The sequence below is a fragment of the Aythya fuligula genome, chromosome 29 (assembly GCF_009819795.1).
Source record: "Aythya fuligula isolate bAytFul2 chromosome 29, bAytFul2.pri, whole genome shotgun sequence".
In the NCBI taxonomy this organism is placed as follows: domain Eukaryota; kingdom Metazoa; phylum Chordata; class Aves; order Anseriformes; family Anatidae; genus Aythya; species Aythya fuligula.
Genome location: NC_045587.1, coordinates 1,027,449 through 1,165,274, shown reverse-complemented (window position 1 = coordinate 1,165,274; position 137,826 = coordinate 1,027,449). Strand labels below are relative to the sequence as shown.

The 137,826-nt window shown below is 50.8% G+C and overlaps 8 protein-coding genes across 12 annotated transcripts in view; 4 read left to right on the top strand and 4 right to left on the bottom strand.

Annotated features, from left to right (window-relative positions):
• Positions 1-12,038, bottom strand: part of HDAC7 (histone deacetylase 7) — a 71,019-nt gene extending 58,981 nt beyond the window's left edge. The window contains exon 1 of the mRNA XM_032204911.1: positions 11,740-12,038. Coding sequence (XP_032060802.1) covers positions 11,740-11,758 — 19 coding nt within the window. The 5' untranslated portion in view covers positions 11,759-12,038. The remainder of the gene's footprint in view (positions 1-11,739) is intronic.
• Positions 12,039-30,830: 18,792 nt separating this feature from the next.
• On the bottom strand, positions 30,831-39,136 carry RACGAP1 (Rac GTPase activating protein 1). The gene is made up of 17 exons (XM_032204773.1): positions 39,083-39,136; positions 37,627-37,715; positions 36,977-37,179; positions 36,474-36,610; positions 36,200-36,269; positions 35,937-35,990; positions 35,214-35,291; positions 34,959-35,076; positions 34,637-34,767; positions 34,322-34,486; positions 33,856-33,951; positions 33,422-33,620; positions 33,011-33,116; positions 32,688-32,820; positions 32,420-32,555; positions 32,057-32,162; positions 30,831-31,775 (listed from the first exon to the last, which is right to left on the bottom strand). Exons 2-17 carry the CDS (start codon positions 37,709-37,711, stop codon positions 31,700-31,702), a joined length of 1,893 nt encoding a protein of 630 aa, XP_032060664.1. The 5' UTR covers positions 37,712-37,715; positions 39,083-39,136; the 3' UTR covers positions 30,831-31,699.
• A 13,268-nt stretch (positions 39,137-52,404) lies between these two features.
• On the top strand, positions 52,405-71,923 carry ASIC1 (acid sensing ion channel subunit 1). 2 transcript variants are annotated; one of them, XM_032204841.1, is made up of 13 exons: positions 52,405-52,525; positions 52,819-52,933; positions 53,311-53,705; positions 54,596-54,791; positions 67,482-67,632; positions 68,061-68,188; positions 68,280-68,430; positions 68,507-68,563; positions 68,641-68,794; positions 68,875-68,966; positions 69,193-69,272; positions 69,510-69,614; positions 69,793-71,923. In XM_032204841.1, the coding sequence occupies exons 3-13, from the start codon at positions 53,341-53,343 to the stop codon at positions 69,895-69,897; spliced, it is 1,584 nt and encodes a 527-aa protein (XP_032060732.1). In that variant the 5' UTR covers positions 52,405-52,525; positions 52,819-52,933; positions 53,311-53,340; the 3' UTR covers positions 69,898-71,923. The 2 variants fall into 2 exon arrangements, with proteins under 2 accessions (XP_032060732.1, XP_032060731.1); XM_032204840.1 differs by having other exon boundaries at positions 52,405-52,933.
• A 4,714-nt stretch (positions 71,924-76,637) lies between these two features.
• SMARCD1 (SWI/SNF related, matrix associated, actin dependent regulator of chromatin, subfamily d, member 1) lies at positions 76,638-83,809 on the top strand. Of its 2 annotated transcripts, none has more exons than XM_032204871.1 (13): positions 76,638-76,851; positions 76,966-77,153; positions 78,296-78,338; positions 78,437-78,559; positions 78,865-78,987; positions 79,468-79,584; positions 79,928-80,029; positions 80,129-80,290; positions 80,385-80,482; positions 80,905-81,040; positions 81,391-81,513; positions 81,771-81,872; positions 82,096-83,809. In XM_032204871.1, exons 1-13 carry the CDS (start codon positions 76,684-76,686, stop codon positions 82,147-82,149), a joined length of 1,539 nt encoding a protein of 512 aa, XP_032060762.1. In that variant the 5' UTR covers positions 76,638-76,683; the 3' UTR covers positions 82,150-83,809. The 2 variants fall into 2 exon arrangements, with proteins under 2 accessions (XP_032060762.1, XP_032060761.1); XM_032204870.1 differs by having other exon boundaries at positions 78,865-78,993.
• Positions 83,810-84,786: 977 nt separating this feature from the next.
• GPD1 (glycerol-3-phosphate dehydrogenase 1) lies at positions 84,787-88,483 on the top strand. 2 transcript variants are annotated; one of them, XM_032204852.1, is made up of 8 exons: positions 84,787-84,834; positions 84,997-85,174; positions 85,674-85,745; positions 86,088-86,226; positions 87,153-87,265; positions 87,581-87,814; positions 88,014-88,120; positions 88,387-88,483. In XM_032204852.1, the coding sequence occupies exons 1-8, from the start codon at positions 84,794-84,796 to the stop codon at positions 88,481-88,483; spliced, it is 981 nt and encodes a 326-aa protein (XP_032060743.1). In that variant the 5' UTR covers positions 84,787-84,793. The 2 variants fall into 2 exon arrangements, with proteins under 2 accessions (XP_032060743.1, XP_032060741.1); XM_032204850.1 differs by having other exon boundaries at positions 85,605-85,745.
• A 3,389-nt stretch (positions 88,484-91,872) lies between these two features.
• On the top strand, positions 91,873-92,261 carry LOC116499983 (cytochrome c oxidase assembly protein COX14 homolog). Its single transcript, XM_032204862.1, has 2 exons — positions 91,873-91,932; positions 92,012-92,261. Exon 2 carries the CDS (start codon positions 92,014-92,016, stop codon positions 92,176-92,178), a length of 165 nt encoding a protein of 54 aa, XP_032060753.1. The 5' UTR covers positions 91,873-91,932; positions 92,012-92,013; the 3' UTR covers positions 92,179-92,261.
• A 106-nt stretch (positions 92,262-92,367) lies between these two features.
• Positions 92,368-111,591, bottom strand: CERS5 (ceramide synthase 5). The gene is made up of 11 exons (XM_032204698.1): positions 111,538-111,591; positions 110,684-110,889; positions 105,154-105,259; positions 102,916-103,046; positions 101,897-101,954; positions 101,265-101,315; positions 100,517-100,609; positions 99,006-99,134; positions 98,626-98,732; positions 96,581-96,737; positions 92,368-93,664 (listed from the first exon to the last, which is right to left on the bottom strand). The coding sequence occupies exons 1-11, from the start codon at positions 111,589-111,591 to the stop codon at positions 93,512-93,514; spliced, it is 1,245 nt and encodes a 414-aa protein (XP_032060589.1). The 3' UTR covers positions 92,368-93,511.
• Positions 111,592-113,145: 1,554 nt separating this feature from the next.
• LIMA1 (LIM domain and actin binding 1) lies at positions 113,146-135,226 on the bottom strand. 2 transcript variants are annotated; one of them, XM_032204877.1, is made up of 10 exons: positions 135,095-135,226; positions 132,439-132,484; positions 129,948-130,406; positions 124,533-124,641; positions 123,803-123,963; positions 121,411-121,518; positions 119,386-119,443; positions 118,730-118,845; positions 115,690-115,823; positions 113,146-115,294 (listed from the first exon to the last, which is right to left on the bottom strand). In XM_032204877.1, exons 1-10 carry the CDS (start codon positions 135,211-135,213, stop codon positions 114,295-114,297), a joined length of 2,310 nt encoding a protein of 769 aa, XP_032060768.1. In that variant the 5' UTR covers positions 135,214-135,226; the 3' UTR covers positions 113,146-114,294. The 2 variants fall into 2 exon arrangements, with proteins under 2 accessions (XP_032060768.1, XP_032060769.1); XM_032204878.1 differs by lacking the exon at positions 121,411-121,518.
• Between the last annotated feature and the right edge of the window lie 2,600 nt (positions 135,227-137,826).

The window sequence follows — 137,826 nt, the reverse complement described above, 5'->3', positions numbered from 1 at the left end:
ACTAATGTGTGCTTTTCGTTTAAGCAACTGCTATTTTAGGAGACAGGCAAATGGCAAATGAGGAGAGAGCCCGAGTGAAGTTTCCATGAGGCAGAAGACTTCTGCCTGCCTCCGCTGCCTTGACACGAATTCAGCCCCATGAAGTGACAGCAGTCACCTGGGACGGGCCATGGGACTGGAAACGATCCCTGGGGATCCATCTACCGCATCTCCGTGGAGTTAAAAAGTCCCAAATCGTCCTCAGCAACCCCCACACGGCGTGTTCCCTGCTGCTGCACGTCAGGAGCAGAAGCAATCGAGGGCACGCACGGCATCCACCGTGCCTGCTGCAGGGGAAATGCCAGAGGGGACCGTGCTGCACCCCACAAGGAAATCCCCAAGGGCTGTGTCCAGCCTGACCGAGGGGAATTCCCTCCAGCCACCGTGGGTAGCATCCAATTTACCTGTTCTGGGTGCCAGAGAGCTCCCAGACCCCGCAGAGAGGTTTAATGCCCTGCCACGTCTCCGTAATGCTTGAAGGAAAGGCATGAATAACTCAGGAATTGAGCTAAACATTAAGGGGGGAAAGGGTTATTTTCCTGCTGCAGAAAAAGCAGGAAACGGCCCCAGTTTACGCTCCCTTTAGGGCAGCAAACCCAGTGAATCGGCTGCAGTGAAAGCCTCCAGCTTCCCCCAGCCACCAGGAGCCCCGACCCTGTGGGATTCCCCCTGATCCTGTAGGATGGGATCAAAAAAGCTGCAAAGTGTCCAAGCTGCAGTCCTGGTCCCCCCCAAGCTCCAGCCCTGCTGTCCGCCCTGCTGCACCGCCACACAACGCAGCCTCCGGGATTTTGGGTGGGGGGAATAAAATTAACCAGGAAAAGGCACGAGCCCGTAGGATAAAGCTCAGGAAGAGCCAAATCCAGTCTCCCAGAACTAGGGGATTCACTCTTTGACATCGCAATAGTGAAAGCCACAAGTCCAAGAGCCAGCTGCCCTGGGAGGACGAGCTCCGGACCCCCGTCTGCCACCGGCACCGCCAGCACGCGGCTGGCACAGACACGTCCACACGCACATAGGATGAGCTGAGCTGTACAATTTTCCTCCTCTCTCCTCGCCAAAATACCAGGCACGTGAGAGGCGGATGAAAGATGTCCCTGAGCAGAGAAGAGAAAAAAAAAAAAAAAAAAAAAAAAAAAAAAAAGCTTGTAAGAAGTATAAGGTCAAATTTTCTTCTTATGCAACTCCCCTGCAACTTGTAAAATCTAAAGCTGTAGGACATAAATCAACCACTAACTGCCTGGGGTTACAGAGAAACTTCCTCTAATAGCAACCGGTTGCGTAAGTGCCTTTTAACGGAGCTTGTCTCTTCTGAAATCTCTGTTAGGGAGAGGCTGACCGGACTGCCCGGCTGCTGGGCTGAGCCCTCGGGCTCCTCTCGGTGCTCGCAGCGAGGTTGGTGCCACCAGCGCCGTGTCCCCGTTTGGGGACCCCCTCCCTCAGCATCTTCCTGACCTGGAGATGGACTGGAAATGGTGGGGCACTGGTTTTCTCGGGGGGTGTAAGTGGGAGAGCACAGCAGGACCCAGCTTGGGAACACGGAGCAGCATCCCTGCATCCGAAAATGGGGGGTCCTGTGCGCTCCCCCAGCTCATCGGCGCACTGAGCTGCTTCCCACCAGCCCCTGCTGGCCAAACCGTGCCGTATTTATATCCCTCCATCCACAAACAAAGAGAAATCACCGCAGCCACTCAGGAGCACCACGTTACGCCAGAAAAACTGAGAGGGGAGGACAGGAAAGGTTTCGGTGCCCCCCCCCAGTGCCATGGGATACGTGAGAGCCCTGCTCCAGGGCCGGTGCTAGCACGCTGGTTGTTTGGTGACTGTTCTGCTACGGTTATTTTTAGCCGGTGACGCCTGGGGTATTTCGCTTCAGGATGTCCGGTCTGAGCCTCTTTCTGGGAATCCCATGTTCTCTAATTGTAAACAGCCCCATTCAGTTGCTGCAAGCGCGAGAGGCCCCGACTTATTCAGCAGGGCTGTCAGGTGTGAGTCAAACAGGAAGCCGCCGCCGCTTCCACGAGCGAGGCATCGGCTGTGAAAAAATGCCCTCGATTAACTCAGCCCCCAGCCCAGCCCGGGCACGGCCCAGATCCTGCACCCTGGGGGGCTGCTGGCACGGGGTCCGGCTCCATCCCTCCTCCAAAATGCTTTCATCCTGGGAAAAGGGTTCCCGAGTCCCGGCAGCATCCTCATGTGCAGATGTATTACCGGGGGTGTGCAGGGATGGGATGCTGGGGGGGATGTGGGGACAGGCTGGAAATGGGGGATGGTTTCAGCCCCATCCTCCCTCCCTGTGGGGCTGAGCCGAGGCATCTGCCAAGGCAAATGCCTGTCCTAATTTTCAGTGGGGCCAAAGAGGAGCCTCGCTGGGCAGCCCTCCCCACCACACCATGCCCTCAACCCTCTGTTTCCCTTCCAGCAAGCAGCAGCGATGGCACCGTGCTGCTCCCAGGGACGGAGCTCTCCTCGCTGCAGCTGCTGGAAGGGTCTCGAGCGTCAGCAATGCAACATCACGGACAGTGAAATCCTCCCCTGGGCTTCTCTAAGATCCTGGCACTACAGGGCTCGGCTTGCACGACCTCCACAGCAGAAGCAATTTTATTGCACGCGCTGAAAAGGTTGGAGCAACGCCTGCAGATGTGTCCCAGGAGGTCGGTCTTCACCCAGCCTCACCAGCGCCAGAAACTTCAGCAGAGGCTGGCACCTGGCAGCCATCTGTGGGTCCCTTTGGGACACCCGTGCCATCCCAAATACTCGTCCCTGCCCTGCCACCCCTCTGCGTGAGCTCAAAACCCAGCTAGGAATCGCGCCAGGTTAGCAAATCACTCTGCCGCAGCCGAGGCTTGGCAGATTGATGGCAGAGCTCGAGGTTTTCCAAAGGGTCCAAGGGCAGGATGCTGCAAAGCCCCCCGATCTGCTGGGAGCCCGAGCCAAACCACACGTCCCCAGGGACCTCGGCACAGAGCTCCCCAGGACCCGGCGGGTGCACGGCTGTGCCCATCTCTTATCTGACTCATTTCAGCGTCTCAGGGGAAACCCTGGCATTGATAAACAGCGCTCTGCTCCCTGCCTCCGCATTTACTAACCGAAATCTGGAGGCTATTTTTAACCCTCCGACACCCACTGCAAGGAGGGAGCCTGCAGCTCCCCCGGGGCTCGGGAAGGTGTCGGCGCCAGCCGCGGCTCTGGGTCTGAGCTGGCTCGTGCTCTTGTTTACCGGGGTGATTTGACTGTGGCATTGGCAAGTTATCGAGCAAAGTGCGACCAAAACAAGAGCGCTGATGTGTCACGCCGGCACTTTCCATGCCCGTGCCCCCGGATGGGGTATGCAAAACCAAAAGGCTCCAATTTTTTTTTTTTTTAATTTTCCAGCACATCCCCAGATGAGTGTGCTGCTGAACCTGCTCGCCACCGCCACTTGCTGCGGGGCTGGGCAGCATGCACGGGGCCAAACAAATGGGAAAAAAAAACTCTTGGGGTGGAGATGGGCTTGCACTACAGCAGGGACACCACATGAAGCAGGCAGGAAAGCTGGAGCTGGCAAAGCTGCTGGCAGCTTCAGGTCTCCAGAGGAGCATTGCACGCTCAGCGCCATGGAGGGAGCGCATCCGGGCTGTCCCTGTGGCCGGGGCAGGACACGGTGTGCTTTCTCCAGCCTGGTTTTGGAGGATCCCAGGGTAAAGCTCGCAGCTTTCCCTCGGGGAAACACCTCCTCTCCTGCACGGTGTGGGAGAGAAGAGTCTGGTTGTAATTCCTGCCTGAACAAAGGCTGCCTTTACCAGCAGCATCCCATCCCCACCGCAGGACAACACCTGATGTTTCCTTTCCAAAGCCCCCACAAAGTCTGCGAGGCCTTTGGTAATTGTTGATTCCAGGATGGTTTTTAATGGCTTTAGGAAAACTGCTGGCTGGCTTCTGGGGCCAGCACGCCTGAAGCTCTTTTGCTCTTCTCGCTGCACGTCCCAGCCCCTCCAAAGGCAACAGAAGCTCAGCTGGGAGGCATTTGATCACCCTCGACTCCACAGGAACCCCTTGGAGCCACTTTTTCCTTGGGTTTAGTGGTGGAAAACATCCGCCTCTACTCTGCTTGGAGCCTCGGGCAGGCTTTCTGCCTTCACCCTGGGCACCGGCTTAAAAACTCCAGGTTGCTTCCCCCTCCAGGGCTTTTTTTTTCCAGCTTTTCTGGCTGGGTTAGCGCCCCGATAGATGCCACCAGGACAAAAACACAGGGTAAAATACCACCCTGTGCACTGAGCTGCCAAGGAACCCCTGCTCCACCTGTCTCTGGTAGAGCAGAAAAGCCTAATAACCTCTTTTCTCCCTCAAAAACACTTCTCTAGGTGTGAAGCACCAGATCTAACCCCAGCCCCGACGCTCTGTGGGACTGAGCTGGGCACGCAGCTGTAGCCGAGGAGGGAATGAGCAACGTTGAGCAACAAGCTGCTGGTGCTCACAAAGCTGCTGAGGTGCACACATCACAGTGGAGACACCAAGAGCAGCTCTCTCCCACTGATTTAACTGGCACTTGGTAATAAAATTCACCTGCTTCATCTTCTGAGCACTGCCCTGCGTAAAAATCCCTTTAGCCCAGCAAGCAAAGGAGCCTGCAAACCCCCCTGGGTTTGATCCAGCTCTCTGCTTTAACTCTTCACATGACAGCCAGTGGTTTTGTTACAAAAACACCCTCCTCCATAGCAAATAGCATCCTGAAAAACCCATGCCACACGGACAAAACAGCACTCGGAGGGGAGTCGGGTGCTCGGACACCGAGCGGGGCCAAAAGGCAGGGGGAGGTCGGCTCGTGCTGTCCATAGGAGCACAAAGCTGTCATCAAATACCCTCAAAACCAAGCAGGGCGAGCAGCAGGAGGCTCGGCAGGGGCGTGAAGGCAGTGCTGTGACACCGTCTTTCCTGCATTTTGGACCTTGCAGCAGCCAAAATGGGAACACCTCGGGCAAACGGCACCACCCGGCGCGCGCAGCCCCGGGCGCGTTGGCTCAGGGCTGGCCCCTCACATCCTTCCTACGGAGACCCAACAGCACCGGCCCCGCTCGTGGACGGGGGCGAGGGGGAAGAGAAAACAAAACAACAACACGAGAGCCCTTCCAAAAACGCTGCACGAAAAGTGAACACTCAGCAGAGCGAGGTTTCCTGCGCAGTGAGAGTTGGCCGGCGAATTAACAGGAAATCACTGCTTCCTGCCTGCAGAGGAAGTGCCTATCTAATGCCTGTGATCAAAAACAAACAGCGCTTCAATTAAACAAACAAAGGGCCTAAAAAACTTCAGCAGCTCGCAGCCTGGGTCAGCTCCAGGGGTGGGGGGGGGGGAAAGCGTCCAAAAATAAGAAGCTTGTAACCTTGAAAAAGGCCCTCATCCTCTGCCCCGCGCGGTGACGCTCCTGGCACTGCATGTGCAGGAGGCAGCGGGGATTTGGTGACCTCCTGGCCATGGCCCCGGGTGGCTGCGGCCATCCCAGGAGCAGGGAAGGGACAGAGGTGACCTCCGGTGACGTCCCCGGTGCCGGGGTTTGGTGAAGCTGTGCCTGGTCCCAGCCCCGCGCATCCGCAGCGTCCGGTGCTGCGGCTGAGGCAGGATCCCAACTTCTCTAAAAAATAATAATAATAATAAAAATAAACCTGCTTTGCCTTCATTTCTCTGAAGACAAGCTGGAGAAGTGCTTGCACAAGGACAGCAGCAGTAGCTCTGTGCCTTCTCTGGGCACTGGGGGCTGCTGGAACCACAAAACCAGGAGAGGGGTGGAAATTTGGGCACCTTCACCCTGCCCAGGAGCCAGCTCCTGAGACTTTGGGTGGCTTTCAGCCAGCTCCCTGTGTTTGGTCTCTACATCTGGTGTCTGCTTGTCTCGATTTTGTTTTGAGATTTAGTTTCTTATACAGGAATATTTCCCTCCCCAATTGCTGCAGAGATTTTTTTTGTTCTAATGCAAAATTGCTTGTCTTAAATATAATTAATTCAGGATATGGGAATAGAGATCCTTTCTTATAACATCTGAACAGAGAAGGATTTGTAATCCCTGGTCTATAAATCATTCCTGGGAGTTGCAGAGCAATATGATCTTGAGCCTCTCATCATTTCAGGATTTCACCTCCAGCAAAGGGGCCGGAGGATGCCGAGTGCTGTGAAGTGCCCAGGGATCTTGCAGTGTTTTTCCAGCTTGATGAAAACCTTTTGTCTGGACAAATCACCGCCAGGAGACTGATCTGAGAAGTCAGCAGGATTCAGCAGCCAGGTCCTGCCTGTCCCTGCGCGCATCGCCAGCGCTCAGGCAGCGGCTGGGCCGGGGGAGCAGAGTCTGCCGTGGTATTTAGCGACTGAGTTATGGGTTTGGGGTCTCGCCGAATGAATGACCAAGGCTGAACACGTGCCGTTTCCCAGATTTCAAGCACGGGCACGGAGAGGTGGAGGAAATAGTTTCGCTTCAAACCCAAAGCCTCAGGATGTTTCCGAGTCAAAATCCATCTCTGGAAAGCCTCTGCTCCCTTCTGAGCGGTGCTCTGGCTTGTGCTCCTTCCCCCAGAAGAGCCCTTTCCTCCCCTGTGAGGCCAAATACTTGCTGACACGGCCTCCAGCCCTGCATCCATCTGTCCAGCCTGGTGTCCGTCCGTCCAGCCCCGGCTGAGCCCTGAGGCTCCAGCATTTCTCATTCTGCACATGTCCGATGCTCCAAAGCCGGCCTGGCTGGAAAAAGAAAACCGCTCGCCCAGCATGAAACCGAGCGCACAAGAAAAGAAACAAAGAGGCCGGGGCTGCCGCAGGACGTCGTGTCTAAAAGGCAGAGCTTTTCCACGGCGCTTCGGTGATGTGGGGAGAAATATGGTTCGGGAACAAAGGAGGGCGAGCAGTGACCGGGGGGAGCCACGGCGTCATCTGAGCGTGCTGGGGACCAGAGGGGGACACAGGGACAGGGGTCCAGGCTCACAGCAACACCACGAGGACCTGGTGGATTTCCAGTCTCCATCTCCTTCACGCTGCTGCCCTCCACCACCTCCTCCCGACGCACTCGCTCCGCTGCAAAGCTCGGGATGGGTTTTGCAGCCCCTCGTCTCTGCCAGACACGGCACAGAGCAGGACGCAGAGGGTTTTTCCTCGGTGCATTTTGCACTCCGAAGATGCCAAGGCAGCAGCAAACTGGATCCGACTACAGGCTGATGGAATAACAATTCCAGAGCCACCGCCGGCCCCGCAAAGGGCAGCAAATTTCAAGGAGGGGGGGGGGAAATGCGTGCAGCCACAGGGGTCTTCCTGTGTGGCCACCACACAAACCTATTGTTTAGCAGTTTGTCTGGTGATATTAAAACCACCAGGTGCAGCCATCACAAATTTGCTAGACGCTTGCATCTCAGGCAAGACTTTTTGCTTCATCCACCTGGTTTGTTAGAAAAATATATATATATATATATAAAATTTACCTGTTTCCTGCTCGCTAATTCTATTTGTGCTGGGGAGAAGACTTCCTAACAAAGCAGCCGCGCCCAGTTAATTTGTATTTAATGTGCATCCTCCTGACGACACCAACACAATGCAAGGCTGGGTCTGTCCAGGAGAGACACAAAGGGCGAGAGGCTGCTGGAGACGAGGCTGTGGCTGGGTGCTGGTTGAGGAGAGCAGCGACAGGCACAAAGTTACACCAAAGGAAATTTTGATAAGAGTGCACCATGGAGGTGGCCAAAAACCACATGGCCATACAACAGTGCCATAAATGCAGGAAGGGGGGGAACTTGCCACAATTCCCCATAGCACACCAAGATGCTTTATCAAGCAGGACTCCTGGGTGCAGCCCCAGCACCCCACCAGTTCCCCCATCCCGTGCCCAGTTGCCTGCTGGTGTAACGCTGGTGGCAGTCCCAGTGCCAAGGTGTAAGAGCCAAGAGGCAGGACGTGGCCTGAATACAGAGCTCCTGTGCTGCAGGAACGGCCTCGCTGGGTGCTTGCACCAAAAGCTCTCGTCGGAGCCTTTTAAACAATGTCTGGTCCTTCCTAATGCAGAACTGCAGCCCCGGCCTGGCGGACAAAAGGGTTGCTGATGCTGTTCCATCCCTGGCTGGAAAATACATGCAACATCCCTGGAAAGTTGATTGCTAGTATGGAAATGCTGGCCAATTTCCTCATTGTGCAAGTGCCAAGAACACAGAGGAGCTCCTGGAGGCTGCTATGGAGGGGACTGTGGGCACAGAGCTGGGGAAGACTTTCGGTGGCAGAAGTGGCAGTAAAGTTCTTATCTCCTCCTGAAAAATCAAGGGAACGTAATCGTGCCTCTGACAAGCTCCATTAAATCTGAAGGTTTTGTCTACATCTGTGTTAACACATGTCAGCTCCTGCTGGAAAAATGCCTGTCCCAGGCAGTTGAACGACAGCTCTGGAGGTTTCCTCCAGCTGCAGACCTGAGATCTGCTCACGTTCAAGTCTGGGGATGCTCCTTTCATCCCCTTTTTTTCTGCTTTAAAGCCCAATTTTTCCCAACTCTTTATCAATGGGATTTAAGGTGAGCGTGACAGTTCCCCTTTTATCGATTGGCCCTAATCCTCCCTGGAATGAAGCAATCCTGCCTGTGACCATCTGACCTAGCATCTCTTCCTGAGCCCTTTCTACCTACAGCTCCTAGCCCATTTTTCAGAGACACCAGAGAGCTGCCCAAAGTTGCTGGATTTAGCAAAAATCTAAGAGCAAACACCACAAACACAGCTGCTCTGGGATGCAGGGAAAACATCTGGTGTTGCACTGGACCAGAAATGTGAATTTTAAGGAGAGCAAAGCTCAAGAGGTACCTAGCCTACTCTGACTTGCTGCACAACACACTAGACAGGCTCCCTAGATAATTTTTGCACAAGCCACAATTTCTGCAGGTCTCCTAGAATACTTCCAGACAGGTTTTGAACAGTTTATATGCATACGGGACAACCTCCAGCTTGCTTGCAGCATCAGAACATGCCATACTTCAACAGCTACCTGAGATGGATACTGAGTCCCCAAATGTACTGTTTTAATGAGAAATAAAGGTGTTCTTTCATACCTTGTTCGATGATCATTAGACCCAAAATCATGCCTGGTTTTCTCAACTACCACGAATGGTACCAGGAGGTTTCTATTGCCTGTTCCAGGCACTGCTTCCTAAAACACAACCCCCCATTGCAAATATGCCCTGCATCAACACCAAGTGGCAATAGCATTCCTGTTTTCCAAATAACTCAACTCCCATGAGCCTAAAACCCACCGAGAGGTCAGAGCTGTTATCTGCCTAGGAACCAGGTTGGGTCCCATGGGAGGAGTGGGGCACGTCCTCCTGCCTGCCCAGGACGGTGGCCAAATCCTGGCCAGAGCTGGTTTCCTAGAATAGATACAGCAGTCAGCATCTGACCTACTTTCCCTGGTCTCAGCTGCAGCCTTCCAGTGTTTTCTAACTTAAAATCACGCTGTTTGCACATGCCCAGGTTTACCCTGTTAATCTCCCTTTCCCTCCATCAGCTGTCTCTCCCCTGCTCTCCCTCTCTTCCATGTGTAAGTCATCAGCAGCTTCTAAAGCCCCTACCAGGAGGATTCAACTTCTCCAGATTAGGAGCACGCATCAAATATCCCCTTCCAGCCGGGCTGAGCGGTCGCCAGAGGAGCCTCCTCCTCTCCTGCTCCTGCGGAGGCGGCCAAGGCTGAGCCGCCCAGCTGGGCTGCTCCACCTTCGCTTGGATGGATTCCTCCTGACGAGCCCGTACAGGGGATGAAGGAGGCCAAGAAAGCCACTGGAAACCGTCCTAATCGCAGTTATCCCAGACATTCATTCCTTGTTCCAGGGCAGCAGGCAGCAATTTGGAAAACTCACCTGCAAGAGGCTCCTCGGAGCTTTATTATCTGAGGCTCAGGCCTTCTGGCATGGGGCCCGCCGTGGATTTTCAGGGACTGATCTTTTCCATGCCCGGTCCCAAGCACCTCGGGTGCCCAGTGGCATTTCCCAGATTAAGATCCTATTTCCTATGAATCATATTTCAGCGCAGACAGCAGATACTGGAGACAGATGGAGACGAAGGGGAAAAAACCTCCGTGCGGGGGTGCTCAGACACAGATAGCAGCATCTGGGCTGGATTTAGTTGCAAGCTCTCTTCTCCTCAAGCTGGTGGTCGTTCCCCTTTTTATGGGGTCTTTGATAGCAAGGCCCTAAGGACTTCCCACCAAGGCCACTGGTGCTGCAGCTCCCGGCCCCTCTCAGCAGCAGCGCCGCTCTCACTGCAGCATCGCTTTGTTACCCAGATCACGGAGCTGCCACCGGGTGACTAAAGTTAGAAACAAGCCCTTAGGGCCCCATTTAACCCCGCTGCCATCACACAGATTCCACAACAGGAGTGGAGGGCTTCAGGGAAAAGCAGCAGAACTGCTGGCAGCACCTTCCCTCCCCAAAACTGCTGCTGCTGCATCGCTCCCATTTTCCCTCTCTGCATTTTCGAGCTCCAAGGGTTACCTCTGTAAGAAATTTGCCATAACACAGCAACACTTCTCTGAAGCGTGCACAATTTCCCATGTGCTGCAGCACACACAGCACTGCTGTCCTTAGCCCATATTGCACTGCGAGATCCCACGCTGCTCTGCAGCCCACATGCATCACCTGTGTTTATTCTGCACATTGCATTTCCCCCCAATTCCCTGAGTGCATAAAGGTAAGGAATGCATGGCGAGTTATTCAGCAAACAGAGGAGCCGATACAAATGAGACAGGGGCCGCTTTGACCTCAGACATCCTTTGGAGTTACAGACCCTGCTCCTTTGTTCCCATTGTCACCTAGGCACTGAAAGCAAAACAGCAGATGAAAAGTTTGCATAATGGCAGAAGCAAGGAGGGGGCTGCTCGAGCAGCAAGCACAGAGCACATCGGTGCACATTAGAGCCCAGAGAGCAAGCACCTTGAAGGGCAAGCCTCATGAGATGAACATATTTTAGCTATTTGCCAGAGGGAGGAGGAGGAGATGGCAGGATTTCCATGTGTTTTTGTTTGCTTTTTTTTTTTTTTTTTTTTTTTTTTGCACTGTGCTATCCCTTGGATGCTCTTAAAGATTTATCTGGAATAGGCCTCGGTGTCTGTCATCATCTCCCCCGTGCATCAGCTACAGTTTCCTGGGAGGGTGAGACCGGGACCCGTATTACAAACTAGACAGCAGCCCCATCCCTTGCCCTGAACTCCCTTAACAAACGTAAACCACGTCGCTTCTGAGACGTCCTCTGCTTTTTGTGCAGGGAACAACCTAAAGAGATCGCTCGGGCAAAACCAGGCTGCAGCCAGCCCTGCTGCAGCTCCAACCCGCGGCCGCGCGTCACCGGTCCCCCGCACGGAGCAGCTCCCCGGTGCTCCAGCCCATCTCCTGCTTCACCATTTAAAAGAGGAAAAATCCCAGCAGCTTGCAAACAGCAGAGAGCAGAAGCGACGCAGGCAGCTGCAGGAAGGTCCGCAGCATCCACGCCGCGCAGCCCGAGCGTCCAAAACCAAGCGTCCCAGCCCGGGGATGTGACTCCCCCTGGCACCTTCCCATCGGCTGGTTTTCAGCCCCGACACCAGACCCGCTCCCGGCCACTCTTGGTGGCATCAGATTTGTTTTTTCTTTGCCTTCAAGGTCAGGAGAGACCCCGGCACAGCGGGGACGGACGCGAGCGCCCACCGGAGCCCCGCGGGACCGGCAGAGCCACCGGCAGGCTACTCACCCTGGCTTTGTCCTTGCATCCAGAGGAGTTAAAGCCCTTGGAGATGAGGTCTCATTGTTCAAGATGTGCTTAGGGGAGGCAGCTGCTTTCTTTATATCTCAAGATTCACTAAAGTTCAGGAAGAGAGAGAGAGAAAGAGAGGGGAAGGCGAAAGGGGAGGGACTGAGCGAAGGGCCCAGAGGCCGTATAGAATGACAATGGAAGGAAATGCTTTATCAAACCTAGAAAGCCAACCCTGTCCTGGGAACACAGAGGGAGAAAAAAAAACTTGCAGAAGAAAAGAGTTCAGCTGCCCCGGGTTCCTCCCTTGGCAGCACGAGCCCTCCTCCCCCAGCCCCTCGCCGAAAACACAATGCGAGCCGGCGAAAGCCGTCAGGCTCAAACACTTTTTTTTTTTTTCCATTAAACAGAGAGAAGTTTCAGTTCTTTAAAAAAAAAAAAAAAAAAAAAAATCCAACCACCAAACCCTGCCCGGGAATGGGAATGTGACGCTCTTCCCCCTCCCCCGGCTCCAGCCTTCCAAGTTTCTATGAGTCAAACGTTTGCAATGTGTTACCGAAATGTTACCAAGCTGGAATGCAGCATCTGAGAGGGTTTAGCTAATAAAACTTTTGTTTGTTGGCTGGGAGAAAGTGTCACCAGCAGAGATTTCGGCTCTTCTTCCTTTTGTTTCCTCCCCTCCAGGTGCTGTCCGGCCAGGCTCCACTCGCTGCGCCGGGCTGGTCCCGGTGTGCGTGGCATCGCCCCAGGGCTCCCCATCCCAAATGGAAAGGAAAACGGCTCCATTGAGTGAGAAACCAAGGGAAACGGTGAATCTGATACAGCAGGTGGGAAACGGAGGGCCAGAGAGAAATTAAGCTGTGCAGACATCCTGCAGCATGGCTCAGGACGGGCCCAGACCTAAGCTCGCTTCTTAGACCCATGCTGCCAGCTTTTGGGGTCAAAAAGCACCATTTCCTCACCTAACAACCCTCAGGTTTGTCCCAAGAGCTGAACTTCCAGCCCCAAACTGTGCCAGTTTTTTCCTCGGTAGCTCAGCAGCCAACAAGGAACGCTATTTTACAATGTTAAAGTAACTTCCAAAAGCAACACCGCTTTTCTTGTTTGCTCGTGCTTGGCTTTCACTCCTAGAAATCAATTATTGCAATGCATTTTATCCCTTTCAAACCCAGAATTTTCCAGGGCCACTAACCATAGAGCAGATCATCGGCTTGGGAGGCCGCTGGGTTTTGCTGTGAGCAGACTCAGCTCCTTCAACACCTGCTGCAAGCCAGCGAATGGACCCCAGCCCTGTCCGAAGCCATCCCTGCTTTCAGGGACCTGCCTACCAAAAGCCACACGAGTTTCAAACCTGAAGTCGGCTGCTGTTAGGGAAAAAAATGTGCAACCTGCGGATTAAATAGAGAATTAGTTGGGGAAAATCGAGTCAGACACACTCTAAGGTGCTAAGTGCCCGTGTGATGCTGTGGAAAAGCCAAGGGACAGTCCCTCCTGGGTGCTTGCAAGCCTGGGTCCTTCCAGGAGGTGGCTCCTTCCACCTGGGATTCCCAGCTGCATCCCAAGGGCTTGCAGCCTTCACCCCTCTTGAAGGACCCCGTGGCACAAGGAGGAAGAGGGCAGCGCTCTGCCTGCCACCCCATGTCCCCCGCAGTGACATTTGGCCCAAAGGAGGACACCCGGCTTCGAGCTTTGCCTTCGAGGGAAGGAAAATCCCAGCAGCCAGGAGAGCCACGTTTCATTCTTTGATGCCAACTGGAACGATGTCGGTGGCAAAGAGGGAGCAGGGTGGACCTCTGCCCACCCCTACAGCCACGTCCTGGTCTAGCAGGTAGGTGTGAGACTGGAAACAGGCAACGTCGCAACAGCAGAGGCTCAGTTTGGCTGTCCCAAGGATTTTTGGATTGACCCCAAGGATTGGCCCAAGGAAAATTGCTTATTTATCCTCAAAGTGGCAACAGTGGAATTCATATTGGACAGTTTTTATATTCATATTCCATCGGCTTTCATATTCAACATTTTTTTCAATGTATTCAATGGTTAAAAGAACCTGATATCCTGAAGGAAAAAAAAAAAATAATAATAATGGGGAAAGACACAAGGGAAAAGGAGGCGGCCAGGGTAACAACATGTTGTGGAGAGAGTTTGGCCATCAGCCACGCAGGATCGAGTGTCCCCAGACAGGGTCACTCCTGCCCAGCTCAGAGCCACGTTTCGGTAACGAGCTACAAACTTTTACCTACTTGGATATTTGCACCACGCGGAGTTAGGTGTGCAGACTCCTTTCACCCAGCAGATTGCCAGCAGCAGAGCTGCGCAAAGGCCGGGCAGAGATAAGGGATCCTGCCTTATTTAACAAAGAGACATTTCCATATCTAAGGAAGTGAGGCAATTCTGTCTAATTAGGAAGGCTGGTGGAAGTCTCCTAGGAGGAAGGCAGACAGTGAAAGATTAAAATCCTCATGTTTCAGAGGAGACCAGCCCAGAGAGCTCCTGTTCTACCAACTGGAGAACCCCAAAGATGTGCTGTGGCATCCTGAGTGCTGGAAGTGGTCACGGTGGGGGATCCACGGAGGTTCCTGAAGGTGCCTGAAAGGCTCAGGATGGCCACACAAAATAAGATGTGTCCCTAAGAAGTTCTGCGTCCACCTTAAAGGACAGGCAGAGAGTCTGCTGGACAAGAGAGAAGGATTTTTGTGCTCATTCACACCCCAGCAGGAGGAGGATCTCCCACTGCTGCTGGTGTCCCCCTTGGCTGGGGACCTGATGGCTTCTTCAGCACAGAGCAGCTGGAATCTCCTGGCAGGGGCAGAATTGCCCTGAAATTGCCTTTGGGTAGCCAAGGGGAGCAGGAAGGTGGCCAGGCAGAGCTTTTGGGGTAGGCTAGGTGTGATACGTGTGTACTCACGGGGCTCTGAGCACACACAGACCCCGCACTGTGAGCGTGGTGATGGGTTTGTGCTGTGCCAGGAGCTGGGAAGTGGCATCCAGCAGACCTGGGAGGACCCAGGGATGGAGCAAGCAACAAGCAGGGCTTTCAGAAACCGTGCTGTGACCCATCTTTTGAGGGAAAGCATACGCCTTGCTGCTTTGAAATCCTCTGCAGTTGTGCAAACGCTAAGCCCCAGCGCTCTAATCTGTGCTGGCATTTTCCAAGAGCACTTCTTCAAGGCTTTATCATGAAAAGAGCGAGCCTCTACACATTCCAGAGGGGTCGTGAAATCCCTAGCTATGTACACAATGCTCTCAAAGGGAAATCTTCACATGGTCTGCAAATGCTTACCCCTCACACAGCTGCCCCATGGGTGCCCCGCTGTATTTAAGGATGCACATGGAGAAGAATTCCAAAGTTTCTGGAAATTTCCTGGCAAACTGTAGGATAGCAAAGAGGAATGTATAGCCATACACAGGGAACACTGGCTCTGTGTGGGACTGATGTACCAGGACACTCCCAGAAGATGCTGTGCATACGCACATGCAGCCTACAAGCTTTCTGCAAGCTTGCAACCTGCACAGCAGATTGTTTTAGGTCCAGGAATGAAACAGCTCTGGGTGGGCTGCTTTGGCCTTGTTCTGTGCTATCCCTCTTTTATTTTGAGGGTGATGGATGTGTATTGGTCCCAGCAAATCCCAGGATGCCTCCTCTGGGGGCATTGCTTGGATATTTCTTCCCTTGGACACTAAGCAGGAGATCGGTGGCCTCAAAGCTGGAGGAGCAGCAGTGCAGGCACAGGGGCAGGAGAGCTGCCTGCAGCCACGTCTTGCCATAGAAGGCAGGAGAGGAACAGGTTTGTTTCTTCAGGGGAAGAAGAATTGATTCTATAATTCACAGCAGCTGAAAAAATACTCCTGGTTCAGAGAACCAGGATCTATGGGGTGCTCATCACACACAATGGGCAGAATTGGGGTGCCTGAGACCCCAAAACCTAGTTGTTTCCTCACACTTAGGCTCTCATTCTAGACTCCAGAGCAAACACAGCACCCTGGCACATCCTGTTTGTGAATAATTAGCACACAAAGCAGACCCAGCTACACTCTGCAGGTTTATCACAGCAGCTGTGTGACCACAAGGAACAGAGATATGAGCCCAGCAGACAGGTCACGGCAGGACCAACACCTCTGCACAGCAAAATTTCCAACCGAGTGCCTCCTGGGCTGCTACCACCAGTGACTTCTCAGGCACTGAAAGGCCTGGTGAAGAACAAGAGATGGGATGAACTCATCCATTCTCCTGGCTCTAAGCTCCTCAGGGCGGAGAAGGTGTGGGCCAGCACACACGGTGCCCCTCCGCATCACACCAGCACCTCCCCGGAGACCTCATCCAGCAGCAGACCTGCCTGAATCATTTCACATCTTCTCAAGTTTCAACTAGAGGAGAAAAAAAAAAGAAAAAAAAAAAAAAAAAAAGGCATTTCAAATAATTTTTCCCATTTTGAAAAGGCTGGTCCCTTGTGGACAACTCCACAGCCAGGGCGTGAGGAGGAACTTGCCTGGCCTTGGTCCCAGTAAATCACAGTTCAGAGACAGCTGAACTCCATTTTGTGATTATTAACCCCAGCCCTGCTCCATTTGTTTGGCCTGTCTGAGGCTATATATAGTGATGGGAGCAGGCATGGCCAGGGGAGAATTGTGTGCAGCTGTTTAGTGCAGCCCCCTCCTCCCCACCTTTCCAAAAAAATAAAATAATAATAAAAAAGTTCCAGCAAAACAGGAAGACTATGGCTGGGAAATGAGAAGCAGCTGTGAAGAGGAGGGATGGGATATCATACAGGGGGGCCTGACTTCAAAACTTGCAGGAAATGTATGAGAAATTTCCCAGCCTCTTTCCTAATCCATCATCCCACCCCGTGTCCCATGGTGGCCCCAACCTCGGTGTGCCAGAGGTAGGAGCATCTCCGGGGTGGACTCGGCAAGAAGACCCACACAAATGGCTGCTTGCTCTGCTATCACCATCACTGATCTCTTGGAGAGCCTTTGTGACAGATCCCAATCACTTCAGATAGATGAAACACCAGGAACGAGCAGGTGCTGAGCAAAGAGATCCCTTTGCATGGTCTCTGTGCATACCTGCTCATGAAAAGCTTGGACCATAGTGGTGGAAAATGGATGAATGAACACCAAAACGTGCAATCTGGGTGCAAAGGGAGGGAAGGAGAGGACTGGTGTGAAAACATAGAGCTGGGGAAAGGTGGAGGTGCCCTGCTGAGAGCACTGTCCAGCAGTGGCATCTCCTGGTCCTCGGCATGGCTCACTTTGGAGCTAACAGGCAAGATGATGCCACATTAGCAGTCTGCTCATGAAAGCTTCCTTTTTGCCCATGCATCAGCCTGAAAGCCACGTCATGATTAAAGAGAAATGGTTTTGGTAGCATCCAGGGCTGTGACCTCTTGGTACCAGGCAGAGGAAAGTTGCTCCTGAGCGTGCACAAGCAGCAGGAGCTGTAGCTGCAGTTAATCTGGGTGGCTCCTGCTCTTAAATCAGTGCTGGCATTTTTACACAGGTATAACCTACCTGGCCTTTGCTGGGCGCGTGTTTCCTGAGGCATGTGGGCTATTTAACATCAATTTATTTAAACTGATTGTTTTCCCCTCTAGCCCTTCCCTGAGCAGATAGCTCCACAGCTGAGCTCTCTCACTGCAAAACTGCTTTTGTCTTGGATCTCCCTGGGCACATGCTTGCTCCTGTCCCCTTCCCATGGGTGTAGAGTTAGCAGTCTGCTGTGACAGCAAATCGTGCCGAGGGTGTTAGGATGGAGAGCCACCTGGGCTTAATCCACGTTCCTGGAGGAGATCTGAGGTGGAAGGAGCAGCACAGGGGAGGACAGACCCTCAATCCCCAAAGGGGAATACCCTCCACGGAGGCCTGGTACCAGCCACAGCGGTATTGGCACAGGGGGAAACTCGCTGCTGACCACTAACCTCCTGGCTCTGCATCATTTTTTTCCCCCTGGCTGCAACGACAGCAACAGCCACCCGCACCTGAGCTGCTGCTCGGGCAGATGGTGCATCAGTTTAACGTTTCTGCTGCACACAAAGCTCAGAGAGGGGAACGCAAGAGCTCAGCTCGTCCCCCTTTTTGGATACAGATGTCAATGTATCAGCTGGCCAGGTAAAAGCCAGATGTGTGTTTACCTGGAAAGCATTCCTTTCGCTTCCCTGCAGGTGGTGGCTGGGGTACGTCCCCGGTGCCACCCAGGAGCCCTAAACTTGCTCTTCCACCCCTGCTCGTAGCTTCCTGTCTGCCAGGAGAGCTTCGAGTGAGAACAGCCCGGCTGGGGCTTGTTTTCATGCAGCACAGCCTCCTCTCGAGCGAGGGAGAGGCAAGGCTGGCGGCGCTCGGGCTGTGGTTTCGGCAGCTGGTGGCACCAGGCACCCCGCAGCCAGGTGTGCTGCTCTCGAGAGACCGCACGGGGCTGAAGCGGTGAGAAGGAGAAGAAGGGGGGAGCCGAGATCAAGGTGCTCGCCTGCGAAGGAAGGAGCTCCCAACCGAAGGGCTGCCTGCGCGGGAGGCTTGTGGCTAGCGAGCTCACCCCTCCCTGCCGAGCCTCGGAGAGCTTCAAACTCGACCTCAGGCTCTTGTTCTGCACCTGCTGCCGCTGAGCTGCTCACCCGGTGGAGGGGGTCCCTTTTCTCTTTTATTTATTTTGTTTGTTTTCAGTGAAACCCAGGCAAAGGTCTGGGATGCGAAGGGGAGGAGGCTGGGGTTTCTCTTTGGATGGGTCTCAGGTTTGGCACGGTTTTCATCTGCACCTCCTCCCACACCAAGCCCAGGGTCCTGCCCTGAGTCCCCAAGTCCAGATCATCATCCCAAAGGGGATGGGGTGAGCAGAGCACTCAGAAAAGTCACCCAGCACAGGCAAGGATGTTTCACTCTTCGTCCTGTTCACTCCACCCCCACTTAACATGCTGCTCCAGCACGGCACGGAGAGGTTCATTTGAAAACAACCCGCAGAGCAGTTATTCCAGGCATGAAAGCTGCCAGGAATTCCTAAAAATTACCCCTTCCCTACTCACTTTTGCCCCTGGCTTTATTGTGCCAGTTTTAGGACAAGCACAGCATCCCATCAGAGCTGCTCAGTCCAACAAACCTGCGAACGAAGCTCCCCCAGCTTTCTTTCACCAGCAACCCTGCTCTCTCCAAACCATCGTGCCAATCCCACCTTAAAATCCTGCCCCAAAAATGACTAATTCCTCTTGTGAAACCAGAACTGGGGCTCCTCTGAGCACCTTCTTCACCCACAGGTGAAGCCTGATGCCTGCAGGGTCTCCAGATACCTTGGTAATGGGACGATTATTTTGGAAACATCAAGTCCTGCACCATGCACCCCTCTGCCTTAATGCACCGGGCATTAAAATGTCTCTACACCTTCTGCCTGCTCCAATAATGGACTTTTTCCAGCTTTCTCTGAGTCCCGAGAGCTGCCACATGGGCACAGGCATCTAGTGGGATGCAGCAAATGCAGGACAAAGCCTGAGTAGTAGCAGAAATGGGGACACGAGGGAAGAAGGGAGAGGGCAGCCTCTCAGCAGAGGTCTCCACGAGGTCCTGGTGGCCCCAATGGTCCCAGAAAGGCCCTGATTTTGATCATTCACAGATTAAAATCTGACCATCGATAGCTCGTACTTTCCCCATCGTTGTTTTGTCGCTTCCATCTCAATCCTGTGGGCAAGCAGGAGAGGGGGAACACGGCGCGAGCTTCTGATTGATTGTGCAAAGCCCTAGCCAGGAGAAGTTTGATTTACTGGGGCCAGGGGTATGAAAGAGCTTGGCCAGGAATTTGCACTAAACCTTTGACACACAAGACATTTCCCTTTCTCGCCAAGACAAACAAAGGAAGGAAGTGTCTGGGACATTTAAAGCGACCTAGTGGAGACAGGTAAGGGCAGATAAGGGCTGGAGGAAGAGTGGGCTGGGCAAGGGAAGTATCTAGTTTTAAGGATTTGTTTGATTCCTTACTATGCTGCAGAGCAGGCTTGGAGGAGGCGAAGCTGCCTGGGAACTGCTTGCAATGGGATGAAACAGCCTAAACATCGATGAAATGCTGGGGTCTTGTTGCCTGACACTTTTTCTCTGTTTCCACACATTTTGCAGGGTTCTCTGTATCCGATGCTTGTCCTGAAGCTCGTAGGATTTTGGTGCTCATTAGCCATCCACTTTCAGGCTCTGGAAATCTCCTGTTAAGTGATGCTGGGCTCAGGTGCTTGGCTCTTGGTTGCCTTTACCAACCAGTGGGGCCCTAGGAGTTCCCAGCTCCCTGGGCTGGTGTAAAAGGGCACTTGCCCCTTTCCAGCACCTGCTCTGATCCTCTGATAAAGCAGAGGAAATGCTCCTGGGGTCTATTAACGACCCACCAATTTTCTGCTGCACCTTGCAATAGTATTTGCCTTCTGGTAGAAAGGAGCTTTGTTGCTTTCTGGGACAAAAAGGCTGTTTTAGGGTGCGTCACAGGCTGCTGGCTCCTGCTGGAGGTGACCACGCAGGACGGTCAGGCCCTTCCCTGCAGGGCTGCTCCCCATCCGATCTCTCAGGTTTTTGCATTTGGCCTTGCTGGCCATTTCTCCTTTGCTGCCCTTATTATTCCTCGAGGCTACACAGCAAGTCGTCCTGCCTGCCCGCGTTGCACCGAGCGCTGGATGTTTCCCCATCCTCCCTCCTGCGAGCAGGTGCGGTTCCAGCAGGACGGGGCTGCCAAAAACCACGAGGTGGATGGCGAGCCCTCCTGCCACGAGGCGAGGGTTAACCTCGTTTGCACAGGGTTAATTTTCGGGCTTCCAGCTTCTCCTTGAAGCTACCTGTGTGGTGAGAGCTGAGCCCCCGCTCCTCGCATGCATCCCTCCATTAACACCTCGCTCTTTGACCTGAACTCTTCCTGTTCCCAATAAAAATGCTCCAGCTCCTTTTTAACCCTTTTTCTCCCCCAGGAGGAGACTGGGCAATGCCGCAGAGCTCGCGGGGAGGCTGCTGGCGTTCCTCTCCGTCGTGCTGCAGAGCAAAGCACAGATGGAGGATGCATTAAAGCAAGACCCGGGGGCCAGCCTCCGGCCGGGATTGCCAGCGTTTGGACAGGCTCTGTGCTGAGGCTCCTCCGCACGTCCAGTCGGAGATTATGAAAACAAGGCTGCTGCGTTCTGGGTTATTTATAAAGCAAGCTGGACAAATAAACTTTTCCTACCCAGAATGGTCAAGGTTAAGAACCCATAGTTCTCCTTTCCTATGGGGACCTTGTTTGTGACTCATTCCCGGCAGGCGCTCGGGGGCTTCCAGCGCAGGAGCTGGAAGCGCTGGGCCTTGCAAAGGGGCTTGGCAGAGGCAGCTGAAGGCTCCCTGCAAGCAGTGAGCCCCTTCCACCCTCGTTTGTTACTAATAAGTAAAGACACACACAGAAAAGCCATCTGTAACGCATGCAAATTCTTTAAAAATAAATAAATACAGCAAATTGGCTGGAGCACCATCTTGAGGCAGTCTCTGGAAGCAGTGGGCAGAGCATCTTGTAGCATCCTGCCGTGGACTCAGGGGGATGGAGATGGGGGTGTCCCTCTGTGAGCATCGCTTGGGTGACGTGTACGTCGTGGGGGAGCAGCCGGACCCAGGCTGAAGGGCTCCCATTGCCCCAGCCACTGTGAATTGCCTTTTGCTCCCTTACTGTCTCTTATCTGTAGATTCATACCATCTGCAACCATGGGATAACTTCTTGTATATTTTTCCCTGCTCTTCATTATTCATTATTCCAATTGTCATTGGAGCACAGGTGGGGCTACCCAAAATTAGCAAATGCTGCTCCCTTTCTTCTCCAGAAATATTTAGCTTCTTATTACTGGGCTTAATTTTTATTTTTTTTCTAAGACTTCCATTCAAGAACTAGTCTGCCTAAGATTCTGCCTAAACCTTCATCTGCTTTTGACCACATCTATATTATCCCACTCTGTCTTTTTGATAGCACTTGGGCTGTGCAGTGTGCTGCTTCTGCTTGCTCTCGGCAAGCAGCGACCATTATATTTACAATTTCTGCTGACGGTGAAAAGAACCGAAGCGATGCCTCCCATGCTCTGCAGGGCTCAGCGATGAGCCTGGCATCATTTTGTTGCTTGGTGGATTTTGTGCTTGGGTTTTTGATTTTGTTCTTGTTGATGTAGGGTTGACATTTTATTTTATTATTATTTTTTACTTTCTTCTTTAATCTGACCATTCAGGTAGCATATCATAATGTGGTTTTTCAGCACACCCATGTCCACAATCAGCTTTCTCCACGGCTGGTCCTGCTTTCCCCCACGATGTGTCACCTCCTCGTTGCCCATTCCCAAGGAATCCTTACCAAATACTGCCCAGGCTCTGAACCCTTCAGCTTCACCCCATGCTCTGAGGCCACCTCGGGCACTCTCACCCCGACAGCAGCGGGTTAACAGCCCGGGGCATGCGGCGTTCAGGGTGATGCGTCTCGAAGCATTGTTTTTTGCTATATGTCCCTGTGTTCTCAATATTAAATACTTCCTTCCCCTTTGGCGCTGGAGGCTGCTCTGAAGGCTGGAAGCACGGTGTCTGTTTGAGCAGGGCCTCTCTATCGCCAGCATCTGCTTATCTGCAGCTCAAAGGAAATTCTGCTTGGCTGATGTGTTCCAGCTCCGGATGAAACGCCTCCCGCCTGCACACGCGGAGAGTTTCATAAGCAAGGGGCTCAGATGCCGCGAGCTGTTGTGAGACTGCTTCTCAGTAACAAGCCTGCGAAAATAATCAGGGGTTCTCATTTCATGGTCTCGGCGGCCACGAGGCCAAAGTTGCTGCTGGGATCATCTGAGCACCACGAGGCTCCTCCAGATCCTAGGGCAGCTCCGCGCTTCAGAGGGGCTGCAGGGACTCGGGGGCAGACTGGGAATGCTCACATGGGCAACAACGCCTCGAAAGGGAAACATCAAATAAAATCCCACCGAGTGAAATACAACACAAACACGCAGTTTAGCCACTAGAAAGGCCGGGCAGGTTTAAGAGCTCGCCTGCGTTGAAAAGGGGAGCTTTATGTTTTCAAGTGTCTTCGCATCACCTAAGGCGCACAGCCCGCTCTTGATGCTGTGCTAAAAATAAAGTGCCCTGGAAGGTGCCGACAGCCCGCTCAGCACTTCAGCTACTTTGAACTGAAAGAAAACAGCACGAGATGAGAAAATCTTTGTGGGCCACCTGGGTGCTGCGTGCCAAAAGACTTTGGCCAAGCGCTAGGCACAGAAGCCAGCATCCGCTGTGGTTGCACCAAGCTCTCTGCCCAGACATGGGCTACAAAGCTGCTGCAGACAACGCGGGCACCTCACCTTTCTGCTTCATCTAAATTTGACGTATATTTGAAGTCTCTGAAGCAGCAGCTGAAGGAGAAGCGAGGCAGCCAGGAGATGTTGCTTTGAGCAGGTGAAAGCCCAAGGAAAACCCACTGTTGGGGTAAGACATCACATGCAGGGATGCAGAATTAGGCCACCAGGCTTGGCCAGGGCAGAAACAACCTCCTTCAACTTCAGGGAAGCAAGCTGGGAGCCGTCGTCTCACTGAGTAGAAATCATAGTTTATATAAAACAATTTCACCTCCATCATGTGGTTTCCTGAAACCTGTTGGGGGAAGAATCAGAATTGGGGAGCAATAGTTTTTCTTTTTCTACAAGGCACTGTATATTTTTATTCTTCCCTTCTTCTTGTTCGGTTAGATGAAAGTTAGGACAACAAGAGTTGTTGAATTCCAAGTTAAAGCCCACGAAAACAAACCTGAGAGGTTCAGGGGGTCATCCAACCCAGTTTTATTTGCCCAAGACTCTGTGTCATGCAGCCTCATTTGTGACTTGGGCCAAGGGTAAAATCCTTCTCAGCAAGGCAGTAAACAGTCCAAAAACACCCACAGTATTTGGAGAAACTGGGATTTTTCAGGAACCATGTGGTGGAGATCTATTTGCAGAAATATCCAGGTCCCACCCCTGTTCAGGAGAGGAGAGTTCTTCACAAATTAATGCACTTAGAAGCAACATTTTTCTTTCTTTTTTCTTTCTTTTTCACTACATATTTGTTATCTTTAATTAGTTAAAGTTGCTGTCAGCTTCTTGTTTCAAGTTGTATTTTAGTTTCCTGCTTGAAAAAAAAAACCACAGCCACCACCTCAAGTCACTTTTGAGTTTCATGGCAATGAAAATGACAGTCTTTAAAATTTTTCTTTAAAATTTTGGTCTTTTCCAAACTATCTGCAGAAGCCTCCAGCAGTAGAGGCGAGAGAGAAACATCTCTAAACGAAACGAAAAAGGATCAGCTGCATCATTCCCAACCCATTTCTTTAGCCTGCTCTTAAAACTCACGTTGCTTTTAGCCTTCCTGTTTGCAGGGAGAAAACACAGAAAGATCTCCTCCAAACAGGGCTCGTCGCCACTCTGGAGTGATTTTATCTGAAATGTGTTTCTTTAGCTTGCTCGTGTACCATGTGGAACAGTGTCAAAAGCCATAAAATTGTATTTACTGCCTCTTCTTGGAGTGCAGCACTCATAACATCATTGTAGAAGTAAATTATCTGAGCTTGGGATGGTTAGCTCTTGCCAAATTAGTGTTGCCTGTTACTCATTTGCTTTGGTCTTCTTTTTTAGGTGCTGACAAACAATGTGTTTAACTGCTTGTTCTGCTGTTTTCCCAGAGCCCAACACCACATAATTCTCTCCTGATCTTCAGTCTCCATCTTAAGACAAACCTTCTGCATTTCTCCTGTGCATTTTCCATCCTCTCCAGGTTAGCAAAGACTTTTCTCAGCTTCTAACTTTTGTCTATATTTAATCTTGTCCAGACAACCCAGAAATATATAATGTGTGCTTTCTAGCTCGTTCTTTCCTTACAGTATTGTGATTTCTTCCCTCTTTATCATCCACAGCAACCTTGTTGCTTAACTGACCGATTGTCCTTTGAAGTCGGGCTGAAATATTTTCACCTTCTTAATATTATCCACTATTGGCAGTGGATAATTAATATTATCCACTATTGACTTAAGCCTTAGGTCTGCTTTTCCCTGGGTGCCCCTCTCAACGTACAGAAATTTCTCAGTTGTTTCACTGCAGCGAGCAATCTCCTACCCAGGGCAGAATGCACAGAACTGCAGAATCAGCTGGGGCTCACCTCAAAGACACCCAGAATTGGCTCTCCTGAAGAGATACAGCATGACCTGGATGGGTTGCAGGCATCCAGAGGCCCTTTTCCATGGGATTCCTACAAGCTCAGCCACGTTTGAGAACATTTCCAAGCACTGAAAAGCACCTGAGTGTTTCCCTGGGCAGGGATCACCTTGCCTACTTTTACCCGCAGCTGCTGCTGACTAGTCCCAGTGCATCATGTTCTGGCTGCTTCTAAATTCTGCAGGAAAGAGATTCTTCCTTCAATATCTATATTATTTTAATTAACACATTGTTTAAATCATCCACTCGCCATTATTCTTTCTTTCTTCACATTACGTTCAGTTGTCATCGCTACAGCTTCTCTTCTTTTCCCATTGCTCTCTGAGAATTGGGCTCAAACCTCCAGGAATTACTGCTGCAATCTTATCAAAATCTCAGCGCCACAATTCCTCATTTCTTTTAGGCCATGACAGGAGGACCACACACCTCAGGACCAGCAGCCAGCTGCTGGATTTGGAGGAGCTGATTTTCTCTCACATCCTGGCTTCCTTAACAACCCACGGATCCTCTTGCATGTTTTTCCCCTGGTCTGGAGCAGGGATTCAGCCCCAGCCCTGTGCCAAAAGAAGCCACAGAAGCTCTCAGAGCAGTGGCTGCCGGTCCTGCTCACCCAGGCAGCTCTGCTGGCCCCCCGTGAACCCAAAACATGGCCTGAACCCCCAAAATAAGGGGAGAGCACCTCACAGCCACAGGAGCAAAGGGAGCCACAGTCCAATGAGCGAGCTGCAGACTTGGAAAAATAGTTGGTTTGGAAGAAAAAAAGGCTGGAACATTGAGTCCCCTGCCCCAGGCGGTCGCTGCTGTGGGAAGCTAGGACCAGATAGACATTGAGATTTCTGCAATGCCTTCGCTGCTGGGAAGGGTAGGACTTGGCCGTGTTTCTGAGCTATTGCAGCCAGCCAGCTGCCTTCCCCACACATCCTTCTCTCTCCTCATCCAACATCTGTAAAGAAGGACCAGGGCACCCTCTCCTCGCCCCTGTTGCACTCCCAGCTGAAGTATCCTCAGTCCCATTGAATGATCCGAGTGGCTCCTGACCTTTCCCAACCCCAGAAAACTTCTGCTCCCCAAAGCTCACCTCCTAACCGGCATTAAATCCCTCTGCAGCAAGCAACCCTGCTCACAGAAAAAGGGGCTGAGCTGTAAAATCCCCTTTTAGCTTTCACTCACAGGCAGCTCTGTGTTACCTGGGCACGAGAGGTGGCCTGAAGGCTACAGCCCAGCAGCCAAAAACATTGTTAACAGCTCTCTGGACCCCAGCTATCCCGCATGCTTTAGCAGGACAGGGTTTTTGCTGCTCTCTGTTGCCAAGCTGTGCGCCCTAGATCAGCCCCTGGTGCTCCAGCGTTTCCCAGCCTCGCTGCATAGCGAACGCTCGGGGCTTATCACAGCATCAGAGCAGTTGGGAGACAGTTGAGTGTCTCTCTCGGTGCTGATAGAAGGGAAGGCTTTGCTCTTGGAGATAAGAAGCCCTCCCTGAGGAGCCAGGGGAGTTCGTTGGTATCGGAGCGTCTTCCAGCGCTTCACAGATGTACCCTTGGAGCGCACGAGATGGCGAGGCGGTCACGTAGCCAGCAGCCAGGGAGGGCTGCGTTTTTGAGGTCAGTTAACCGAATCCCTCGCTATCGTTTATTTTCCCTTCCCTCAAATTATTTTTCCTCTTGTTGATGCAGCTTTTGCGGTGACCTCGTTGGCTCACCGAGACGTAAACAGACGCTGGCGTCCTCGTATTTTTGGAGATAGATTAACTGGGGGAAGATGGTAGGAAGGTATTTCAGCCCAAGATTTTGAAGCACTTAACGGCTCCGCTCTGCTGCTCTCTGTGCTTGAGAAACAAACCTGCAGCAAGGGCTGGTAGCAAATATCTCTTGTCCAAGTTGGTTGGAACAGGTGTGTCTGGAGAGAAACTCACTGCCATCTCCAGGCAGAGCTCCCCGCATCACCCCGGGGCAGCAAATCCAGCCTCTGCTGGTTACACGTCATCTGCTGCTCGTGTACCAGTAAAGCAGAAGGTCTAGGAAGTCCTCTCTGGAGGAATTCAACTGATCTAGATTTCCCCACATCAGGTAGTTTGGGTGAGCAGAGGAATCAGGGCATGCACAGAGGTAAAGAGGGATGAATGCCTTCCACAAGCAGCTCCAGCTCCGTCAAATGCTGCAAGCCCTACTTTTCTCTTTAAACAACCCATAGAAACCTTCCCATTTCCAAATATGTGTCCTTTCCTCCAAATAAATGGGGGGAAAAAAATGGAATATTGTTAAAAACTAATCCTGCTGTGAGGTAGAGACCTAAAATCCAGTGCAGACACCCCTGCCCTGCAGCGCCTGCCTGAGCTTGAGCTCTCCGATGGAAACCCTGTGCCCTCTGCTGGTGCAAATCACTGCAGCAACGCCTGCGTTAGGCACAATTATTTCCTGGCAGGTAGTTGGAGAAAATAAACATTGCTGAAGTATTTAAGCTCTTATCTAGTGGAAAGCTTGCCTGGGTGGGTCTAATAAAATATATTGTCTCTCTCCATAAGCCTTGCCTCGCTTATTTCCTTGTGCTCTCACGGTTATGCCCATACTGCCAGAAATTGGGGCTCAGAGCAGGGACTCAAGAGCAATCAAAGGCTGTGCAGAATGCTCTGTGCCTCCTCTAGCTTCTGAACAGGCTTTTGCCAGCATAGCTCTTGTCCAGAGGGGTCGTGCAACAACCAGGAGAAGTGTATGAACCCAATACCTCTGCTTTTGCCAGCTCCTTTCCCTGGAGAAGCGTGACCATCCGCCTGCAGAGCCACAACGTGGTACAGCCAGGAGCAGCAGAGGCAATAGGATCTGAAAAAGCACAGCAGAAACCAACGCTGCCCTTTTGTTCTGTGCCTTCTTACTCATAGAAACTTCACCTGTGCTTCGGTGCCAACAGGGAGATTAAATGCAATTAATAAGAGAAAGGTTTTAAATATCCGGCCAGGGCTCAAGCTTTGTCAGGGAAATCCTGCTGCCGCACCTCGATGTATTTTTAGTTTTGGCCTTAGCTACTCAGCTTCAGCTCCTTGAAACTTCCTAACCCCTGAGGCACCGTGTTCAGGGGAGCACTTCCAGGCTCTGCGTTTCCTCATCATGGTGCTGAGCAGTTTGGGGGTTCAGAGCCCCTTTGTTGTTTCTAAAAATCAGGCAACAAACCTGGACTTTTCTTCTTTTTTACTCAATAAAGGACCAGGAGCCTGTTGGCCTGTCTTTTTTTAGCCAGTTCATTTGGTCTTATAAAGATTATTTCCTCCTACAAACAGCTCCTGCCCTGGCTCTACTCATAGATTACTGCAGTTACAATAACTATCAAAAAGGAAGATGAAAACCAGGGTTCAGAAGCACAGGCTTGCCACGGGTAGCAACAAAACTGCTGTGTGCAAAGGGAGAAAGAGGCAGAAGAAACAAATCCACTCCCGAGGCACAGAGGGGGGTACGGTCAGGGCCTGTCCACAGCCAACTGCTTCAACCCCTCCCTTCCCCGAGCAGGCAGCGGGGGGACTTTAGGACTTTTAGGACTTGAAGGGTGTGTTTGCAAACTCGGGAAACGTCTGGGCCAATAAACCAGGATTTCCTTTCAATCAGCTCGGAGCATTTGATCAGCATTATTCGATGGAACAGAACTGCTTCAGGGCCAAGGGCTGTGTTCAGGCGATCTCCAAAGCTGCTTGGGTTTTTCATCTCTGCATCTCATTGCAGCTCTTTTGCTTTTCCTTCCCACTGTTTATCTCTCGCAGCACCAAGCCTTGCCTGTACTTCCTGTTTGGCTGTGCAGCTAGTAGTTTTCTCATTTGCTGTTATTTTTGACTCCCATCCAAGCTTTGTATGATATTAATAGCCATTTCACAGAACCATAATCATCCTCAAAACAGTCCTAATATTAGCAGGAGAAAGAGCCAAGAACTGTTGCCCAGGACAGAGGAACTCGTGCTCTGAATTTCTGCTCCCTGCTGCCAGCACTGCCCACAGCCCCTGGAACCCAAAAACCTGTCCATCATCCAACTTGCCCAGTCCCAAGAGGGCAGAGGCAGAATCTGGGCTATGGGAACACTGGTGGCCACACTAGTGATGGCACGCAAGAGGTAAAGGATGAGCTGCAGCTTCAGCTTGTTCCATCTGCAGAAATAACCGGTGTAATGACGTGGTCCTGGCCACAACAGGTGATGGAGAAGGGGCTTGGTGCAAGCCAGAGTACATAAAAAAAAAGCATTTTTGTGAGGATTCAAGGATTAGAACTTACCAATAGTCTAACTGCTGGCTCAGCCTCACCAGGATTGCTTACCACCAGGCCAGTTACAGCAGTGAAAACTATTAATAGCCAAATTGCTCCGTTTCTATTAAGGGCTGCCAGTAACTGGAGAAAAAAAAGAAAGAGTTGCCCCTTTCCTTTGATGAGAAATTCTCCCATCTTCCTTTGCATTGCCAATGACTCACCAGCATCCTGAGCTCTTCTCAGAGGCAAGTATGATGTTGATGGGTTTTTGTCTCCTCTTTGTTGGGAAGAATATGATTGTTTCTTCCTCCTCATTTTAGGGTCTACTTGAGGCTATTTTTATATTTTCTTACACTCTTTACACTTAATTCTTTCCACACACAGCTACAATTCCCCGTTACATCCACACTTATGATATCACTTTTTTTTTTTCCTGTTACCATTAGGTTTGCCACCTACCAAAGGTGTGTTAATGATCTGTTACTGATGAGTTGCTAATAACCCTGGGGCCATCCTGTCCTCAGTGCCCACAGACCACACCTGCGAGTCCTACCTGCTCCTTAAAGAAAAAATCAGATTTACCACAGGCACAGCCATCATACCCCACAGTTACATAAAACTACACAGATTCAATTGCTAAAACCCATTAGGTAACAGCCAGGCAGTCGTTTAGCTTGTTTACCTGGAACAGCAAACTACAGCAAAGTTTTGGGCAGGTCAGGGCAGCTTTAGACAAAACCAGCCTGGCGAGCCCCAGTGCCAAGGTCTTCACACTCCGTGGCCTTTTCCTGATGACACCACCATAAATACTGGGTTGCAGGACTGCAGAACACACCCCTCTTCCATCACCTCAGTCTTGTTGCTTCCTCAAAGCTGTAATATTAACAGTGATCTTCTCAGGCAGGAAGACTCTAGGGTGAGTTCAGATCCTGCTGCTGTGACCACTTGCTCTCCTCGCCCCTTTGTTTACTCAGGCCCCAGTCCCATTTTGTGAAGGGAAGGCAGTAGCTTCACGGCAGGTAGAGCAGGATGCTTTCTTTTCTGATTTAAGCTGCTTTCTTTCAGTTTTGTTTCCCCTATCCTGCCCAGAAGGGAAGTACTTTCTCCACTGAGGGATCAGTCAGTAAACCTCAGATTCTGCACTGCCCACCAAAAGAGGCAGAGCCTGAGGCACTGCTCCCTGCCAGTGACAGTCCCAGAACCATTTCGGTTGGAAAAGACCTCAAAGATGAAGCCCAACCATTAACCTAGCACTGCCAAGCCTACCACTAAACCACCTCCCTAAGCACCACATCTGCATGTCTTTTAAATACAAACACCTCCAGGAACAGTGACTCAACCAAATGGCAGCCTGCTCTGATGCTTCACAACCCTTTCAAGGGAAGTTTTCCTTACTATCCAACCTAAAATTCCCCTGGCACAGCTTGAGGCCATTTCCTTTTGTCCTATTGCTCCTCCACTTGATTTTACGCCCACAGCAAAGTGTGTTAAGCGCACAGCAGCCATCCTTGCAGTGGATCCTGCTGGGATCAGGAACAGTAGTGGCGGCTCCCAGCTGCCCCACCTCCTGCAGGGTGCAAACAAGGCTGGAGAAACCTTCACCCTGCAGACCCCACACCAAAGGGAGACAACACAGGCCCCTGTGTTCAACCAAAGCTATTTTGCTTCCTGTAACAACACCGGGGAAACAAAGAAACATAGAAATTCAAGATTTACTTCACTGCACAGGTTAGGACAGTTTTCCAGAGCTCAGTAAAAAACAGCCAGTTGATAAACTTTTGTATTCTCCCAAAGTTTTTCCATGCAGCAGTACACAAGGTCACATCTGATTTCAGAAAGCAGAGACTCCCAAAAACAAGGGTGCTATTAAACGACCCTCATTCCCCTCACCAGTATGAACACTGCTATTAATTAGTTTTGAGTACCCAAGAATCCTTCAGGATCGGTATCCTTTTATCTAAATACAGTCCTCTACAAGATTTCCTCTACAAAGTTTTCCCCTTGTAAACACAGTATCAGGGAATGTTTCTTTGGGAAAAGTCACAGTCCCTGTGGCAGTTAATTAAAGTGTCTTCTGCCTGATGAGACAAATGCAACAACGCCACCGTCAGGATTACAGGCTGCACCGCCACAGCGCAGCCAAGAATTACAGACTCTGTGCTGTTTGAAAGACTGGATTCTGACACAGCTCAGTCAATGGGAGGAGGAGTGTGGGTCGCTCCTGTGTGAAGAGCAGCCTACATGCTAGGGAAAAAAAACTACAGCTTACAATTCTGTTTCACTTATCACAGGTAGAGGATGCTATTGGAAAGCGTCAGCGAGTTCAGCCATTTCTTTGTTAATTAATACTTTGAATAGATCCTGTAGTTACTTTCTTCACCAATACTAAAAGCATTAGATAATAAAATACATTGCACAATAAAAAACCCATTAAAATTCTTAGTTAAGCTGAAAGATAAAAGGAAAAATATCTTATTTCACAAGCTGCCAAGGAGGGGAGTTGTGTTCGTTGTACTCATAAGTGTTGGTGTGCAAATCCTAGGACGACATTCACTCCCAGGTCCACTTCACTTCAGCATAGGAGAGGCAAAGAAGTTGGCTTGACGCCCCAGCTGGCTTGTTGACTTGCTTTTGCTCCCAAATCTAGTTCAAGAGAAGTAGAAAAGTGAGGTTTGGCTATAGAGGTCTACTTACTCAAATTCTACCCGCCTCTTAAAGCGTTCCAACTCCCTACTGTAAGGTCACACTCATTAACCATTATGCAGCTTGCACTGTTACTGTAGCATGAAGGGAGAGAGTAGATCAAGTAGTAAATCCAAGCTGCTCCCAGAACTCTGTCCAAAAGTCTATTTTTACTTCTCCTTGAACACCCACACCACCTGTAGCATACCAACATTTCCATAAAAGCACCCAGCAGCACTTACTTGGGGGTTATGCTGAAGGTAGACCGGACCTTCTGGGACAGGGAGCTAGATGACGGCGTCTTGGACAGCTGCTGTTCCGGAGTGGTGAGTGGTCCAAGCATGCTCACTGTCAAAACACAAGCAATCAAGTGAGCAACATGAGGACAGCTGAGTTTTCACTGCTAGGCAAGCAACATTAGACATTGCCTAGCATCTGTCAAAGATACTAGACAAATCTGGTATTTTCTGGCATGCTTTCCTTCCCTCTTCCTGCACAAAGCATGCAGGGATGGCTAGTTCCAAGTCTCACAAGCAGCCTTGATTGAGGATCATTATTTCTCATACAGCAGCTGCACAGCCAATAGAGCACCATTCAGCTGTTACCTTTAACATCTGGTGTCTGTGGAGTGGAGAAGGCATTGGTGTTCTCAATTATGTGTGCTGGGTCAATGTTTTCTTGCTCCACCAGCATCAGCTGGCTCCAGTATTCCACAGGCAGCAGCAGCAGCCGCTCCACTACCTACAGAAACACCCACGAGTAGCTAACGTTAGGAAGTGGTACACGGCATTAATGCACAGACAGACATCACCTCATCTCCCCTCCTGACAGAATTCTTCACGTGGGACACATTACTCACATCTGCTGACCTACCTTGGGCTGCCGCTTAGTGTCCTGCAGTAACGTCATGGCATCAGGATCAGGCACTGCGTGAGCAACTATCGTGGGGCCAAAGATTTTGGCCAAGTTGGTAACGTCCATTTTAGTGTCTGGGCTCTGAGCGACTCTATATTTAAAGAAAAAAAATAAAAGTAGCTTCCCTCCCTTTACCTTCCACACAGCTCCCCAACCAATATGCACTTCAGCCTCCAAAAGAACAAAGACTTCTTGCTCACAAGCAGTCATAAGAGACAAGTAGAGAAGGACCAGTGGCAATATCCCCCCCCTTCCAGGACTCTCAGTCCATCTGAACATACCGCTGCAGGTGAAGCATGAGAAACGCTAGGGTTTCCCTGTTGGCCTGCGGAAGTTCACTAACTGCCTGGTACATAGCAGCAATGCTGTTGTCCTCATCTGAGATTTCTGGGGGAGGAGAAAAAAGGTTTAGACCTGAGAAAGCAGTCTTAGATGCACAGCTGTAACATTCCCCTCACAGTAAGAGCCGCCTGAGGAACAAGAAAACTAGGAAATAACCATTCTAATAATTCCATATCCTGCCCAAGCACTAGAATTTTCATTTTTCCAAAACACTACAGCAGAACAGACCTCCCCAGCTGACTGCATATCTGCAGCAGAAGCACTGAAGTCTGCCAGCTCACATGTCAGATAAACCTGTGACCACCAAACCTTTTATAAAGTACTGAGGGTGTCATTTAGCATCTCCTTACCTGCAGCTTCCATGAAAGTCTTGTTTAACCGGAACGTGAGAAGGGGTTCTTTCAAGCTGCGTAGGAAGTCTTTCAGAAGGCCGCAGATAGCATGGATATCATCTACTTTACTGAGCAAAGGAATGTTTTTTGATCTCAGGTACTTCTCTTTCAGCTCTCTCACTGTCTTGTCACAGCCAGATATCCGGTAAAGGCCCATCTGTTGACAGAAAGCCTTGCTTACAGGCAGAATATAGACTGTGCATGTAAAACCTACATACTTCTGCTCCCACATTTCCCTCCACACCTGAGCGTAGACACTGCTGCTCACTCAGTCACCCCACTGAGCAGTGCTACACACCCAGTAAACAAGAGACGTTTGGGTTAATGATTTGCTTCTCTTAACACCACAACCTGTTTCATTAGCACTGTTTCACACCTCATTTTGTTTTTACCTCATGTAGCCCTCGCTGCTCGATCTCATTAACACAGTGCACTATGATGGAAGGGATCATTGGAGGAGCAGAAGGAACATAGTCCATTAAGGTCCCCTAAGAGGCAGAAGAGCAGAAAAAAAATAAGGTACTCGAGTCTCCAAGACGAATCTAGACTCAAAAACATGCATTACTTCTCCTTCATCATCCCTGGGACGCACAATACCACACCCCTCAGCACAATGCTGCAGGATTGCGTGTGCAGAGCTGCCATATACACAACTTGAGACTCTCCTAACAAATCACCCCCATCATCCATTGTCGTGGAACAATACTTTAGCAAGTTCATTTGTATTTCATTAAGCAGCTCTGAGCAACAGACCCTCTTCTGTAGAAGACAAATTTGGAGCCTACGCACGTTCCACCTCTAACCTAGGATTATTTGTGTCAGCAGCTATAGTCCCCCAAGCTCCCTATACACACTTACTTCCCCAATTTGGACAGGAGTGCCAGTCAAGGTGGGGATACAGGGAAGGGGACAGCGGTCCCGACACTCTGGATGAGCGACCACACGGCAGCTTCTGCACTTCAGAGATATTTTTCCAAACTTTATTCTCTTTCCACAAGGAACACACGATTCCGGCTTGATAACCTAATGATTCAGAACATGTTATATAGGTATGGTTAATATTGACTTGAGACATAACAGCTGATAGCCTCTTATCAATAGCTTGATATCACAATCACACGCATACATGTATTTAATGAAGCGAGATGAACTTGCAAGTTCTTCCTGACCTACCGTTTTTGAAACAAATTCATGCAGCCTCACTCCCCCATTGTTTTGGGGGGTGCAAGAGCCATTACTCTCCGATTTGGATTCCAGCTGCTTGTTGCCCAAGTTTGAATCACTGTTCCAAGGCTGCAAAGGACCTGGAAGACAGAAGAGGAGTGTTGGCTAGGTGGGAATTGGTCCTTTGTGTGATCTTTGCTCAAAAAAAAATGCATTATAAATCAGAGGCAGCTGCTTAGGTCCTGGAGGAAGGTAACTGGCATTACAGGACAGCCTCCAGCCCACTGCATAATTGTTTCATGACTAGAACAAATGGAGCCATGACACCTACCACTCTTCCTCTGACTTCTCAGGCTATAAGGCACAGTCTGGATGGTAGAGATGGCTTCAATTGGGCCACCATCACTGGGGACCATAACAGTTGTCTTTGCTACTATGGATTCATTTCCCTGTAACAAGGAGAACATTGTTAGTGACAGCAATAGTGAGTGACAGGACAAGGGATTTTAGTTTGTTGGCCCCAGAAACGGGTACACACTAAGACCAACTATTTTAATGCACATGAACCCAGCTGGGACCACCATACCTGGTCTGCAGTGGAGCCAATTGATCGTATTTTCTTCTGAGGACCTGGTGGGCCTTCAATGTACTGCCTAGAAGATCGCTGAAGAGATACAGTATTTTTGTCTACAAGGCACGTACACCGTCAACAGGAGTTCAGTAGAATTAGAGGAGCAGAACAATCGTCTGCACACAGCACAACAGCATTAAGTTCTCTACAGTACCACTTTTCGTTACAAACCAGAAGATAATCAGGAGGCCTCAACATGCAGCTCTTTCCAATAATTGTCCTAGCCAGCTTTGTAATCCATCAATATCAATTTAGAGGAAAAAAAATAAGCGGTAACTGATCAAATCCCAGACTCTTAACTCTACTAGTGATGATTTTAGGCTGTCCTTTCCCACCCGTGCCTACTGCATGCTAACAGGAGACCAAAACAATCACAAGCTCCTTTACATACAGGAAAGGATTCAGCTTCCTACAGACTTTTTTCCCTAACACAATAGCTGTTAATGATTTTAAAATGCTTTCTAGCAAACCCTAGGCCATCACAAGGTACACGTTTAATTAACTTTCACACAGAATCCACACAGCAGGGCAGAGGTATAGCAGTAGCACACCCGTCTGAAGTTTGACTGTGACTAGCAGCTCAACATCATTATAGGCAGCTGCGAGATGACAGATGGTGACATTGTGTTACCTAGGGCTAACAGCAGCATCTATTTGAAGCAGAAGAATTGAACATACCCGCTTTTCTCTCCTTTTCAGTCTGACAGCTTTCACCATAGAGGAATCCCAGTCCTGTGGGAAATAAACAGTACTGGTTAGTTCAGTGTAAATACCACACAGCCTCTGGTCTGGGCTTTCATTAAGTTTTACCCAATGACACACCAGAGAAATGCAGATCAGCTCTACTAGTCTAATACTACAGTAATCTAAACACAAGGGGTCTCTGGAGACTATCCCTGAGGTTTTATAGGGGAAGACTTCAGGACTTCGAGTTACATTACCAGTGAATCATCAGTCTTGTCAAAGCTGATGTCTGACAGAATTGAGCCAGATTCATCAATTGTAGACAGCCTAAAAAAACAAATTAGAAGAAAAAAAATCATTAGTTTGGCCTTCCATCAGCCACGACCCCCAAAATGATCCCTCCAGAGCTTTATTTCAAACCGGACTATAAAGTAAAACTCCGTTGATACCGACGCAGCACATCACAGACGCACGTGCAGCTAGATCAATATTTGCTACTGATGTGATCAGACAAAACACTACTTTGTCTACCTTTTGTTGCCTGAACCTCCCATAGAAACCTGTGGCCTGTTAAGAAAGGCAAGGGCAGACTTCTGTTCTTCACTTAGCTGAATACTCCCCGATGCATCACACATGAGCAGCTCTCGAATCAGTTGTATTTGCCTCTCCTGGAAAGAGAGATAATATCAGAAGCTGCCATGGGATAAACTGTGTTTAATTACTGTAGGAACCAATCTCAGGTATTTGAGATACCACACGGATAGACTCTCAGGACTCGTGACACTACACTGCTAAGAGCTGCAAAGCATGTGTTTTGCCAGGTAACTCTGAATAGCAGCCACTTTTTTCCAAACCAAAGCAGAAGGCTGCTACAAGGAGCCAAGCCAATTTGTTGTTGGTGGGGTTTGTTTTGTTTTCCTCTCCAGGAAACAAGATATCACGAGTGCCAGTCCTTATTTTCCATAGATCAATGCAGTTTAACCACCTCCTCTTCACGTTAACTGGAGCTAACTGGTAATAAAGGAAATACTCACCAGCTTCTCACAGTCCATTTCAGCTTTTTGCCTGCGTTTGATCTCCACATCCACTTGATTGCGAGCGTGTTTCAACTTCACACCCAAAGCACTACATTCAGCTTCGGTTTTCATCAGAAGATCCTTGTACCTGCCAAGCTCATGCTCTGTTTTTTGCAGTCTTCTCCGATATTCATCAAAGTTCTTTGCTAGCTGAATAAATTCTGGAGAGAAGGCAAATACATCTTTAACTACTCAGGCAAACAGAGGAGACGCAGCAACCCTCCTTTCACCGAGGGTAGGTTTCTATTAATATAGCTTGCTCTTAACTGAAGAGTGTTGCAAAGCTGGCCTTTCAGCACACCCAGCTACACTCTAGATGCTCACAGCATCTCACAGCTTTTCTGCTTGATACTGACACATAGGATTTGGTCTGAAAAGACCCTAAATGAGACCTTGCACAGATCAAGTCAGCTTACTGTCAGTCCGTGACTTCGCATTTCTCAAGAACGGAGGAAAAAAACTCAAAATCTGAGTGCCTGTAGCAGTCTTATTACTCACCACCTCGTCAACAGATTCTTCAGTAACAGCTAATAATGTTTGCTGTAAGTTTATAAACATACAAACAAGCACAACATCCCACTTAGGCTGCCCACTGAAACAAAACTTACGGTATTCATTTCCTTCACTTAAAACTTCAGCCTGGCGCACGAGTTGATCAAACATACGCAGTAAATTCAGCGTGGCGGCCTCCATCTTCCTGCCAAGAAACCAGAACTAAATAAACAGCCCAGCCCTTTCTTCCCACCTCCGAATGGAAAATGAGTTACCAGTCCAAAGGAAAGAGAATTTGCTTCAGGATTTTTTTTTAAGGCAAGTTTTGGAAGCTGCACAAACAAAAACACATTAAGAAATGTTTCGTGGCGATATACACATCTAAACACTTTCCTAGGGAATACAGATCCTCGTTCCTCCACAATTTAAGGATAGCACAGCCATATGTAGAGGCAGTATCCTCACCTGACTGCCTCAAATAACCCCCAGGACACTACAAAGGTTCAGAACGTGAGGCAAAGTGAGGGATCCCAAACTATTTTCCTTCTGAAAGGCTGCAGAGCACAGCTTGTGCCCAGGCTGTGAGTAGCTTGGTACTATATAGGCCACTAAAAACCTGAAAGTCTTCAGAGCTCCTACGATAAAAATAGGAGCAACATTCTGGGGAATTTTAATACCATTTTAAATTTAGCTGCATTTTAAGTTACAGCTCCTGCCGCAAATAGCTTTTAAAAATGCAGACAGTCAGCACATTTTCCTCGAGCAGCAGCAACAATGGCATAAACAGAAGCAATGAAGGGGAAAGTCTCCAGCTCAGCACCGCAGAAATCACTTCTCCGATGCAAGAGGGTGCTGGAGTCCATAGGGCAACCCAATTAAAAAATCAGCAGCAGGTGCAGGCACTGCTGAGAGGTGCAGGATGGGGGCAACACACACCAGAAGGCTCTGGAGACCACCAGGGAAGGCTCCAAAGGACTTTATTTATTCAGTTATGGACTCTACAACACACACATATATATATAGGGGGGCTTTTATGGACCCTACAGACACATATATTTATATGGGGGCACGTGAGGACCCTACAGGCACATATACTTATATAGGGGCACATATGGACCCTACAGACACACATATAGATATAGATATATATAAGGAGGCTTTTATGGACCTTACAGGCACATATACTGATATAGGGGCATGTGTGGACCCTACAGACACATAATTATTGGGGCTTTCAATCTTACGCAGACCACAAGGTATAGAGTGGCTTTTTGCTTAAAAAGCCTTCCTTGTAGGCTGCTTTTTTCGTCGCAGAGGGCACTTCGAGAGCTTTTTGCCTTCGCTTACAGCACCAGAACCCCCGATGGGGGGCGAGGGAAGATAAAATAAAATTAAATCAAATTTAAAAAAAAAAATCTTTCGGGTAAACGGACACCAGGCCTCGACGGCGGCTCCCCTGGGTGATGGAGGGCTGAGGCGCCGGCTCGTCCCAAAGGGGGGGACAAAGATCGGTGCCCAGCCCGGTGACCGAAGCCCCCCCGGTTCTCCTCAGCCGCCCCCCGCCCCACTCACCTCAGCCGCCGGCCCGGCGCGGCGCGAGCTCCAGCTCCAACCGCTCAGCCTAACCGCCCCGCGATTCGGTTTGAATCCCTGCCGCCAGCCAATCCCGGACCGCGCTCCGCCTTCCCGGCCTCTCATTGGCTCTGCTCGCCGCGCGTCTGAAGACAAGCCGGCGCCATGTTTGCTAAGGGCGAGGTTTCTCTCCTCCGCGCAGCGGAGCGAACGTGGGAAAGGCCCGGACTGTCCCCGTGATGAAGGCGAAGTGGCGCCATCTTTACTGCTGGCAGCTGTTTTCAGCCCGCGTTGCTTAGCAACAGAGCAGGCAGGCGATGCCTGCAGGGCCTAAGCTCCCCAAACCGAGGGCTGCTTCTGCTGCAGCCATTGGCACCAAAGGGCTGTTTTGGGCAGAAAAAGCTGCTGTTTTGGGGTGTTTGGGGAAAAAAAAAGCCTCAGTTTGAAGCCCAGTTGTGACTTTAAGCTATGCCAATGGCAAAGGTTGGGAGAATCTGAGAGCCCCCCATGCACTGGTTTTGCAGAGTGACATAAAACACTCAGCGTGACCCAGAGAGCTGATATATTTCACTAGAAAGCCGTTTATTCAATGCTGTCCCTTGAGAAAAATGATGCCTTGGCTGATTTTTCTCTTTGAAATGTTGATCTGAGTAACAGCCAGCCACCTGTCCCATGTGCAAAAAAAAAAAAGCAAAGCCCCATTTCATGCCACGTACGACTCCTCCAGTCGCAGGCATTTAATATGCAAACAGATAAAACACAAGCCAAAACCCAACAATTACAAGAAGCGAAATCGCATAATCATAAAATATCAATGCACTTTAATCTTTTAAATCTGAAACAAAACAGCGGGTAATTGAAGAATGGATATTAGCAATTAGAAAGCGGAACTAAATGCTTAAAATTGCTAAGTGGAAAAGTGAGTTCGTAAAGCAGATTGCTCTCAAACATCCAGCTGCTTTTTCAGGACTGTTTTATTTAGGTTATATAGTCTGCTTTAACTTAATTAATAATAATTAATTCATAATAGTTTTCAAAAAGCCTCAAGGTTCCCTGAAGAGTAAAGAGTAATGAGGCTTCCTCACAGAAGATGGTCAAAATTATCTACATTTTACAGGGGAAATGTGACCTGGAAAATAAATTCTTCATCCTCTGAGCCAATGGCAAAGCAAAAGAAAGACAGTGACCTTGATATTTGACCTCTTGGTATGCAAAATCACCCAAAATCCCAATTTGACCCAGTCTGGAAAGCAAGTCAAAGGTTGGTAGTTAGACCTGGCCCTGCTGAAAGCCTCTGGTACACACACAGACCATCCGGGCTCTCCTTGTAACTCCATTTCTGAGCAGGTTCAGTTCTTTTATCAACAGCCCTGAGTCTCCTGCATCTTCTGCCTGTAATTAAATCTTTGCAGCTAAGATGTCTCTATTGGCAGATCATATTTATAGGTAGGCGAGTTGTTTTAGTGTCATTCTTAAGAGTTAAGGAGCCTTTTGCTCATAAGCAAATTTTCCCCCTTTTAAATTGTCATCTGCATTCTTGTGCCAATAAAAAGGCACATTATTTTAGATTATGGCCCCCATGGTGCTTGTAGCGAGTTACTGCATTAGGCACTGTTTTTCAACGTTAAGCAAATTAGATTTCTTCCATATGATTTCAGGCATCGTTTTTCCAAAAAACCTCCTCTGAAATCTTGTGCGTGGAACCTCGAAGGCTGTCAGGAGCTGAGTACCACAAAAAGGCTCCTGCAAGAAACCTCCTCATCTGCTGCCATGGCTGGGCCACAGCCAACAGGACAGAGAAACAGGAGCCCTGAAGCTTGGTAGGATTTCTGTTTCTTCCTCCTTGGCTGACACATGGTGAGAGCACAGAGGCCAGAAGCACCTTCCGCATATCACTTTACTTCAAGGCAGAAGACAAGGCACGAGATTGAGGGCCTTTATTGCAAAGTAATTATACTCTCTTTTGTTTGTGTCGAGTGGGGTGGGGGAGAAGCCTTGAAATGTCTCATCTGGGAAACCGTTAATAGAATTTATGCTAATTTGATGATTCCGGCGATTACTGGCGGAAGCACTTCACATTTTCAGGCAGCAGAAATTCTTCTCGAGCTTCTTCTGCAGGCTCACTCGGTTGGTTGTTTGCCCATTCGCCTCCTCCATTTGCTGGCAACTCCCTCGCTGGGTAGCACTCGCAGGACCTTTGCTTGTGACAATGCTGTTGGGCTCAGGGGTGACCCCATGCCTCCATCTTTTGGGGGCAGAAAGCAGGGGGAACTGCCCCAGTACCTCACTGTGCTAGCGAGCAGCCCTGCAGCAACAAACCTTTCCTACCAGCTTCATCTTCTGGTGGAGCTTCACAAGCACAAATCGCTCTGCCTGGCTCCTGCCTAATTAACTCCAGAATTGCAAACCCATTTGTGCAGTTCTGTGCTTAGGGGAAGCCTTTATTAAGTTCCTCTTAATCCAAAACCAGTTAGAGCATGATGGTCTTCATGAACAGTCATCCAAAAAAAAAAAAAAAGGACAAAGAAGGGGAGCTAGAAACTTTAAGATGGCAACCTTTCTCTAGGGGAGAAAAAGCAGAAAGAAATATATATATATCTTTGGTGCACTTCTCTTAATGCAGCACTGATTTCAGAAAAAAAGAATGATTCAATAGCATTTGGAAAACGCCCAGCAGGCGGAGCAGGGAGGGCAGCCTGGGTTTAGCCGGAGGAAGCTGGACATTTTGGGGAATGAATTCCTAATTTTTTGTGGTTGGCCCGAGCTGCAGGCCGGCAGATGGCATCACGCTCATGCCGTTGGGTGGTATTGGGCGCTGCGAGGCCTCCGCCACGACTCAGCTGTGCAAAATATTGCTCGGCTCCTTGCCCGTGTGGTCTGCAACGAGGGTGCCAAAGGAGCAGAGCTTGCACCATCAAGCCAAAGCAGCCAGGTTTATCTGTGATTGTCCGCCTGCATGATTCCTCCAGCAGTGACCAGCATCAGGGTAAAGAGCGCTTGGATGTAATCAGCCAAATCTGTCTGCGGCACCACGCAGCCCGTCCTTTCTGCTCCATGCACCTAAATGGTGCATTGATGTCGGCGGAGGAGCCACAGCCTAATCCTGAACTCGTTAAAAAACAATGGGAGTCTTTTTATTGCCTTCATCTGGCCTTTAATGAATGACCTCTTGTCGCCAGGAGCTACATGCAGTGACAAAGGGTCTTTGTGGACTGATATTTATGATTTCATTTAAGCCAGGGAGTAAGCTAAAGGAGAGGGTTGCAAAATAAGAGCTGAGCTGATGTTTCCTGCTTTAAACTCAAGGGATCTTTATCTAGAGTTTTTTTTTTTATTATTATTATTAATATAGTTGTCATCTCTTAAATATTTGAGCAACTTGCAGTCATGAGCACTCCCATGCTGGTGGCACACAAAGGTCATGGCTCAGTGGCAGGGCAGAGAACGATTCTCCCAAGCCCCACACATTTCTTTGGTCCCTCGAACTGGGGGTTTGGGGGAAGGATTTGGATTTTCCTAGTGCCCCCATCACAATTGCATCCACTTCAAGCACACCAGGCCCTGCTGTGAGAGCGCACAACCTGCTGGTGTGCAGCCCCAGGCTCGGCACGGCCACTGGGTCCCAACAACCCTCTTCGCACCAGCAACTTGCCAACGCTGATAAATTTTTGCCTCTTCCTTCAGCGGGGTTCAGCAGCGGATTAAGCAGCTGGGAGCCTGGAGTGAGAGTGCGTCCCCTCTCCTTTGCCATGCAAACACAGAAAATTAATCTTCCAGCTTCCTCTGATATTTGGGCTGAATTACAAGCTGGGAGCGGAGATAAAGCACGGGCGAAAGGAAGGCACAGGTACAGCGGAGAGCTGGGCTGCCTGGCACAGGCCCTTGTCCGTGCAGATAACAGCTCTCCTCCCTCTGTCATGCATAATTCACCAGCACTGCCTCCCTCTGTCCGGTCATCCCTTTCTCTGCTTTCACTGATCTCCTACAAAAACTGGAAGCCTGCCTGTCCAAGGGAGCCTGAAGGACACCAGGCGACACATGTGGGTGCAGAAGCACACTTGGACAGGGGGAACAAGCACGCGTGTGCACCCAGAAACACGGCAGCACCATGCTCAGAAGTGTCTGCACTCATCCAGGAGACACCTGCCACCAACCCAACCAAACCAAACCACTTCTGCAAGGGCCTAAAGGGCGATTTCACATGCCCATCACATTTCAGCTTCAGTAACCAAGCTATCTCCCTAAATCCCTCTGATGTTATCATCGAATAGAGGTTACTTCCTTTGGGATACCAACCCTAGCATTAAGAGACACCAACTGTATTTTATTTGGTCGTTCATCCGGCAGCTTCTCTGTACCTTTTTTTGACAGAACTGTGCCACACAGAGCAGAAAGGCCACAGAGGTTTTCCATAGCTTCTGAGAGCTGCTTTCCCAGAACAAAGCAGAAATAACCCCGGTCACTCCCAGCCAAACAGCAAGCATAGACACCTGCTTAATTATTTTCGCTTTGTAAATTAAAGCAGTGACATGAGTTTAATAACCACTGCCTGGGAGTAATTGGGGCGATTATTGTATGGCCCAGGGGGAAAATTGCAGCCTTTTATCTCCAGGGAGTAGCATTAGGATCCAGCAGATAATCAGAGGGTTATTTGTTGCACTTCAGATGACATTTCTTATGGATTTAGAAGTGATAGTGATCAAACCACATTGTCAGAGCCACCTCCAAACTGGGGAATCCAGCCACCTGTAAGCTGCACAGCATCTGAAGCCACCCAGGACAGCTGCCCTTCCAGCAGGACAGCATGACTAACAGACACGTGTCAGAGAAGCCACATTTGAGTTCAAATGCTTCCAGATCCGTCACTCGTTGTGGTTTTGTTTTTTCTTTTGCAATTTGATCTTAAAAGAGAGACAACGCTCAGGACAGCAGCACGCTATGCTGCCTGAGAGGATGCAAAAGGGGAAGATCAACGCTAACAGATGCCGCCAACCAGATCTCTACACAACCACAAGGTTGCTGGAGACTTTCCATCCTCAGTTTCTCCCTCCCCACCCCAATCAATAGCCTCTGCCTGTCCTCTCATCTACAGCAGCCCTGAAATTTGAGGCTGAACACCACAGTCGTTCACCACAGCACAATCAAGCATCTCTCATCAGCGTTGTGCTCTCCGTAAGATATTTGTGCACTACCAGGTAGCAGTTTTTGGCTCCAAAGTCACCAGGATGGTTACAGGATTGGGAGTGAATTCCAGCAACCCAGATGTGGTGGGTGGGCAAGAGGCAGCTCAGCTCCCAGTGATGCCTCCCAGCCTCAGCCCCGCTCTTGGCATCCAAACTGCATTCATCCAGCCTGGCCAGAGGGGTGCAAAGAGGATTTTTAGCAAGGCTTAGCCCTGCCAGAGCCTTTGGTGCTTCCCTTTATAGGTTTGCTGCACAGGAGCATCCCCAAACCCTGCATGACACTGGTGAGCAGGATCCTGCTGGGCCTGGGAGAGAGCTGAGCCAAAGCAGGCTCCGTTATCGATCCCCCGATCAATGACAATTCAAGGCCTGGAAATGACAGCGCCTTTTCTTAGTCCTCAGTTCCCACCCAAGGCTGGGCGCGGGGAGGAGGGAGCTCACTCAGAGGTTTAGCAATAAGCCGAGGCAGGAGCAGAGATGGGAAGAGCCTCTCTTGCAGCAGGTGGGTTGTTTAACAAATTGGACACAGAACAAGACAAAAGGCACCGAGGAAGGAGATCTGGCGGGACTGGACCTTTATCTCCAGCACGTTGGCAGCCAAATCTTTGTGCAATATTTATCAAGGGTGAGCGGGCAGGAGAATTGGCAGTCGATGCATAAGTGAGGAATTAAAGCCACTGCCATCCTTATCTCCCGGGCAGACACGCAAAGGGAGGGGTGGATGGGAGCTGCGAGGCAGCCCAGGGCAATCGAGTTTGAAACCATTTGTGGGCTTAACGAGTCCAAACTTCATTAGCTCAGCTGATGGGGAGCAGAGAGGAAGCACCAAGGGCAAATCAGCATGTCTGCATTCTCCGGTGGCCAGAGCCAGGCACCCTGCCTCCAGGCTGATATTTCGGCTGGGATGCCCCTCACGTCACCGGGCAGGCATCGAGCACCCAAGGGGGACACGATGAAGCTGCCCCAAAAGCACTGGCATGAACGTGAGCAGTTCTTCAAGCCCAGTTACTTTTAGACCGGGGAGTTTGGGAGCTGCTCCTCTTTCTCTCCCAATTACATTCAGCAGTAAGGCAAAGGCAAAAGATGCCGTGCCCTCGGGTGTATTCATGTTTTCAAAGTCAGAGCCACGACTGCCTTGTGAGTTGCAGACACTGCTCGGCACTTTGCAGCTACCCCATGAACATGCCTCATCAGACACAGGCAGGAAAACCGCAGGGGAAGGGACAGATACAACCCCGGTGATCTCTGCAGAGCTCCGATCCCTCCTGCTGAGGGTTTTTGCCAACAGGCTGCCCCCAGTCAGGTCACCCGGCTCCTCCAGCAGCTCCCAGGGCTGCGGATGGCAAGCAGGGGGTTGCTTCGTCCCCGCCATCTCCTGGGAATCCCCAGCTCTCACATAACACGCCGGTAATTAACTCGCTTATTGGCTTTGCTTTTGCTGAGACTGCACATTCAAGATGGGCTCCATCTGCTCCTTGCATGGGCTTGGCTGTCTGGGGGAGGGTAGGAACACCACCACCACCAGCAGTCAATTCTGGGGCTGGGGGACAAGGACAGGGCCATGCCAGGGACCAGCAGCAGCGCTCTGACGACAGATTCAGGTCCCAGCTGCCCAATTCCACCAGTCCCTGCACCACGCACTGAACTGGTGCCACCAGCCCCCTTGCCATGCACCAAACCTGGCTCCACCGGGGCCGCCGCAGCCACCAGCTTCACTTCATCGTTTCAGGGAATTTGCATCTCCCAGCTTAATTTCTCTTTAAGGCAAATATGAGCACAAGAAGCCAAATGGGACCTCATTTTCGGAGATGCTGGACTGCTGTGCGTGTCGGGTGGCTGCTGGGAAGCCGACAGGCTGATCCAGCCGCCTGGGGTATTTAGGACTTTATTCCCTCCCTGCACAGCCCAATTCCTCTTGGAGGAACGGTCTTGGAGGCAAAACATGGAGAAGCAGCATCACCAGAGCAACTGTCAGCCACAGCCCTTCGCAGCCAGGTTCCCGTTTCGGCCTTGATGTGGTTCCCATAAATCCTCCCCAGGTTATTCCAGCCGCTGTCACTGAGCTGTGGCAGCAAATCTCAGCTTAGCTCCGAGCAAAGCAGCGCAGAGCACGTGGCGCTCGCCGGGTCCCCCAGCACCCATCTGCACTGCCTTTGTCTCCTCAGCCTTTGAGCGCTGCTTCTCCTCCTCTCTGCTGCAAAGAAACGCGTTCGTTGCAACATTGCTTTAATTTGTTTGCCAGCTTTCAGGGAGCGGAGAGGCTCGCTGCTCCCATCGGTGCTGTTTGGAGGATGCTTGATGCTGGCAGCGTTAACTCTTCAGCTCCTGCACAGTCGCCCGGGCTGCCAAAATGTGTTTGCACGTTCAGGACACACGAGCTGCCTTCTCCAGCACAGCTCTGGGGTGCTATGGCAGCGACAAAGGCACGGGGACAAACAGCCCCTAGCAAAGCCAGAGGATTGCAGATGGACAAATGGCATGGGACAAGTGGGTGGCACAAGGGGACAGGCTGGATCTGCACCCAGGGAGAAACTGGGGTCCCTTTGTCCTGTGCTGCACCTTGCACATGCTGCATTTCACCTCCGTGGGCACGCTCCTGATGCTGGAACGCACTCGTGGTCTGGGACTGCAGCGAGGGCTGGGGCAGCAGGAACGTGTTTGCTCTTGCTGGGCCCATTTGCAAGCACCGGCGTGGCCACTGACGACGTGGCGAGTTTCTTCTCATGTTGCTCCAAAACAGCTTCAGTGTCTGATGTGTGTATCAGAGCAAAGAAAGCAAGGAGCCAGAAGGGATGGCCTCGGGCAGCGCTGCAGGACCGCAAGCACCACGCGGATCCCCTGCTCAACCCAGCATCCCACAACAGGGGTTTGCAGGGCCTCTGCACTTCCAGATGTGGGTCCCATCCTTCCTGGGCTGCTTCAGGTCCCCTGGTCTGGGGGAACAGCCCTGGGCTGCATCTGTCCCAGCTGAGGAAGCCTTTTCTGGACTCAGGGTAAAACAAGCCAGGATGATAGGAGCCAGACGAGGTGGAGATGGCGCACAGGGAAAGTGCTTCAGGATGCTCCTCGCACTAATTGCTCGAGCTAATGAAGGTGCACACGCAGCTCAGCAACTTCCCAGTGTTTCCATCCACCTTCGGTTTGCGATGTGCTGGTCACAACTTGGGAAAGCTGCGGCTGAACCATCACGAGATTTCCAGGACAGCAGAAAAGCAGAGACAGGGGCTGTAAGAAAACCGCAGCAAACCCAGAGCATGCAAGGGACACCCACATCCAAGGGTGATGAGCAGCAGCAGCCAGAGGGAATCCCAAATATCCAGCCCTGGGTGTGCAACACTGGTGCAACACAGATACAGCAGCACGGCTCTTCCTGAGGCTGCCAGCAAGGAGCTTTCCTGATGGAGACGGCCCTGGGGCTTTCATCCCTGACCCTTGGGGACAATTCCTGCAGCCACAGACCCCCAGGAGAGCCCGAGCCACCTTCCCCACCGCCCGCTGCGTCTCCAGGTCCCCCGCACCCGCGCTGCAAGGTGCCTGGTTGTTAAGCGATTCAGCCTCCTTGTTATCCCGAGCGCGGTTCTGAAGGTTTAAATAGAAAGATATCAAAATAAAAGATAATTGTTGAGAAAGATGAATAGGGGGGAGGAAAAAAAAGCCCATCAGCATGGAGGAACTCTTGTCTAATTTCTCACCCACGCAGAGCACAGCGATATTAGTGCCTTCAACTCTGGTTCGTAAAAGCTTTCATGGCTTTATTACCAGCTCCCCGAACAGCTTGTCCTTTTAATAAGCCGAGGCCTCCAGATAGCATATCTGCCCACGGGAGATCCCATCAGGACCTGGTTAATCCGGGCAGCAAACAGCACACGGCATCATTGCACTCACCTGGCCGAGGAAGCCCTCTGCTGGGGCAGGAAAGGGTTAAAAACCACCCCAAAATCCAAGCAGAGAGGGGAGAGTGGGCAGAGGAGCCACTGCTCCACCGGGGCCTCGCCTCCAGGGTGGTGGCACCCGGTTAATCGGTGCTGCCGGGTGTCCTCGCCTTCCCCGGCAGCCCTGCTCTCTGCAGCCGCCAGCTCTGGCCACGGAGGCCTTTAATTATCCAAACTGCTGCCCCTCACGAAATTAAAAGCCGCTGTGGATGACTCAGTGTTTAATGGACTGGCTGCTCCCAGCGCAGGGAGAGCCAAGCGGGTGCGAGCAGAGCACGGCACAACACGGCATAAATCAGGCGGCGATGCTCGGCACGGGGGCGAGCAACCCAGCGGCTCGGAGCGGGGAGGCAGCGAAGTGCTGAGCACGAGGATCGCGTCCTCCTCGGGGTAACCCCGGCGAGGAAGCCTCCAAGTGCCACGGTTTGACCCAGGCTGGCTCTGACCCTTCACATCCGACCCCGCTGGGGAGGTGGGGGAGATTAATTTTGCAACCCTGCCGCACCACCGCGCGAGCGGCGTGTGCTCGGTTCTCAGGATTTCAAGGCAGAGGTTTGATTTGGGGACGTCTCAAATGGTCAGGTGGGATTGAAACAGCGAGGGAGATTAGGTGCCAAAAGAAGCAAGGTGAGGTTTTATCTTGGCCACTGTTTGCCCAACCCACGATGGCAACACGCTCCCAGCCAGCAAGGGCTGGAGGTGGCTCTGCTAACAGCCTCGTTAGGCTCACCGAGATGTGAGGCTTTGGCTTCCAACAGATAATTAGCGATGGGCTCAGGAACTAGGAAGCCCTGGACCTCTACCAGGAGGCATGTGGAGGCACCAAAGCCACTCCAGGTTCAGAACTGGAGCAAAGCCATGTGGGGGGAGCACCCCAAAGCGACAGGGATGGGGAAAAGTGGTGCCCAGCCCCACATGGACACAACAGCCCTAATCCCAGAGCTGCCCACCAGCGGGGAAGGCGCATGTAGGAAGTCCTGGTGGGGCCCCACAGTGCCTCATTTGAGCACAGTTTGCTGTTGCTAATGATGCTGATGGTTATTTCCCCAAGCTAGGAAGCGTTTGGCCCCAAAATGGGCTCCTGGAAGCAATTTTAGATGAGCAATCTGTAATACCAGAGCTGATGGAAGCAATTTGCAAGCCATTAACAGGAATCGGCTGCAAAGATGTTTTACATGTCACTCAGCCCAGGTTCAAGGGGGGCTTGGATCTTCCCATCGCCCCCAGGATCAGACAGGGAAGGGCCGGACACTGCACCAGCAAGGCTCAGAGCAACACCAGGCACACAGCACGGGGCAAACACCAGCAGCATCCTCCCAGCAAGCAGCTGGATGCCAAAACGCCGCCTCCGAGGCCCTGGCAGCAAGCAGGGAGGGCTTTGTGATGTGCCACACTGCTTGCCTTTTAATTCAAACTCTCCCCTTAAATCCACAGCCAGCCCCAGAGATCGCAGGGGCTGTGACCCCAAGGGCGGTTACACCCCGGGAAAGCAAGCAGCAGCGCCCAGCACCTCCAGCTCACGCAGTATTTAATAGCTCGCTAGGAATTAAATTGCCTCCTGTGCCGTGGCTGGGTGGCAGGTGCAGATAAAGAAGCAATTTGCAAGGCAGGGCTGCCTCGTCCAAGGGAGCGATATCAGGACGCATCCCGGGCCGTGGGGAGGACGAGCTGCATTTACCCATCCCTGCCCTGGCGATGCTCCTGCCCTGGGGACGCTCTTCCAAGCAGCAGGATGGAAGTTGGCTTCTGTAAGCAAGATGCACGCGGTGGAATGGAGACGAGCTTTGCTTGGGAGTGGAAGGAATCCCTCCAGGGTTTGAGTTATCCCCGGGCCTGAGCTCAGGAGGTGTTCTCAAGACACCCTGCTGCCTGCCTGCCGGAGCCTGCGCTGGGAGCCTCAGCGGTGCCGCACCTTCCCTTGATTACATTTTTGCTGCTAATTAGATCTGCGAGCACGCCTGAGGCACGGCCAGATGAGGCGAGCTCTGGCTACTGGGTCCGTACTGGGACCGAGCATCCAGAGGAAGGAAACGAAACATCCCCAGCAGCTCACCTCCTCCTCTTCACCCTCCACTGCGCTCAGGTCCCCAGCCCACCCTCGGCTACCGCCCTTTAAGCCTTCGTGCCTGCTGCCTTGCTGTTACCAATTAACACCTGGCGCTAATCGTTAGCTCCTAGCCAGCCCCACGGCCCTCAGCTGGCCCCGCTGCCTCTCCCTGCAGGAATCAGCACAACCATCACGTGGCTCCCCCGAAAAATAACGCGGAAACGCTTGTGCTCCCCACGCTCCACTCGACTCCAAGGATGCAGCTGCATCCTTCCTGGCCAGGGGCCAGCGGCGAGGAAGTTTCCTCCGGCTGCTCACCTCCTCCCCAGCTCCCCCAGGAAAAGAGAACCCGGCACATTTGGGGTCTCCATCGGCCCCTCAAAACCCCCAGGAAGTGCATTTCCCAACAGGGATGGCTCAAACCTTGCTGGGGTTTCTTGCATGGGGGAAATCAAGGGCTCGCAAGTGCGTCCACGTGCACATCCAGCCTGAAACCCCATCCCTCCCCGCGTGCAGCCTTGCCACTGCCGGTGGATTTACTGTCAATAAAACCACTGCAGAGAATGACTTGTCATCTGGAAAGGGAAAAAATAAAAAAAAAAAAAGGTTGGGGGGGGGGGACAGAGGAAAAAAAAACAACCCCCTTTTTTTTTAATGTCCTTATCCCTTATCCGAGCGGCGCATCCTTCTCCGGGTTTCCATCCGGAGCCCTGATGGAGAGGCAGCTATCAGCAGGCGCTTGGCGGCCAGGCAAGGAGCAATGAGCCTCGCTGCAGAGCGCGGTGGGAAAGGGAAAAGCAGAGCTGGTGCCAACAGGAAAATCTAACGCCGCTCTCCCGGCCTCGTGGCTTCATCCCCGAGCGCTGGCAGGGCCTCTCCTGTGCCCAGTGGTGAGCGAGGGGGGTGCAGGCTCCTTGGGGTGGCCCCAAATCCCATCTCTGTCCCCACAGGGCCAGGGTGGATGTCCCCCAGTGGGTCCCACCCCGAAGCCCTCAGGTTTCTGCTCCAGCAAGGAATGGGCAAGGACCTGGGTTGGAAGAGGATGCCCCAGAATGGGGTCAAACCTGGTGTGGCCAAGACCTTGGGTTTAGGGACAGGGTACGCATGCCTGACCTCGCTGTACCCCAAACTGCCCGCGTTCCCATTATTCGTGGGTCAGGCAGCGAAGGCGCACTGGGGGGGGACACCTTTGGGCTGGGACACAGCTTTTGGGGTGAGCCCAGGCTCGTCCTGTCTCTTTCCAACATCCCATAAAGGACATGGGAGCCATCGCTTCCATTCCACTGCAGCAACCCCTGCTCCCTGCACTGCTGCAGCTGGGTTGGGGTCTGCAGCGGGGTGCACGTCCTCAGCTCGGGCTGTGGGGACCCCCAGATCCCCAAGGAGCTCACAGGGGGGACACGGAGGTGGAGAGGGCTTGGAGATGCTGCAGCGCTGGCTGGGCAGCACCCCAAAACCCTCTTCCTTTACCGTGGGGAGGAGGAGAGCACCCAGCACCCTGTGCAACCTGCCCTGGGCAGCGGGGAAGCACCCTGGGGACCTTCCTGATGATTTTGGAAGCAGCTGAAGGTGAACGGCTGGGAAAAAGGCAGCACACCCTGCACGGGGCAGGAGCCCAGTGCCTCCAGCAGGGTTTTGTCCCCTCTGCAGCGAGCATTGGCCGGGGTCGTGCTGGCAGCAAGGAGCAGGGCGGCACCCAGAGAGCTCGGGGAAGGTGCTCAAGGCACCCCAGAGCCCCGCTGCCACCCCGAGCAGGTGCTGGAAGGCGGCTGCCTCCGGTCCTCCAGAAAAGGATGGAGCCACGCGCGTGTTCAGCACCCACCCTGCTGTTTGGGGTGGCTGGGGCCACCCGTGGGCGAAGCCCGCGAGGGCTTTGGAGACCGTGGATGGGGGCAGCGGGGTCGGGGCTGCGTAGGGGGTCTGGAGGGGGCTCGGGCGGCGCGGGGAGCTGGAGGCTGGCTGGAAGGCGCTGGGGGATGGGAGCGGCACACGCAGGCACACGCACACACACATTACCCACATGCACACGGCAGCAGCACCAACAGCCCCTGCCAGCAGCCTGCAATCGCTGGAGCGCCCCGCTCCTCCGCCTCTCCTCCTCCTCCTCCTCCTCCTCCTCCTCTTCCTTCTCCTCCTCCTCCTCCTCCTCCTCCTCCTCCTCGCTGCCCACCGGCCTGCGGCACCCCTCCACGGCCTCCGGCCCCACCAGCGCACAGACAATGACTTCATGCGGATTATGCATCTGAAGAAATCACCAGCTCCCAGATAGCCACAGGGGGAGGTATCCATGTGTTTGGCAGGGAAGCAGCCTCCCGCTCGCCTCCCTTCTCCCCCTCTTTTCTCCTCGCACCCATCAGCTGCCTCCTCTCCGCCGATGGTCGCCTCCGGTCCCCCCGCGCGGCGCTGAGCGAGGCCCCGGCGCATCCCCGCTCCCACGCTTGCACCAAGGTACCGCCGAGGCTATTTTTATTTCTCCCCCCCCCCTCTTCTTTTCCGGTTCGCCCGCCGCTGCCGGGCTCGGTGCTGCTGCTCGCACCCTCCGTGCCTGCGCCTCTCCCGCTGCCATCTCCCCAGCCAGCAGCGAGCGGTGGAGGAGGCTCGTCCCAGCCCCGGCACCTGCGTCGCAGCGGCGGCAGCCACGGAGCAGAACCAGCCCAGCTCCGGCCCCGGCCGCCAGCCCTGACTCCAGGTTTGCATCTCCCACTCCTTCTTCTCTTTGTCGACGCGCCGGTGCCATTCGGGGGATGCGTGGAAGGCCCCCGGAGGGTGCTGGAAGGAGGGTGGTTGTGGTGGGGTGCCGGTGGGGCTCGGCACCCGGGTCTTGCCGTGGGATGGGGAGTGCGGAGAGGAGGTGGGAGGGGAGGAAATGCGAGGGGCTGCACCCAAATAAATAGACACGGATGAAATAGGGAGGCTCGGGGGGGAGAGCAGGGCACGGCAAAGCGTCTGCCCCACGCGAGGGCCGCCGGGCGCATCCCCAGCAGCCCTGCCCGGGGATGCCACGGGCCAGGCAGCACCCTGGAGGCTGCGGTGGCGGCAGGCACCCACGGGCTCCCTTCTCGGCAGAGTGGCAACCCCTGGGTGCCGGCGCGGACCATGATGGACCTGAAGGTGGACGAGGAAGAGGTGGACAGCGGGCAGCCGGTGAGCATCCAGGCCTTCGCCAGCAGCTCCACCCTCCACGGGCTCTCGCACATCTTCTCGTACGAGCGGCTGTCGCTGAAGCGCGTGGTCTGGGCGCTCTGCTTCCTGGGCTCGCTGGCGCTGCTCGCCCTGGTCTGCACCAACCGCATCCAGTACTACTTCCTCTACCCGCACGTCACCAAGCTGGACGAGGTGGCCGCCACCAGGCTCACCTTCCCCGCCGTCACCTTCTGCAACCTCAACGAGTTTCGCTTCAGCCGGGTGACCAAGAACGACCTGTACCACGCCGGCGAGCTCCTCGCCCTGCTCAATAACAGGTGGGTGCTGGGTGCCCCGGGGTGGCCCCGCGGGACACCTCCAGCCACGGCTCAGCGTGCCACCGGGTGCCCCACGTGCCCACAAGGTGGCTGGTGCAGGTGGCATCTCCTTAACCTCCATGAGGAAGCAGATCCTGAGCTAGTTCAGCTCTGCAGAGGGATGCGGCCACTGCATGGCCCTACCATGAGCGGGGTGATCCCAGGTCCTGCTCCTGCTCCTGGGGACGTGGCTCCCACATTGGAGCTTCCCTGGATGGATCCAGCCTGGCTCCGGTCCCCACGTGCAGCAATGCCAGGAGGTGAAGCTGCTGAGTGTCACCTGCACGCTGGGGCCATGCCTTGGGCTGCAGGACCCCACGGTGCAGCACCCAGGGCGAGATCCCAGCCCATCCCCATGCCCACAGCAGCTCCGTGGTGCTGCCAAGACATCCTCAGGAGCTCAGGGCTGGCATCAAGGCACGCTCTTTGCCTGTGCTCGTTTAGTGGGGCACAGCCACCGCATCCAGCCTGCCACCAACAGCATGGAGCACGCAGCTGGGCTGCCCTGAAACGGGGCTGGTGCTGCAGGACTGATTTTGGGGGGCAAGCAGGCTCTGTTTGGTACATGGTCACTGCCAATGCCAAGCTTCTCTGGTGCCGCAGGTGTCATGGTGGCCCTTGGAGAAGGATGCTGATGGTTGGATGCGTTGAGCTCCTCCTTGCCCATCCTCCCGCCCCATCTCACACCTCTGGGCCAGTTCGTGCTGTTGAAAGCTCTAAAAAACGCCATGGGCAGAGCGCTTTTGCCAGGGGTTGGGGCAGAAGTAGCTCGTGTGAAGCCCAAATGACTTTTGGCAGCGGGAGCAGCCACTGCAGCCAGGCCTGAGCCTCTGCCTGCTCCTTCCCCTAAGATACGAGATCCCGGACACCCAGACGGCCGACGAGAAGCAGATGGAAATCCTGCAGGACAAGGCAAACTTCCGAAACTTCAAGCCCAAACCTTTCAACATGCTGGAGTTTTATGACCGGGCTGGCCATGACATCCGGGAGATGTTGCTGTCCTGCTTCTTCCGCGGGGAGCAGTGCACCCCTGAAGACTTCAAAGTGGTGAGTGCCCCTGCGGCCCCCTCCCAGCACCACAAATCCACCTTGTGAGGAGGATGTTTGTCTGCCTGCAACCATTCCTGCCTCCTTTTGGCTCAGAAAGAATGGGCAGCAGCAGCATTAAGGGGATGCCAGGGGATGGTGCTGGGCTTTAGAGGTCCGGGTGCCCCCGAGGCGCTGGTGCAGGGTGCTTCTGCATGCGCAAAGCTCCCCGGGATCACTCAGGCTCTGCCAAGCAGGGTTGTGCGTGCCGGGCTGGACACCTTGTGCTGGAAACCACCGCACAGTGAGGATGGAAAAGCAGGGAGAGGCACAGAGATGGCCAGCGGGGACCTAAGGGAGCCCCCCCAGGCCCTCGGGGGAAGCAGGTCCCAGTGGCACAGCGCGGCGTGGAGGCTGCGGCTCGCACTGGTGCTCAGCTCCAGCGCACAATAAAGCCTTTATCCCCCCGCGGCTGCCTCTCCCCCGTCCAGCTGGGAATTACACAGTGCTGGCCATTCGGACGCTGCCTAATAAATTCGGCAACCGGGGTGGCTCTTTGTGAGCCGGCTCTGGTGTGGCATGCGCCGCTCTGCGCCTTTTGGGGTCCCCGTCCCTGTCCCCAGCATGGCCTGGGGATGTCCCGCTTGCATCCCGTGCTGAGCGAGGACAAAGCCACCGAGCGTGCCGAGGCGCTGGCTGGGTGTCCCCAGGGCTCCTGCCCAGGTCCCGGCACCGTAAGAGTGGTTTTAATCATCTGCAGTAAATTCCCTCGGCGGGCTCTTTGGACAGAGCAGCCTTCTGTTGTTACCGGTTGGGCGGTTCGGTTGGTAAATGGAGGCAAGTTGCAGCCCCGAGGGGGCTGGATCCCCCCGTGGGGGTCAGGTCCCACGTGCAGTCACCAGGTGGTTGTGGTGCCTGGCCCTCCCTGGTGGTGTTTTCTGCACCAAAGCATCCTCGGGAACTCATCCTTCATCCTTCCATCCATCTGTTAGGGTCCAAATACCCCGCTTCCCCTCATCCGCTCCGACCGGGAGAAGCAAAATAGACTTGCAGCTGGTTTATTATTACTGCCTGGATTATTCCTTGCAAGCAGGTTTGGATGATTTAATGGATTTGATTAGAAAAAGCTGGCTCAGTGCTATATTTATGTTGCTCTTTGGATTCCCCTTGCAGCCTTGTGCAGGCAGAGCTGTGCGTGCCGGGGCTGGGGCCGGCGCCGCCTGCGCACGCGGGGTCCTGCGGCCGCCCCGTCCCTCCGAGCCCCTTCAGGAACCTTTGCCCTGTCCCCAGACGGGGCTTGAGGCCATTTTCAGAGGCGTTTGTCTTAAAGGTTAATAATTCCTGCTGCCACACTCTTCCCTGCTGTGTCTGTCCATGCTTGGCACTGCTCTGGGCCCCGTGGCACCGAGGGAGGCCGGTGGGTGCCGGGGCACCCTTGGGACCATCCCTGCACCATGCCCTGCTGGCTCTGCATGGTGTCCCATTGTCCCCCCACCCGTGTCACCCCCACTGCAGATCCCACTGCCTCTCTTTCGGAGCCCCTTGCACCACCCAGGCTAGCGGGATGCCCAAGGAGGTGCTCTCACAGCCCCCCCTTATTGATACAGAGGAGATGCTGCACCCGAGGGGACCCCCGCCGGGGGCGATTTGGGGGCTGCCCAGACCCCACAAGCTGGGGGGGAGCTGCCTGCGTGCAGGCAGGGATGGAGCTCGCTCTTTCCATACCCATCCCCTTCCCAACCGTTCAACTTCAGCGCTGCGGCCTGGAGGGAGAGCCAGGGGGGCAACGGGGAGAGCCAGGGGGGGGAAACTGGGAGAACCGGGGAGCGATGGGGAGAGCCGGGGGGTGATGGGGAGAGCCGGGGAGCGCGCGGCCGCCCAGGCGATGCCGGCTGCATGCTGATGTTGGCCGGCGCGGGAGGCGACGGGAAGAGCCGCGGCTCCACCGCCAGCACCGCGGCCGCCGCGTTATCTGTCCCCGGCAGGAGGGAGGGCTCGGGGGGAAACACGGAGAATGCAGATCCCGGGTTGGGGCCGTAACCGAAATATCCGGGGTGAAAATAAAGGGGGCTGGAGCTGCCCGCCGTCCTGACCCCCCCCCTTGTACTGGTGGACAGTGGGAGGGCATCGCTGGGGGGTGGCCACGGCAGCCCTAGGGTCCCCCCCCATGTGGGGAGGGCTGCCTGCGTGGCCCCATAATGCTGGGAGCATCCCGGGGGGGGCACATTGCAGCCCCCCTGCATGGAGGGGTCTTGGAACGTGCCCAGGATCCCCCAGCACGCGGGGCTGGTGTAGGATGCCAGGGGAAGCCCGTCCTGGGGTTATGGGGGCTTTTCCCACCTCCCCTTTTGTCCTGTGTCATCCCCGGGCCACATCGGGGGGGCCCAACCTTGCTCCTTCCCCTCCATCGCCACCCAGCTGCGTGCTGTGGGGGGGTGCTGCGAGGGGCAGCAGCCACACGTAGATAGATGTAGGGATGCTCCGGGGGTGGGTTTTGGGTAGGTTTTGGGGGACTGAGCCCTTGAAGGAGACCTGGGAGGATGCACAGGGAGCTGCAGCCGCCTCCTCTCCCCAGCCCCCAAATCCTGGCACGGCCTTAAAACCCTGTGGGGCACGCACAAGGTGTGGGGCATGCCCTGAACCCCCCCCAGAGCCTCCATCCCTGAAGGATATGGGGTGAGGACATCCCCAGCACCGGGGCCATGCCCAGAGCCCCACAGAGCTGCTCACAGGGCATCCTTCCAGGGCTCCTTTTTGGGGATGGGGGAATCGGCCTCCCTTTCACCTCCGTTTTGGGGCCGTGCTCCCCATCGTGCTCATTAGCAGCAGAGATCAATGTTTCTCACCTGCTTCTTCATTATTTATAAGTTCGAGCCCTCATTCCTCTGCGGGAATGCACGGCCCCACTGGCTCCCCGCTTGCATTTCCCCTCCCTCCCCATGTGGAGGCCCCGGGAGTGCTGCTCGCTCCCCCGTGGATCTGCTCCCTGCACAGCAGCCCCGTCTCTGGGCTCTAAATCCCATTAATTTTCTTTCCACCAAGGGGAGAACGAGGATACCCTTCCTCTTCACCCCACGGAGTGTGGTCTGGGGCATGGCAGGGGTCACGGGATGGGAATTGGGGCTGTCCCACATGAAACCATCATTAAACCTCGGGACGGTGCCGCACGCTCTGCTCAGCCCCTTTTTGGGGTCGGGGTGACGTGGGCAGCCATGCCCAGAGCTATGTGATTTTGCAGCTTTCCCATCTTCCACCCCTCCAGCCTGTCCTGGGGGAGAGTCACGTCCCTGAATCCCCATCCCCCTGCTGCTTCGGGGCGCGGGAGCCGTGCCCGGCCTCGGATCCTTAGGGCAGCGCACGTGGGACACCCCAGATAAAACTGCAGAGGATTAAGACCTCTGGACCATTTCCATGAGGCTCCGGGGCTGAGCTGGCACTCGGGAGAATTGAGTCTGACATGGAGATCATGTCGCTGCCTTTTGCATCGGCTTTCTGCATCCTCTGCCCTGGAAACAACGAGTGCCCGGAGGATGAGCGAGGCAGGGAGCAGGAGAGGTCTGGAGCAGCCCCAGCAACCCCCTGCCACGCTCCTCCTCTCCTTCCTCCCACCCGCGGAGCAACGTGGGTGCTGTTGTAACGGAGAACGGACCCAGCACCATCTCGCTGCACCCCGCTGAGCCTCCCCACGGCCCCTCCAAACCCCAAGGCACCTTTCTGACCCCCCCCCCAGATCCCAAAGCCACGGTTCTGCCTCAACGCTCAGCCCTGGGGGACCCCAGCACCCACCGGAGGACCCAGGCATCGGGGCCGTGGCAGTCACGAGCCCGGAGCCCCGCGGTGAGCGCAGCATCCCTGCGGCGAAGCGCTGGTGGGTAATCATGGAGCCGGAGTGAAAAACATCTCCAACACAGCTGGAGAGACCAGGCGCGGGAATTACCGATACCCAGATATTTCCTGGAGCTGTAGAGAGTTAATAAATAAACCTCACGGGCTCATCCAGCTCTGGAAAAAACAACCTGGGGACCGCGTGGGCAGCAGGACCGGCCACTGACCCCAAAAAGCATCATCCCCCGGCCTGGGACCAGTCCCCAGCAGCACAATGAGCCCGGCGGCGCTCCCCACGGTGCCCAACGAAGCCGATGCATTTACAAACGCTGTAAAACATTCAACTGATTTATGTAAATCACTTCTTAACGCGGCACAAGGGCTCCTAAATAACTTATAAGCATTTGAAACTCTTCGCCTCTATCTGTTGTTTCCGAGCGGCGCTTCACCTCCGGCATCCCAGCCGTGGTCCCCGGGGCCCGGCGGTGTCATCCCCGCCTGTGTCAGTGCAAGCTCCTGTCCCAGCCATCAGCACCGACGAGCAGAGGCTTCGTTTGACCCCGGAGCTCGCATCGCTTGCCACGCGAGCGAAGCAAACCGCGTGGGACACGGGCTGCGTGCTGCGGAATAATTGGAGCTGACGGAGCAGAGGAGCAGCCCCAGCCGGGGCCGCAGCTATTTGCTGGGTCAGGAGCACCCCGACTCGGCCAGCTAGGAGGCTTTCAAGGATCTCGGTATTTCGCTCAAAGGAAATCATCCAGAAAGCAGCCCAGAGCCATTTAGCCCTCGGGTGCAGAGCGGAGGCACCGATGAGCGCTGTTCCTTGGCCGCTTCATTTCCTCGGTGCTTGCTGAGGTCTTCTGGACACCGGTGCCTGCGGGGTGCAGGTGGGAGAATTTGGGATCCCTCGGCCACCCACGGCTCCACTCGCCCCACAAAAACACACAGCGAGCGACTCTTGCTTGAATCCAGTTGCATTTTACTCATTTTGCAGCAGGACAGCACGAGACAGTCCCCGTTGCTGCATGGGAGCGGCGTCCCCAAACCCCCTGGGATTTTGGCAGAGCCAAAAGCAGCAGAAGAGGGTCAGGAACAAGTGGCAGAGGACATCATTGCTTGGCATGGCACAGCAGGGGCTGACGCGTGCCTGTGCCTCGCAGCCGGTTCGTTAGCAGCTCTGCCACGGAGCAGGTAAATCATTTAGCGCCTCGAACCTGTAAGCACCGAGCAACATCACTCCCATTCACCCCAGCAGGAGATTAGGAGAGGAGAGAGGAGGACACGCAGGAGCAGGAGCAGGCCCAGCCGGGGGTCATTTAGGTCCTGGGCTGGCATCGCAGCCGTCCCATCCCCATCAGCGTGCACAGCCCTGCCCAGAGCTGGGTACATGCGAGCGTGCACCACGCACGCACGGGAACGCTGCGCAGCCGGAGGCATCACGCACCCCCAAAGCACTTTGCACAGCCAGAGTTACCCTGCACACCCAAGTTGCTTTGCACACCCAAATCACTTTGCACCCCCAGAGCTGTCTTGCACACCCGAAGCCCTTCGCGCACCCCAGCGCACCCAGAGGTGTCGTGCCAAGAGCTCCGAGCGCCTCAGATGCACCTTTGGGGCCCCGCCAGGCTATTCCTGCTCCTCTTGAGATGCCTTTGCACACAAAATCATTAGGAAATTAATTATTAATTATTATTAATAAGGTTTAATGGTATCTTCAGCTGCTGGAAGAGATGAGGAGGCTTTCGAGCACCATCTGGCTGGCCGCGATGGAAGCAGGGATGCCACGACCGCGGAGTTCCAGGCACACGCACCCCGGACACCAGCCCTCGTGGGAGCCACAGGCTGGAAATACAACCCCTAAACACCACCAGAAAATGGAATTTGTTTTTTTCCAAACGATTTCCCCTTTATCTCCCTTCAGTCTTTATCTGAGAGCCAAGCTGAGCAGCAGCAGCTGAGCACACGGCGCGTTCGGTGACCGAGGGTATTTCAAAGAATCCGCCCAGGAAAGCTCTCCAGGTGGCTTCTCCTTTTCACCAGTGCTAAACGGGGACAACCTGGGGCAGGGGGAGCAGCTCCCCTGAGCACCTGGAGCCATGCAGGAGGCAGAGATCTCCCCAGGGAGATCCAGGAAATTAACTGTCTCGTGGCCTTTTGCCTCAGTTTTAATTTATCTGGCTTTTTATAGATGCCTTTGTTTTATCACCTGCAGAGTTTGGTCAGAGCCGGGGCTCTCGAAGCAGCAGGCATCACTGCAATTCCCGAAACAACCATGACTCAAGATGCACCTCACCATCTCAGGCTCTTATTTATTTATACAGGCCTTGACACTTGGATATTACAACTTTTTTTTTTTCCTCTTGAATATTTTTCCCCCCCTGCATGGAGGATCCGCTGCATTTGCGCCCAGGATCCCAGCACCAAGACAGAGCCAGGGACACTGGGGCAGGGGCTCCCCCCACCCTCAGTTTATGGGGGATTTTAAGCCCCTTCTCGCTGCCCCAGTAGCCCCACAAGGCAGCGCTGAGCCCCACGCAGAGCAGCCACACGCCGGGGCTGTGTAACCACCTTGCTTGGATTAGATTTGATTTGAAAACCATGCAGTGCACAGAGCTGGAGCAGGCGAACGCAGCGAGAAAACCCGCTCAGAATACAATTTCCACCCCCCCCACCACCACCAATAAAAACATCGGCTTGAATGTTTGCATGAACTGTCTAAGCAATTGTGAAGGATGTCGGAAAAAATTGCAACCTGCTTATGGGTAATTCACAGGCAGCAGGAAACACGGGAAGGCTTTCGGATAAGTGTCCGCCTGGAGAATAATCCCGGTGGCTCCAGAATTAGCGGCACCTCGGCAGCCTCCTCCTCTGCTCCCGGTGGGGCAGGAGCCAGCACGGTGCTGCTGCCCCCCTCCAAGGCACGGGAGCTGCTGCAGATGGGTAAATCACCCAGCGAGCCCTCGGCGTTACAAACTGTTTCAATTATAGGAGCGTAAACGGGTCCTCAGCAAGAAGGATAAGGCGGCTGCTGGAGCCATCGTGGTGGATACACAGAGGAGCCCGGCCGTGGATACCCACGGAGCCCCCCCGGATCCCCCCCCAGCAGCAGGACCACAGGGGACCACGATGCCGACAGCCCCGGCATCAGGCAGGGCTGGCTGGGAAGCGCTGAGCAGCGCCGGGCCAGGGAGGTTCTGAAAGATTAATGGAGTTTAAATGGAAACGTTTGGAGAGGAGATAAGGCTCGTCTGATATGAAATGATATGGAACAACGGGAGCCAGGGAGGCCCCAGGTCCATAATGAAGTCCACTTAGCGCATTACTCACCATAATGTGCTTTTTATTAAAGTCCTGAGCTGCAGATGCTGGGGCTGCAGACGACAGCCCCGGGCAGGATGGCACGGGGCCGGCAGGGACTGGGAGCGTCCTGGTTGCAGGCACCCCGAGCTCTGTCACCAAAACCAGCCAGGATGGAGCACAGCAGCCCTGCGTGGCCCCAAAACAGGACCTTTGTTTTCCCATCCCCTGCACGAGCCAGGAACGGATTCCCACATCACCCGGTGTGCGTAGCTGGGGCTGGACTGCCTGGGCCCATGGGGACAGGGTGGAGAAGAGGCGGAGGTGGGGAATAATACAGAGAAAAAGTCCTTTTTAATCATCAATTTTTCTGCATTAGAATGTGACATGCTAATCCACTGTGAAGCGTCTAATCTGGGGGGATAAAGGGTCGGATAACACAAGCTGCGCCTGGCTTGGCCGACGGTGCAAGCAGAGGCAAGGTGGCAGCATCTGATAAGTGCGGCAGGATTAGTCCCAGCAGAGATCCTGGCCGCCCGGGCAATCCCACCTTGCTCACCCGCCTCCTCTGCCCAGGAGCAGCGTGAAGGCTGCCCTGACTCTGCCTCTTATTCGGGAGCTGCAGCTGCCCCAAAATGTTGCAGGCCTGAATTTTTCCCCCCCCCCTCTCTGGTGCATCACAGGCGCACGGCAGCCCGCTTGCCCCACCAAACATCCGCCCCCAAATCCTGCTCCTGGGTGCTGTAGGATTGCATCCAACCTCATTGACCCCCCCAGGGAAGGTGCAGGCAGCCCAGCCCCAGCTTGGCCAGGCCTTGCCAGGGACGGAGCCGAGCGGATCTGGCTCCCAGGGCACCTCCTGCAACAGCCTCCCCGGGGCCGGGCTGCTGCTTGCAGGCCTGGGATAACAGAGCTTGCAATGTTGTTTTCTCCTCGCCTCCTCGGGGATTGGTTTATCTCTATGAATAACTCCATCCCGGCTTTGATCTCCTCTGCCATTAAAGCGTGACAGGCTGTGAAATGCGCTGTTGCTGCCGTCAAATCCCCCTCCTGCCTTCTCCCCCCCCCCCCCCCCCCCCACGCCGCCTCCGTGCTCCCCCGCTCTGGGGAACCTCCTTTCCCCAGCCCATGATGAGCTGCAAGGCACAGAGCGGGGCCAAACCGCCCCAAACAGCGGCCAAACGCCGAGCTGGAGCCAGGAACAACCAGGCTCCTGCCACCGTCCCGCTGCCCCCACCGCAGCAGGGGACAAGGGCACGGAGCATCCCCGGTCCCCAGCCGCAGGTCGGGGCACGGCGGCATCGTCCCAGCACGCGCCGCCACGGGGGCTGATGTCACAGCTAATTATAGCATCCCCCGTCCCTCTCCCCCGCAAAAGCTTTACCTGAAAGAGGGTAAAAATAACTCCTGCTGCGGGAGGAGCTGGAGTGAGCCCAAGGACTGGCTCCAGCATCTCCAAAACTCGCGCAAACTGGGACAGCGACCCCCTGCCCGCGGCACGGGGACACGGCCACGGTTTGTCCCTAATTGTAGGGGCAGGACGGGGTCCCCCAAGCACCGGTGCCACCGTGCTCCTGGCTGGGACCATCAACTGGTCACCCAGTTTGAGTGGTGGCTCTGGTAACTGGAGCCCAGGCAGCGCTTGGCTCCGGGAAGCGGCCTTGGTGCTCTCCGCAGGCTGGTTAAGCCGAGCGCGACAGGTTAATGGCTCCAGCCGATGATGGAGCGTTTTCATTACAGCACCTCCCTCTCCCTGCTGCAATTGCTCCTGAGAAGACACATTAAAAGTCCCCCCTCCATGCCATTAGATCAGATTAGCACCTTGCTCACACCATCAGGGACCAGCAGGGCGAAGCAAACCCTTTCTCTTCCATTTTCCTTCTTCGCCTCTCCCTCCTCCACTCATTGTCACTGAAACTCCCTGTCCCATAGCCAAGGGACGTGACAAATCCCACCGTGACCTCAGCCAGCCTCATTCCCTGCCAAAAGCAGCCTCTGGTGCCTGTTCCCTGCTCACACCACAGGGCTGAGCCAGCCCCATGCCCCCAAACCCCCTCCCAGGTGATGCTTTTATCCAGCCCTGCCCATGGTGCAGCTGCAGCTCATCTCCACCAAAAAGGCAAAGGGACAGGATGTGACCCCAGTCCTGTTCCCGGGATGAGTTTCCAGCTCAGATTCTCCAGGTTGCTCCTGAAAGGCTCGACCTTGCTCCCAGCCTTATGAAATTTCATCCTGTGGCTCTGGCACTCATCCCCAAGGTCACCCCCTCTTCTCCCAGGCACTGACAGCATCCCCAGCTTTGTGCTCAGCGCCTCTGCCAGCGTTCTCCTTACACTTTTGGGGCCCTTTTGGGGGATATCAAGCTTGGAGGGCCCCGGGGCAGACCCTTGGGGGACCACGTGCTATCACACCTTAACCTCTCGTCATCCCTGCCCTGGCAGTGGTCCTCGGGGTGCATCCTGCACGTTTCACCAGCACCTCTTTCTCAGGAAGAGCCGATAACTTTGTACCGGGCTCCCATCCGTTCCGTAGAAGTTTCCTGGTTGTATTTGTTCAGCAGATTTGGGGGTGCCCGTGTCCATGATGTGCTCATGGACGAGGGGCCCCGACGTGCCCCGTGGTGCGTGCGGGGAAGGAGGCACAGCAGCCGAAGCAGCGGGCTGGGGTGTGCTCATCACACCCGAGCATCAGAAACCTCCCATCCAGCTCTGGCGCAGCGAAGGCCTCCTGGATTCAGACACTCCCCTTCCCCTCGGGTCCACGACGGCGGCTGCGGTGCTGGGATGGGGCTGGAGATTGCTCTGTGGTCGCATCGGATGCTTTTACGAAGTGCTGAGTGCAGGAAAAAAAGCGAAACCGCAAGAAGGGGCTGTGCTGCCGCAGGGCTGCAGTGGGGGATGCCTTTGCTCCCGGCATTCACCCGGCCCTGGCTCCGTGCCCCCGTCCCACCTCGGGGCTGCCTCTCCGGGTCCCCTGGTCCCATCCTGCTCACCGGCACAAAGCCTGGACGCCATCCCCGGGGGGAAACAGTGGCTCCCCGTGCCCCGCAGGGACGTGGAGGACGAGATGATGCACCGCACAGCAGCTGGGCTCTGCAGGAGTCATCGCCCAAACCACGGCAGTGCCAAATCCTGCAAATCCGAGTCGGCTCGGAGGACGACGGACCTTGGAGCACAAGGGGACGGGTGCCACCGGGGCAGGGCGAGCACCACGAGAGCTCGGGGACACCGCAGCATCCATCCATCCGCTCTCGATGACACCACGCAGACGGGCACCGCAGCGGGACGGTGCCGCAGGCGTTTTGGGCAAGGCTCCGGCCGCCGTGGTGAAGAGCAGGGAGAGCACGGAGAGCCAAGCATATGGTGGCTGCGGAAACAGCCTGGCCTCGGCGGGGTGTGCCTGGCTGGAGCAGCCGGTCAGGCTGCCAGGACCACGAGACCCACCGGGAGGACGGAGGATGCAGCACGCAGCACACCGGGTGCCTGCGCACACCCCTGCACGCACCCATCCTCACGGGACCTGGCAGCCCCTCGGCTTCCCCGGGCAGCGCCAGGAGCTCCCAGCACGGCAGCGCTTCTGGAGCCGGAGACGTCTCTGCTCTGTCCTGCCAGCCGCAGCCGGGCTGCTCCCCCGGGACCAGGGAGCCCGCAGAACCGCCCCTCGCTCCTCCTCTCCTCATCCCCGCTCCTCATATACCCTCCTCTCTCCGTCCCCTCCGAGCAGCCCTCTGCTCCTCTCCTCTCCCCTCGCTCTCGCTTTCTCCCCGCGCATCAGCGTGCACTCTCGCTCCTTTTCCCTTTCCCGTTTCTCCTTCCTGAACTTTCCCCTTCCTCCCTCCCTGCTCTCCCCCAGCCCCTCTCGCCCACCTTACACAACATCGAGCCACTGCCGGAGACCCCCCAGAAGATCAGGGGCCAGGACCACCCCAGAACCAGGACCCCCACGCTGGACAATGCCCCTCCAGATCTTCTGCACCATTTCCTTCTCCCGCGAGGAAGGACCAAGAGATGCCCCTGCTGCCAGGAGGGGAGAGGACGGAGCGGACGAGTTCCTGTACGGGCAGGAGGAGGATGAAGAGGAGGAGGAGGAGGACGTGGGAGCAGCCACGGACTTTGTGGCCTTTGCCAGCAGCTGCACGCTGCACGGGCTGAGCCACATCTTCGTGGAGGGCAGCCTGGGAGCCCGGCAAGCACTCTGGGCACTCGCCTTCCTCCTCTCCCTGTCCGTCTTCCTCTACCAGGTGGCCGACCGCATCGTCTACTACCTGGAGTACCACCACGTCACGCTGCTCAGCGAGGAGGACAGCCCCGAGATGACCTTCCCCGCCGTCACCTTCTGCAACATCAACCGTGTGCGGGTCTCGCAGCTCAGCCACGAGGACCTGCTCTACCTGGCGCCCCTGGTCGACTACGAGCCCGGGATGGAGCTGGGCTTTGCCCCAGCCCAACCCAGCTCCTGGGAGGAGGACGAGCCCCTAAATTTGTACGTGTTTTTTAATCGCACTTGCCACCAGCTGGAGGACATGCTGCTGAGCTGCAGCTACCGGGGCGAGCGGTGCGGCCCCAGCGACTTCGTGGCGGTGAGTAGCCCCAGCACAGCCCCGGGTGGCAGCACGCTCCTTTTGCCCGGCACCGTCGTCTCCACCAAATATCCTGCCTGCTCTCTGGCTTGCTCGGCTCCCGTTACCCCTCACCTGCCCCACGATTGCTCCTTCTCCTCGCCCCAGCTCACCCTTCCCACCACCCGGGGCTGCTCAGTGTGGTGAGCTCCGTGTTCGCAGCTCGGGGTGGGGAGAAGCAAAGGACTCTTGCTGCCTGTCCTCTGGCCCCAAAAGGAGAGGGAAGGGAGCATGGAGCAGCTCCAGCCAGCACTGTATGAGATCAGGCAAGCGATTCTGTCCTTGCCTGGCTGCTATGGGGGCAGGCTGATATTTCACCCCATCCTCCAGCACCCAGTCACCTCGCTGGTGGCGGGGATGGTGCCGGCTGCGTGGCCCCACTGGAGAGCAGCTCCGGGGCTGTGCTTGCAGAGAAGGTGCCTGGCACCTCCATCCTTGTGTCACCACCACTCTTAGGCTTGGCACCGTGCAGCCTGTTGGCCCTAAATGCCCCTTGCCCAGGCTGGCAGCAGCTGAGCAGCGTGGAGCCGTGCCGGTAGCCGGAGGTGAGAGCTGAGAAGTGGGGAGCTGAGGATCCTGTCCAGCCCCGTCCCCTATGGTGCTGGAGAAGGAACGGGGCAGGTGCTGGTGTGGGCACGGGGCTGAGCGACACCGTCTCGGGGATCTGGGGCTGCCGTGAGGTCTGTGGGGTTGTGGTGCTGTGAATCTGTGAAGCGTCTCCGCTGAGCCCGTGCCATTCCCGTGCCCGTTGCCTTGGTGCGGGTGTCTCCTCCTCTCTCGGGGCAAAAGCAGGCAGCTCCAACGGGGAGAGACCCCCCGTGGGGCAGGATCCCAGGTCGGATCATACCCCTAGGTTGGGGCCAGCAGCATTTTGGGGCTGGTGGTGCCCTCCCAGCTCTGCGCAACGGTGCCGGTGGCAGTTTGGGGTCAGCAGAGGGGCCCCAGCCTCAGCCCCATGTTCTCTCCCGCAGGTCTTCACGCGCTACGGGAAGTGTTACACCTTCAACGCGGGGCAGGACGGGAAGCCCCGGCTCATCACCATGAAGGGGGGCACCGGCAACGGCCTGGAGATCATGCTGGACATTCAGCAGGATGAGTACCTGCCGGTGTGGGGGGAAACAGGTAACCCACCGCCCCAGAGGGTGCCAGCAGCTCCTGTCCTGCTCCCCAGCCACCTCCCAGCTCCTCACGCTGCAGGGCCACGTCCCTCGGGCTCCCTCCTCTTCCCTCCTTCCATTTCTCACCACTTCAGGTCCTTCGCTTTCCTTTTCCCTCCTTGTCTGTGCTATTTGCCATGGCAACCCCCCATCAGTTTAGACAAGCAGCCGTCACTTGTTTATAAATAGAGCCGAGCGCTTTCCCTGCTGCTCTCCCCAAGCTCTGGGCTGCAGGGGTCAGAGGTGGAGGGGACGAGGACGAGGCACAGCAGAGGGATGGACGGATGGCTGGACATGCAAAGGAAGGGATTTGCTGACGGGAAGGGTGGCAGGCAGAAGTTTCGTTCCCTCTGGCAGCCGGGTTCAGCCCCTCTCTGCTTCTCTCTGCCGCAGACGAGACCTCGTTCGAAGCCGGGATCAAGGTGCAGATCCACAGCCAGGACGAGCCCCCGCTGATCGACCAGCTGGGCTTCGGGGTGGCACCCGGCTTCCAGACCTTCGTGTCCTGCCAGGAGCAGCGGGTAGGGGCTGGGGGTGCCGGGATGCTTCCTCCCACCCTCTGGGCTAGACCCTGTGCTCCTCTCCTCACTCCTGGCTTCTTCCCTCTCCCAGCTCATCTACCTGCCGCCTCCCTGGGGCGACTGCAAGGCGGTGGCGGGCGACTCGGAGTTTTACGACACCTACAGCATCACCGCCTGCCGCATCGACTGCGAGACCCGCTACCTGGTGGAGAACTGCAACTGCCGCATGGTGCACATGCCGGGTGAGCCGCGCGCCGCCGGGTCCGGCCCCTCTGCCCTCGGACACGGTCCCATGGGAATCCTTTCTCTCTCCTCCAGGCGATGCCCCTTACTGCACCCCGGAGCAGTACAAGGAGTGCGCAGACCCAGCTTTAGGTGAGGCCACCCGGCCCCCGGAGCGGGGCTGAGTGTTGGGTTTTTCCCTCTCTTCATCCCTCTCTCTCCCTGCCCAGATTTTCTGGTGGAGAAGGACAACGAGTACTGCGTCTGCGAGATGCCCTGCAACGTGACCCGCTACGGCAAGGAGCTCTCCATGGTGAAAATCCCCAGCAAGGCCTCTGCCAAGTACCTGGCCAAGAAGTACAACAAGTCGGAGCAGTACATCGGGTAACCCCCCAGGAGGACAGGGCAGCATCGCGTCCCCCCTTGCTCAAACCTCGACCTGACGCCGCTTCTTTTCCATGCAGGGAGAACATCCTGGTGCTGGACATCTTCTTTGAAGCTTTGAACTACGAGACGATCGAGCAGAAGAAGGCGTACGAGGTGGCCGGCTTGCTGGGTGAGTGGCTGTGCCCTGTGTCAGGGCATCCTCCAACGTGGTCCTGCGTGCTGTGAGCCCAGCCCCGAGGCACCGGGGTGTGCCGACAGCTTGGGCACAGAGCAGGACACACCACCAGGTCACAGCGGTGATGGGTTCTGCCCTTTCTTTGCTCCATCTGCCCCCAGACCCTGGGTTCATGCCCCGCTGATGAATTCCCTCTCCTCTCCTTTCCTCCCCTCTCCAGGTGACATTGGAGGGCAGATGGGGCTCTTCATCGGGGCCAGCATCCTCACTGTGCTGGAGCTGTTTGACTACGCCTATGAGGTGAGCACCTCTGCCATCCCTGGCTGCGAGGGGGCCCAGGAGATGCTGGAACACCAAAGTGCTCCCCCCCAGTCCCCTCTGTTCCTCCAGGGCTGGCACAACCCCATCCTCCCCTTGGCATCACATTCCCCTGAGGCTGGCAGAGCCTGCTGTGGGGTGCTGGGCCATTCCCTGCACCTTAGACACGGGGCAGAGCCGTTTGTGAGCCTGCGTGGAGCTGAAACGTGGCTCTTGCAGGTGATAAAGCACCGGCTGTGCCGGCGGGGCAAGTGCCGCAAGAACCACAAGAGGAACAACACGGACAAGGGCGTCGCGCTGAGCATGGACGACGTGAAACGCCACGTAAGTGCCGAGCGTGCCGCGGTGTTTCACGGCGGTGGTGGGCTCACTGCTTGGGGAACTAGCTGGGAAAAGCAGAGGCAGCAGGCAGAGATGTTGTAGGGAGCCAGGGATCCCACTCGTCAGGGTTGTGGGTGAAGCCGGCGAGCCCAGCACCCCATCCAGCCTCTCTGCCCCGCAGAATCCCTGTGAAAGCATACGGGGCCACCCGGCAGGCATGACGTACGCAGCAAATATCCTACCTCATCACCCGGCCCGGGGCACCTTTGAGGACTTCACCTGCTAACTGACGTCTGGATGTACAACCTGAGCTACCAAAGCCCTCCGGAGAGCTGCCCTTCTCCCTGCGAGCGCCAGCGGAGAGACACACCAAGGGGACCTCGCTCCTCGCCACAGTGGGACATGGACAAGAGCGACGGCCTCGGATTTCGGGCCAGGCGGTCGGCTCGGGCCACGCTCGAACCTGGCGTGCAGCCTCCGCGGCAGCTGCTCCGTGCCTGCCCCGCTAGCTCAGAGACTCGAGGACGCTCCAGCCCAGCCATCCTCGCGGCGCGGGGAGCGACACGCACAGCGGGCTGGGGCACGGGCCTTCCCCGTCTCCTCCCCTTCGGCTCCCCTCAGCCTTTTTAACTAGAAACCCAGAAGCCAAGAAGAAGCAGCCATTCGGCCGCACGGTCTCCATCCACAGCCCTGTCCGTCTGTCCATCCGTCGTCTCCATGCCCATTTTGCTCCCACGCCTCGGCCGGCGCTCGCTGGTGGCCCTGCGCCCGGCGGGAGGGATCGCCGCGGAGCCCTGCAGCGTGGCCAGCGGGCACGGCCGCGGGTTCATCGGCCCCAGCAGAGCCTCGCTGCCCCCTGGGACCACGGTGGCCCGCAGCCCACCCTCACCACGACCCTGTCTGGGCACCCCCGGCTGCTCCACATGCACAAAGACGGGGCAGCTCCACCTCTCCGAAACGTCTTCCTCGGCCACCTGCCCTGGGGACGGCGGTGCCCGGCCGCTGAGCTCGCCGGTGGCTGCAAGCGCCGTGGAGGACCCAGCCTGGGGGTGCCACTTTGGTATCGAAGACCCCGCTGCCCAGTCGCTCTGCCTCGGCTGTGTCACGGGGTGGTCTCCCTGCCTGTCTCTCCTGGGCTTTGCCCCGCAGTCCCTAGTGTCCCCAGGGAACCTGGAGCTACCCCGTGCGGCCCCAAAAAGAGCCATCCTTGGGGAGAAAGGCATAAGGAAAGCTCCTGGCCTCAATTCCTGGCCTGGCTCAGCTAGGGGCACAAGGCAGAGCCCCTCAGCACCGCTTCAGCCAGGCGGGCACAGGAGCCCCAACACCAAAAGGGTTTGGAGGCTTAAGGGACACCCCACGGCACAGGGTGCTCCGGTCTGCGGGACCGCAGGCTCCCACCCCGCCCCAACAGCAGCCACCCCCGGGGGCCACGAGCCCCGGGCACCTTTGGGGTGCCCGCCAGCTCGCCGCCTGGGACCCCCGCTGCTCCTCCTGTCGCTGCCCCTTCCCAGCAGCGGGGGCCGGCTGGCCGGCTCTGGCCGAGTCTCTGCTCCCCGGGCCCGCGAGCGCACGGCCACTTGGCTCCAGGGTCAGTGGCAATCGGCCTCCCCCAGCCCCTGCCAGCCCCCATGCCCCCTGGCATCAAGCAAAAGCCCTCCCGGGGCTGAAGTGCTACTTATCTTTAAGAGCTTTTGCAATAAGTCTTTTTGGTAATTATTATTTCTACGGTGTGCTTTCGTTCTTCTTATTGTCATTATTATTATTTGCTTCCTGACCAAAATTAGGAACTGGGGGGCAGTCCTTTGTTATCCAGCGATCACCCAAAGATGACAGGTCGGCCGCATCCATAAATTTTCTTATGGATTTTTCCTAATGTTTCATTTCACGTCATTTATTTATTTTCTTTCGTTCTCTCCCACTAAAGCTTTTAAAGATGGGGCTGGGATTTGACCTTGATGCTCGCCTGTTGAAGCATACACTTTTTCGTTTGTTTCTATTATGCCATCTGCATTTTATATTTCTTATATATAATATATATGACTATATATATATGTGTACATATATATATATATATCTATATATGCATCATATCAGTGTAGATACCCATCCCGTAGCATTTAGGCCTTGTTCTTGTGCCATTTTTTTTTTCTGTTACTGATCTCTGAATGCCTTCAAGTGTATAAAGTGTTGAATTCTCTCTGGTATCTGTACTATGTACACACATTTTCATAGGAAGCACAATAAGATGACAGATGCATTGTACATCAATACCTGCTACTCTTAACGATGATATAAAGAATGATATAACTCACGAGCACTGAGCCTCTCTCTCTCACGGAGCTGCAGGAAATGCTCCCCAAGGAGGCGGGGGGGGGGACGGCAGCATCCCAGGATGTTCTTGAAGGCATCCCTGAAATGCTGGAGCCAAAAGGGGAAAGGGAAGGATAAAGCTTTGGTCCAGACTTCCAGTACAGCCTCCAAATGCTCACATGAATACCTGCAACAACAGAGATGATGTTGAACAGAGTCCCACTAAAGAGCCCCTTTATATATCTCCGACACGGCATCCCTGCTATCCCTGCCTGGTCCTGTGCTGCCAACGTGCCCCGAGGGATGCTTCAGGGCTGGAGGATGGGAGCTGACTTTTGCTCTCAAGCAGGGGGAGGAGAATTGACATACGTGCAGCTGCTGATCTTTGACAAATCTAACACTTCTGTGCTTTGGGACAGCTACCTGAGATTCAGCAGAAATGAGTCACCGGCTCGAATATTACCTGGTTTTAATTTAACTAAGTTAGGAGCAGTTGTAGTACAAGCCCTGTGCAAACACAGCTTCTGTCCTTCAGATTTCCAGCTGCAAAGAGCAAAAGCAACATTCCGGGTCCTGGGCATTCAAAAGGGCCCTCAGGACCCTGTGGAGGCTGCATAATAGCGAATGGGCAGTGGGCAGGGAATACGAAAATGCCAAACTCCCCCCGGTCGCTTGGCTCCGGCCACGTCCTTCTTGCTCCTGGAAATGGCAGACGGGTGTTTTGCATTTAAACTAGAAGAGACTCGCTGCTATTCTGGTCCTTCTCTGCCAGAGCTGGTGCTGCAAAGGCCACGGGGTGGGCTTTGAATAGGAACAAGATGATACAGCAAAGCCCAGAAGGGAGTTAATGAACCTAAATTAATTGCAGCCAGACATTGTGAGTAGCCAGAGCAGCTGACCGTGCCCGCTTCCTCCTCGGTGCCATTCACATGGCTCCTGTTGCAGGGACCAGGCAGTGACCCCAGCTCTTCCAGGGCTCCCCATTAACGTGCTGGGCTGTGCTAGGAGGTGGCCACCCATCCGTCACAGCCTGGCGCTGCATGAGCACCTCCCCAGCCTCGGCACGACTGCCTGAGGGTTTTGCTGCTGCTGGAAGCGATGCCGGTGAGCCACAGCCTGGAACAGCCTCACAGAGGGGTTGCCAGGACCCCAAAAGCAGCACAGCTGATGCACTTCCCACCCCTGGAGCCGAGGCAAGGTGAGGGATGGGTGCCCAGCCAGGAGCCGGCCACCAGCGGGAGCAGCACGGTCACGAAGTGGACACGCTGCACATTTTCTGACTCGAGGCTCCAAGGAAACACACGATCCACGCACCGCCGGAGCATACGGGATGGGGAGCCTGAGCTGGGGATTACCACGCAGGGGCTGCGAGGGGCTGGCAGCCTGCACGGTGTGCGAGGCACGCAGCGGCGCGAGCCTCCCGCTGTGCGCAAGACAAGGAGTTAATTACACCTCGCAGGAAGCAGCTCTGCCGATCCACGTGAGGACGAGGTGCGACGCACCCAGGTCTGAGATTGCTGGGAAGCACCTGCTCGCACACTGCTGTGTTTACCTTGCGGATCGTGTGGCTGCTGAAACCCTCCCGAGCTCGGATTAATCATGCAACGTGCACATAACCACGGGCAGAGATAGCATCACCTCTTCTCCTCCCTGGCAATAATTCCCGGTTACCACTTGCTCTTTGCGAACGCTGCCAGCAGAAACAGGCGCTGAGATATAATTACACAGCCCTGGATGCTGCTCGGCTGCCTGGAGCTACCGCCATACGGGTTGGGGAGGAAGGTTTCAGAGGAGCTGCCTTGTGCCAGCAGGTGCAGGAAAATGAAGGTGCGCGGGGTGGCATTTCACCAGCCGTTTCCACTGGGAGGAACAAACCAAACCCTCAGGGCAGAGGGAAGGAGAAAGGACAAGTGTAAGGAGACACTGAGCTGGGGAAGCCGGGGATATTTTGTCCCTGCGTTTCTTATGAGACAGCTAAAAACAGGGGACACCGAGGACTGGCAAAGGAGCATCCCTGGGGACGGGGATCTGCGGTCGCATCCCCAGCTGAGGCGACTGGGGGGGGTCTCTCCAGACCCTGCAGCTCCCCTGATCCCTGTGCCAAACTGAGCAGCAATCCATGTCCCACCTCCCTCTCTGAATTTCTCAGGTTAGCCCTCGCTTCCCCTCACTCCGTGTGTCCCCTCCCAGGAGAGCCAGGCAGCTTTCCAGCCTGCCCCAAAGGCTCCTGCCAGGCTTTAAGTCTCAGTCAAAGTTGCAGCCGAACAACATGGAGCAGATAAGTTCCACTGCTTTTCCTCTCCATGAATATTTCATAAGGCAGCTGGGCGCCAAGCCTGTCGGAGGTGGCATTAAATTAACTGCACGGACACATGAATGCTGAGACAACAGTTAATGGCTGTGCTCAGAGCTTCGTGTTTTTCGTTGAGGATAGGAAATGCTGTATCTGGTAGAAAAGGTGCAAATATATCCCTGCTTCTTTCCTCGCTCAACTACGCCATGCCCTGTACAAGGCAGCCTCCTAAATGACCCATGGTCATCATTAATTGCTTAATTAATACTTGTGGTGTGACTGCTCCCTCGGCGTTTTTCACAGATTAATGCTAGCTGGATTTGCGTCCCTCTTCTCTCTGAACAACCGCAAGGATAAGTGCTCTGGGGAGCAGGGGAACGTAACGCTAATACTTGCAGAAAGTGGCCTTTAATTCCAGTATCACGCTTTCTGTAGCACCCCAGGTCACTGTCAATGGAGACAGGAATCCTGCTCCCAGCTGCTCAGCCTAAACTGGAGCAAACCAACCCCAAACACAGACAGCACAAAGGGGACAGAGCCCATGAAGCCCGGCAGTCTGCACCCACAAATTCCCCTCCTTGTCCCTTGAGCCACACAGCATCAAGGCTCGAGCCCTGTACGCTGAGACAAGGTTTCTGCCTTCAGCTTTGGAAAATCGCTTTCAGAAAGCCCCTTTCTGAACGCACACCAAGTCTCTCCGTAACTCACACCCACCCACATGCAAAGAACAATTCTGCACGACTCCACGAGCAGCTCCCAAGGCTAACTTTGTACACCTGCAGGGCACCCATCACCGCCTGGATAAAGCCTTTTAGCCATACCACACCGATGTGTATAAATGATATGAAAACGTGCCCATTTATGCTCCACGTGCTTCCTTCCCAAGACGTCCTGCTGAGAGGTGTTGCTGACCCTTCTGCAGGTTGGATTCCTCCAGCCTTGGGGCAGGCAAAGCCGCCTTCCTCCAAGCACATCCCAAAACGGGAAGGTTTTGGGACCAGCATCTCCTGCAAGAGGCACAGATTTATAACTGGGAGCATTACAGGTAGGGGCTGGCAAGCATGGGACCAACACCCCAACCCTCCTCAGCTCCAGAGCAGCACTGGCAGCGACAACCCCTGTGTAGTAGCTGACGGCTGTGGGGGAAAGCAGCCAGGCTAAACTAGGACAGGAGGGATCAGAGCGAGGTGCGGCGGCGGCTGAGGGAGGTGGATGAGTCCCCCAGCACGCCTGAGCCTCGCTTGACGGCTGCCAGATGAGGAATTCGGAGCTGTGAACCCATCTCGCAGGTGGCTTTGCCCAGAGATGAGAGCTCCCGGGGCTCCCACTGCGGCTCCCCCCTGCCCAGACACCCCCTCTGTGATTCCCCACAGCCCCTGATTCTGGCAGCAGCCCCCCCACGGCCCCCGCATCGCCCAAAGGCTCCCCAGGAACATCGCCCCCAGCACAACCAGGATCCCGCTCCCCCCAGTACTCCCACCAGGGCTCCTGCACCCCTCGGGACCCTGCCCCTTCCCATACCCCCTACACCCCCCAAGACCCCCCTCAAGACCCCAGCACCCCCTCAGAACCCCCCACCCCCCGAAGACCCCTACACCCCTCAGAACTCCCCACAACCGCCCTATCCTCCCTGTCCCCCTCCCTGCTCCCCCTCTTCTCCCCATGTCCCCTGTGTCCCCCCAGTCCCCTCAGAGTGTCCACCTGGCCTCCCCATGTCCCCTTGTGTCCCCCTCCCCCACTGTGTGCCCCCCCCCAGCCTCCCTGTGTCCCGTGTCCCCCTTGCCCCTGTGCCCCCCTTGCTCCACCCCGTGCCCCCCTTTGTCCCCCTCTGTGATCTCCCCAGGTCCCCTCTGTGTCACCCCCAGCCTCCCCGTGTCCCCGTGTCCCCCTGTTTGTCCCCTGTGTCCCCCTTTGTCCCCCCATGTGCCTCCCTTTGTTCCCCCTCTTAATCCCCCCAGCGTCCCCCCAGGTCCCCTCGTGTCCCCCTGTGTCCCCCCCGTGCCCCTCCTTGGTCCCCCCTGCGCCCCCCCACGTCCTCCCACATCCCCCCGTGTCCCCCCCGGCCTCCCCATGTCCCCCTGTGTCCCCTTTTGTCCCCCCCGTGTCCCCCTTTGTCCTCCCCTTTATCCCCCTGGTGCCCCCCCAGGTCCCCTCATGTCCCCCCTGTGTCCCCCCTTTGTCCCCCTTGGTCCCCCCCACATCCCCCCCCATCACCTCACGTCCCCATTTCCCCCCCCCCCAAGGTCCCCCCATCCGCCAGGTGTCGCCCTCCTCCCTCCTCCTCCTCCTCCTCCTCCTCCTCCTCCTCCTTCTCCTCCTTCTCCTCCTCCTCCTCCTCCTCCTCCCTCCTCCTCCCTCCCTCTTTCTCCGCAGGGAGCCGGGGGCTGGGGCTGGGGCCGGGCTCTCCTCCGGGGCCCCGCCGGTTCCGGCTCCTCCGTTCCGGCTCCGCTCCCTTTGTGCTGGCAGAAGATGGCGGCGCGGGCGGGTTTCCAGTCGGTGACTCCCAGCGGTGGCGGCGGGGGGGCCGCTGCCGGGGCCGGAGCCTTGGGGCCGGGAGCTCCGGGAGGGCCGGTCCGGATGGGCCCGGCCCCGGGCCAGGGCCTGTACCGCTCGCCGCTGCCGGGGGCCGCCTACCCGGTGAGGCGGGGAAGGGGCCGGCGGGGCGGGAGGGAGAGGGGTTGGGGCCGGGCTCGGGCTCGGGGTCGTCCCCCCGGCCCGGCGGGCTCTGGAGCGTTTTTCTTCTCTCCGCAGCGCCCCGGGATGTTGCCGGGCAGCCGCTTGGCCCCTCAAGGGCCTTCCATGGGGCCTCCCGGTTACGGTGGGAGCCCGGCGGTGAGGCCCGGGATGGCGCAGGCCGGCCTGGATCAGGCCCGCAAGAGGCCGGCGCCGCAGCAGCTTCAGCAGGTGCAGCCGCAGGCGGTGCCCAACCGAAACCACAAGTAAGGGGCGGAGGTAGCGGGGCATCCCTGAACATCCCCGGGCATCCCCAAACATCCCTGAACATCCTTGGGCATCCACGGGCATCCCTGGTCATCCCCGAGCATCCTCAGACATCCCTGGGCAGCCCCAAGCATCTCCCAATCATCCCTGGACATCCCCTGATCATCCCCAAGCATCCGTGGGCATCCCTGAGCATCCTCGGACATCCCCAGGCATCTCTGGGCATCCCCAAGCATCCCCCACTATCCCTGGACATCCCTTGATCATCCTTGGGCATCCCCAAGCAGCCCCGAGCATCTCCTGATCATCCCCAAGCATCCCCAGACATCCTCAAACATCCTCGGACATCTTCTGACATCCCTGAGCATCCTCAAGCATCCTTACACAGCCCCCAACATCCCCAAGCATCCCCAAACATCCCCAGACATCCCCAATGATCCCCCAAGCATCTCCAATCATCTCCAAGTATCCCCAGACATCCCCGAGCATCCCTTGACATCCCCGATCACCCCCAAGCATCCTTCAAAATCTCCAAGCACCCCTGATCCCCCCCCCCAGGCATCCCCGATCCCCTCAAACATCCACGGGCAGGCTCACATTCATTGCTCCTTTCCCCAGAAGCATCATGGGGAAAGATTGGGTTTTGGGGTGCGGGTAGGGCACTGCCGAAATCACAGAGCGAGCCCTAAGGCCTTGCCAAAGCCGAGGCTGATTTTGTGTCATCTGCTGGCTGCTCACAGCAGCACAAAGCTTTTCTGTGTGACCGTGTCCACAGCGCTTTGCCTTAACGCCACGCCCGGGCCTCTCGTTGCATCTTTTTGTTGGGTGGCTGAAAGAGAGTTCAGCTTTTCATGTGCAGCCCCTTTTTTTAGGAGAGGGGAGCTTCCAGCAGATACAAGAATAACACGCAGCTACTAGACAAGGGCACGTTTGTGTTAGGTTTCTGGCAGAACCATGCGATGCCTCGGTAACGTTGGCAGTGCATCCCTTGGTTTAAAAGGAGTCTCCTAGAAAAGTCGGTCTTGGAAATCACAAGTCACTGTGGAGAGGCTAAACCAAGGAACAAGCCACCACGCTGCTGCTTTCGTGACTGCCTGTTGGTAATTTGCACAGTTTTAACACTCATTTCCTTCCTTTGCAGCGCTAAAAAGAAAAAGATGGCAGACAAAATTCTACCTCAGAGGGTGAGTGGCACGCGTGGTTGCAGCCCCTGATGATATGAAAGGAGCGTGAGGGCGCCGGGGGTGATTCGGGTTCTTGACTGGCTCCTGCTTTGCTGTAGATTCGTGAGCTTGTCCCCGAGTCTCAGGCCTATATGGACTTGCTGGCCTTTGAAAGGAAATTGGACCAGACGATCATGAGGAAGCGCCTGGATATCCAGGAGGCCTTGAAGCGACCCATTAAGGTAGGTGGGGGCTGCGTTCGTGGTTGTTGTAAGCAAGGATTGGAGAATCTTACCTTGGTGGAGGGCGGAGGAGGGCACTGAAGTTTGTGTCTCGTCCCTATAAGCGTGGCCTATAAGGAATCTTAATTAATATTCCAGGAATAACCAAGGAGCAGAACCAGGAATGCTTCTTTCCCTGCTGCTCCTCTTAGGAGAGGGGAAATAGGAGGCAAACAAGAATATTAAGCTCAGTTTTGGCAAAGCATAAGCAGGATAGCCATCTGTTTACTTCAAAATTAACACTGAACTGATGCTTTTTCTTCTAGCAAAAGCGAAAGCTACGCATTTTTATCTCCAACACCTTCAATCCAGCCAAGTCAGATGCAGAAGACGGAGAAGGAACAGTTGCCTCCTGGGAGCTTCGGGTGGAAGGACGGCTGCTGGAAGATGTAAGTGTGAGTTACACTTACACCACAGAGGTGACTTTATGGATCTGGAACTGACAGTGAAACCAGTTTCTTAGTGTCCGAGAGCGTAGCTAAGGGCTTGATATCCTCCTTCATCTCTGTTTTCCAAGGAGTCTGATGGGGACGAGACCGAGAGCCCAACTCAGAGACCGCTGGGTATCCCCATGGCAGAACATGAGTTATACAAAGTTCTTATAGCTATAAGAATTAATGGTGAGAGACGGTCAGTGGCTCTTAGAACCAGGGCACTTGCATTTTATCTGATTGCTGAGTGAGCTAATTTCCTCCAAGCTCATCTCTGTCTCCAGTCTTTCACCATTTTTTTTGACTTGGAACTTGATTTTCCATGTGTTGATGAATGTAAGTGTTCAGAACGTAGAGGAACGCTGGTGGGCGCCGTGCCTGTGCTTGCGTTCCTGGGACTTGCTCTCCTGACTCTCTTCCTTCCTGTGTTGCTTGCAGTCTGCTTTGTCCAAATACGATGCCACCAAGCAGAAAAGGAAGTTTTCATCCTTCTTTAAGTCTCTGGTCATTGAACTTGATAAAGACCTCTATGGCCCTGACAATCACCTGGTAGAGGTGAGCTTCTTTTTGCTGTATTGTCTCTAAAAATGAGTTGTTGTTTCAGGAGACTGTATATATTTGTATATATGTTGTATAACTTGAGAGGTGAGGGTATTTAAGATTTGCTCAAGTGGCTGGGAGCCAGGCTTGAAGTCTCTTTTCTTAGCTTCTTCCGTGGAGTTGCTAGGGGTCTGAATAAATGTATTAACTCTCGTTACAAACTATAAATGGGAATAAGATGAATTTTCTGTAGTGGGTGTGGTTTACTGACGAGCATGCTGGGTGCCAAGCAGCAGGAGCAAAGGGATTTGAGCACGTGAGTGCATCTGAATGCCCTCTCCTGTTCCACATATTCCAGTGGCACAGGACTGCAACAACCCAGGAGACGGATGGCTTCCAGGTGAAGAGGCCAGGAGACGTCAATGTGCGCTGTACTGTCCTTCTGATGCTCGATTATCAGGTAAGATGTCAGGAGCAACAATTGCTGGGCTTGCAGTGTTTGCTCAGCCGTGTCTGTGGCCACATTCCCATCTCATTGTTCTGCGCTGTTTTGTTTAAGCCTCCCCAGTTCAAACTGGACCCCCGCTTGGCTCGTCTGCTGGGGATTCACACTCAGACCCGTCCGGTGATCATCCAGGCTTTGTGGCAATACATCAAGACCCACAAGCTCCAGGACCCCCACGAGCGGGAGTATGTCATCTGTGACAAATACCTCCAGCAGGTAATGGTGGCTGGGGCTGCCTCAGCGTTTCTTTGTGAGCAGCCAGGGATCCCTGGCACTGAGCTCTCCGCTGAGCCCTGTGTTTCTGGCACAGATATTTGAATCTCAGCGGATGAAGTTCTCTGAAATCCCACAAAGGCTTCATGCGCTGCTCATGCCCCCAGAACCGATCATCATCAATCACGTCATCAGGTGAGACTGCTCCACTTGGCGTTGTATTTACAGAAAGAAGAGTGGAAGGGATGGATGGGGCATGAGAAGACAATGTAATGTTCTCCTTTTTCAGTAGCAGTTCCCCTGTGTTGCCAGTCATCATTTCTTTGTCCAGGAATGGCCACCTCTTGTCTACCACAGCCCCCTTTTCCACCAGGCACTCCCATGTTCATGCCATCCTTTGCATGACAGTTGCTCCAAGCAGATTGCTATCTACACGGTTACTTAGCCCGTGTGCTGCAAAGCCACATGGAGCTGTGCTGTTTGGTGTTAGAGCTGAAGCTAACAGGAGCTTGGCTTGTCCCTGCCTGCAGTCCTTATGCAGCATCACCCTAGAGTAGCCACAATTTGGTGCTTTCTTGAACTACTCACCTGTTTTGAATTCTTTTGGATGCCCCTAGTGTTGACCCAAATGACCAGAAGAAAACAGCCTGCTATGACATCGATGTGGAGGTGGATGATACCTTGAAGACTCAGATGAATTCATTCCTGCTCTCAACGGCTAGTCAACAAGAAATTGCTGCTCTGGATAACAAGGTGAGAGGAGTTCCTTCAGGTCTGCTGTCCTCAGTGCTGGGTAGGTGTGTGTGTGTGGAGCAAAGTGACCCCTGAATGTGACAGTTTGGCTTTGTGCTGTTGTGCATTTGGAAGCTGGAGACAATTCTGCCGTGGTTTCAAATAGGTGGCGTTATCTGGAAGCACAGTTTTAAAGGAAATGGTCAGTGGGGAAATTGGTAATGTTTAGAGCAGGAAAGTAGGAGCTGAGAATCCTATCTGATAAGTGAGCCAGGGAGTATAAGAATTCACCTTCGTGTGTTGGATCTCTTGATGTTTCTCTGACATTTTCCCCTATTCAGCAGTCTCGTTGCTGTGCTTATCTCCTTCAGATCCATGAAACAATAGAGACAATTAACCAGCTGAAGACCCAGCGTGAGTTCATGCTGAGTTTTGCCCGAGATCCTCAGGGCTTCATCAACGACTGGCTGCAGTCCCAGTGCCGGGACTTGAAGGTAAAAGCTTTGTCTTGTGGGGAAGGTGGATCCAGTCACACTCTTTCCTCATTATTACTAGCTCCCACTGAGAGAGAGAGAGAGGGAGAGAGGCAATTTCCTTTTCAGAAAGCAAGACGTGTATTGAAGTCAAGGATAAGAACCTGACCTGACTGTACTGACGTTTCTTTGTGGAAGGGGGGGTGTCTGTGCAGGCTTGCTCAGCACAGCCAGAGCTTTCACACTCCCTGAACTGTTTTGTCCTTTGTGCTTTCCAGACGATGACTGATGTTGTTGGGAATCCTGAAGAGGAGCGTAGAGCTGAGTTCTACTTCCAGCCGTGGGCTCAGGAAGCTGTGTGCAGATACTTCTACTCCAAGGTGAGCGTCCCCAAGCAGGTGTCCCCCTCTGTACCTGGTGGCTCAGCGTACCTGGCACTCCTTTTTCACGGCTGGTGAGAAGTGGCATTGCTGAGCCTCACTTGGAGGCACTGCTGATGCATCTTGGTCCCAGTTTGGACCCCCCCTTTTCCACCTGGGCCCTGTGGTACTTTGTTTGCTGCGCTGCTGTGTGTTAATACTGCAACTCTGGCTCCTCTTGCAGGTACAGCAAAGACGGCAGGAACTAGAGCAGGCCCTGGGGATCCGCAACACATAGGCAGCTCCGCTCCTCCCCAGCCAGAAGGCATCACAGCTACTTGTGGAGACAGAGCTGCAGAGTACGCTGTTATGGCTCATGTAATCCCACTCCGGCACTGAGGCCTGCACCATTATCCATCCTGGCATTGTCCCTCTTGGGGCAACTCTAGGACACCTGGGGTCTTCTGGGGAGTGGCAAGCAGACGGGCTCCAACGAGCACACACTTCTACCTGGTTTTCTTCCTGACTGTTGCCTTGTCAGTCCCAGGGCTTCTGAGAGCCTTTCCGTGACTCCGTACTGCCTGTAGTGTCCCCAGTAGCCAGTATGAATGCTGACTTGGAGCTTTTCTCAAGTTCAGAAACCACAGCCCGTTCCTCCTCAACTAGCATCTAGTTGTGGCACACGCGAGACCTGGGTCTGGGAAGCCTGGACCTGCTCTAAGGGTGGAGCTCTGTGGCTAATCTTGTCCCTGCCTCTTTTTGTAGCAAGGTACCAGGAGATGGAGCGGGCAGGACACCAGGAGTTGACATACCTCCAGCCCTCCCCTCCTTCACGCGGAGGGTGCTGCTGCACTGGGCTGCCCCACAGGTCCCTCTCCTCCTTGAGGAAGTTACTGGACTGTGTAGAGAATCGCTTCTTCCCTTCTCCCTTTTTTCCTGTCCTGCTCCCTTCATGTTCATGAGAGACTGTTTTAGGCTGGGAATCACAGGGGAGATGAAGCATTGGCTTACTGCAGGGGTGTGGAAGCTCTGGAGTGCTGAGACTTCACTGCACTTCAGAGCACTTGGGGTTCCAGCAAGCCACCTGGCTGCTTCTTTTCCCTGTAGCAGGGAGAGAGGATGCAACAGCTGCCCGTGTAATTGTGCAGGGGTGGAGTGTTGTACGCTCATTCCTTCGGGACAGTTGTCATACATCACTTGCTGTGGGGACCAGAGGCTCCTTTCTGTGGACCTGAGTGTAACAGGACAGTTCTTGGGAATGGATGTAGCTCCAAGCATACGTGAGTTAGGAGATGTTTCCATGCTGAAGCTCCTGTGGTTTTTAGTCAAGTTTTAGGTTCCAGGGCTGCCATAAGGCCCAGCATGGATCAGGAATGTACAAGTAGACTTTCTTTACCGTGGGGAGTAGCAGCCCCCATGCCTCGTCATGGAACGATTTACTAGTGAACTAGTGGTCAGGTGTAAGAGAACGGCTTCTCTAACCCAGATCTCAGTATTTCTGCTCGGGACTAATGCAAATGGACTCAAAAGTTGGTCATATTCTCTCGAAACAGCTGCAAAACCACATTACTGACAAGCCCCCCTCCTCCCCACACCCAGCTTCGGTGTGGTTGGGAAGGTTACTATGAATTTGGGAGCCTGGGTGGCCCTACTCCTTGTGTCTGTGTTACTACATGTCTGTGAGTAATAGGCTCTCGACTTCCCTTCTCCTTTACCCTCTTTGAAATGGCTCCTCTGTGGTACTGGGGTGAAGGTCTTGGTGCTGATGAAGCAGCCCACTGACTCCTCAGGGTAGTCACACATGAAGGATGCTGAGTACTGCGTAGGCAAACATAGCTGTTGCAGAATAACTGCTTTTCTTAACTGAATATTATGGGTTTTTCCATGGACCAAAATTTTTTTTGTACTGTATCCTTGTAGATGTCACCCAGTTTTAATAAAAGCCTCCTGTGAAGGAAGCTGTCCTCCCTCCTTCTGTGCTGACAGCACGCTTTCTCTCAGCAGCTGCCTCAGTGGATGATACCTCGTGTATTTGCCTGGGAAGGGACGGGATTATTTTCACTTTATTTTTTTTTAACTGGTTTAAGAAACTGCAGAGAAAATGTTCGTCACGTTTTGGCCTGTTACACAGTGCCTTTTCAGGTAAGGATCTGTGGCTTGCAGCGCCCGCTAAGCCTGTGCAGAGTGCTTTTGTGGGAAATAAGCAAAGTAACTTGAGCAAATCTGGAAATCCAGTGGCCAAGGTGCTGATAAAATCTAGACAGCCCAGTATTCACCCTGCTGCCTTGCAGAACGGTGACAGCCTGTTGCAAGCCCCACGGGATTCAGGCATGATTGTGAGGGAACTGTATTAAAGGTTCCAGAGATGGGTTTAAAGGCATGCAAGTGGGGCTTTACTCTTTGCACCCTGCCTTGTTTATCGGAGTAGAAACGTAATGCTTTACAGAACACTTGTAAAGCCTTGCTGCAGGAGAAAGAGATCCTCTGTGTCTAGAAGAAAGGGCGCTTTGCGTAAGGTCAAGCAGTTGGTGCTGCTGCTGCTTAACGCCGAGATTAAGGCTGGCGTTGCCTCCTGGCTCTGCAATCAGATGGTTCACGTTTCCTACTCGGGGGACGAGCCTTCTTTGGGGGAAAAGAAAACGATTTTATGCAGAAAACGCGGGGAGGGAAGCAGCTGGGCAGTCACCATTCCCTGCTGTGCTGAGCTCGGTGCTCTTCACCTTTGCTTCGGGGCAGCGATCTGCGGCTGCAGCACTGCTCGGCGTTGGGTTGCGAGCACCGGCTGCAGCCGGGACAGGGACCTGGGCGGCCCCCGGGGGCCACGGGTGCCCGGTTTGCCCCGGGGCGGAGCGGGAGGCGGGCTGGGGCCGCCCCTGCTCGGGGGCAGCCTTCAAATAGCGGCGTTGGGCTCAGCACAGCGCAGCGCTCCGGCTCTTTGCACCATGGGCGGCAAGAAAGTGTGCATCGTGGGCTCGGGAAACTGGTGAGCACCCGGTGTTGGGCCACTCCACGTCCCCTCCCGGAGCGTGGCACGGTTCCCACTCTCCCCGGGACACGGGGACCCCCGTGCGAGTGCCGTGGGGTGCCCCGGGCTCCCCCCGGTGCTGGCAGCCTCGGTGCCTACGGCTCCGTTTTGCCCGTGCAGGGGCTCGGCCATCGCCAAGATCGCGGGCAGCAACGCGGCGCGGCTGAGCACCTTCGAGAACCTGGTGAGCATGTGGGTGCTGGAGGAGGAGGTGGGCGGCCGGCGGCTCACCGAAATCATCAACACGGAGCACGAGAACGTCAAGTACCTGCCAGGACACAAGCTGCCCCCCAACGTGGTGAGTGTGGCTGAGCACGAGATCCGCTGCCGGCAGCCGGGCTCCCTGGTGACAGGCAATAAAAAGCCGTGCCGGGAGCTGCCGCGGCCCCGCGGGCTGCAAAGGGGATGCACGGGGCTCGCTTAAACGTTCCCAGTGACCTTGCAGCTCGCTTGGATGAGCCGCAGCCCTGGCCACCCTCGCTGCCCACCTTTGCCCCTGCTCTGGCATCCCACAGGCTGGGCTCGAGGCCATGCGGCTGCCTCCGAGCTGGCATCGGCGGCGCGCAGCGAGCCCATACGCTCAGCCTTTTGTGCTGCCAGGCTCCAGCCCCTCTGCCCAGGGAAACCCCACGCAGTTGCCCTCCAGCCCCTCTTCCCCTCGTTGGGGATCGGGGCGGGCTCCTGGCCACGAAAAATGGGGTGTGAGTGCTGACGGTCCCACCCTGCAGGTGGCAGAGCCAGACCTGCTGAAAGCCTGCGCCGGGGCCGACGTCCTCCTGTTCGTGGTGCCCCACCAGTTCATCGGCAAGGTGTGCGAGCAGCTCAAGGGCCACGTGAAGAAAGATGCTATCGGGATGTCGCTCATCAAGGTGTGAGCAGGAGGAGCGCTGCCCTGGTGGCTGGGGGGTCATAAATTCTGCGGGGCTGCAAAGGGGAGCCAGGAGGGTTGGAGTAAAAAGCGGGCTACAGGGTTTTAGTGGTGTACAAGAGGGTTTGGGAAGCCTTTGTGGGGGTTTGGAGGTGTGTTTGTGGAGTAGAAAAGGGTGTGAGGGCGTGCAGGGGGTGTGAAGTGCTGTGAGTGGGGTGCAGCTGAGCTTTGGGGGGGCTGTTGGGGTGACAGCATCGCAGGGTGGGGAGTGACGGGGTTGGGACAGCAGGGGCCAGGTCCTGGAGGGGACGGGTGCTCATCTCCACACCTGGTTGTCTCCCAGGGGGTGGACGAAGGACCAGATGGGCTGAGGCTGATCTCAGACATTATCCACGAGAAGCTGGGAATCGAGATGAGCGTCCTCATGGGGGCCAACATCGCTAACGAAGTGGCAGAAGAGAAGTTCTGCGAAACAACCATCGGTAAGGAGCCGACGTCCCTCCTCGTTAGCAGCCCTCGTTTCTGACGAGCAGGAGGACGTAACGGGGGGGAGCGTGGTGCTGCCTAGAGAGAGCCGTCCCTTTTTGCCTGTGAAGGCAGCGAGGCTCCGTAGGAGCTGGATGAACTCATCCACAGGGTTTGCAGTGTGAGCGCTCACTTCATTAAAAGCGGAGTCGTGTGTCTGAAAGCTGCCAGCACCGACTGGGAGCATCTGGCAGGCAGCCTGGTCCAAGTGGAAGGGATGGACACTGAGAGACCCTTTAGGAAATAGAGTTCACCTACCTTTATCTCACGGGGCTTCAAGGGACAGTCACCTGGATCTCATGTCCTTGCTAACCAGGGCTACTTGGGAGTTCATCTGGCGGCAGCTCCTGACATCCTCCGTGCTGTTTGTGAATCATACACAGCAGCCAAAACCAACAGAACAGTTCTCTGGGTTAGAAGTTACAAGATTCAAAGTGTCCGTGCTTTAAACAAAAGCAAACAAGGCGTGCAGAAGGCTGCAGAGACCGGAGACGTGGAAGCAGAGCTTGCTGTCGCTGCAAGCACAGCAACGCTCCCATGCAGGGCCCTGCAGGAACAGAGAGAGCAGCAGCCTCCAAACACAAACCTGCAGTCTCTGAAGACGCCTTTAATCTACTGGGCATGCCACTTCTGTCTTGCTCAATGCGATGGCAGGCATGGGAATCCCAAGGTTGAACCTTGGTTATCCGCCAGGCACTGTACGGTGGCACTTTGTGGTCCCACAAACGTTTAGCAACGTCCAGCAGTTGAGCAAGAGATTCCTCTATCTGCACTGGCCGCAAGGGCTACGCTGCAGGAAATTACCAGGAGAAGAGAGCAGCCCTCCTCTGGGGTCTCCTTCACGTCCCTCTCTCTCCTCACGCTCCTCCTTTTGCCTCGTCAGGGTGCAAGAACGCGCAGTACGGGCAGATCCTGAAGGAGCTGATGCAGACACCGAATTTCCGCGTCACGGTGGTGCAGGAGGCTGACACCGTAGAGATCTGTGGGGCCCTGAAGGTGGGTGAGCTGCTGGCTGAGGTCTGCAGGTCTCTGTTAGCAGAGCCTGGGCTCTGCGGGGAGCTCTGGGGAGGAGGCTGCCACTTGGATGAACTCCTCTGGATATTGCACCCTGGCTCGCCGAGACGCTTGGGCAAAAGGCCAGGTTTTGGAGGCAGCTGTGTGTGTCCTGTTCGGCTCCTCGGAGGGATTGATGGCTGCTAGACAGGCAGGGGCAGGCAGCAGCCTGCTCTCGGGATCACACGGGCAGCTCGTGGATGTGGCAAAGCCCTGGGCTCTAGCGGGAACGGATCGCTCCGTGCTATTGTCTTGCAGAACATCGTGGCTGTAGGGGCTGGTTTCTGTGATGGGCTCGGCTTCGGGGACAACACGAAGGCTGCTGTTATCCGTCTGGGCCTGATGGAGATGATCGGCTTCGCCAAACTCTTCTGCAAGGGCCCCGTCACCCCCTCCACCTTCCTGGAGAGCTGCGGGGTGGCCGATCTCATCACTACCTGCTACGGCGGTCGCAACCGCAAGGTGGCTGAGGCTTTTGCCAAGACTGGGAAGGTGAGCAGAGCGGGGAGCAGGCAACGAGGGGGGGACCTTAATACCTGCATCAATCTGCTGAGTTGGCCGTAGCAGGGAGCCAGCGAGCCTTGTGGCATTCTTCACCTGCCCAGCGCCACAGCCTGGCTCCAGGGAAGGAGCTGTGGGGCAGTGGATGGCATCGCAGGCTCCAGCTCCCCTCTCTGTTGGGTTGTTTCAGTCTATTGAGCAGCTGGAGAAGGAGATGTTGAACGGGCAGAAGCTGCAGGGTCCCCAGACGTCTGCCGAGCTGCATCGCATCCTCAAAAGCAAGAACATGGTGGAGAAGTGAGTGCTCTCATCCCCCTTGTCTGCTTTTTTTTTTTTTTTTTTTGAGGCTGGGCTGGGATCTTCCCCGCAGATGTGGGAAGGGAAATTCACCCTCAGTGTCCCTGCAGCTCAGGCAAAACTTTGCAGTGCCTGCATCCAGCCTGGTGGGTGAGGCAGCACACCTCAGTCCCACCTGCTCCTGCCCCGCGGTCCTGCGTGGCACACCAGAAGTGGAGGTGCTCTGGGAATGCAGCAAGGGCTGATTTTGTCCATCCTGCCCGTAGGTTCCCCCTCTTCACAGCTGTGTATCAGATCTGCTACGAGGGCAAACCTGTTACCGATGTCATCAAGTGTCTCCAGAACCACCCCGAGCACATGTAAGTGGGCTCTGCCTGCAAAAGCACCGATCCTGCTGAGACGAGCAGAGAGCTCCTGCCCGCACCAACTTGCTGCTGCCACAGCTTTGCGAGGAGTCCAGATTTCCTGGGAGCCTTTGCAGAGCGCTGGAAGGGCAGAGGTTCCCCTTCTCAGCCCTGGAGACTGCCAGCCTGAGCCTGGCATCTGCACGGAGGTACCTGCTGATCCCCCTCTCTCTTCGAAGGGCTCGTTTAGCTTCTGCTTCTGTCTAGGGTCTGCCCTGAGCGGGGCTGAGCGTCTTCCTCCTTTCACTTTCTTTCGCTGCGATGGATTCCATTCTCAGAGGGACTCTGCTAAGTCGTCTTGATCAATACAGGAGTGCAGGAGGCACTGCCTTGGAGGGCAAGCTTTGCTATTAGCCCCATGGGGCCACTTCGCATGACACCAGCTCTTTCCTGCTTGCTGCTGTTGCTTTGGGCTTTGCTGCATCGCAGAGGGGGCACGGTTCCCTGCCAGGCTCCACCAGAGACTGAAGCTCCTGAGGACTTTCAAAGGAGCTGACAAGCACTCTTCTTTCTAAGAAGCACCAGCACAGAAAATAGCTCTGCCACCCTGCCATGCGCTGCTTCCCCAGCCACCACCAGCTGCTCCTGCTGAACGGGACGGCCGAGGCTCTGCGTGTGTGAGGACGGCTCCGGAGGGAGCCCTCGGAGCTCAATTATTCAGCTTTTTGCTCTCACACCCAAGCCTGGCCGCTGACCCCTTTTGTCACCGATTTGTCTGTGCTAATTCCATGCCCGCTGCCTGTCCCTGGGCAGCCCTCCTCCCTCGCCTTGGTTCGTCCTCTGGCTGGCTTTGGCAACGCAGGGACCAACTGCCCCAAAGTTTTTCTGAGCAGCTGGCAGGCAGCGCAGCCCTTGGCTGTGTACCTGCCGAAGCAGTTGGGCCGTGGTGCTTTTAGATGAGTGACCCGCAGCAGCTTTTGCCTTCACTCTTGCTCTGCTCTGTGCCGTAGGCTGGGCTTTGCTTCTTTCCGTGGCTTTATAGGAACTGAGAAAGCAGGTTCCTCGTTTTCCCTGCCGCCCCTCGTGGGAGGGTGCTGGAAATTGCCCGCTAGCGCAAGGGGCAGCACAGGACGTGATCCACAGAGGTACAGGCAGACCTCCAGCATCACAAGAGAGGACAGAGGTCTCGTGCCTCATGCTGTGCCTTTGAAACTTGCCCCTTGTCCAGCTGGCTGCCACGTGCCTCTCTGGGCCTCTGAAGCTGGTTCACTCTGCTCGTGTTTGCTCAGGGCCGCGCGGCCGGCGGTTCACTGATCCCTGTCTGGGCTGGCAGGCTGCTGGAGCTGCTGCAGATCTCGCCCCCGTTCCGGGTCCTAGTGCCATTGGGTCTCTGACTAGCAGTGTACTTCATGAATGTTTAAAATCATAATAAATTTGGAGAGGGAAGGGGCGGCGCACGCTTTTCTCTGCGGTTCCCGTGCATCGTTCTCTTTGGGTTGGTGCCCGCTGGTCTCACTAAGAGTGCAGGAGAGGGCACTGGCTGTTCCCTCCTGGCTCTGCACCCTTGTGTGCTGTTCCAAAAATGAGTAAGAGTGCCCCTGCAGGACAATGTTGGCTCAGAACATAACGCGGTGTCCCACTTGCTTTTTCTCAGCAGCAGTTCCTGTGTTCAAGTCTGGCTGTAGGACTGGGGAGGGAAGAAACTGCAGTGCTGAGCTGGGTCCAGAATCCTAACCTGGGGCCGGCAGGAACCATGCCAGGGTCCCACTGTGCCACCTGTACCCCAGACTTTGATGTCTTAGCTTCTTGGGACGGTCTGTGCTGTTTTATTCATCTCTCTCCAGCTTCTTTTCCCTGCTGGACTTGCCTCATCCCTGCCTTTCTTTGAAACACATCTCGTACTGAGTGACCTTTCCAGGACTGTTAGTTCTCCACTCGCCCTCTTGCTAGGGGAATTTAATCTGCTGGCAGTGCAGTTGTTTCTGTGCCTTTTATTAGACACGCATTCTCGGTAGCACCCTACGACCTTTAAATTCAACTCAGCGATCGTTCAGAAAGTAGCCAACATCGGCTTCCTCTGAGAAACTTCAATGAGCTTGGAGGGAAAATAAAGGAAGTCCAGTGTCTTCTTGCAGGGTTGGCACAACTTCTAGTTCCTTTTGTCTTGATGGGCTTCAGGAATCCCAGCTCAAGTGTTTGGATACGAGGCTCATACAGGGGAGAGAGCGTCCAAGCTCTCCTCCCTAGACACATCGCAGGCTCTCACCTCAGCATGTAAAGCTCTTGCCAGCACCTGCCTGGAGCTGCAGCAGGATCAGGAGCTGTGTTTTGGACTTAAATTTAGCTGTTAGCTCATCAGCTGCAGAAGTACATCGCTCCAAGCGCGGCTTTCTTTGCCATTACACACAGCTGGCAGTGCCTGAGCTCCTCCAGGCCTTGTCAGCATTTGCTGAGGGTCGCGAGTCTCACCTGGGGGTGGCCAGCGCATGCATCCCTCGCTTTCAGACAGCCCGTGCCTTGCACTAGCGTTGGAGTTCATGAGCTATAAAAAGTCTTCCCTTTAACATTTGGAGTTATGTTCTGCAGCCTCAGCACATCCAGGCACTGCAGGGTCTGCACAGCTCAGGGCTCTGCAGCGCCGGGGCTGCTGCAGCCTGAGCAAGAAGACGCAGACGAGGGGGTGGCCCCAGTTCTTGCACTCCGAGCACCTCAAAGAGCCCACAGCCTGGGGCTGTGCTGTGCCTGTGGGATCAGAGAATCCCAAAATCATTAGGGTTGGGAAAGCCCTCCAAGATCATCCGGTCCAACCATCCCCTACCACCACTGCCACCCACTGAACCATGTCCCCAAGCACCACATCCAACCTGTCCTTAAACACCCCCAGGGACGGTGACGCCTCCCTGGACAACCCGTTCCAATGCCTGACCGCTCTTTTTGACAAGAAATATCTCCTCATTTCCAACCTCAACTACAAGCAAGGAGCTCGGGGCTTGGGGGGAGAGCACCGCGCTGTGCCACCAGCAGCCGCGGCGCTTTTTGGAGGCACACAAACTCTCCAAATTGTGAGCTGTGAGCACAGCCTGGGTCCTGAGGGAGGGTGAAGAAGCCAGTGACCACCTCAGGCATGGAGCGGGGACGGGGGTGTCCCGAGCACCTCAGGGCTGGAGCACGGCGCCCGTGTGAGGGGCTGGCCCCTCAGCCTCACACAGTGCTGAGAAGAGAGGAGACCCTGAGGGAGCTGTGCAGAGAGACATGGGGCAGGGGGCAGAGCCTGAGGGACAGGCGACAGCGCCTGGGGGATGGCGGGATCCTGAGGCGAAGGAGCAGCCACACAGCAGATGGCGCCACAGCCTCACCCCCCCCCCCATAAAGACTACAACTCCCAGCAGGCAGCGCGGCCCCGCCATCCCCACGGGGCACTACCGGGAAGCGCGGCCCTGAGGTGGCGGCGGAGCCTCGGAAGCGCCGGTAGGGACCGGGACCGGGACCGGGAGAGGAGGGGAGGGGAGGGGGAGGGCCGCTTGCTGACCGCCGCCTTGTGTTACAGGCATGGTGTCGGGCAAGCAGCTGGCTGATTTCGGCTACAAGGCGTTCTCCGGCTCCATGATGCTGCTGACGGTGTACGGCGGGTACCTGTGCGGCGTCCGCGCCTACCGCCTGCTGCAGCGCCGCCGGGAGAGGGAGGCGGCGGCGGCGGCGAGGCCCGAGAGCTGAGGGGGGGCTCGGACCGTGGATTTTCCCTCCCCCCCCCACTAAGATTCCCACATAAAAAGCGCAATAAAAGCCCCCGGAGAAGCCCCCGAGCTCGGTGTCGTGTCCTCATCCCGCCCCGGGGCTGGGGGTGCATCAGGTTTGGGGTTTTCTGAGGGATTTTTTGGGTTTATTTAAGGCGAGGCGCGGTTCTGAAGCGTTTTTGGTTTTTTTTTTAATCGGAGATAAGAGTAAACAATGGTATAAAACGGTAACAACTCAAGGAGTTTCCCACATTCTGCTCCTGCTCGGCGCGCAGGGCTGCCCGCTGCCCCCAAGTACCATCAAGTAAAAAAGAAGAAGCGAAGCCCACGGCCTGGCCACCTCGCCGGCCCAGTGATTTCCTCCACAGAATTGCAAAAAATCAGAGCAGCAACATTCACTTCTGGCTAGAAGTACAGACAAGCAGGACTGGAAACAGTTTGGGGAAAACTACGAGCAGCCCCCCAGCCCTGGACCACCCTCAGGTCCTAGCTTAGCTGACTCGAGCCAGTACATCTAGAAAAGTCTTCAAAACCATGTCTTGAAACAGAAAAAAAAAAAAAGAAAAATTAAGGCATGTATTGTGAGAGTTGACTTAGGGGCAGTAAGCAAACCCCCTCCCCCTTTTTGGAAGGCTGTAGGTAGGACTTCAGAGGGGCTTGCAGCACCAAAAGAGGCAGCAAATGCTGGCCTGGTCCCTCGTGACAGCAGAGATAACAAGCGAAAACCTCCTCCTCAGCCTACAGCACCCCACCACCAAGTCACAACAACGGTTTTGTTGTAGCACAATCCAATTCAAAGCGTGGCTGTAATCCAGAGCGCTTGCAGTAGGGCTGAGAAAAGTCTCTGCTACAGCCCGGGTAGCTCGGAGGTGGACCAGAAACCCACCCCTCGCGCCGTGCTCTGAGCAGCTTCTGGAGTGCATCGAGGAGCCGCAGGGAACAGTCACCGAGATGGCACCCGGCCCCTCCTGGGGGCAGCAGCCAGCCTCATCCAAACTCGTTTCCGCCTTGAGTTGATCCTAGTAAAAACCAGTTTGTCACATACAAACACACCTCTGCAAACATCAATGGGACTAAGATGGGGTACAACATGGCTTAAAATGGAATCTGTGGCTTTGGTTTTGCCCTAGTAATCGGCTTTCTCCCTTCTGTCGTGCAAAGCCTTTGCCTGGTCTGGATTGTGCCCATTTCAGATTTGCTGGAGGTTTTCTGGGGAAGGGGTATCTTGATTAAAGATCACTTGGGAATGTGGAGCTCAACACATCTAGATATTTAAAGACAAGTTCGTGTTTGCTCAAGGCCGACCCACAGCCTTACTCCTCTTCTGTCCACTGGCCACTCGCCACATGGCCGTTAACGCGGTTGGAGCCATTGCTCGAAGTGCTGAAAACTCCTTTTGTGCTGTTGGAAGTCACATCCTCCTCTTCAGAGCTGCTCTCTACATCACTGCGGTCATCTTTTGATACCTAAACAGTTCAAAAGAGATTGGGTAGTGGGAAGGGGAAGAGGGAAGTTGATAAATTCACAGGAAACAGCAGTAAAAAGGTTGCATTCATGTGATTAACCAGCCTTGCTCACTTACAATTACCTTCTATATTCCAGCCGTAGTAAATTCAAACTTACTAGGAAGAGCCTGTCTTCATGTACAGAAAGCAAGAAAGATGTTGGAAAGGGCAGTTGGGAGCTACGAGGTCCATTTTTCAAATACCCTGTCCATCTGTGGAAGCACTACGCATTTTCACTCACTAGATCAGAGGATGCTGTAGATCTCTGCCTGCTTTTGTCTTTGAAGAGCCTCATTTTAGATTGCTTAAAGGCTGCTTTTCCAAACAACAAGTGTGTTTTAAATTGAAAAAAATAAATCTCACACCTTTATAATCAGCAGGTATGATGACAAAATATACATATATCACTTCTAGAGAACACACTCTAGGGAGTGCCTTTGATATTTTACAAATTAACCAGCTATATTTATCACATCACTGTTTGCACAAAGCACCTCCCATTTTCACAGCTTGTGATTCACACATGAGATCCCATTTACGAGCAAAAGTGTGTTTGGACAGCAGGCTGTAGGAAAGAAACAACTACCTAATCCAGCAAAACACAGTTCAGGTACAGAAGGAGCATCTCAGCCAAGGTAATCTAGATTTGATCTACAGAGTTATGGTTTTAGTTAAAAGATGGGCTGCAAAGCCAGCTGAATTCCATTCGTACGTGGGATTTTGAACCTTTGGAAACCCCTCCAGGCACAGTTCTGGCCAGGGGTCGGGCACATGCCGCTGTTAGCTGCTCTCAGAGCACCACAGGAGGGCAGTGTACCAACACCGCAGAGCCAAGTGCACCAGAAGGTGACGGGAAGGGATCACAAGCCCGGCCCTAACTGCAAATAAGCACCTTGGTCGCTGGCTGGGAGCCAGAGCCATAAACGCACCGGTGCCGAGCTGTGGCTGCGTGAATGGCACATGCTTTACATACCCCAAGGCGGGCTCTCCACACTTCTGGCTGCAACTAATAGCCCTCATTTGCTTCAGATGCAAGCACTTTGTGGCTAGCATGTTTCCAGGCACTTCGGGACTTGATCCTACTCTGCTTGCTCTGAGTCAGGCTTACGGCTTTCAAACAGTACCAGCCAGGAAGTTTTTCAGCTCCAAGGAAGATGTGGCGGAAAGCCAGGTCAAGTTAATGATCTCCAGGATTGGTTCTGACAGGCCTGTTGGACGTACTGGCTTCTGTGTGTTGCCAAAACTTTTGGTATCTTTCCCCACTCTCCTATATTGGAAGTTCAAAGGGTGACAGGAAGGAAGCAGGAATCCCTCAGTATTTCTCCCCATTATCTGGGGGGCTAGTGACTGTTGTCATCCTTTTCACAAAAAAAGAAAAGAACTGCTTCTCTGCTGCCCTCTTTCACCCAGCAGATTGTTAATGAGCACTAAAGAGAGACATCGGAGTCTCTGTGGGCCTGCAGAAGCAGAAAGGTCAAAGTCATGCAGCCATCTGACAGCAGAAGAACAAACCACCACAGGACACTGCTTAGACCTCTGAGACCTTTGGAAAAAACCTGCATTTTGGCATACTGTCAAAGCCAGCACTGTACAAAACTGGGACATAAACATTTTAAGAGAAGGCACTACCCATCTGAAACCCCAAGACCATAACTTTGCGTTCAACTCGGCCTAGAAACAGACACAGATGTGTTTCAGTGTAGAAACAGAAGTACAGATCACACTTACATGCAAAGGATGAAACTGTCCAGCTCCAATCTGGCACAGAGGAAAAGGAGTGAGAAAAGAATGAAGAAGACAAAGCTTAGAGTCCTTTCTCTGGCTAGGTCACCTGGACAGGAGAGAAGCAAGGAAAGGAAAAAAGGTGTAGACCTCAGCTGTAGGAACAGCTGCACAGACAGAAAACAAGCCTTGCAGTAGCAGCTGCGGCAAACAGATGAAAAAAAAATCACATGCATGCTCTAAAATATGTCTTCCTCTGGTGATGAGCACCACAAACAGCTACAATACATTCTTCAAGGTCACGTGCCGTGTGTAAGGGCAACTAAGAAGTCAAACAAAATAAAGCAGAGCTATGAGAGAAACTCAGGTACACGATAAAAAAGGCATTTTGTGCTAGTAAATCAGTTATTGCACTCTGGTAGATGGAAGGAAGCAGCTTCTCCTGATGGGCTGGCCAAGTGCCAAATTAGTTCCCAGACTGGCTTTCCCTGTCTCGTGCCTCTTCAGCTGAAGTGCACCTTTTAAGCTCAGCAACTTAAGTTGCAGCCAAAAGTCAGCATTGTTTGCTCTCAGGGTACCATCTGCTGCCAGCAAGTTGCTGTAGTTTCACCCTCATTCTCCCTAAGACCCCAACACAATTAAAATTCGAATACGTAAGACTGAAACTAGGCTGCACCCCAGTAACAGCCAGCATACTCCCTGGAATTTCTGGTAACCCTTTCTCCTCTGCATGCTGCAGCTCAATGCCTGGCCATGCACTGGCAGCCAGAAGCCTTTGTCCTTGCTAACAAGCAGGAGATGCACAATCCTCATCGCAACCCAAAATGAGCTTTCTAATGCCTTACACTCTAAACAAAGCACTTAACAGATCTGTCATCACCATCATTATTACAACATCTCAGTGTTCTGGGTAATGGCATTATTTCCCTGTATGACCAGAGCAGAGAGGACAGCATCCTTGCCTTTGTATCTACCTGGCCCCTCAAGTTTGCAGAGCAACCAGGGTGAAAAAACAAATCAAAGTGCTCTTCTACAAAACATTTCTGATGCAATTACACTGAGAACTAGCACCAGCCCTCACTGAAGGGCTTGGTTTCTCAGGGTTCTTTCAGAGCTTACCGAAAGAGGACCCAAAACAGTCACCACCAGACTTACCTTGCCCCGCATGAGGGCCTTGTAGGCGGTGCGAATGATGAGATAGGACCAGATGATATGCAAGACCTGCAAGGTTACCAAAAGGCCATTGAAGAGCCACCATGAAGGATAGGGGCCAATCAACTCCCAGCTTTCAAAGAGGGTTGTGTTCAAAATCCTAGAAGAGATCCAGAAACACATTACAGATCAGTTGTGCTGGTAACATGGCTTCCAGCTCTAAATTAAGACGAGTGGCCAGCTGCACAACAGTTTGTATCATTTAAGCATCTGTTGCTTTGCTCCTGTCAGAGCAGCAATGCATCTAGTCTCCTGCCAGAGTTAGGAGACAGACTAAAGCTAATTAGAAACATTTGAACAGAGCAACAAACAGGAGAAGATGCGAACGTTCCGCAGTTTGGTTACACACACAGATCTGCTGCCAATTTCCTTCTCAACAGCATGAGCATTTGTAATAACTTTACAGGAAGTGATGTCAAGCTGCTCCGGCCATCAAAACAAGTGTTAACACATTCCTACTCGGGCCGTCTTCACCCATATTTAAAGATCACAGAAGAATTTTGTTCCCAGTAGGTCTGCCTCCCTGTGTGCTATTCCCTTCTCTCTTATTTTTTTATAGGTTTCTCCTGCCAAGCTGGAGGACTCGAAACTAGTTCACGGCCAAAGCATTGTGCTTCCTTTCATTGCTGCTTTGCTGTTCTCATCGCTGGGAGTTACTGCCAGTACTTCAGTAATTTAATAAACATTTTAGACTTTGTGAAGTAGAGACGTGTGGAGAGACCTTTAAAAATGCCATTAGTTTCACGTAGCTTTGAACACTTCGCAGGAAAAGAAAAACAAGCCTTTCAAAGAAGAACCCGAGCCCCACCCCCCCCCAAAACAGAGTCACAGAAACATCTACCTCCTAGCTGGCTTATCGGTGACTTACATGCAACTCCAGAGGTCTGTTGATGTTTTACACTACTAATTAGGGACGGGAATATACATGAAGTGAAGCAGCCTAAGGTTTGCAATACCCACTGCGAGCTTGCCAGATTTCTGCACGAAGTAGTGGAATTACATTACAGCCAGTGGAAAATACATTAAAGATTTACAGGACTGCTGAGCAATAGCATGATGCAAGAGCATCACCTTGTGACAGACAACAGCAAGAAAAACAACAACAACTACCTCATCTGTCACTGGAAGGAGACTGTGGAAACAAAGGGATTAAAGGCCCTTCCTTATGCAGATTTCTTTGATGCGTTTTCTGGGAAACAAGCAGGAGCTTTAATTGCAACCCTGATATCAAAACATAAATGAAGGACTGTTTCTGTCTGCCACTAATGTACACCAAAAGAATAGCCATGCAGGCTGTCCGTCGCTCAGGAAAGAAATGTATGCAGTAAAATCAAAATAAATTGAATAATAATCAACTATAACCACATTTTCAGCACACTCTTTCTACAGAAACAAGTGGCTAACACCAGAACTACCTCACCAAGCCTGCTGGAGCAAGAGGGAATCTCATTATACGATGATTAGCTATAAGCCATTTAGCCAGGGTTTTACCTCTCCAGAAACCTCAGACCTATTTTAGGCTCTACAGAGTCACGACTCAAGGGTAGGACAAAAGTGCCGTAAGAAATCAAAAGCGGCAATGATGACTAAGCCAGATACTCAGAAATTAATTTTACTTCAAGAGACCATGCCTCAACTGTAACTATTTCCAAAACTTCTCAAGTCAAGAGAAGCAAACAACCCTCTGAGTCGTTCAGATACCAGCTGACTCTGCTCCAGCTAATGAGCATTGTCATCACTTTGCAGTAAGAGGAGAGGGGCCAGCTGTGCGTTAAGATTCTAGTCGCTTTTCACACTCTCTCAACTGACTGTTGAGAGGTTTCTTCATATTTTTGATTGAAAGTACTGCTCCAAATGATACTTAGGTTGTCTGCAACTTCAGGCTGCCTTGAGGGGACAGGCTGTACTGCTTGCAAGAAGTCTAGGTACAAAGGCTTTGCTTAAGGGCTTGGAAGAACAAACAAGACCTTACACCTCAAGGTGCTTACCAAAAAGGATAAATGCCCAACCGTGTAACAATGAATACGACACCAAAGAGCATGAAGAAGGCATCACACAGACGCTGGTACTTGGCATAATTGGCTAGCTTTGCAGCCTAAAAAAGGAAAGAAACATGAGAGTGTTATTCCCTTCATGCAATCATGTAATTACCAGGCTGTAGAGCTCCAAAACCCTCAAGCCATCACATTTGTAAGGACTTAGGAACATTTAGGGATTATTCTCAGCAGTTATGAGGAAAAGCTGACAAGGCAGGATCAGCAACACAGGTTTTACGGCATATTTAATGCTGTTTTAGCAAGAACAGGAAAGTCAGCTTGCTCCCCTGAGACCACACTAGCGTTAGGTAAGGATCTGAAAGGAAACTCACCTCTAAGAGGAAATCGGATGCATCATGGAGACACAGCACCAGCGTTCCAACCCGCACCATATTATTCATGTAAGAGAATGTAATGAGTCCAATTGTAGCCAAGTGATGGACGAACATGATCAGGAAGTCCTGGAAACAGAAAAAAGAATTCAGAGCCTTTGGCTGTCAAACGAATACAGATGTTTAGAGCAGAGCCACCAAACTGACTAGCTGGGGTCAGAGGATTACTTCAGTTCAGTTCAGACTTGACTCCACTTCATGTAAAGCCCAGCTCATCACACAACATCTGTCATGATCGCTAGAGGTTCCAGAAAGGTCTCTCCCAGCACCTGTGCTTCTGTAAGGTTGTAATTCTGCACACAGAAGTACAGCAGTCTTTGGCACATACTCGCAAGATCAAGATACGGATGGCTGCAGAATCCTCTCAAAAGATTGATAGGACAACATATGGTCCTTATTTTTGGCTCCTTTTGGTTTTGCAGTCATATTGCCAGTCCTTTCAGCTCTTGGCACAAACCGTAAGCACGCTGCTGTTACTGTTGTCAGCATGTAAAAACCTGCCAGAGCATAGCAGGCATAGAACAGAAGATAATCCAACAGCAAGAGCTAGGCCACTCCAGTAAAAAAGTTTTCACAATGCACGTACATTACATTCAAGGCTGTGTTCCAGTTCAGTCCCCTGGGTACAACACTAACACACCACCTCAGTGTACCTTACCATGAGGAATGTAATACACAGAGCACAAAACTAAATATCACAAACAAATTATATCAGAGATGCTGTTAATCACACTCTTTCTGCATCTACTCTATATTTTGGAGCTAATATTCCAGTACAGGGAAGAAAGAAAAAAAAAAAAACAAAAAACAACAACTTATTTTTGAACAGTTAATACAAGAATCGGGATAGTTTGTTACTTTGCAGTTTGTATAACAGAAGCAATAAACTCTGATTTATTTTGAACTGTTTTCCAACAGCAACAATAAGCCAAATCCTAGAAGGCAATACAACGGAATTAGATTCCAGCAATCATGACCAGTCATCATTCTGCTACAGACACAGAAGAAAAATTACTTTCAAAAAAAGAATGCATTATCGCTTTAGTGTTTGCCATTTTCTCATCCTGCTCAGCAAGGTAATGCTTTGAGCATTTTATTTTCCTGCTTTCTTGCAAGCCTTCTAATTAAATCTTTTTTTTTTTTTTTTTTTTTTTCCCCTCTCTCTCAATGATTTGCTGACTGTTTATTAGGAGGTATTGACTGATTCTGTTCTTTCCCCTGGAAGGTGAAAGGGACTCTTGAGGCTACACCAGGTTGCATAGCAGGCTTGCTCCTCCCTTTCCCCCAGGACTGGGTAGTGATTACAGAAGGAGGTAGGCTACACAGAGATGTGAACAAGGAAGAAAATTCAGTTATTACTATGCTTCAGCTCTACGGGCCAAGCACACTCATGATTTTTGTTAGTCTTGTCTGTTTAGCAAAGTGGTTAGTGCAATTCTGGTTAATCTCACCTTCCGTTTAATGTCTGTAAACTGAGAAAACATGAGAGACCAATAGAAGGCCAGCTCCAAGATATAGTAATAATAAAGCCTGGATGTTAGAGGCTGGAAAACAAACAAACATAGCACAGTTAGAAGACAAAATACTTCAAAATTCACATTAAAATCCACTTTTTCCTTCCTTCCCATCCCACTCTGTTCCTTCAGAATGCTGAGGCGTAAGTTAAGAGATCCAGAATTAAGGTTTAGTAAAAACGAGCTGAAGCAACAGCCATCTTCCTCTAGGCTTATTCACACAAGCAAACATTTGTGTTTGACAGCAGAATCTTACTCTTTTTGAATAAAGTTCAATGTTTACAAATCATACTGCAGCCTCTTGGATTAGGAAAGCCAGGCACTGAACCAAACTGGTTGGCCTCTACACAATCATACTTGCTGCATAATTAAAATAACACTGTAAATAAGTTACTTTTAATAACCTCAGCAGCAAGTAAACACAAAATGAGTATGAACTAAGTCTGTTCCATCTGAGGAAACACTGCTCTTAACAAACCTAACCAGGATCTGAAGGGCAAATGCCATCTTTGTACCTACAGAAAGGGATGGCCACTCACTAACTAGAAAGCTTACCAGGTTGCAGCCTGTGCAGCATGCACAGAATGAGAAGCAGCCACATCTAACGAGTTTCAATTTGCTGTCATTAACAAAAATACGAACTGAAATCGTGAAGATCTGGATCCAGTAAGTGTTTACATCCTACCTGAAAAGGATAGTTGTACCAGCACTGTCGTGTGTCCCAGAACCAGGGTGCCTTAAAGGAAAAAGACAATTTCTTATTCTGCATTGTTTTGTTGTTGTTATCGTTTTTTAATTCACTGCCATCTAAGGCAATTGACCACTACAATTCTGTTTCACATAAATTGCATCTCCATTCTACCACCCAACCTAAGTTTATTGTAAAAACATCATAATGATTTAAAATATTCTTTGGGCACCCAAAGGCAAGCTACAATGCAATGGAAATTCAAAGAACAAGCATAAAGCTCTAATAATAATGACCCAAAGAGATGAATCTGTATCCCTGCAGGAAGGAAAGAGATTAGCAAGAAAATAAGCAGTTCTCCACACCAAGAAAGCAGGGCTGTCTTGTTCTGGTGTAACGCAACAAAGAGGTTTCTAATATTTCCATAATGACAGATTTGTTTACAACCAGGATCTCAAATAAGGGAACACAAAGATGACTATCACCACTAAACTCCCCTTGTTTTAAGCTAGGCGCAAGCACACAAGGAACGCTGGTAAGCAAACCCTGAAATTTCAGCAAGACAGCCAAAATCCAGTAGCACATCACACAGAAGAGTATGGAGGGAGAGGTGTGAAAAATCTACTCACCGTCCAGAGAAACCTGACTCCATAAAAAAATATACTTAAATAAAATGTAAATCTCCACCTAGAAAAAGAAGCAGAAAATGAAATGTATGAAATAGAAATAGCTTCTGGTTAACATTTGTAACAAAAATTGGAACAAACTGTGACAAAAACAATTCTGACACCTAAAAAGCATTCACCCACCAATCAGTAATCCTCCACTTGTAAACATTTTGTGCAAGGATAAACCTATTTAAGAGTTTTCAAACCAGACTAGTTTGTATCAACAGCCAAGTCCAGAGTGATCATGCATCTTTCATAACAAATCAATATAACAACAAGAAAAGTCATATTATCCAGAAGGTATCCTAATAACTGTATTTGTCCCTCTTACCTTGTGGCTTTAAGTAGACAAAACCATACTGGGGGGAAGAATTAATATGAAGAAAGTTACTGGAAAGGAAAGAAACCAGCACAGGAGAAATAAGTCAGGAAAAAATGTTCAGACGCTACTACGCTAACAGGGGTAACTATAAGCATTCAGAAGGAAACAAAGAACAAAAGAATGAATTGAAATGAAAAGAACAGGAATTCAAGAAGTGTCTGTATACCAAAGTACACACACCATTGTTCAAGCCATAAATACTGGGAAAAATACTGGTCTACAACGTAAGTGTGCAGACAGCAGACTTGTCTTCGGTATAATTACTGGAGTTGTGCACACGCATGTATGCACACACACCCCCTGAAGTGTTACTGTCTGCATTATGGACCTGGTGTGCTATGAAAAGCTGCTTATCGCAGACAGGAATGATTCCTGTACAGGTGTTCTGGGCTTTGGTGCACACATACAAAGTATTTGAGAAAAATCAATCCTAAAAAGCCCTCCTAATGTCTTGCAATTGCCTATATGAGTATTTATCTTCCACCAGCCAACCCCAAGACACTAGTTTAAGTTAGCAGCTGACAATTTCAGTTAGAAAAGAGAACATACAGCTGGAGCTTTAAGATGAAGGCACATCTTGGCCTCTGCACAAACATACATGCTCTCACAAAATTTAGTGAGGGTGGTGGGTTTGTCCTGGTTCCTCCGATGACGAAACCAGCGCTGGATCTTTCGAACATCCCAGTCTAGCTGCTTTGACAAGCCTTCTAACCTTTTTCCATCTGGAGACTGAAGGAAAACGAAACAAGTGTCATTTCTCCTACTTCTCAATCTGTGTGCAGTCTGAAAACCCTTCTGTACTATGACAGACACGATGCACAGAGAAAAAAAACACACTACAAAGGCACTACATATGGACTATTACATTTTAAAAGCAAGAACCTGTTGCCACAAATTTTCATTCAAGTTTAACCATCAAAAGCCACTAATGACTTAATTATTCAGAACACTTCTGGTTTAACATTTCCTCATCTATTTCGTCATTTGACAGCACGTTACTACACAGAATGCAATTGTTCTGTTTCTTAATTTGGGAGGAGGAGCAACTTTTAAAATGTCCTGCCCTACCTGTTAAAACTTGCACATCAACTCGACCTGTCCAGAATTCAGAGAGATCAAAGCTGAATACATTTAAGGGTTGTTACTCACTGTGGAGTTTAGGGAAACTTTAAAGTAAAAATTTGGGTTTAACACATCAGATATGAATATATTCAAAAAGAGCATCATGGAGATGGCATTATTTCCATTATCACTTTTAAATTTATGAATAAAATTAAGCTTGACAACAGAAATAACTGCACGATAAAGAATGCATCACTGTTCTCCGACTGGAAACTCTACTGGCAGTTTATTTGTTTGAACAATGACATAAATGGATTTATAAGAGCAAAGTGAACAAAACCTGATAACTACCTCTAAAATGGCCCAGTGGTGAGATAAGCCACGTTAGTTTCAGACCAGTGTCCTTTTAACAAGCTCTGCCAGGGAGCTCTTACAACTGAAAGATGATAAACACATTTTACCACTCGAGTTATATACAAACCCCAAAAGCTATGCAGAACGCTCATTTAATAAAGAGTCACCAGACTGTTGAACTGAAAAGCAGAATAATCTGTCAGCTGATGTTCAGTACTGAAACCACAACTTTCTTGTAATTCCATCGCTGCCAGACCTCTTGCCTCTGTACTAGGCTCAGGTTCAGGCTGCCTGACACTTGTGCAGTGGAAGCAAACCTGCCTCAAAGGAGAACAGGCAGAGCTCCCGTTTCAGAACAGCACTGACATCTTTCCCCTCATCAGTGGCATCAGTGCCACCCTACATTCCGATCCTCCAGATCTCAACAGCACAGAAAGCATACTGGTACAGTTAAATGCAGCTCTGTTTTCATAAGCTAGATAAATTTTGCACAGCATGCATCCCCATGGGTTTCCTGAACATTAATTTCAAGGACATCCCCTACATAAAAGTCCTCCCCACAAATGGCATCAAATTATAGGGGCCTTTCAGTTCACATGTCATCCCAAATACTTCAGAACTTTAATGTTCCCACGAGGCAAGTTTTGCTAAGGTTTTTATAGAATTTCCCTTCCATTCACTGAGCGCTTTATCTGCTGCACTCGAAATGAAGTTCAGCATCACCAAATGAGAACATAAAACCTTCCATTTTACTATCTTTAATGAAAATCTATCACACCATCTGGGTTGATTTAACCGTCAATACTCAATAGAGTACAGACAGCACGCAATTCTGTCGTTCCGAAGGGAAAGAGCGCTGTCAGCTCAAGTGAGAGAAAAGACCTGAAGCTGATAACAACAGAAATACCTACTGTCAACATCCAACAGCCTGCCATTTGGCAGGGCATGCTTCTATTGACTGAATGGCTTTGCTTGTGGAAGGGACTTCCACTGCGACAGCTGCTGAGCAATCGCAGAGGAGGCAAAAGGAAGATGGAGGCACTCACACGGCTGGCCACCAGATCTCCAGGGAGCAGCTCTTTTCCAATAGAAAGTGAAAGATGCTAGGGAATTCCTTGTTCAACCAACAGTTGTCACCCGTTCCCTTAGTTACAATTTGGACAAAGGGAACTAAAGGAAGAAGCCTCTTCTTAAAAGGCAACAACTTTGATTCAAAAAAGATTCCTCTGTGTGCAAAAGCTCAGGTCAGCCATAAAGAGAATTTACGTTCCTACGAGAAGATCTCAAAGTAAAATAAAGAGCACACTTGTGCATGCACAGTGTGAAATGCACTCTTCACACTAGAGAAGTGGAAGACAAAAAATATCAACATTCATTCCTACAGGCCTCCATTTCCAGCAGAATTCGCAGTGTGACTCACCTTAGTGATGGATGTAAACACTTTCTCTAAAATTGCATTAGGCTGAGCTCTGTGAGGTCCACTGTCTTGAATGCCAAGGTTTATGGCACAGGGCTTGGCAATAAATCTGAAAGAGTTCCAAACAAAGAGCCACATTAGAACAAGGCGTTAGTTCCCCTCCTCTGCCTAAATCACAACAACCCCAACTCGTCACAAATTGCAAAACCTATTGAAAAACCTTTTGAAGATCTTCACTCATGTTGCTCAAAGGAACTTCACAGGTAAAGAAACATTTTTTATTAGTCCACCTGGGAATTGTAGACAGCACATACCGTACGCACACCTAAAATGAAAAGTTAAATCTTAAGGCCCTTGGCTTGCAGGATCAGGATGCAGGATATATTAGCTCAGAAATAAATAATAGACACTGATGGGAGATCCCTGCAAACTACTAGAGCCCCCAAAGCACCACAAACAAAATGCCTTATTTCCAAAATGCTTCCTGGTGTCGCATAGCTCAGAAAAAAAGGGAAGTTCGAGTGACATGGTTCCTAAAAGACACAGCCGCAGTTCTATTTTTCCCCAAGAGGACAAAAAAAAAAAATAAAAATAAATGGTTTATTTCCTTAGGGAGAATGGGGAAGATGTACCAAGTCTCTCAGTCCAAGAGCCAAGATCTCAACATCTCAGTCCTGCATGCACCATGTTTTCTCAAAGCTGATCTAGCACTTTGTGAATTTTATAGCACAGACACTCCGAAAACAAGATGCAACTGAAGTGAAAATACATGCCTTCAAAAATAAGTAGGTTTCGCTGTACCTTTGTGTCAAGTTGGCCAAGGGATGCTATGGAAAACGCGTGTGTTACCTGAAAATGTGACCTGTATTCCCTCCTGTTGGTGGGGCAAGAGCTTTCAAGGAACAGCAAATTCAAGAAAAACATCAATTACTTTGAGAGCACGTCAAAAAACCTGTTTCTCAAAAACAATTTTGAAAAGGACCCAATATTTGCATCATTAAATCGACCTTGCTTCAAAACAGAGGTTGATTCAGAGACAACTTTATTACACATATGTATTCCATTTAGAAGGCTTGGAGTGCCATTAAGCAGAAAGCGCTGCTTTTTCCAGCCATTAAATCTGTTGCCATTTCTCCCTGTGCTTAAAAGAAGAGATTAAAATTCAGCAGGATCATTACTCTAAGTGTTCCAACCGCAATCTTTCTTGGGAGTGCATTGTTAATATTCCAGTAACACATAGCTTTGACTGGATCTAAGAACAGACACAGGTTCTAGGGCTTTCCCCTTGAGAAACTGTGGATCAGCTCATGAGTAATCCTAAAGGCACTCCTCTGCTTTCAGAAAACGCTAAACAAGTACCAGGCACCACAGCACCAGGTTTCGCCGTCCTGCCCTGTTTCTTCATACGTCCTGTTCGTTTCAACAGTTGCAGCTAAAAGAGAAAAAAAAAAAAAAAAAAAAACACAAAAAGAAAAAAGGAAAGGGTGATTTCCTTTCAGCTTGGCTCTTCCCTGCTCTAAAGGCTCACTGCTTCCTCTCCAATCCAGCCCACCAGCCAGCAATCATCTTAGGATGTTATAAAACAGTTGGCTGGACCTTCATAAAAGCGCCCATCTCCATACTTTGCTTTCCTGCAGGATACACCATGACAACAGCAAAGGAGCACATGTGTGCAGTCACAGCATGCCAGATCAATACCTTTATTTCATTTGCTGGAACACGGCGTTTGCAGCTCCATAAAGACAAAAAATCTCAATCTGGCCTGATGATACTCAGGCTGGGAAAAGTTTCCTCGTATGTGAGAGAAAACCTGGAAATCTGCACATTCAATACATTTATTATTCAGGAGACTCTGCTTAAAAGCCAAGAGGAGAATGAATGGTTAAGAAAGCTCACATGATGCACAGAATGTGGCTTTATCTTAGACTTCAAATCCTGAAGCATCAAAGAAAGAAGAAAGAACATCTCCTTAGATATAGAAATGAGTGGAAATAATTCACTTTAGGACCTAACGCTTACCAAAAAGAAAAAGCAATCAACCAAACAAAAAAAACTCTGCCAAAAAGTATTCCTGAGTTATGAGCTTCCTTCACTAGAAGGCTTTGGGAAAAAATACAGATGTTTCCAGAAATCAGGAAAAAAAAAATCATCGAAAGTACACTACAGGCTACAGATACTGCGCAGGACTCGAGGAACTCAGTGAAGCCTGCAGGTGAGCACAGAGCAGAACAAAACCCCCACCAACACTTCTGGGTGCACAGAAGCAAGCAGACATCAAGGCAAGCGCACAGGACACGCCACACTAAGGGAGGGAGTTCCAACACGGTGATGTGCCTTTAGGGCTGAGCTAAGGTGGCTGTGGTGTTTTACATTTTTGGCCCCAAAATAGGTTTTCAGACGTGCAATTTTTGCAGTGTATCTCATAGAAAAAATATAAAACACAACTGCACAGCAATAGTAGTTAAGCACTAAAAAACACTGCCCAAATTGTAGAATTCCCATTCTTTCCAGAATTCCCATTCTTGGGGATATTCAAAACTGAAGAGCACCACGAGCAGCCTGACCTAGAACACTGTCGTGCTTTGAGGAAAGGACTGCAAAGGTGACCAAGAAGTCCCTTCCAATCTAAATTACTTTATGATACCATAGAAAATACTGCAGCAACTATTCCCAAGGTCAAGATCCTACCACACCCTCGCCACAAGGAGTTATCATCATTTCACTACTTTTATTAGGCTTTTCGGAACACGTACCTGCGCATTGATGTAAGCCGTGCCTACCAACCTATCTGTTTCACCCTGCTTTTTAAGACGAACTGATTTTGAAACCAACACCAGTTTTCTAGCACGCAGACTCACGCATAACAAGCACTTCTTGGGCATGTTGTACTTGACAAATCCAGCCTCAGAATCCTCCTTTGTGGAACAGTTTGGTTTGTCTGGTAAATCCCTACTACAATTCTGAAAAGGAAGAACAATCTCCTAAATAATAAGATTTATAAAGTAGGCACATCCTGCAGCTAATGCACTCAAGAGTTCATCTCTTTATAGTCTCTCAGTTTCGCTGTGTTAAGATTAAACCTCACTTAAACTGTACCAAATTTTCCAGACAGCACTGACAAAACAACAGCTAAAACCACTTTATTTTTTCCCCTACCAGAACGAGCACAAGCAGCATATCCTTCCTCAGACACAGAGAGTGACAAGAATACCTATACGTGAAAATGAACTCTGGTGTAAACACTAACACCTCGTATGAACGTCAGGCTTTGTGTTTTCCCAGATACCTGGGAACTATTTTGTGCCTGCAGTGGGACAAGATGCATAGGAAGAAGTCACAGCAATCACAACAAAAAAAATAAGCCACACAAATCTGTACGCAGAAGTATTTCTTTATCTTGCCTGCCCAAAAATCCACCTTCAGCCAAGTCAGGACCTTACCTCACCCTGCAAGTCTTGGCTCATCCCTACAGTCAGGTTTTGAGTACACACCATTCCCATGTAGAGCCAGCCCAATGAGTATTTTGCCATCATCGTGATGCAAAGGGTAATTTACAGCAGCATTTGCCAACAGAGAAACATGTGCCAGTGTAACAAGTGTCAGTGTAACAAAAGCACTTCCTCACACTGAAGATCTATGGCAAACAGACAAAAGAGAAATGAAGAGAGGAGCTAAAATTAAAGAAATACAGACATTTATAATTCAAGTTCTGAGTCATCAAGTCCGATTGCCAATTGTGTGTCAAGGAAACCATTTGACTTAATCATCCCCAAGGCCAGAATTGGGGTATCTGCACAAGGGGATTTTATTAGACAGAACTGAACTTCTGACATCTTCAAGGTGGCAGGAGAAAGAAGAAAGCACTTCCTGAAAAATGTGGTCTTTGTAAATAAACACGCTAGAAACAACCTTGCATTTTGCTTCATGATCTGCTTTCACCGGGATACCACCACGGAGACAGCGCTGACACTGTTAAAGGAAAGGAACAAACCCTCTCAGGAAGCAGCCTGTGGTCTCCAGGCTCTATTGTGCAGGAGGAGTACTTAATTATCCATTTGAGTCCTTCCTAAACCAACACTGCAAAAGAAATTTCACATACCAGGGCACAGTGCAGACATTATCTGGATAAAATAATTGTTAGCAGGAAGATTTTGGTATTAGGTGCAGTGGGATGCGCTGTAGCTCTCTGAATCTCTCTTAATCCAGAGAAAAGAAACATTTGCACTTCTTCCCCAAGGTAAGACACCTGGACTGAAATGGGAAGCGAGGAGACCTTCCTGCAATGCTCCTTCCAGGGGTAGCATCCTGTCTCCCAGCTTCCTTGCCTTGTCTGCTGGCAACTGCATACATCTGGCCAAGACGAGCAGCAGGGTGCAAAGCTAAGATGAGGTTTTGGCACTGCCACGTATCTGGGTGTTCCTGGGCCCTCTGCACTGGTTTGAGCTGAGAGCAGCTTTCTGAAGTACTTGGAAGATCAGATGGAGAGGGAGGGAAATAAAAAGATGCTCAAACTTCTCTCCTACTCTGCTTACCCGCCTTACATTCTTCTCTACAGTTCTCCTGTCTTTTTACTTAGTCCCAGTTCCCTCCTGTTGCTTAACTTCTGAAAGCTGAGAAAAAAAAGTACTCTTCTTACAGAAACCTTGCAAAATAACACCAACTCAATCCCTAATTGCTTTAATCCTACAGCCCTTTCCACACTTAGAAATACTTCCCCTCTTTTCTTGCAGAAAGTTAAGACGAAACCAACCTTTGAAAAACTATTTGAACAGGTACCCGAGGTGTTTTAGCTGGCTGCACCTAACGGTTCTGTTAAGCAAGCTGCTTTCCTAATTAGCCTGTCACCCACAGAGCCTGCCCTGGGTACGGCTATAGGAGATATCCATCATGCAAAGGATAAACTCCTGCCTCAGGGGAGAGTTAATACACGCTTATGGATATTCAAGTGGATGGGAAGCGCGGCGTTACACCTGCTCTCGGGCAGCTACGCTGATCTGCACGCGCTTCCGTCCCGCAGGGGGGGACCCACAACTTGTTTAATGATACACCAGGCCATGTGAACGAGCCCAATTTCCTCATCCAGGAACTGGGACGGAAAGTACGCAGCGGGCAGAGCCCAGGAACGCCAGCAAGCCAAGCTGGGCAGGAGCAAAAAGAAATCAACCCAGCTCCTGGGGCTCTCCTCCTCGCCTCACCTCCGCCTCCAGCACCTGAGGAGCCTCTGGGGTCCCAAAATCATTAGATAAGGGAGCCGTGAGGGGGTTCTGAGTGCCCTGACAGCCCCAAGGGTGGGTTTTGCTGTTCCTTTTCCACACAAAAAGATAAAAAAAGAAAGCAGGGGGGTGCCTGGAGGCCTCACAGCTGCCTGAGGGGCGAGGGGGGGGCCCTGAGCCCGGTTATCACGGGGGGAGGGCTGAGCCCCGCTGCCCCCGGGGCCTCGAGGCCCGTTGCTAACGGGTCCCGAGGCAGAAGCGGGAGGCCTGAGGGGAGGACCGGAGGGGTGTGAGGGGGAGGGGGGGGAACCAGGGCTCACCTCTCGAACAGCAACCGCACGGCGAAGATACCGAGCGCCAACGGGAAGGCGGACAGGACGTGGCCGGCTCGCGGGTACTGCAGCCCGCTGCCCGGTGGACCCGCTTCCCCGGCCAGGTCCGCCCACGTCACGTTGTGGGGCAGCCAAAACCGCTCGTTCCAGAACCAGGCCCGCAGCGCCGCCGCCGCGGCCGCCGCCATTTTCCGCCGCCGCCGCCTCCTCCTCCCCCCGCCCCCCTCCGCCGCCGCCGCCGCCGCCGCCGCCACAGCCACAGCCGCGGCCGCCAGGGGGCGGGGCCTGTCCGCCTCCTAAGCCCCGCCCTCCCCTCCCTCGAACATGGCGCGCGTGCGCGGTGCCGCCCAGCCCCGCCCCCGCCGCGGACCGTTAGGCGCCCGCTGAGGAGAATGGGCGGGAACGGCCCCCCCCCACCGCCCCCCCGCGGCCCGAGGTGGGGCGAAGGGGAAAAAAAAAAAACTCGGGAAAAGTCCCGAGGTGAGGCTGAGGCACAAGGTTCCTCTCAGAGGGCCTCGGGCTCTGCCTCGGGGAGGGGTTGGGTGAGGCAGGAGCTGAGGCAGCCGCTGTGGGATCAAATGGCGGTGGATAACCACCCCCCTCGATAACCTCCCCTTCCATAAAACCCACTCTATCAATCCCACCTCCCCATAAATCCCCCCTCCATGAATCCCCGACAAAAAAAAAAGCCGACAAAAAGCTCCCTTGACTCGACAAAAGCCCCTTTCAACCAACCCCCAGATAACCCCCCTCACTAAGACTCCCAAATAACCCCCACACACACCTCAGTAAACCCCTGAGGGCAAAATTCCTCTCACAGGCTCACAGCCCGCTTCACTCACCTCAAAATCAAGCTCCAAGGCAGCATTGTGCGATTTCTCACACGAACAGCTCATGGTAAGGTACCATAGATTACTTTTACTAATAACACCCATGTGGTTCAAAATTTAAGCACAAAATGGGTGTGATTTCTCACATGAAGAGTTCATGGTAAGGTACCATGGACTAGTTTTACTAATAACACCCACGCGCTTAAACATTTAAGCACAAAACACGGAGCCAGAGGTATGCTTGTTACCAAAGTTTAAGATAATAGTAATAGTTTTCAGAACTTTCAGAAAATTCCTCATAGTTTTCAGCTTGACAGCCTTGGGGCGGGGGTTACCAAGTAATGCAACCCAGCCTCTAGGTCAGCTTTTTAATTAGGTTCTCAAATTCTCCGTGAAGGCGGACAGCATCAGCTTCCTTCCCCATTGCAGCAAATGATCCATCTTTCCTATAATAGCCCTTTTGGCATCCATCCAGTCGAAAGCAAATTAAATGGCCCATTAAGCACTCAAATGCTATGATAATTAATAGATTCAAGGACAGACTAGTTCATAATATGTTCACTTTTTTCCAGTGGAACAACTTTATTTAAACGTACCAGTAGCACTAATTTCTCCACGAACATGTTTAGCCTGGCTGAGCGAGCAGTAAGCATCCTTATAGCTCAAGGACTCACAGATGCCTCAGATTTAACGAGAATTAGGGATGTATAACAGCAAAGTCTCTGGGAACTGCAGCCAGTGTACCTTTAGTATCACGTAACTGGGGCTGCATTGTAAAATTCAATTGTGTCTCCTAAGAAACAAGTAGTAGGCATATCCAATAAATCTGAGCCCATGACAAATAGCTTCCAGGCAGAAAGATCTCCACTTGCTTAGTAATTTGAGGAGGCAATCTGATACCAAGTGGATTTCGTTAGAAAAAGATAAGGATTTAGAGGTTAAAGAAAGCCATATGTACTTTTACAGCCGCTTTCCTAGTTCTGCAATACCCCTCTATCTGTTCAAATCAAGGCTCAGCTCTCCCTTAAGAAGTACCAGCCAGCAGGTTGTACACCTCGCAATGTGTAGCTACTAACACCTACCTAGATAGCAGTTGGTTTTTCCCCTCTCCCCCTCATTCCCCATGCCATAAACCACCACATTCTGTCTTATGCTACTGCAGGTCACTTACTGCATTTTTTTCCAGATCTTAGCCCCACCTATCCCAACCATAACCACCCCAGGCTTGAGATAAGACAACTGCAATACAAATAAGCTTCTAGGAAGGAAAAAACAAAACCAATTCTCAATTATCTTCAGCTACCATGCGTGAGGAACAGATGAAACCAGAAATGGAAACGTAAAATACCTGCATGCCCTAATTTCTTTTGCCTATCGTGTTTTAATCTCTCTTCCAGTCTTGCATCTGAGAGAGCAATCTGCCCATCTGACATTCCGCAAAAGAGTGGACCCACAGTGTCACCTAGTGGCACCAGAAGAATCACCGTCTCGTCTCCAGCTTCAAGTAAGAACACCAGTATTTTACCTCTCATTCCCCCAGGTCCTTTTAAAATACTGCTTCTTTGCAAAACGAGCATGAATCCAGTCTTCAGACCTAGTTTTTTATGTAAATGACCAAACTTTATTGAAGTTAGCAGGACTGTTAAGAAAGCAGAATATTTTACACCTCAAATAGAGTTAGAGCTAATTCTCATGAGTACAGTACAAATAAAAGCGAATATAAAAGGACATCCTCCTTCCACCAGATTCCATTATTTGTAAAATAAATGCAGTCAAGTTTAAAAACATACTAAGCTTCAATGCTAGCAATCAGAAAGTTTCACTGTTCATATGGTTTTATTCCAAAGATTTCATAATGCAGCAGAATTTCACAGCCACAATGAAAAGATTTATGGCAGTTTGATACAAGTAAATTTTCAAAATTGTCAAAAGGCCTTAAAAACGTTATCTGCAGTTTTAAATGAATTATGATGAACTCTAAGGAGAAAAAAAAGGTCAAAAAACACACTTCAGATGCATATGAAATGCAAAAATAATGCCCTGCAGGCTCCTGCAAAAAATGTTGACTTGCCCTCAGAGAGTCAGCACAGCTTCTGGATCAGCACTAAAATACATTGGTTCCAGCAGTGGGCACACCATTCCAGTTGCACAGAGAAAAATGGAGTAGTAGGTCTTGATCATTGGCAGTTTTGAGAAAGAAAGTCACGTTGCACTCAGTTTAAAATGCTTTAGCTGATGGATTCCAAGCAAAACCAAATGCTTTTATCATCATAAAAAAACAGCTGTGCCCTTTACATGTATTAAAGTGCATTTAGTTACCAGTTTTAAAGCAGGTCACAAAGTCCCTTTGAAATTGGTCCCTAAGCACTGCAGTCGCATTTGTAGTGGTACAAGTAGTGTATTACACAAAGCCTGCTCCACACCACCGAGAGCGCAGGGGCATTCTCTAAGTTGTTAGCGAAACAGGTACCAGAGTTCAAAAAGGATAAGACAACAGGAGTACAGAAGAGCTCTGTTCCCACCCTGTGGACAGCCACTACCTGTTGATGCCATCCCACAGCCACAGATTCTCATTTCCATGCCCCTAAGTGTCCCCTTTGCAGGCTCCCACAGTACTTTTCTGGTTGAGATCATTTGTACATCTGATTCCCTTAATGTCGATGTGCAGTATAGCATCACTTGTATGGAGGGCAGCTGTTTGTTAAAGCTAAAAACACCAATTTAAAAAGGCCCAGCACCTTGCAGCGAGTTTTAGAGTAAAAGGCCAATTTATTCTTCATCATCATCATCTTCATAGTAACGGTTCCTTTTGATCTGTTCTTCCACAGAGAGGTCTTCCATATCTTCACCCTCCCAGAAACCAACGTCTTGGGATTTGCGATTCTGGTTCGGAGATGATTCCTTAGCAGTCAAGACACTGGAAAAGCTGGAATGTTTAGGAGAATCGGGTTCAAGGAATTCTTCATTTGGGGTTTGCTTCTCTTCCATACCGTGTTCTTCCTCATCTGTCTCTTCATTCGCCTGGCCATTTTCCACAAAGTTATGCTCTGCTGTTTTGGTAACAGGCAATTCCCGCTCTTCCTCTGTATTTTTCTCTTCAGCATTCTGGATGTTTCTATTCTCCACCTTCTTTTCCTTTTGCTTTTTGTCCACCACCTCTCTCTCTAATTCCTCACCTCTTTTCAACGTGTCTCTCTCTGCCTTAGGAGAAGCTGCATTGTCTGTTTTATGGCCTTTAACAGATACTGTTCTAAACGAGGCTGCTACTGTAAAGGGACGACTTCTCTCCTTCAGTGAGGAAGATCTTCTCAACTTCTTGAGGTCCAGATCCACATCCTCCAGCACATCTGGCTTGGAAATCTCTTCTTCTGGGGGCCATTTGGGTTTGAATACTTTGATGCCCTCCTCCAGGGCACTTCCTTGAACACTTTGGTCAGATGGAGGCGGCCAGGCAATCCTGAGCTTTTTTGTTTCTGCTGGTCTCTCTTCTCTTTCAGGCAAAGCTGAGGCTTTGGCTTCCATACTTGCTGCCAGAACTCCTACTTTTGCAATCGGGGCATCCTCTACTCCTGGGTTTTGAGAACTGTCTGTTGCATTTATGCCATGGAGAGTTTTCTCCGGGGATTCTTCACATTCAGTTTTGCTTGCCCATAATTCCTTGTGCTGTTTGTGTCCAAAGCCTTCATCATAATTGCCTTTGGCTTTGAAGAGCTGATTGAAGTGAGGCTTGCAGTAAATATTCCCACGCAGAGAAGCATACGTCCCAAGACTGTTCAGAAAGACACAAAGTCAAATGTTAGCGTTCAGCCACTGCGGTGGGTGTAGATTTCATTTATGCTGCTGAACAGATCCAATTTCTTCCAATGTGTTCAGGAAAGACAATCTTACAGCTTTCAGAGGTTGGTACAACCCTTTTTTTTCAAGTATCAGGAGCTGGACATTACACCTTTCCCCCAACAAGTGACATTATGAGTTAAAAAAAAATAGACTGCATCAAGTGCAGAGGCCCTGGCAGAACCAGGACTGTATTACCACTCATAAGCTCCCGTTCAATTCATTGTAGTTGCCTTCACCTCAGCTAAGCCTGAACAACAACTTACTCAGCTTCTGAGAAGAGGAAAGCCCCGCTTCCTAGAAGGCAGCCAAGCAGAGCAGTGTGTTTACCTGAGTTTACTGTTGCAATAGGAACAGCGGAAACAGCTGATGTGGAACACCTGCTGGTTGGCAAAGAGCCTTTCCATGGGGTACACGGTCTTCTGACACCCAACGCAGGTTTCCTTCGCTGGCAATTGGAACTTCTACGGGAAGAAGAGAAAGCTCGTTAGCTGGAAAATTAATCAACTGCTAGACTTGGCTCGGGTTCATGCGCAGCTTCCAGCGGGCTCAGAAAAACTGCAGCATTTCTGCAGCTCAGTGCTAATTCTGGTAGAGTGGGTTCTGGGGGGCAATGCGTGTGTCAGGTATGGCAAGCCCACAGGGGTTGGTGTGGTTTGACAGCCAAGATTTTGCCCCGTTGCAAGCTGAGCAGTGGCTGAGAAGGAACAATAAAAATGCTAGAACTCAGTTATAACTTTAAGCCAGTTCCCAGAAATCTGCCTGATCTATTTCTCCAACCTCATTTTTTTTTTTCTTTGTAGGAAAATGATGAAGAAATATTAGGCTAGATTATGGTCATTATAAGATTTACCAAAATTAGGAAAGTTGTCATAAAAAAAGATCTGAAATTACTTCAAAAATAAATAACTAGATGGTGGAGAAAGAAAAGGAGTGGAACAGGCTGCTCTCAGTAGTTTGAAATCCATTTTTGCTAAATGCTCCCTTCTTTTAGTGACAAGAAAATAGTCTGCACAGATGCAGACAGCAGGAAACGCTTCTGACTTCATTTGTAAGTAATTCCAGTTCTATAGCAAAGAAACCATACTCGGGTTTCAGCACAAACAGCCCTCAAACTCACCCAAGACTTAAAGTTGAGCAGGGCTTTGAGGTTAAACAGCTAAAAATGTTTATGTACTCACTAAGAGAATTTCCTGAGAATTTAGTGCAAGGGTAAACTTAAACGCTAAGGAGTCAAGTGTCGCTGCTGGGCTGTATGGGAACGGTTTCAGACTTTGTGTTCTGAAAGCATCAAGAAAACAAGTATGTTGTTCGTGAAAAAGGTCACTTGATGCCACGCACTTCTCGGAAACTATTATGGTTGGCCAGCAGGGAAGATACCTTAAAAAAAAAAAGAAATCAATTTGCAGATGAAAAATTGGCATTCTCAGGCTGCCCCTTGATTTTACTATTTTAGCATCAGGGTAAAAGTGCCTAGGCTCCATATCCATGGGTTTGCATAGACACTCTGATATCATAGCTTGCCTTTTCCAAAGAATTACCTGCTACAAACTTAGTAAAAACCTTTGAGGAAAACATGGCTAAGGAGAAAAAACAGGAAGGTGACAGGAAAACATCATTACAGCAATTTATTTATACCAGACAAGAAACAATGGTTAGGCAATGAAAGTTACAATATGCAAGGGACAGATTGCTGAAGACAGAGCCAGCTGAAGTCAGTTTGTCACAGCCATAAAATTTGCTGCCAATTTAATCCCAGTTCAACAGCTATGTAAATTTTTTAAGGCACTGCTTTAAGTAATAGTAGATTAAATTTCTAATTATGATGGCAGCTTGACCAAAAAGAATTCAGAGCTCCTTTTGAAAAGAGCCACAATCTCTAGGTGCCGCCAAAACTGCATACGAACTCCAAATTTTGAATTGCTAAATGGAATCTCAAAAAATGAGAGCATTTACCAATTCAAGCAAAAATCTGGTCATCCACATTTGCCACAGGAAGCAAGGCAGCAACAATTTGCTTGCCCATCAAAAAGACTCTCCCCAGTAGCTCAGTTTTGCTTGCAACATTACATTACAGCGCCGGCGTGTGCTTCTGCAATGCACGTCCCCATCTAGGAAGAGGAACTTACTTGTGTATCAATGAGCCCTGTGCCTGATGAGAGGTGTTTTGGGGTGTGAAGAGAAAGAAATTCCTTTCCAGGCATACTACAAATAGGAGCTACAGGAGGAAGGTGAGGTCCAGTAAATATAAAAAACTTGAGAGAAAGCTGAGAGTTGAGCTCACATTAGGAGGGAAGCAGAAGGCAGGAGTAGAGATTAGGAACCAAGAACAGGAAACAGAAGCTGGAAGAGACAAATAGGAACCTGACATGAATAAACAGCATCTGGGTTTCTATCTGAGCAGTGCAGCATCAAAAGCAGTAACAAGGTAGAGAACTAAACCGGTTATACTAATAGAAAGAGATTGCAGAGGACCGAAACACGTAGCTTGCACACATCTTGGGTGCTTTAACAGAACGAGATTATAAAACCATCACAGACAGCAGACTGATTTTGCATACTGGCATTTACACTCCAGAACACTAGGAACCCACATCTCAGTGGGCTCAGTGAGGTCAGCGTTGTTCCTCCCTAAGATGGGGAAAACAACAAAAGCCCAGTTGTTTCCTCAAGAGCGAGCCAGGAAGTCTGTGGCAGCCCAGGGAACAGGCATCCTACCTCCAGACAGCACACGTGACAGGCACGTACAGCATGATCAAAATGTTCAGAACTGCAGTTTGGGTTGCTCATAAGATTAGCAAATTCCTATCAAAGAAGTTCTCCATCTGCCTTATAGACCTTGCTAATGGAAATTTTACATTAAAGACTTGTTGTTAGGAATGCCAGACTTGATCTTTTGGAGGGTCACTCATCCTTTATAGTAAGTTCCTACCGATTGCAGTTGCTTGGGGAACAGCTGGAAGAGGAAGGTACAGGGCCAGGTCCCAACCTTCTGAAGGCTCTGGGGTTCAGGATCAAGACCTGAAGGCTGCTCTGTAGGAGCTCTGACTTTACAGACAAACCCTGACAGGATCTGCATCCTGATTTCCCTGCTCAACCCCCTTTCCCCACACTGAAGTGAAAGTGGTGGCCACACCACTTCAGCAGCAGCAAGGGAGTTCCCAGCAAGCAACTCCAACTTCACCTCTGAAGAAGAACTGACAGCTTGGAGGTGCTTCTCCAACCAGAACTCAAGTTCCCTCATGAACAGCCAGATCAGATAGCAACAGTTTTGCCAGACCCTATGTTGCATTAAGGCTTTGTAGTATTAAATAGAGAAGAAAGTTGGTTTTAACCATTGCCAATGTTGCAGAATAAATAGCTCCTTTACCTTCACTGCTTTTGGCAGAGATGCATCTGCCTGGCCAAGTGATTTGGAACCAGAGTTTTGCTGTTTTGTGCCAACAGGTTTCTGAACTTCTGTCTCGCTCTCCAGGTTTTGTCCAACTAAGGGAGCAGAGCAGGAAGAAAAGATAATTACGATACTGATAAGACCAAACAGCAAGCCTACCAACTAAGGGCTGAAACATTCATTTGCTGTTAAACCATTAGATCTAGATCAAACAAATATATTTAAAAACAATAAATCTATTCCTCCCACGTACCAGAAAACCTAAGTTGATACATAAAGAAAACTAAAATATGGACAACATCTAACTCCAACGAAGTACTCTTCATTTCTGCGAAGTGCTCGTGCATGGGCTTGAATTCAGGTGTAAAGCTAATGCAGCATAAGAACATGCTCGAGTACTTTAATAAACGGGAACTTGTCTACCTCCGGTCAACATCAAAGATATTAATGCAGGATGATCACCAAATAAGTATACCCAGCACAGGACACACTTTCAGTATGATACAGGCTTTTATAGGATTAAATTCATCATCTGAAGGAGTGATCTCAAGTATCCTACACACTACTGGGCAGAGTTGGTGCTTTTCCTCATCCACGCACTCTACTCTTGGTGAGGTGGGAAGACGAGTGCTTACCATTGCCATCCTCGGAAAGGCTGGAGTGGAAAGACGAGCTGTTTTCACCTAGGGAAACCTGCAAGAGAATATTAGGCAATGAATACTGCGACCTTCAGAAGGCTGAATGATAACATCCCAAATAATACGCAGACAATTTGACAGTATAAGCACCAGGACAGGAAGAGACTGGCCACACTAAGGTGCACATGAAGCTATTTTTGGTTTGTGAGGCACACGACAGCAGCCAGTTGACTGCCAGTGATGTTCTGTCGTGGCTACAAGGCAGCCACCCTCACACACTTACAGCTGCTGCAACACACGGATCACCTGCTGTAGTATTCACACAAACATTGGGGTTTTGTTTCCCCAAGCACCTGCAGCTTGTACATCTTTCTCTGTTAGATATCAAAAAGCCCTGTTGATTTTGTTGAGGTACCTCCTCGGTTTTCTTACTGAGAAATCCCTTGACATCAAGCAAGACACATTTAGTGCAAATCAAGCTTTTTATAAAGCTCTTGATGTAGACTGGTTAAACTTGGCATTATTGCTATGAAATCAAATAGTTATAAGTAGCTGAGAAACTGAAACACTAACAAGATTAAATGCAGATCATCATTAATTCACTTTAATGATTGAACAGTCCATTGCAAGCAACTGATGTTTGCAAATTAATGAGTTAACAGATGAAGCAAGTTAAATTAACACATATAATGTATAAATTAACATAAGTTCTACTGAACAAATCACTACCACTAGAATAGTGAGAAGTGCATCGGTGCTTTCTGTGCCTGAGTCACACGTCTGGTTACTAAATCTTTCATGAATTCAGTATAAAAATGATAGAGGTTAGCAAGTTTCTTTTGCTCCCTTTTCACCAGAGGATTCCTGCCTCTGATGTTTATTAATAGCAGTTTTAATTAGACTTCCCAACTTGATGATGTCATTTCAAAGGAACAATCCTCCCTCTCAAACAATGTTCTGTTCAGGCTCTTTATCGCACCTGGAATCCTCAACAAGCAACTTTGCAATTACTGCTGAATACAAGAGATTTTATTCAAATCTCCCATTCAACAGCAGGGAAGTATTCGGATTTCACAAGTGCTCTTTTTAATTAACTCACCTTTTAGCAAAAGCAGTCTGGACCAGCTAAACATGAAGCTGCTCAGCTGTCAGCGAGGAACAGCTGAAAGCAACAGTTTGGCCCCCTGCCCAAGGAAGGCTGGAAAGCTCTAAAAGCCCTCCTGGCATTAGGCTGCCACGTGTTCAGCATGGCTTGAATACACAGTACCCCAATTATTATTCAGCTACTTTTATCCTGTCTGCTACCCCCAGTTTAGTATACAAATGCTTGAGCATGCTTTATTATCTCTGTATTCACGGAGTAATTTAGCCTCTATTTGCAGCTGAAGCTCAAAAACAGGGGCAAGCCCAAACTGTCATTCACAGCTACCTTAAGCAAAATTTAGCCACTAAATGCAGAAGAAGTGGTGAAAAGTCCCCTTACGTGTGTCACAGAAAGCTTTTCATACTTTCATTTCTTGAAAAAAAACAACCAAATACGTAGTTGTGAATCGTTATTTTATGGTTGGCAACATGACAAAAAAATTTTGGTGACTTCACTGTAATCAAATGTTAAGGGCAGAGTCAAAACAGAGGAACTGAACACAAAAACAAAGGTTTCAGCTCTAGTCAGCAACTCAAGCCCCTAAAAAAGAATACGTAAGCATGATATTCAAGGATTCTGCCACACTACAGACACGTCATCATTGAGAAGACAGGGGAACTCTCCAAGAACACTGGTAAGATTCATCTCGAGATATTCTCTAGAACGGCTTAAAAAGTCTTTCACTGAGACCTGCTATCTTATAATTCATATGATATAATCTAAACAAAAACAAAAAAGGAATTTTGCAGTGTGTAAATAGTACCTGCTGCTCAGGTTCAATTTCTAAACGGCATGGGGAACAAGTATTTCAGACGACCCTCTTCAACTTGTTCCACTTACAGTGGAGTCCTTGACCTCCACCAGCATGAGCATCTTACCTTCTCCCCATCCTGATAGGAAATGGTGTCCTCAAAACTTGGTGGCATATTCTCCTTCTGCTCAGATTTGTAATTCTTGAGTTCACTTTCACTGGCTTGAATCTCATTCTATAGAATAAAGCACTTGAAAGTTGACAGGTTCTTTTCTCCTAGGAAAGCATTTCCTATTTTTCTTCCTTTTTTTTTTTTTTTTTTTGAAAACTGTTTTCCTAGCATATACATTGATAACTAAAGGAAGGAACATAAAAACCTATACACACTTGCTAAGTGATGCATTTTAATGAGGAAGAAAGATGGGGCTGTAGAATTTTACTCTAGTCTATGAAGGTAATGGCAGCCCTTTTCCTTGCTTCCAGATTTCCATTTGAAATCAGCTCTTTTGTTTTCCCCTGCTCACTCCACATTTTCCCTTCCTAGATATGTTAATTTTTCACTTGAAGTGATAAATATTTCAAGACAAGCATCATCTAAAGCACCATGTAATTAATATAATTCAACATAAAAGCAAATCCTACCCTTGTTTCTGTGCTAGTCAAAAAAAAATACTGTTATTTACCAAGATCTCTGTACTTTACGAACTGTCTTAAGATCTACACAAAAGAATCTTTCAGACTTTAAAAAAAACAAATCCAGTGAAGTCTTGTGTTTCATTGCCACAGGATTCAAGATAATTGGAGAAAGACTCATGCCATTCACAAGGCGTTTTCTCTGTAACATGGAAGAGAAATAGCCAACCAGCAGCTTACTGGATTCTGTAAACCAATCGTATCTGATAGGTATGTAATTAAGTGTTGCTGTTTTAATACATAGATCTCTAAATATGTTTTTCCTCACCTCTGTCTCCCTTCTGTATCGCTTGCAATGTTATAGAAATAAATTGCTTCTCACCCTCACTCTAACCAACTGTAAAAACACCTACCAGCTTTATTCCAGACCTAATTAGTCCACAATGCCCTCAAAACAGTTGCTCCCAAGACAGATTATGTCCTTCCTTTGCAGCACATTTTCAGAGAAGGGAAATACAAATAGCACGCTACCATATCAAAGACCCATCGTTTCCTTGGCAGCACAGAAAGAAAACATCCAAGAGTCATGGTTTACTGGAAGTACTGCAAACAGCCTCGTCAGCATCTTACCTGCTGCCCTAATTGATGGGGCAAGCCAAAAATCAAGAGATTCTGCCAAATGGGATCTAAGAGCATGACACTGGACTGACTCTCAAACTGATAGCACTGGACATTTGTAAATTATGGTCTCAAGAAACATCTATGGTAAATCTCTTGACATTAGGACATAATTTAGTGGATCAGCTACCACTCCAAGCCACAAACTGGAAAAGATGATCTAGCAAACTGAATGCAGGTGAGAAACAGGACTTGGAAATCAGCAATTTGCAGTTAATGACATTTGTTGCACTGGATGTAATTACTTTCTACTCCTTCCATGAAGTTTACTTGACTTTCCTCCCAAGGGCTGGAGAATTAAGCCCATGCTGCACATGAAATTCAAAAAATCATTTCAGCTGGGTAGAGATTTTAGCATCATTATAAAGACATGTGGGAAGCGCGCATTCTTCTAAACCCTAGGAACAACATTTTTGGCTTTTACTTCCAGTGCAAGTTTCATAACTTTAAAGGGTCTCTCCCATTAAAATTTATTAGGATGGTTAACAAAAGGCATGCTTAAACAGTAAAAGTTCCCATCATTAAGCAAAAGCATAAGACAGTTCCAGCAAATGTAGTTAAGCTCATTTTATCTTCTTTTATTAAAAGCTTAGATTCTTGCAGTCTCTTCAGCTGCAGCAGTTTACTATGATTCAATTAATTGCTCACTTCCTGTTCAAATATCTGCACAACTGACATACGTTAACTCACTGCAAGGCCAGCTGGAATGAAATAATGGGTGAGAAAACCTGAAGGAAGATGAAAACAAAGGGGAGAAAAACTGCCTGGTGAACTCAAGGCTGCAGGCCAAGAAATCTGGGTTCTGTGCACTGCAGGACACTGAAAGTTGCTCCTGCTGCTGTGCCTCAGTTTCCCCTAGCTTGCAGCTAATGCACATTACAGATTTCTTTTTAATTCAAAAAAGAAAAAAACACAGAGATACAGACAGGCAGAAAGAAAAAGTTCAGCTATGTTTCAGAAGCACCTCAGTCAGGGTACCAGCAATTAATTCCCTTGAAAACTTTCATGATCATTGCAGCAAGATGCAAGTACTTATTTCTCCCTGCAGTCTGTGGAGGCTCTTCATCAGAAATGAATCCTACAAGCACAGAGGTCTTTTCAAAACAAGATGGCATTATCTTCAAATGGCCTGATTGCCCTAAGATCTTCTCTCCAGCCTCAGGCTGGGACAAAAACTCACTTCTGCACAAGCCAAAGCTCAGACTTACCGTGGTAGCAAGGCCTGTGGAACTGCCCTGCTTGGACACAGCTGCCTGGTATTTTGCCAGCCTATCCTTTATCGAAGTTTCTGATAAGCGGGGCATCTCCAGGCTTTTCTTGGGCTCTGCCCTATCTGGGCTGAGTGCAGGACTAGTATCTACAAGATGCCCTGGAAAAGAATTACATGAATAAAGAGTAACTTTCGTGAACACCAACAGACTTGTGTGCAGAAACATTTACTAATCCATCCCTTCACTAGTACTAAGACCACAGAAATTCCAGGTCTCAAGAACATAGAAATGCTTCAAATTCTCATAATTTATGTCATAATTAATCTCATAATTTATCCAGCTGGTTTCAGAAACAATACATCCATGTGTCCAACCCTGAAGATTGTTTTAGGGTTACTGTCAAATGACAGCAGCAGCTACTTGGTTTCTAAAATAGATTGACTATTAAAAAGTAGTCATAGGATTATCCTAGAATCAAAATGAAGGAAAAAAATGGGTTCCATTCCTGAACTTGCTAGTTATCCCATGCCTTGGTTTCCTGTGCTTAAGGAGTTAAGGGTTTAACATTCACAGCAAGACTCAGTTCATTAAATCTGATGATCGTGTGGACCTTACAGATGGAAGATGGCTGCAATTCTATTTCTGAAAGGCAAAAATTATTTCCATTGTATTGTATAAAGTAAGTTTTAACTTTATAAACTAAAAAAAACAATTGGGTATTACTGACCTGATGTACTGTGGCTCCTCTCTCCTTGGCCAACATCAAGGTCTTCCGAAGAGAAGCTGTTTTCAGAAATCCTCCTACTGACTGCTGTCTTCCTCTGGTCTCTAGGGACCTGGCAGAGACAAAACCCACCTATCAGCTGCCTGGACAAACAAAGATTGTTGCACTTAATCCTTTAAGATGCACAGGTGTCACTAGCAAATCTGCTTTGCTAGAATAAACAACTCTAGCAGGTGACATCTTATTTAACCAATATAAAGTTTGATCACAGAATACATGACCCTCCGTCACCTGGAAAACCATTTTGTGCAGAGGTTTGTAGGTGCCCTTTGAGAAGCTGTATTTGTTGAAAAATCAGAACCACACACCAGACTTTTAGGCATTTATGGCTGCAAGTACAAAACTTCAGTCTAGATTTTTGCAGCTCATACAATTTCTTTTGAAGTTAATGTTCAGGGTAATTTTATGAAGTTTTTAAATCAGAAACAAGTATGAAAGGAGTATGCTATCAAAAATTTGTATGGATTTTCAGGAACAAGAAGGAGAATAAATACTATTGCAATGAAAGTTATCTAGATCTACTTGTTTTGATTTAGGTAGCTCATGCATTTGGTACCAAATAATTCCCTAATTAGGTCTGATAAGGCTTAAGTAGCAGAGTGCTAGAGATAAATATTCTCAGATATCCAGGATAATCACTACTTGCAAGGCTGGACAGTTTTGTAGCTACCACAGAAGTGCTCTGACTGGCTCAATCAGATTTAATACACGTGTGTTGAGACCGACTCCCCAAAATCTAGTGCTCAATAAAAGAAATTGTGAAAAAGCAGCTTTGCCAAATGCTCACAAAATGCAGATTTTAATTGGACTTCACCAAGACATTTTGACTTGCAGCTATTGAAGACATCCTACGAAATACTTCAGGTTATAGATCTTTGTTCTCTCCCTCCCTCAGAAGAGTTAAATCACGGAGCCAGTTGGAAATTACAATTGAGGCTAATGCAAGGAAAAAGGCAGGTTTGGCAAGATGCTCCAACCACACATCCCCGCCTCCCCACCCCCTTCCAACAAGTTTCTTATTTGCTGGTCACCAAACTGAAGGAAATTCCAAAGTTTTATTTTAACAGAACCGCACTGTAAGATAATCACTGTGAAAAATCAGGCTGCTTTGGCATACAAAACAGCAACTTTACCAGGAAAGGAAAATGCAGCTGGAAAGCCTCTCTTTCCATTAGCATGGGAAATATTTTTTATTTCTGTGGTTTAAGACTTCGGTAACTTTTCTTACTGGAAAAGAGCTTAGCTATGACAAGTCTTTTCCTTCCATTGAGTGTGTTGATAGGTTCAGTTTGGGAGTGTCTGCACACTTGTAAGAACTTGCAGATTCCTCATTCTGTGCAAACTACCCTTAGATGATTCTTATTAAGCTGATGTCCGCTTTCATGTCACCTCGAGCCTGAAGTTCTTACAGCTCAGAAATTTGTCATTAAAGGGTCTGGCTTTTGACTAGTGTATGGGAAAGGTCATTATTGGCAGAATATATCTGAAGACAACATCCTGTGAGGACACAGAAAATAAAATGTTTCTTAGCCTGTTTGAAACCCCAAACTACTTTATCACTGCCCTACTGAATTCAGAGAAGCTGGGTTTCTTTTTTTTAATCTTTTTTTAACATGGCACCACATACAGTTTGTTGCACACAGCAAGACCGACAAATCTACAAAAGGAACAAAAAAAGCTTGCAGTACAGACACACGAGAAGTTTAACTGGTCAGCAGCATGCATAAGGAAGAATTCACTACCAGGGAACAAAGGTCAAGAAATTTAGATTCCGTGTCTGGCATTCCAAGACTCCAGAAACTCTCAGCATCTTTCTGGAGAAAAAAGGCAGCTAGAAATCCAGACTGGAAACTTGTTCGAGTTGTCCCCTCTCATTCTCCTTTCTTTCAGAATCTCATTTCAATTTATTTTCATTGTGGTTTGCCTTCAGTACCATGCAGAACTGCCCTCATGTTGAGAGGGCAAAGGAAGCGCTATTATTACTGAAATTAATTATTAAACAAATTAAACTTCTACATGAGAGGTGGCAAAGGGCCAGCAAGCCGCCAAACAATTCTGACAAGGATTCATCAGCCTGTTGCCACCAGCAGAAGTTCTGGATCAGCTGTTAGCATCTCATCTAGGCACATAAAAACAACTTCTTCCAAGCAATAAAAATTCAGATTTTACCAGCACTTAAGGATTCCTCAGAAAGAGCCTTGTCTGTGACCGTATTACCTTCATCTAACTTGAAGGCTGCATGAGTTCTGACTCGAAAACGAGCAGCTTTCCCCCCCATTTTATCACCATGCTGCAGAATCCAGTGCAGCAGGAAGTGTTCAATTATCAGAGGCAGCCATCTCACGACCAGCTAGGCAGACTGAGTTACTGTCAGCTGAATCACCTCCAGTCCTGCCTGCTCCTCTCCTGGCCCCTCCGACACCTAGGGGTGTTACAGCATCCCCTAAAGAACTTTCCTGGAGACGAGCTGAATAACACAGTTTGCCTGTTTTGAGATTAAAAACCCCAAACACCAATATACAAAAGTTTTAGATACGGTTCAGAGATATTTCTGTAAAAAAATTAGTACTAAAACCTGCAAATAGCAAGCCACAGCTGTGTAGATTTTATATCAACAGTCTTATATTGTGGAAGGAAAAAAAAAAAAAAAAAAAAGCAGAGTACTAGAAAAAAATATTTACCAAAGATGAGGGACTTTCTCCATTAGCACCAATAGACTGACCACAAGCAATTAGGACAATTAGGGTTCACGGGAGGTAACACCTTTAGCCTGAAGGAATCCCCAACTCCCCAGCCTTACGCTTATGGCACTCAGTTCTCTTCTCAGTCCTGGCTGGGCCACTATGCCAGTGCCACAGCTTCTGCTACTTGCAAAATGAAATAAAATATTCCTCGTGTCTGGAAAGCCCCAAGGTTCTAAGACAAAAGAGGCGAGTGCAGAGGTACCACAAACAGAGTTAACAGCATTTCGCCTAGGGCACGAGGAGTTGTTGGGCAAAAGACCAAATAAAAGTTACACCTATTTCATTATAAATAACTGTGTCAAATGTGACCCTGCACACCGAGCCAGATCCACAAGACACAGTAAGTTTTTGCCTTAAAGGAAAAAGCACAAAGCAACTCAGAACAAGCAGATCTACAATATTGCTTTAAAAAGTTGTCTCTTTCTTCTCTTCTGACCATCCTTGTGTATGTTTTTGCTGTCGCTTACTGGAAGAATTCTTTGAAATTGATAAAAGACTGCACGTTCAGCCTTTGCTTAGTGCTGAACCAATCTAGACTGATATTCCTGCTTCTGGTTCAGACTATTGTCTCAAGAAGCATTTTTATTGCATCTTCATGGAAGAAAAATATCTGGCTTCTATTTAAATAGCAGAAGATGGAGCAAGATCTGAACAAACAGATGAAGAAACTAAGAGGGTTTTGCTTATAGTTCTGAACATCAGAATAGGTTTGTTTAGAGTGTGAGATGGGGTCAGGAAATCCAGGCTCTAATCTGGATTCTTGCCATGGACTTACCCAGCAACCAGGCAAGTTATTTTATCTTTACTGCCATGACGTTATAGCAGTGCTGCTGCTTAGCTTATACAGATGTTTTGTCAGGAAAGCTCTGGCAGTGCTTATTCCACAAGGCTGAAGTAAATACTAAGGAGAATTACCGTCCCTCAGGTGAAGCATTGCTTCCACTTAAATCAGGGGTTTATCATCAGATAGAGTTCAGGAAAAGCATAAATGGAAGATGCAATTGCAAAGCTTGCAGTTAAACTTGTACCACATTGCTTCCTACCTTCTTGAAGAAGGTCTGTGTTGCCATAGTGCCTAACTGTCTTCATTGTACAGGACTACATGATCTCATCCTCAAAGCCTCAGATAAAATCCCACAACCAGAAATCTTACAGTGGGGTGTTCAAATCACAAAGACTTCAGAGTCTAATCACAAAAGCTTCAGAGCACTCCATGCCTTTTCCCTTCCAAAATTAAAAACCAACCAGATTAACTTGGAATAGGAACAGAATTTGAACGTAACCTGAATAGTTTCACATTTAGCGCATGATATTTACTGTCTTCAGTTGGTTTTCAACCACATTCGAATGACTAAGCTTCACAGCAATTTCAGTTCCAGATTCAATCAGCTCCAAAACAATTTATTCCCCAGGCTATGATAAAGTTCCTTCAAGTCCAGCTGCAAAATGGTACTTTCCTGCAGAATCCTGGCTGACGAATCCTACAGCAAGAGTTCAGATAAGTGCTATCAAGAGATCACCCTCTTCAGCCCAGCCTTTCGATAGCCGTGATGGTATGGGCAGTTCTTACATAAGGACAAAGACTACAAAACCTAAGTTGCAAAATTACTATATACAGACCTAAAATTCACTTTAACACAGAGCTGCTCCTCTGAAGCCCTTAACGGATAGATATTTTTAAAAATTTTGTACAAAATATATTTGTTTTACTCGGTACTGCAAGAAAACCACCCGCAGTAAAACAAAGCCAGAAGTAAAGGAAAATATGAGAAAACTGGAAAATCCACCAGCATCAAGGCCTCAGGACTATGTTGCAAGTCACTGGCATATGCAACTCATTTTCTAGTTAAGCAATTCTCCCCCGGGACACACAGTCTGCAGTCCACATGCAGGATCAGATTTCATGAGCAGTTGTAGGAAAATGCAAGCCCTGTGCATTTGCAAGTCAAAACTAGTGAAGGCAGGCGCTCATCTGGCTATCTTTGCTTATTTTTTTCCTGGTGAGGAGTTTTTGATAAGACACATTTGTTAAGATATGGGGATGAGAGAACAGCAAGGAAAAGATGGGAGCGTTTCACAGTACTTTTAGATACCCGCATTTTTATACACCTATATGTGTGACACACATCCAGACACGTATAAAGCTCCTAACTCTGGCAAGTATTTCCATCTCAGCTGCCCGAGACTGCTGAGCTCATTTCAAACAGTTACTTTCTCTTTTCTATGTAACTATTTATGTTTTGCACAATTTGTTTACATAATTCACCTTAATCCTCAGGAGATAAACACTCCCTGGTTGTTTAAAAGAGGAAAAGCAGTAAATTCCATACTTAATTTTCCCCATCTTAAACTGCAAACCTCTACCAAAAGCAAATCCATCTTACATCTGCAATAAGCACTCACAAATACTAACAAATCCAAGCTCTCTACACGTATTTGTTTAGCTCAAATAAGTTAGTAACAGCAGCTACGCGATGTTTCACCTAAAACAATGAATACAATTACTCGCAGAGTCAATAATAGCTCCGAGCCACTCCCTCCAGGGACTTTTCCTGGTGCCCAGGAGGCAGCGAAGTTTTAGTTTCTCTTACGATTTGAAAGGGCAGATCCTTACCTTGGTCTGAGCCGCTTCACCTTTTTCAAACATCATCTTCAGCTTGTTCAGCGGGACGCTGTACTTCTCTATCTTCCCCGAGGAGTCCGTGTTTTCACTAGCTTCAGGCTTTTCCGCTTCTCTGGGCTCTCTCAGACAGTTTTCCATTTTACCACTCTCCACTGAGTGGCTTTTAGACTTTTTGCTGTCAACAGCGGGACCCGGCAGCTGGCCAGCGGTGCCAGAAGAGGCCTGGGCGTGAGATGCGGTGCCGGCTGCTGGGCTTTGCTCCGGGTCTGAGCAAGAGGCAGGGCTGTTCCCGACTCCAACCTCAGAGCTTGCGACCTTGTGCCCAACCTCAGCACAGCTGCTTCGGAGCGTTTCCTTCCGAGACTCCGTTCCCAGCACTGGATTCTCCCACTTCTTCTTTAGCACGCTCAGATTCCCCCTTTTAAAATGAGGGGGAAGATTTTCTGCGCTCTGCAAAGAACAAGAAGTTAATTCCAGTTATATGCCTGATGAAGCACTAAAACACTTCCTTTCTATGCGAAAGGAAGTTAAAGGCTCAGCACTGAGCTCCGCTCTCGGCTTTTTCAGACAGCTGTGAATAGTTACAACTGTGCCACATGGAGAAAGCATCCAGGATAGGAAAGGAAGGAGGGGGGAGAAAAGTCAGGAGCTAAAGCAGGAAGTGAGCAAACAGGATGGCCTTATAAGGAAAAAGGGAGTCAAGGTCTAATGAGTTAAATGCCACAAAAGGCTTCAATCCACACATGGAGGAAAAGGGACCCAAATCCACGCTGCAAGGGTCTCTAGTCCTGGAACAAGCAAGCAGTGAAAACACAGCCACATGAGGCATGGGTGCTGTGCCAGGCGTTGCAGTGTCTTCCAGCTGGTTCAGAAGACAATAACTAGGAAGTCATCCAAAAACCTACTGATTAGCTCACAGAAACCACTGCTTCGTAGGTCTTTTGTGTTTCTGCTATCAGCTAACCAAAGCCTTTTACTTACAAGAGATCCCTCCAGTATTTTATACCACTCAGTGTAAAGCTTAAGCTAAGTACTGACAAGAAATTGCTTTCTGCTCCCATTCATAAACACCAGGCTGCTTGCTGGAGTTCTTCTATTTCCTTGACACATCAAAAGCTCTCAGAAAGGACACATCCACACCCCCCCCAAGTGCTGCCTTACCATCGTGAGTTAGATGGTACTACGTGGAGCAGTAATACTGCTCCCATTCAAATGCTTTCCAGACGAGTTTTACTTACACGTAGTTACCTCTCCCCACAGTAACAGACCAGCCCACGTTTGATTCATTCAAATCCAATACCTGCCAGCATTGCATTTTTGCTGTCTCTCCCTTACGGAGAGTGCTCTGTATCAAACTCATTGCAAGTGGAACAGGTCTGCAAGGCTTACAGGAATTAATCAGGATTAGCGGCTATATTAGGATTTAAGTCTCTCACCCTATTACTCTTCTGGTCACATTTTGAACAGTGCTTTGCAAATTAACTTGAATCCACCTAGGCTTCAAAAAGATCAGCTCGCTTGCTGACTGTATTTAGAAGAAAGTACTAGAGTTGTAAGACAAATGTAACACAACAGACATACTCAGAAGTGCGCAGCAGGTTTCCACCTCTGCACGTGAGACATATTGCTATGAAGTCCTGGCATTCTTTATAACACAAGTCATTCTTGCTTGGGACTCGCCTGCCCCTGATCATAAAAGCAACGAAGAAAACTTAAGACTGGAGAGTAACTTTTAGAACACTTATTTTGCCACACTTGTATTCCAAACAGAAGAACGACTCCTCAAGCATTAAAGAGCTCAAAGAAGTGTGCTCTAGCAAAGACTTACCTATATATCCTGTAAACGTTGTTGGTCTTTCAAAAGGAAAATTAAAGGATCTGCTTATAAAAACAGACCTAAGTCTTACTGCCTGGCCTTCCACCAGGGTGACCCCAGAATAGTGAGGGCAATGTAGTTCACGGGGGATGCAAGGATCTATACAGAGCCAAAAAGGATGGCTTTCCCTCACTCGGGGACATTTTGAACTTTGCAAGTCACTTCCCAGAAGATCCCCTTTAACAGATTCTACAGTTATCAAAGAGATGCATGTTAGATTTCAGAGGCTGGCAGTTTCTTTTAAGCAGGCTTTTAAATTTAGTTAAGAAAGGAAGAGGTACCACATAACTGCCTGCAGCTAAGAACAAAGAGGTTGTGGTTAGAAATGAAGACTGACAGCCAACTCGTTCTGCCTTTTGCTTAAAAGTGAATTGGTGATTCAATATATAGCTTTGGGCAAGTCACTTGATTTTCTTTCCTTTCATTCACACTGGGAAAGGGAAGGGGAATGGGTCAAAGGCAGTCACTGTGTCTAAGCTAAGTTTTCTGTAGGACACATAGCAACAGCTTTGATATTCCCAAAATAAACTATCACAGGAACGTTTCATGTAGGTGATCCATTTTTGATGCAGAGTGTTGCTTATTGCCTAGGAAACAAATACTCACACTTCTTTTTTTCTCAGCAGTGGCTTCTTCAGCTGCTTTCTGATACCTTCGAGAAAGAGAATGGAGAAAAAACAAAAAAAACAGTTTTTAACTAGGACACTGAATGCTCATGAAGATAACTGAGATTTCATTTCCACCTAGGATTCTGTGCACTTACCAGACCTATCAAATAAAACCAAAGGCTGGAAAAATAGTAGCAAATAGTATCTGAACAATGCACAGAAATAGCCACATTTTACATTCAGCTCACAATAATAACGTGCGTTGATAATTTTCATTAGCTAAGCACTCTCATTCTCAAATATAGACAATTTACCTTGGAATAGCTGTATTGTTTCTCCCACCCAGCTGTCTGCTGTGCCCCTTTGCAGGAATAACTCAGCTATTTATACAGCAGCTGCTGAACCGTAACAAATTACAGCTTGGCATACGCAGAAAATCTACATAAGTGCCAGTTTATCTTACTATGCTGGGCTGTAAACTGCACCAATTCAGCAGTTGCTTCAGGAGCAGCTGAACTATCCCAGCAGTGGAAACAGCAATCACAGTCCTCTGAAGATAAGCCTCCCTGGATCATGAATCAAAGTCCTTTAAGAAGCTATAGAAAACTCCCAGCAATCTGCACGCTACACGCAGCAATCTGCGCTCCACTCCGCAGCTAGGAGCACACAGACCACACCGATCAGCCCAAGGTGACTGCACTTTGCTTTTGCCATGCCCAAATTAATCAGATAAGACAAATTTTGCCATTTTTAACCAGAGCTCTGCCTTTTTGGAGAGAAGAATCATGACTCAACATGTTTCTGTCTTTCTTATCTGTGGAATTCTACTTTTGATAGGACTGTGAATGTGTTACAGGCCATAAACAAGGCACTAATGTTATAACAGTCGTCAGCTTCAGACCTTAAATAATTGCTGGTATCAAACCAAGAACTAATGTATATCAGGGGCTTGGTTCCTTCTAAGAAGGAAAAAAAAAAAATACTTATGTGCAAATACCTGTTCTGCAACTCATTTCTTAGTGATTTTTTTCCTGTTTTGAAAGGTGTGCTCCCACATACATTTCTTCTCTTGTTATGCTGGAGAGTGGACAAATTGCACCCTTGCTTATTTCTGCTCAACAAGCTGCATTTACTGTACAGGCTGAGAGCTGCTAAAGGATTGTAGGTGGCTCTCTTTAATCAATATAGATGTATTAACCTATATCTTTTATACTACAGAGCTTCCATAATTTGAATGAGACATGCTGAGAAAGTAAGTTTATGGTGAAAGAGAGATCAATACGGGAAGAATCAACACAGACATGGGGATGAAAGTCCAGTACCACAGCAGAAAACATAAACAAGGATTGAAGAGTTCCAGGCAGCGCTCACGGTAAGGCAGCCCACCACAGAGCACTGCTAAAGTCTCTGCCTGTTGCAAATTTGCATTGCTCTGACCTGGCAAAACTGATTACCTAGACACCATGGGAATTTTAAAAAGTATTTTCACATACAAATATTTAGGTATCAGCAATTTAGAAAGATTATGCTCCTCACTGTTAGTGGCAGAGTTGGCAAAGCCAGTAAAGTAAGTAGGACTGTGTTTTTGCAAGGAACTGACACTGCTTATGTAGAGGGGCTCCACTTGATTAAGGAATAGCAGTTTGGATTACTTCCAGTAAGCCCTTTCCAAAGGATTATCAACATTTAGCAAGATGACCAGGTTCTGTAATCAAGTTTCAATGAGTGAATAAATCACCTTAACAAGCGTGGTCAAAGCAAGCGGCTTCTCCCTAGGACAGAGTACTTGAAGAGTAATAGCTATGTTTGTGTAAAGTCCACATCACAATTATCTTTCCTTTATAGCCTCTATAAAGTTTCTCCCACTCTCAAGATTTAAATAAAACCTTGGTGCACTGTTAATGCAGTAGACTAGCTGACTGGGCTGCCCCTCTCTCATTGAAAATTCAGGCTCTAGTCTAGCTATTTCCTTAAGAAAATGCTTGTTTTTCCCCAAAACACATAGGTTAGTGCCACTCATCTTTCCCAGCTTATAAAATATCACTTAATGATCTGATTGCAATCTATCATCCATCTCTCAGAGAAAAGGGATGGGTAGCATTCCTTTTCTAAACCAGTATTGTGAGACAGCTGGAAGTGACATCTGTGAAGAACATAGCTACTGCTATATTCCCTTAAAGAGCTCTTCCTAGAGGGTTACATCCATCACCAGCAGTTGACAGAACTACAAATTCTAACTGGTCTCCAGTTAACCGATAACACTTTTTAAAGTACCGGCCAGGAAATGCCACGTTAAGAGAAGCCGATCTAGCTCGTGACTAAGCTGTAAAAGCCCATTTCTGATGGAGTAAAAGTCTTATCAGCGATAGCTGCCTGCACTCCAATGCTCTGCCCTCAAAACCAAATTGTAACTCGACAGAGAACGCTGTACTTTCTGACAGCAGGTAGAAGAGATTATAATTCTGATTGCTGAAACGATATAACATCAGCAACTAAACAAAGTTTTGCACAGTACATATTAAGCCAGAACTTTAAATGCCTCCAGAGTGACACTATTTTTGAGAAGCAAAGCAACTGTCAGCGAAGCAGTACTGTTAAGGTTCCAGCTGCCAAACCCCCCCACAGATTGTGTTCAGAAGCCTCACAGCACTTACCTGGAGAACCTCTCCAGAAGAGCTGATGACTTATTCCCATTGACCAGAGAGAGCTCTTTTGCAGTGATTTTCAAAGACTGTGAAGTCCATTGTCTTCTGTTAAATGGGGAAGGCTCCATCTTATCACCATGAACACCTATGCAGGAAGAAAGTACAGTGTCGGTCAATACAGAGCAGAAAAGTAGTTTCACAGCACAATTTGATATTAAGTCACTGCTCAGGAACCTAGCATACTAGTGCCTCCAAGTCCCAATCATTCAGGATCTTGTCCACCAACTGACTAAAAAAACCAGCATCAGATTGAAGTTATAATTTCCTCTGCAGACGCCACTGAGATGGGGCCCTTGATAAAAACACTAGCCACAAGAAATGGGGCGAGAGATAAGCTGTGAACCAGAACACGAGGAAGAAGCAAGCTGTGATTGAAAAGGATGCTAACGTGAAGCTCTGTGTTTCCTTTAGACACGTGCACACAGACAGCCTCCAGGAAGCCCTAGTGTGCCCTCTCTTGTTCTGCTTTCTGAACCAAATGTGCTGGCATTTATGTAAGAAGGCTTGAGTTATGAAACCTAAGAGGATGTAATTCCTATGCAAACATTTTTCATTCACCCTGGCAGCATTCACTCTTAATGCCGCAGCCGTTTCCTCCATGAGCTGAAGTAAGTCTTGTGTTCATGCAGGCAGCTGTAAACCTCACGTTGCAATTGTTATTGGTTACCTAAAGGAATACTTTTGACCGCCCTGTCTTGCTGTAAACCAGAAGAGATTTTGTGCAGCTTTTCACTACAGAAGCCAACAAGGCATATCAGATTTTTACTTTTACTTAGTTTTCTTTTGTGGAGGAGGAAAGGAGGGGAGACTAATTTAAAGAGTTCCTTGATAAGACAAAAATAAAGCTTGTGGGGCAACGCCTTTCCTTTTTTCCTCTTTTCTTTTATCCCTAGCCTCATGTCATACAATGCCTGCAGCAAGTGCACTAACTGATCCTACAACGCTAACGTCGGGCAGGCTGATCTCATTCTCATTTTTTCCATCAGTTTCTTTAACTGATTTGCCCCGTTAGGTCACAGAATTCGAGAAGTCTGAGTACAGGTCTGCTCCACCACTAGGCGCATTTGAAGGAACACCTTCAGAGAACTTGATATCAACAGCCATATGTAAGGAAGACCCATGTTTCTGAAATCCTCAGAGGCATATAATGCAATTCCTCATAAGAGACAGATTTGGGATGCTGTAACACCTCAGTCCAAAGGAATTCAGCTGCAGCATGCAGAGTCTGACTGATCTGGTGAGAATTCAGATCGGAGGAACCTGATTTCCAGTTCTGAGAGGGGAACACTGGGTCCACGAGGTGCCCGCTTGTTGCTGGAACCATAGGAACCTCTCCAGTGCTGCACCCTGCTGCTGTGTAGAGATAAAACAGGCAGCAGATGAGCATGTTGCTGTCTTGGTGGATGTAGTCAGGAAGAGTGGGACTTTCTCTAACATTCCTGAATTCACCTGACGTAATGGAGGGAATGACACACCACGCCAGCACATGTTTTTTCAAGATCATCATTTAGATGGTGCTTTTAGATATGCAGGTTGAACTATCACGGCAAACGAGACAAGTTACACCAAAATTGTTGGGGTGTTGAAACACTGAAACTACTTATCTGTGTTATGGTTGCAGCTTACTGCAGCTTCAGACTCATTCCCAACTCAGGCAGTCTCTAAAATGCATCCCTCTTTCAACTAGGGAGAGAAACTCAGCCTGAAGAGTTACTTTTTGAAATTTATAGTTTGCAGAAAACAGTTTGCGTCACTAAATTACCCTCTTCTGTTAACCTGAGAAGTTTTGTCCAGACTAAACTAGAAAAATGATGCTGTTCTCCAGGTTTAAAATAGTTACCAGTCCCTGCCAACTGCACAAATGATCATCCACAAAGAAAAAGGATCTAATTAGAATACGAGGAGCACTCAACTTTCCCACTTTTAAACAAGCACACTTTACATACAAATAAATATGCATTCCTGGGATTACATGATGCAGTTGCTACAACAAGCCCAGCACCAAACACTTAGCATAAAGATTTAACAAAGCCACAGAACACATACGTGAAGACTGTAGTTAAAATTTACTCCTGAGAAACATCTCTGTAAAAAAGGAAAAAACGTAATGCTACGGTTTAAACTTTTCTTTTATGATTACTCTTGAGCCAAAGAAGAGATCATCTGAAGGCCCACTTTGCAGTTCCAATCGCCTTTCTCTCGATTGAGTCGGTTTTGCACAGGAAACAGTAGCAGGGCATTCATTAGAAGCCTCCCCTGGCAGAGATAACAGCTTGCTGATTGACGTGCACCTTACACGGAAGGACAGCTTCAGGAAAATATTGAGAAAACACAATCTAGTTAAATTGTGCAGAAAATACTCCTGATTTCGATGCCTAAGCATTCCACTGAAGCACTCACTGTTTATGGATACATTTTTCCACCCCGTTGTGTCATTGTTTGGTTTCTTATTGTTCAGCTCTCCATTTTCTCCATTACAGCCACAGGTGCATTAAGACAATTAGGACCGTTGTGGCAAAATCTCTTCCTAGAGGCAGCAGCTACTGCTGGGTCATTCAAACGGTAAGCTAAGAAGCACATTTGGAGTCTCAGGCACAATTCACGACAAAAAGCAGAACGCCAAGATGCCCAGAAACTCGCGCTCCCGCATTTTTAATGCCATTCCACATTCTTTGCCCCTT

What these genes read in the sequence shown, in the direction of transcription:
- RACGAP1 (XM_032204773.1), bottom strand. Translation starts at nt 37,711, where the DNA reads ATGGAGGCCGCCACGCTGAATTTACTGCGTATGTTTGATCAACTCGTG. An exon ending in GGAGGTTCAGGCAACAAAAG is followed by an intron (nt 36,270 to 36,473) that starts GTAGACAAAGTA and finishes TTGTTTTTTTAG; the next exon opens with GCTGTCTACAATTGATGAAT. An exon ending in CTCATGCTTCACCTGCAGCG is followed by an intron (nt 32,821 to 33,010) that starts GTATGTTCAGAT and finishes CTTTAAATATAG; the next exon opens with AGTCGCTCAGAGCCCAGACA.
- ASIC1 (XM_032204841.1), top strand. Translation starts at nt 53,341, where the DNA reads ATGATGGACCTGAAGGTGGACGAGGAAGAGGTGGACAGCGGGCAGCCG. An exon ending in TGTCCTGCCAGGAGCAGCGG is followed by an intron (nt 68,189 to 68,279) that starts GTAGGGGCTGGG and finishes TCCCTCTCCCAG; the next exon opens with CTCATCTACCTGCCGCCTCC. An exon ending in CGAGGTGGCCGGCTTGCTGG is followed by an intron (nt 68,967 to 69,192) that starts GTGAGTGGCTGT and finishes TCCCCTCTCCAG; the next exon opens with GTGACATTGGAGGGCAGATG.
- SMARCD1 (XM_032204870.1), top strand. Translation starts at nt 76,684, where the DNA reads ATGGCGGCGCGGGCGGGTTTCCAGTCGGTGACTCCCAGCGGTGGCGGC. An exon ending in TGCCGGGGGCCGCCTACCCG is followed by an intron (nt 76,852 to 76,965) that starts GTGAGGCGGGGA and finishes TTCTCTCCGCAG; the next exon opens with CGCCCCGGGATGTTGCCGGG. An exon ending in ATCATCAATCACGTCATCAG is followed by an intron (nt 80,483 to 80,904) that starts GTGAGACTGCTC and finishes GGATGCCCCTAG; the next exon opens with TGTTGACCCAAATGACCAGA.
- GPD1 (XM_032204850.1), top strand. Translation starts at nt 84,794, where the DNA reads ATGGGCGGCAAGAAAGTGTGCATCGTGGGCTCGGGAAACTG. An exon ending in AGATCTGTGGGGCCCTGAAG is followed by an intron (nt 87,266 to 87,580) that starts GTGGGTGAGCTG and finishes ATTGTCTTGCAG; the next exon opens with AACATCGTGGCTGTAGGGGC. An exon ending in CTTTTGCCAAGACTGGGAAG is followed by an intron (nt 87,815 to 88,013) that starts GTGAGCAGAGCG and finishes GGGTTGTTTCAG; the next exon opens with TCTATTGAGCAGCTGGAGAA.
- LOC116499983 (XM_032204862.1), top strand. Translation starts at nt 92,014, where the DNA reads ATGGTGTCGGGCAAGCAGCTGGCTGATTTCGGCTACAAGGCGTTCTCC.
- CERS5 (XM_032204698.1), bottom strand. Translation starts at nt 111,591, where the DNA reads ATGAGCTGTTCGTGTGAGAAATCGCACAATGCTGCCTTGGAGCTTGAT. An exon ending in GGTACAACTATCCTTTTCAG is followed by an intron (nt 100,610 to 101,264) that starts GTAGGATGTAAA and finishes TTTGTTTTCCAG; the next exon opens with CCTCTAACATCCAGGCTTTA. An exon ending in CATCCGATTTCCTCTTAGAG is followed by an intron (nt 98,733 to 99,005) that starts GTGAGTTTCCTT and finishes TTCCTTTTTTAG; the next exon opens with GCTGCAAAGCTAGCCAATTA.
- LIMA1 (XM_032204877.1), bottom strand. Translation starts at nt 135,213, where the DNA reads ATGGAGCCTTCCCCATTTAACAGAAGACAATGGACTTCACAGTCTTTG. An exon ending in CTGCTGAGAAAAAAAGAAGT is followed by an intron (nt 130,407 to 132,438) that starts GTGAGTATTTGT and finishes TGTTCTTTGCAG; the next exon opens with AGCGCAGAAAATCTTCCCCC. An exon ending in TATTGCAACAGTAAACTCAG is followed by an intron (nt 115,295 to 115,689) that starts GTAAACACACTG and finishes CTTTCTGAACAG; the next exon opens with TCTTGGGACGTATGCTTCTC.